The 144,179-nt window shown below is 33.3% G+C and overlaps 5 protein-coding genes across 9 annotated transcripts; 3 read left to right on the top strand and 2 right to left on the bottom strand.

The window, feature by feature from the left end:
• The first annotated feature begins 338 nt into the window (after positions 1-338).
• LOC125055261 (putative inorganic phosphate cotransporter) lies at positions 339-39,662 on the top strand. Of its 2 annotated transcripts, none has more exons than XM_047657647.1 (8): positions 339-519; positions 24,367-24,551; positions 26,832-27,071; positions 27,345-27,554; positions 27,858-28,022; positions 29,669-29,885; positions 36,938-37,176; positions 38,015-39,662. In XM_047657647.1, the coding sequence occupies exons 1-8, from the start codon at positions 399-401 to the stop codon at positions 38,195-38,197; spliced, it is 1,560 nt and encodes a 519-aa protein (XP_047513603.1). In that variant the 5' UTR covers positions 339-398; the 3' UTR covers positions 38,198-39,662. The 2 variants fall into 2 exon arrangements, with proteins under 2 accessions (XP_047513603.1, XP_047513604.1); XM_047657648.1 differs by lacking the exon at positions 339-519 and adding an exon at positions 13,441-13,609.
• Positions 39,663-39,790: 128 nt separating this feature from the next.
• LOC125055131 (RAD50-interacting protein 1) lies at positions 39,791-59,105 on the bottom strand. 2 transcript variants are annotated; one of them, XM_047657391.1, is made up of 14 exons: positions 58,862-59,105; positions 58,369-58,610; positions 57,842-57,997; positions 56,633-56,808; positions 55,384-55,598; positions 54,792-55,029; positions 53,781-53,958; positions 53,045-53,234; positions 51,950-52,085; positions 50,559-50,671; positions 48,057-48,238; positions 43,544-43,718; positions 42,170-42,297; positions 39,791-41,072 (listed from the first exon to the last, which is right to left on the bottom strand). In XM_047657391.1, exons 1-14 carry the CDS (start codon positions 59,003-59,005, stop codon positions 40,862-40,864), a joined length of 2,484 nt encoding a protein of 827 aa, XP_047513347.1. In that variant the 5' UTR covers positions 59,006-59,105; the 3' UTR covers positions 39,791-40,861. The 2 variants fall into 2 exon arrangements, with proteins under 2 accessions (XP_047513347.1, XP_047513348.1); XM_047657392.1 differs by lacking the exon at positions 58,369-58,610 and having other exon boundaries at positions 58,862-59,024.
• Positions 59,106-59,565: 460 nt separating this feature from the next.
• Positions 59,566-63,701, top strand: LOC125055132 (lysophospholipid acyltransferase 7-like). Its single transcript, XM_047657393.1, has 7 exons — positions 59,566-59,890; positions 60,022-60,356; positions 60,613-60,764; positions 61,072-61,283; positions 61,574-61,747; positions 62,226-62,364; positions 62,717-63,701. The coding sequence occupies exons 1-7, from the start codon at positions 59,661-59,663 to the stop codon at positions 62,912-62,914; spliced, it is 1,440 nt and encodes a 479-aa protein (XP_047513349.1). The 5' UTR covers positions 59,566-59,660; the 3' UTR covers positions 62,915-63,701.
• A 244-nt stretch (positions 63,702-63,945) lies between these two features.
• Positions 63,946-81,710, bottom strand: LOC125055082 (keratin, type I cytoskeletal 9). Of its 3 annotated transcripts, XM_047657308.1 has the most exons (6): positions 81,600-81,710; positions 73,894-73,961; positions 66,900-67,034; positions 65,571-66,119; positions 65,345-65,450; positions 63,946-64,075 (listed from the first exon to the last, which is right to left on the bottom strand). In XM_047657308.1, the coding sequence occupies exons 2-6, from the start codon at positions 73,952-73,954 to the stop codon at positions 64,021-64,023; spliced, it is 906 nt and encodes a 301-aa protein (XP_047513264.1). In that variant the 5' UTR covers positions 73,955-73,961; positions 81,600-81,710; the 3' UTR covers positions 63,946-64,020. The 3 variants fall into 3 exon arrangements, with proteins under 3 accessions (XP_047513264.1, XP_047513262.1, XP_047513263.1); XM_047657306.1 differs by having other exon boundaries at positions 65,345-66,119; XM_047657307.1 differs by lacking the exon at positions 81,600-81,710 and adding an exon at positions 81,466-81,572 and having other exon boundaries at positions 65,345-66,119.
• Positions 81,711-83,754: 2,044 nt separating this feature from the next.
• On the top strand, positions 83,755-85,436 carry LOC125055558 (activity-regulated cytoskeleton associated protein 1-like). Its single transcript, XM_047658018.1, has 2 exons — positions 83,755-85,189; positions 85,395-85,436. The coding sequence occupies exons 1-2, from the start codon at positions 83,816-83,818 to the stop codon at positions 85,434-85,436; spliced, it is 1,416 nt and encodes a 471-aa protein (XP_047513974.1). The 5' UTR covers positions 83,755-83,815.
• The last annotated feature ends 58,743 nt before the right edge of the window (positions 85,437-144,179 follow it).

Genomic DNA, 144,179 nt, shown 5'->3' on the forward strand with positions numbered 1-144,179 from the left:
CAGTCAAAATATTTTCACATTCTTCCAAAGTTTCATATCGAACCCAATTTACAAGGTTTCACTTCCTTTTCAACAAATTTTTTATCCGTTATACAATATAAATGTAATTTAAAATTCATTAATTCATGGCAGCGATTTTTTCAACCATTCATATTTTCGTTATCTCGAAGTTCATTATCTCGTTGTAAGGAGTGAAACTATTAAATATTAAAATTGCAAATTTGTTTACACCGGCTAAGGTACTTTTCCACTAGTCCACTATCTAATAATGCCCTATAGTTATCACTAAGTACGTATGCGCATCATTAAATTATTACAATTAATGGTCCTTGATACTGTTTAGTTCGGAATGCGTCTTTGTCGGGATAAAACGCAAAGCGAAGAGGCTACTGTGTAAAATGATGAATTATATTATTGATAAGGTGATTTTAGCTAGTACATCATACGATAGTAGTACATATAGCAAGCGATCTAGGGTTGCATCGGAATGGACTCCGTTGTTGGGTAAACCTGATACATGTGAGTATTGTTTACATTTTTAATTAGCTTATATTTTTGGCATTTATTTATATTTTTCTACACAAGTATGTCGAGTTGTAAAGAAAAACATAAATAAATGTCACGATAAAAAAATAATAATTTAAATTAGATACCTTCATAACCTAATAATATAATTTTAAATAGAAAAAATGCACGAAAAAAATAGACAAACATTGAAAACTTCAAGCTCGACGCAAAATCATATGAATATTGAATGAGTTAAATAACTCAACTAGTATTTAATGCTACTTATATAACTTATTAATTACTACAAAAACAATTTCACTAGTACATTACGAATTGTTATAACATCTTTTTTAATTGTCACCGTCATAATTTTACAAATTTGTATGGAAATCTGTGTCACATACTTCAACAATTTAGCAAACAATTTATATTGTTTTTAAACAAAATATGTTATTAAACACTCCTGTCTTTCATTGCTTAGTTAATTTTGTAATAAAACTATATTGCAGCCTTAATCTATTTGCTACATTGGATTTTTAAAATCGTGTGAATTCTATACCTCTAAAACTAAGTTAGTTTAAAAGTAGTAAAAATAGAAATAATGCAAGAATGAAGATTAAAATATATAAACAAATATTACGTATTTGATAACAGGCCATGATAAGAAATGAGATTTAGTATGAAATATGGGTCATTACAATTTCCAATATTTTCTATAAAGTCCCTTAATATAATAGATATTGGACCGACACATTTCTATGTCCGTTTTATAGATTCACAATTTTATTCACTGTTTTCCTTGACGGTACGAGAATGTAAATTGCAAAGGAGAATCTATAGATTTAGATACACGACGTTAGGGTCGAAAATAGCACGCTTAACGATTAACAACCAAAATTTCCATTATTGATTGGTATAGATACCATACATGTCCCTAATCCAATACACATGCGTATGAATGTTATCGGAAACATGACACTATCCAAAAAATTGTCAAGTCCTTAAATATATTCGATGATTTTTCAATGTATAATTTAGATTAAGGAGAACTTAGATGACGTAAATATTTATATAACTACAACAGGTCATGGCGTGTGTATATAGACTATATAAAAAATAGAACACATACAAATATGTTTTCAATAAGAATCGGTACTTCCTTAGCGGTCAAAGACACAGACTTATTATATAAGATATATCTTATATATCACTTCGCAGCGTAATAAGCAATTTGTATTTTTTATAATTGTAATCATTTACCCCGCCCCCTCCCCTCCCAAAACGCCGGACGCCTGATTTAGTCTCATAGGTTATTATTACAATATTAAACATGGAATAGTCCAGTAGGGATTTTTTTTTTAAATATCTATATCAAATATTGTAAAGAACGCTTGAGCGGTTTAAGCATAAAGATGCCATGATTACTATTGCATTTTTTATCTTTCAATATTTACTGTTGTCTAAATGGCCTTACAATAGTTCGTGTTATTCTTTTCTAAACTCTGTTTACCGTGGCGAGGGACAGTTTATATTTAGATCAGGAAATATTTTTTTACAGATACCGTCATACCATAATTTGTATGTACATTTATCGGTAATATAAAATAATTATTTAGAGCAGTATTGTCCTAGTGGCTTCAGCGACTATCATCCCTGAGGTCGTAGGTTCGAACCCCAGCCGTGCACCACTGGACTTCCTGTCTTTGTGCGCATTTAACACTCGCTCGAACGGTGAACGAAAATACCGTGAGGAAACCGGCATACCTTAGGCCGACGTAAACGTCGACAGCGTGCGTCGGGTGCTTGCCTATTAGAAAAAACAAATGCTTGCGAAACAGATACAGAAATCTGTGGTCCAGACCAAAAAGTTTGTAGTGCAGTTGTTTGTTAGCCAAGTCAATATTAAAATATTATAAATTTATTTACTACAGAACTGAACAAACGTTTGTAGTCCTCTATTCTCCATTCATATTCGCTGTGATTGTTGTGATTGTATTGCCTTCGAATCTCGTGCACCAATATTTTTGATTATTTTGTGTGTACCATTGACCGCATCGTAATCCGATGTCTTATTATGTAGAAGTCAGGCGCAGATATTCAAGCACGATGCATATTATTAATTATTTCCTATCATGTCTAGCTCTAAATAACTAAAGTATTAGACTATATATTGCAACTTTCTAATATGAGTTACGGAATCTTGAAGGGTTTGCAAATGAATGCTTTCTGGTACACTAATGGCGGTAGGCGCGGCAGACAGCCTGGCTACACTTTATGGCGGTTCTAACTCGTTATTATGGAAACTCGACCACTCCTTACCGGTATGATTAACCTGCTCTACGGCAATTTATTCACGACCAATACTTCCCTAAAAGTGCATATCCGAAGTTACTTTCCACGCAAGCACCTTTTTGACATATTACCTTGATTTACGGCTTAATATGCCATACATATAAACTTTATATCTGTCAAGAATGTCGGAGTTAAATGATGTAACGGCGTCAATCGTTATATCGCATTAGATCTGAGATCATATATTAATAACGTTATGTTAGCACATTGGTTCAAGTGATGAAAACTACAGACATTCGAAAAGCTTATTTTTAAATAATTTAACTATAATATTATATCTGTAAGAGAAATATTCGTAATTTTCTTTTTAGTGAATTTTTAGTAGATTGTTTCTTAAGCAAATCTAAAATCTTCTTGAGTTTATAGATAAAATATAACACATTCCGCATATTCATATTGAAACTCAAAAATTGTAAGTTTTATTAAATCCTTTTTAAATTTTATAATTGTTTAGTTAGTAAAGTTAGTAGTAGTAAAAGTTATTAAAGTTAATAAAGTTCTAAATTAATTTAAAGTTGAAATTAAATAGATCAATACATAGTCTTGGATTTTGTTGTATTTAATGCATCTGCTACATTAATCAACTGGCGGGTGTCTTATATATTTTGTAAACTGCTACAAAGAATTTAAATTAAACTTATTATGTTAAATAAAATTCTATATGAATGTTAGTATGTTAAATAAAATTCTAATTAAATGTTATTGTTATTATTGGACAATTCACACCAATTGACCTAGTCCCATGTTAAGCTGGTGAAGCTTGTGTTATGGGTACTAGGCAACGGATATACATACATATTATAGATAGATAGACATATAAATACATATTTAAACACCCAAGACCTAAGCACAACACCAAATGCTCATCACATCGATGTTTGTCTCAGCCGGGTTCGAACCCGGGACCCATGGATTCGCAGCTGACTGCGAATACCCCTGAGGGTACTAACCACTAGACCAATGAGCAGTCAATTTATCATTACACGAAAAGCATTGTTAAACTAAGAAGGTAGATTACCTAATTCGGGGCACTCTTTGGAAATATGTACATATAACTGGTGTTAACATACTTCACAAACAGCATACGAAAATGTTTGTAAGAAAATTATCATCTTATTTTCATGACCTTTAAACTCAAGGTTAACCAGTACAATTCTGTATGGTAACACAATGGAACAATCCTGACAAATGTGATGTGAATAGAGGACTTCAAAAAACATCGATGAAACATTTTTACCAATACTTAAAACGCATTTAGAATGTCTATAGGTAGCGGTATCACCTAATATTAAGTGAGCCTCCTGCCCGTTTGCAACCTGTTATATAAAAAAAAACATGTGTGCAATTCACACGTGGTAGAAGTTAAAAAAAAATGTTGGTTCAAAGATAATGGGACGATTAATACCAATTATTAATTTTGATAAAAACTACAATCATTAAAAAATATTTTTTAATTAGAAATATGTACAGTAAATTAGACTTTTTGCACTATCATTTTTTTTATTTCAATTTGAATTTATTTTTAATATCAATATTTCATTTTGATAAAAACTAAAGTTTGAAAGTCGATGAAACGAAAAAGCGACAGATCCATACATTCATAAGATTTAACGTGGGAGAAAATGAGATAGGAAGCATTATACAGTGTATAAACTTTCAAAAGCATATTGCATCTGGTCTTGTTCCAGAGCTTAAATCTGTTTTGTTACCTATTTGAGATATCGCGGAAATAAAAGTAATACCATCATTATTGCACATTTGCACAGTGTTAAGGAATCAATTGAATTAATTATTAATTCTGGCTGCAGCATTCCACACGACAGCATTATCTATAATATTATCTAAAGAACAACAGTTTATTGGAGATAAATATACCTCTATTGTATGTTACTCAGGGATAATGTATCACTGTAATGGTGAAATAGATAGTTTTATATAATATATAGTGGATAGTTTTAAATCGGTCCAGTACTTTTAAAGTTACAAATACCAAATACGAATCATTCCTCGAATAGATATAGTAAAAATACTAATAATCTTAATTAATAAGATATGTTAATATGGGTAATAAATTACCGTTATTTTATATATGTATTTATAATTTAAATAAGATGTCATTGTCCGGTCATAGAATTGATCGTTTCATGTTTGTATATATGAAATGTTCTATTTGTTTTAAATGGTTTGGTAAAACTGGAAATCTCTTTGTTCGTTGTTGGATTTTAAGTATTGTGGCGTAAATGACACGTACTTCCTCGAGTGCGTATAATCGTATAATCCTTCTGTATTTATCTGTCATCAACGCATCAAGAAACTACTAAAGAGCTCCCCAGTACCAGCTCCTTCCACTTGACAGTATTCAACGAAAAGCGATTCGAATCGTCGAACGACCAGTCTTTCCGAGCACCTTCTTTCCTTGGCACTGCGTAGAAATGTGGGGTATCTCTGCATCTTCTACCACATTTACCATGGTGTCACCTCGACGTTCATCGTTCCACAACTTCACGTTTTTTAAAGCAGTTTTCCGCGCACCACCACTATGTGGAACCAGCTAGGTATTTCGGAACTTATTCGACTTTTATATAAAAAAAGCATCTAATCATTAATAATGCAACTAATTTATCGTGTAGCTGTTAAAACGTGTTGATTAATGTAGTCTGACCATTTGGATTGGACCTGACCATAACACCAGCGAAAACTAGCTATTTTATTAAAACGGTTCTATTTCATAGTAGCCAACCATTTTATGAAATAATCAATTCTACAATTGGGCCTCAACAATTAAAATTCATTATTTAAAAGACGAGTTTCTTGTATAAATAAGATATTTCTGTCCTGTGTTGAAAATATCACTTTGCTTTTATTCAATTATTGTTAATGAAAGGTCCATGACCCTGTTATATCGATATCCTTCACATTTTAAGAGCAGGTTTTTGGAGTAAGCTTAAAATACATTATATATATATCCATCGTTTATTCTTAGACATTATTATTTAATTATATTATATAAACGAACATATATGTTCAATATTTCGGTGAAAAGGCAAAAAGTTTGCAGTGATTTCTTACTAATACACAAAAATATCACTTAAAAGGGAGCCATCGTCCGTGGGGTCCTAGCGCTATAAGGCTTTTTAAGGAAATAGTAAAAAGGTCAGTTGACATCACAGGAGACCGAAGAGCTGGCAGCTACCTTGGAAAAATAATTAGTCTAGCTATTCAAAGGGGGAACGCTGCCAGTATCTTCGGAGCCTTGCCTAAAGGGACTCGTTTTAATAATCTATTTTAGTTATTATATTTTAAGTTAGTTCTTGTTTTTATTGTTCTTATTTTAGATAATGTCAAATTCAATTTAGGTATTTGAATTTAGACACTATTTTCTGTTTTAATTTAATGAGGAGAAATTATATTCCATGTATATATGAAATTATAATGTAAAAAAGTACTCAAAAGTTTTCCTTTTTTTGCTTTTACCCCTCTCAATCATCACTTTGTAATAAATTTTCAAACATTTTGGAATAAATGAACCAATCGAACTTCGAAAGCATACTCAATTCTTTATAACTCAGTATTTCATCCACACTCAATTAAGTCGTGAGATTAAAATTCACAGGATACTAACTGGTTTATCCTTGGCCGCTTAGGTAATTGCTTTAAATGCAGGTTAGTGGTGAATATATAAACTACCTCGTTTCCAAATTAGGCGAAACATATTTTAGAGAAATACTTAGTAATTATATAGAACTAGTAAACATTCTATTTACTTAAAAATCTTTAATTTTGTTAATAAGTTTTGTTAGTAGTAGTTTTGTTAATATCTGCGCTATGATTTATTATGTGTATTTAATAAATATAACCTTAGGCCCGGATTGCTTTTGTTTCTTTAATAGTGTTTTTTTGCAAGAAGATCAGCTGATACACGTCGACGTCTTAGACGAGTGCGAGTTTCCTCGCGATATTTTCCGTCACTCTACGACGGACGACCATTTGTTCGTTAGTATTCGAATCGTGGAGTATTTTGTAAATTCGCTGCTAAACGTACACTTAAATAGTTCCCTCTGATGACCCCAGAGCTAGTCCTTTTATCGCTCAACGAATAAGTAATGCACCGAGGAAATGTTGCCACAGGAACAAAACTTTTTGAGTTTGCTTTAGTTTTCTATTTATATATTATAATTATTATTACTATTATGTAGGTTCGGAATATTGTAAACGTATTTGAATAACATATTTATCCATGAGGTCAAAGACCTATTAAAATAATATAGGTATGTAAAATTCACGATTTGATAATTCTTCCAACATATTATGTAAAAACAAATTTACACAGGTTTCCGCGAATTGTTGTCAAGCGTTATATTATGCGTATTAAAAATTAAAATACGGCATTAAAGTGATTAAAATATTGTATAAAAAGCTTGCTTTATGCACAAAGAGAATTTCTAGTTTATGCCAAAACTAGCTTACCTATAATCGCGGGTATTATATGGCTTGCATGGAATTAGGTTTTTTTGGATGTATTTTTTTTAATCATTAATATTAATTCACCAATATTGATTTAATAATTGCTGCATTACTGGTACATACTAAATTCCCATTCAATTCTATAAGAAAAGAAGTATAGAACTATTTATTATTAATACTTGTTTACGCACAAGTATTAATAATAAATATTTAGTTTCTTCCCTATACAATAAAACGTTTTTTCAAGGACTGCACAAATTTGGAACAGAGAAATCTTGTAAGTTTAGATTTATTTACCCAGATTTTAACGAATTTCTAATGTTTGGAGCCTGGTTTGAGACATTGACTATGAATTTTTGCATGTACTATAAAGTTATTGTTACACTGAAAATCGAATCAAGGATTTTCGATTGTCATGTGTGAATTGCCGTTAGGCCTACCCTGCATGTATGGGCCTACCTACCCTCTAAAACTTCACGGCGCCATATTTTCGCTTTTGGACGGGGTCGGGTAATAGCGAGGCATACTTGCTCTTAGCGTTTGTCCTCATGTGCCAAAACCACGAAGACAGATATATAGCAGCAAACAAGGCTTGCTATAGTCAAAAGTCAATTAGAATTTTAGATGTGTTTCCGATTTACTTGAATACCAAATGTGGCGGAAGTAGCGCAATTCTGAAATATTTGTTTCCGTTGTACGTGGTTACAATTTCCTCGTAAAAAATTTGTATTGCCATTGAAATTTGTACAAAAGGATTGCATTGCAACCTTGAACTCGCGATTGTATTTATTGAGGAAAATATGTGATCGATAATTTATAAAGACAAATTAACCAGTTGGTTTTATAAATCTCGGACCAAATGTGACAATGTCCTTTGCTTAATATTAGTTAAGAATACTTTCCTTATTGAAACTCATTTCTTAGCGTTATAGGTATAAATTAGAGTTAAAGTTTACTCGTGTCGTAAAAACTGTCGCGTTTTTAGTAAAAAAAAAAAAAAGTGTGGCACTCGGGGACTGTCGTGGTAAAGCTATTGCATAGCATTTTTTATCAACTTATAATTGCAACAATTATAATTATTTATTTATGTATTTTTCTTTGAAGTAAGTAACTTTTTTCTTTGCACCGGCCGCGCTTACGCTACGTCACCGATCTCGTCAGAGAGATATGAATACGCAATATGCGTTCTGTCCCACTCTAACGCGTATTAGCCGCACCTATCGTGCGGCATCGTGTGTTAGGTTTTTTTCGTTACTGAATTTCTTGATTCGGTCGCCGCGCTCAAAACCCGCGATAAAATCTTTGCAATAGCTTAAAAATAACATCTCGTACTTGACGAAACTATCTAATCGTGCTTACATTTCCATTTTTATAACATTAATGTTAATAATTTTTGCATATGTTAATTTAAATCTCTTGTAAGTCAATTTCTTAATTGTTAACTTGATAATAAAAAAATTGTTGATATATACAACTACAAAAATCCATTTGCCTATGTCTACATCTAGTCATGTTTTGAGAATTATTCCGAGAAAAATTATATTCGATCGCGCTTATATCAATAAATATGTGGTTCCACGAATTAACAGCGTTATTTACTTTTTGAATTACACCCTTTGCTTTTGGTAATTCATATAATTTTAATCTAATTGAATCATTAAACTGTTTATATTTTTATAGTAGCAGTGTTGGCCTAGTAACTTATGCGTGCGACTGTTAACGTCGTTCTAATCCCGGCTATGCACAGAGGGAATGTTCTATCTATTTGCACGATTAACACTTGCTATGTGAAGAAAACAGAACCCAAAATCTTCAACATAGATCAGCCCCAGTAGGCTGGCTTTTAAATAATCTGTGCTATAATTAATTGCTCACTCAAATAAAGGTAGAAGATACCCATTTCACTTTATGTGAAGTTTCTTCTCAGCCAGACTGCTGCAGCGGTGTTTTTAGAAACAATTAATACATTTGGTCATCGTTCAACAGAAATTGAATTAATTTGACTGTGTAACATTGTCAGGGCCAGTACGATAACCTTGCCATGATCGCGATTTCTCAAAGGAAACTAATTCTTATGACACCGGTAAGTGGAATTACTGCGACTTATTGTTGTTTATTAAGTAAACGTTGATCAATATTGTTATAATTTCTAATTTAAATTGTAGAGAAACGTTGTGGGTCAACAATTTTAAATTGATTTTATTCGTGATTATTTTAAATATAAGTATACATTCAGAATTTGTTATAACGACATTGAAGTGACTACTCATATTTGGTCGTAAAAACCGATAGACGTTCTTATTAAGTACCTAATACATTGAATTCAGCCGGGACCATTGATTTTGGTCAATATAACCGGTATGTTGTTCTAAGCGATGTCGTCGTAAACGGTTTTGACTGTATATATTCAGAGTTTAAAAAAACTACTCCCTTAATTTAAACAAGATTAAGATGACTTGATACTCTATTAAGGCATTACGAACTAAAAATACCGCTATTATAGTTTAATCTCTCCGAATACAGGTTTTAATTTTTTTTTTAAATACATAAAATAGCGCCTTTATTAGACTTGGTATATGCATTTGATCACAATCGGCGCTAATATTAAAGCCGGACTATGGGCATCATGCTTCTTACCATGGTTGCATTTTTTATTAAATAATATTGTAACAGTAACAAATACTATCTGTAGTCAAAGTTATATAATGAGGCCTTTATGAGAATGTGTTTTGGTAGGAGATCTTGAGTATAAATCCAAAGGAAGCCCAATATTTAAAACAAATTAAAATAAAATATATACAGCATATATGTATTCAAAACATAATATATTTTTGATTTACGTTATATTTATACATATTAACTTCAAGTTCATATGAATAATTCTTACATAATAAAACGATACGATTATTTGGGTATGAAATAACATTGCCTGTTAAATAAATTTATTAATCCAACCTCCACTAATTATTTACTAAATACATATTATTATTTTGTTGACCGTTCTCTGAGGTCTGTGTACTCTGTAACATTTTTGTAAGATAATTTTGTACGCAATTTCGATTTAGTTCTCGTTCTTCGTTATAACTTGACGTTAAAGTCCGTATAGGTACAGAAAACCAGTGTATGTTTAAGAAAGTTTTATGTGATACCATTCACACCTCAACCATAACCTACAGAGGTAGATACAGTATTCCATCGAGCCACTAGACCACAGGACACGACCAATACATAGACTACAATTATATAAAAAAATCTCGTATACATGAGTGCCTTTTTTCTTGAGGGTCTCAAGACAGTGCTGACGATACAATGGCTAAACGCTGTGCAGGTTTTAATCAACCTTTCAAAATAAGATTTGGCAATTTAAAATCAAATGTTTCATTTATACCCGATTGTATTGTACTAAATATTCTACACGGGCGATGTCAAAAGACTGAAGGAATAATACGCTCATTTTTTCATTGTCTTGTATCTATGGTTAATTAATATAAAATTAAAAGATCCTTTGTATTACAACAAAAGTTTTTTGTTTTTTTACAGAATTTAACAACGTCATTAATATCAGATAGATTTATGAGAAATAGAATTATGGATTCCTTTTGACTCGCTCGTAAGTTTATCGTTCTATGGAACTTCCGGGTTTCTATATAATCGTGTCTTAAACCAACTGTAAATATTTCATACTGACTATAATTTCACATCTAAAATAAAAAAAAAAGAGTACAAGGTTTTTAGGTATGGGCCTCACATTTCTGTATCTGTTTCATTATCATTTATCAATAATAGGCAAGTAGGTGATCAGCCTTCTGTGCCTTACACATGCCGTCGACTTTTTGTTCTAAGACATGTCGGTTTCCTCACGATGTTTTCCTTCACTGTTCGAGCGAATGTTAAATGCGCACATTAAAAGAAAGTGCATTGGTGCACAACCGGGGATCGAACCTACGAACTCAGGGATGACGCTGAGGCCACTAGGCAGTGCCAACACTGCTCTTTGGATCTGTAAAAAATTCTATCGTTATCAGTGCGTGTCCTATAATTTCCAATACCGTTTCAATTATGAATTTTTGTACCAAATTTCTTTTGAGTTTTTTCATATGCCATATCAAATCACATTTTATACATATCTGATAGAAATTACGTTGCTTATGAACCACAGAGTGACGAAGATGGTATTATGCAGGTATACTCTGCAAAAAATTCCAATAATTTACTCATTAATTTATTGGAAACGGCATCTAATGCATCACTAACCCTTTGATCGCAAACTTGGAATTAGCTGATACGAAAACTGAATATTGCATTTGGAATCGAATTGGACATTACTTGGTGAATCTGCTGAGGCGTTTAGAAAGAAGAAGCAAATATGATTCTTGATTAGCATTTTTAAAAATAAATAATGGAGAAGTAATGCTAACGAATCGTTGACTTCCTAAACACCTTTTTTTGAGAGATAAAGACTTCCCATTAACATGTAATTAGCAATAGTTAAATTCTATTGCAAGCAATAATAAAAATTCATTGACATATTAATTACAATTTAAAATGGCATACATTTATTTTAACGTAATTACAACGCATTTTATATCTACATTGTCCAATCAATTAGGAATATTTTTTTAGTGAGCATAATATCTTCCCAGATTATCACGTGATACTTTCAAATATGGAGGTTTTTTTATTTATTTTATTAAATATATATCTGCCCTCGCGAACTTTGTTTCGCCTTAATATGACGTTTTACTTAGCCTACCTTTTGAGAAGCTACATACCGACATATTGCTATGCTACTCCATTGAGACTGTTCACTTTTTCGGCATATTAAATATAACGAAATTTTTGTCCCCATGAAAAAATTCAAGGAAAAAATTTTAAAAATTAAATGAGCCCTCGATAAATGAGCTATCAAACGAAAAGATAATTTTCCTGAGATTAGCACATTCAAAGCAACTTTTCAGCTCTATAAATTCAATAAAGAAAAGTTTTGGATTACGGATTTTTTTAATACCCTGCTTTTTTAGGTATACTTTGATACTTTTTATGACTGTATCTTCTTTATTAATGCATACTATTACTTTATAGACAGTTACATATAATAACATACCATTAGGGATGGTAACAAAACATTTATTATGTAAGTCATAGTATATTTATGATTAACCATAATATATATATTTATATGAAGACGATCTTAAAATGAGTTCTAAAATATTAATAATTATATCAAGCAATACTTCACTTTTACTCGATTGACCTTTAAATTTTAGGCGAAACTAAGATTTTGTAATGTTATTGACCTCTGAATAAAAATGCGCGCGCATTCTTTTTGGAGGGCAAATAGAGGAAGGAAACTATGCGTTCACTATAAACATTAAAAACGGATATTAAAACAGTCTAAAATTACTGAAAATTTGAAAATTATACATTTCCAGATGTTGTTTTGTAACGATGTAATCTATAATTATTATTTATGGAAAAACAAGTGAAAAAGATATAAAAAACTTTAAGGTACAAATTATTTGTAATATTTGACTAACTAAGCATAAAAAAGAACATTCTTGTTCAAAATGTCCAAAATGTATTGGATTAGTAAACGGCACTAAAAAATTTAATATTCATATAAGTCCCTAAAGATGCAGAGGTTTATGCATTGTGGTTTTATGCAACTTTAGTAATTTAAAAAAAAAGCTTCAGTATAGGTTTTTTCAACTTTTTCTTGATTTTTTCTCTTAAGTTGCTTACCTGTACGTATTTTTTTTCTATAAATATCTAGCTAAATAGGCTAATAGGAATTCAATAACTATTATATGTGCCCTACCTTTCAATTTGGCAATTGTTAGTTGAAAATAGAATTCATACGTCCGGGTACAATCACAATAAACTTGACCATTTTGCAATTGTACAAACCGGCTCGGATATGTGTCAGTGACATAACTATAATTATTTAATTACAAGACTTAAGCGGGTTAATCATTACGTGTCTAAAGAGATTTTGAGTAATTAATTTTGTGTCATTCATTCGGAAATTAGTATGAATAGAATATCATTAAGCATTTGAGCTGGTTGTTCGTGTGCTTAGTGTTGGTCGCTCGGTATATAGAGGCGCGAGTGGTACGCGCGCGGTTAATTGCAGGCTGCGCGGGAGTTGCGAATGACGAACGCGTAGTGAAAGATCGATCTAATCGATCTCATTTAATTCGATACTGTTGTGATTACGGTTATAGTGCTGTTCGAAAATTGTGAAAAATAATCATGTTGACCGGCTGGCAGTTGTTATTGTCAAAATGTAAGTTTTTTAAAAATAGGAAAAAAAGGTTTATTTTAAGTTAAATTTAAATTTTAATTGACCTCCAAATAACTTAAATATTTTAGGCCAACTTTAGAGTACCAAAGTAAGAGGTAATACGTGTATTTTTCTTTAATATTTCTCCTCTTTCTTGCCTTTTTCTGGTATAAGAAACCTAGCTTATTTAAAAGTATGCGTCTAAGATATATTTGTATTTATTTTTTGCGTTTAAAATATTTATTTTAAAAAATCACTCGTGTAAATGTGTTATGGAAAATTTTTTGACTTGTCATTTACATAATTATTGCTTCAAACCCCGCATAAGTGTTTAAAGTATTTAGGGTAGTGATAACTTTGAACAAGAGGATAAAATGTTTTTAGACATATTTATTAATATGATAATATGGACTTTATTCAATATATTATTTGCGTAGAAAAAGCCGCTCGGCTATTATTGTTTGCTTTCTGACATCTTTAATATTATGCGAGCCTGGTACTGAAAGTAATTAAATAATTTAGTAATAAAAATCAATTTAGCACAACTAAAAGGTTAGTTAATTAAATTACAAACACGAGGTATCACATAAATACACGGAAAGAAAATAAATTCGATTCAATGCTTGATTACGATAAATGAATTAATTGTATTAATAATAATAATAATAATAATAAAAACTTTATTAATTACAGAAAGGTTTGTTACAGAAATCAGAAATCGCTAGTCCCCACACTAGGGAGGCCCTGTGTTGTGGGTAACTAGAAGACAATTATTTCGTGGTACATACATGTTAAAAATAGTATTAAGATAATATTTTCCATAAGTAGGTATGTGTGTCGTAGCCTTCATATGTGGTTTATTCTATGGAATTCAAATTATGTAACAAGCATAAATAAGATTTATTCAATATAATATATTTCTGCATTTGTTTTTTTGTTTTAATTGTCTTTAACCGGCCGGTACTTTGTTCTATTTGCTATTCGAATATTCAAGGTCTTGTCTTTTGGCATTATTACGTGACATTATAATTAAGGAATTATTCACTCGGAGTAATTAATAATTAAGTAATAACTTTACACAACTAAATTTATTACAATGACATATTGCGCTGGTTTCAATTAACAACATAGTGTAATTCAATTGAGGTGGTTCAGTATAGCAAATAAAAATTATGTTTAAGGCAAAATTTAAAAAAAAACACTTTACCGGATAAAAATACCATATATCATATCTTAGGAATTGTATCTACGTACGTATCTAATACGTATGTACGTACGTATTTTATGAGTATCATATTCGCCTGATTCAAACACATTTTAAAATGTTTCTTCTAAATTATATAATTACTTATGAAAATTGGAAAAGTCCCGACAGTGAAGAGTGCTGATAACGCCGTAGTTACAAAACCTAAATCTAAATTAATTCGCAAATTACTACTTAGGAATAGATAAATAAACAATTGCTTTAACCATACCCTAAGTATGATAGTACCATTTACGCGAGCTCTACACATTTAAATAAAAGTTCTTTAAGATAAGTGTAGTAAGTCGGCATCTTCTACCGCAAATGCGGTAAATACCATGAGTATTCAGACGAGTTGTTCGGATTAAAACCTGCGGCTGAGTTTCATCATCGGGCGTCGAGGCAGAATACGAAATTCCACCCGTATCACCTCCGTCGTCCGTCGTTCCACAACTGAGCGTTTTTTAAGGCAGTTTTTCCCGCGCACCTCTCGTACGTGGAACCAGCTGCCCACTGAAGTTTTTCCGAATTAATTCGACTCAGGGAACTAATTCTTAAAAGGCCGGCAATGCACTCGCGAGCCCATTGGAATTGAGAGCGTCCATAGGCGCGGTATCACTTAACATCAGATGAGCCTCTTGCCCGTTTTCCTCCTGTTCTATAATACAAAAATAAAATTTTGATTAATAGAAATAAAATTCGAATGCTTTTCAGCAATCCTATATAAAACATATTTTTTTAGTTACGTCAAGTATATGCCAGTAGGATAACGTCACTGTTTGACAGTTCGAACGAATTGTCCATACGATTTGTATACTTACAGGAATTCTATTTGATAGATACGTGTTTGTTTCTGATTAATTGCCAATACGACCACGGTCTGCTGCTCAAGTTCACCTCTATCGTTACTATTCTATTACGTTTGTTACAAAAATCAATTACGAATATTTCGTGTTAAAATAATATCTCTCTAACACACAAGAAAAATACACATAAGTGTTTATTTGAAACAGAAATATGCGTGTAAAATAAATCGCTTTGGAATTCTCATTACACGGAGCATTTACGATTGTCGCACTTGAACAAGTTATTTAACCTTATCGACACTTAACTGCATTTAATTACAGTTACAGAGATAAGTTTGTAACAATATTTCACTCTAACCAAAATTACGTCGTCTAATTAAGCTTTATTTTGTATCTCACTCACACCTTTTTCCTAGGCATAGACCACAAACATACCTGTCTCGTTTCATCTACTTCCATAACATTCTCATGCATTCTCATCGTTTATTGGTACTTTCGACCTGTACTGACCTGTGTGTTTCTTCTTTCGTACGTCCCGAATTTGGTCCTAGGATGTAACACAAGGCCTTCAAGACCCGACCTCACCATCTGTTGCCTAGTAAATCCTACTCGTGAGACGCTCCTCATACATTCACAGTGCCAAAACCGCCTGAGCACTCCCTTTTGTATCCTTGCCACTACGTCCTCTTTTATTCCACATTGCTCAACAGATATCTCACTATTGCTTATCCTATCACGAAATGTTACACTACACATAGTCCTTAATATTAATAAAATCTATTTATTTTAAAATAACAAAATCCTCAAGTCATTGTTTAAAAAATATTGATAATTTTGCTATGGTTGTCATAGTAAACCATTTATATTTTAATGTAGCAAGCTTCCTATACTTATTTTTAATAATTTCTCTTTTGTTTGTTTGTTGAAACGAATTAAGTCTGGATATCCATAGTTGCTCCCCTCTCAAAGCCAAGTTTTTTTTTCGTTTAATTTATTTTTGTCTCTGCGTGTATGTTTGTTTGTATGTCGGCCTATAAGTGCTTGTCACATTAAATATTGTATTTAATTTTTCTTGTACCAATACATCAGCGTGCCGAGCATTGGCAAGCTGTTATAAATAAGTAAAATGGTGTACTACTACGTTGCCGTACTTGTAAAAATATACCTAAAAGATATATCGCAGAAAACGAATAATGCTGGCACTTTTCACATTTCATTTTCGTGATTCAGTATAACGGTACGGCGGGTCGTGTCGCTTGTCTGTGGTACATCTTTCGTTTTAATTACCTTTAGAATATCTATAAGTATTCTAAGTATAATAATTAATGTGAATGTCATATGATCATGGAAGTCCCAGCTTCCCAAGCTATGGGTACGGCTTATCACGTATTTACCTAAACGTCGATCAATGAAATATACATAAAAAACTTTTTGCTCTATTCACGATTGAGCTTCAAACGACAAGATACTTTAGAAAGACTCTCTTATATTAGACACGTATCAGCAACAAATTTAAATTGTTTTTTTGTTTCCTTCTCCGGTACAATGTAATTTAAGGATATTGAAACTTTGTAAGCGGTCAAAGACATTTTATTCAATCGTAAAATTGTCATGAATCTCACAAGGCCACCATTGCATTTTGAACAATATTATTTTGTAATACATGACAAAATTATTATTTTTCTCTGACATACTTACCTACTTATTAATTCGGCAACATATCTACATTAAAAAATATCTTAAGATACATATTTTTGACCTAAGCGGAGACTATGTAACTGAACCATTGCATAATATGAATTATATTATGGTAATAATGTAAGCACATTGTTAAAAATTCAATTTCTCTTAGATTCTTATGGACTTAAAAAACGTGAATAGCACTGTTTGTTACTATGGATACCATTTAAGCATGAAAAAAAACATCGTAACATTAGTAGAAAACTCTAAATGGCCAAAGAAACAAAAATATTACTTAACCAAACTCCATAAACTACAAAATCTTTTATTGTATAGTGAAAAGTCCGTTTTCTAAAGTTTGAAAGGTTTTCAAAGGCGAAAAGTTTCTAAATCACCTGCGCTAATTGCTATTCTTAAGCCTCCGAATTTGCACAGAATTACGAGTATTGAATTGTCTTGACTGTATTGTATCGGAGCCGGTGCGCAATTTAGACTTAAATGTACCTAATTAGTTACTAATACGGTATAAATTAACCTTAGTTCTTTTAATGGAAGAAACGTATAGAATCGACCGTGACATTGCATCTTAATGGAACATTAATTTAATAACTCATTAGAGGTATAAATAATTACCCTAAAAATATATAATGCACCGCTTTCAACCCATTTTTTAGGTATTTTAAGTTATAAGGCGATGAATTAGTTCTCGAGGCAACAATCATTATTTAGAATTCGTTACCTGATCATGCTGCTTATTAAGAGAGAAATAGTCATACGTGTTTGCCCTAAAGTAATTTTTTTTCACAGCGTTTTCCAAGTTTAATTACTACGAACGATTTTGATGAAATTTTTTGTGTATTCAACTGGAATCGAGGATGGTTTATTAATAATATATAATTATATGACTTTTTTTGTATTGTAGACATGTTTACAGGACGTCTGTCCGATAGTGTTGTTTGATGATTTGCTATTTTAAAAGAGTACCGAGAGTTTTTTACGCCGGCTTTTACTCTCGCCCCCCCCCCCCCCCCCCTCTGTCTTCTTTGCCGATGAGTAAGGATGTCTACCGATTCAAATTTAAAGACGTGGAATAAGTGATACCTGTATCTCACATTCCATAATAAACATATTTTATTTTAGTAAATAAAATAAAACTGATGTTTGTAACCTCCAGTTCTTTAAAACGAACGAGACAAGTAAAAAAACAGGAAATTTTTAATAGCAATTACCCTAACCAATAAATGAGGATTAATCTTTAGTAAAAGTAGTAGTTTTGTGTAGGAAGGGGAACCTAAGTTATGCTTATCTCGTAAAGGAAGTTTGTACTTTGCTTTCTTTTATTACTCCCGCTGGAGGACACCCGGCGATAAGGCATTAAATGACTCCCCTCAACACGTTTTGAAATATGGAACATAGCATGTAATTTTCTGTACCCATCTGGTGAAAGGTAGACCACCATTCTCGTTAAACAAGTGCAACGTATTAGAGTAACAGTCAATCTAGTTGTGGAACAATGAATACTAAAGTGAAAGGGAGTCTAAGACTAGGTAATTGCTAGATAAATGACGTATTTACTTTAAGGAATGCAGGAAATTTTCAATTCCTAACGTTTAACGTCAAAATACATTGCGTCAATTGCCATCTCACACGATATTTTTTTAAATTCTTTACATATTTTTCTAGGCCAGCAGTAGGTGGTTTTTGTTTGGAATTTCCATTTGTGCATGCGACATGAGATTCGATCTATCATCTATGGGAATCATGCAAGGAATGTCAGAGCGTAAATTCCATAAAATTTATTAGTTTATGTAATAAATCGTAAATTTTTAGCAGCTTTATTTTTGCTAAATAACCTGAATGCATTATACATAACTATAGCTAACAAAAAAAACAATTTTAATTTAATTATTGAAACTGGTGGAGACTTAATAAAACATTTTTTATAAACGAATTCGCAATATCGATTACATGTCATTAAATAATAAGATTCTTCAATCTTTTTGTACCTTAAGTTTACATGCCACACACGTCGCGGTAATAGCTTTAAAAGAAAAGCCGTTCGTCGACTCTTCCTGGAAACGTCAAAGTTATTATGGCATAAAATTGCAATGAAATTAACAACGCCAGCCTGTCTGCCAGGGGAACGAGAGCCATTAGCCGACGAGGATCGTACGACGTCGGAATGCAGCACGATTCAATAGAAATCTGTTCCATAAAAACTTCTAACGAGTTTCTCAATCCCAATACCATGTTAGTACGGCTCAGTCTTTCTCGTTATCGTAAATGGAAAGACATTTCGGTGTTTAATTCGTCAACGGGAATTTTAACGGGGCTATAACTCAATTATTATTCTGGACTTGAACTAAAGCGGAAATATACAGCCCGTTTATGAAGTAGGCTATTGTTCTCAATAATTGTAATGTAGCAATAAACATCGAGAACGTATATGTCACGATTTAAAATTAATAGTAACGTAAGCTAGTAGCAGTAGTCTGAAATAGATAAAATTAAAACCCTCAAAAAGTCAAACTAATAATGAACCTTTGTGACAAAGCAAATAATTATTCAGTTATAATACCACAAGAGCTTCAAAATTATCCGGTATTTCGACTATATTTGTTTGCAGGGAACCTTGAGGGAAATGCCCGATAATTTTGAAGCTCGTGTGGTATTCGGGGGATTATTTTTCCGACCCAAATGTCGGCCAATAGAATTGCACCATGAGACGAAATGTACAGTTAACAAATAAGAATTTCATAATGAATAAAACAACTACTTAATACTTTTCTTGAAGCAACGACCAGAGAAAATTTTCACAAAAAATTATCAGTATAATACCATGTAGGTTGTACCACGTGACGTCGAATGGTGCAATTCTATTGGCCGGTATTTGGGTCGGAAAAATAATCTGTAGAATTCTTTATAGACTAACCATACAGCGTCGGTTTATCGATGTTTTTTTTCTTCTATAGATCAGCCTTCTGCCTAACATACGTCATCGACTTTGCATCTAATACAAGCAATATCCTATATATTAAATACAGTACATAAACAAAAATCCATTGCTACATAATTGCTCAACGATTGAGAGTCATCAGTTAGCTTCTGGTAATTGGAATTTAATATTGAAGAAATTTTCACAAAATATAAAGAGAAGATGACCTTTTCTTACCAAGAACAACAACTAAGTTGCATGTAAAAGTTATTAGAGTTTTTGTTTAGAATGGGTGAATTAACTTATGCTTATCTCGTAAAGAAAGTTTTTAGCGTGCCTTAGCACGGATTTGTAATTACTGTGTCAACAGAAACACTAACTAAATGATAATTACGTTTATGTTAAACAGATGTTAATTTTGCTTAAACCATAAAACTTTTGCGATAAACGCGTATTGCTTAGCTCTTGTAAGCGTATTTGTAAAACATTAGTTTTGTGTGTAACCACAACAATTTAGGACACATTTCGTTGCATTCAGAACTAATAGAATGATAATATAATTAGGAGGGCAACGGGTGACCTTATCAAGCGAACTCTCCCAGGAAACCATTTAAATTTTATTACAATATTTTCCGTGCAATGTATAGAATAAAAATATTAAAAGGAAACATAACAGAGACATCATAAATAATCCTGGATATGAAAAGAAACACAATTAAGAAAACAGTGTTATAAATGAAGAGAAAATACTAATTTAGAATAATATTGCTATGATAGTATAATAGCAAATATTAATATGAATAAGGTAATAAAGTAGAGATTTAAAGATAGAGGAAGTTAGGCGGGTTGAGGCAAGAAGTCTGAATTCGATTGCCTTCGATAGAAGATTCGCCGTGAAAGGAACAGAGGGGATATCAAGGTTGTTAGCGTAGTATTTAAGAAAGCGACCCTCAAACCAAGGTCGTTGCTTAGAACCTTACTTCCCTAGCTTCGTACTTACACTTCGTTCGCTTAAGTGCGGTGAAAAGATCGCAAACTAGCGAGTTAATTTGTCATTGCTGTAAAGTGTAGGCAGTGAAACGCGGTAACTGTGCTAAGCAACTGTGTAACTCTTCTAAGCAATGATTTAATGCATAAATTATAATTAAAATGTAACCTTAATAGCTTCATACCAACAACATATAAATGTATGAATATAATTATCCAGGCATTCATATTACCAGTAGTTTAGACAGTAATTACTCTATGATTGCTTAGATTCATTCTTGCATAATATCATCCAAGAACACGCTTTGATCAGTTCACATAAGCTACGGCTCGTTGACCACATGTATGACACATTTAAACATTTACATGACATTTTTTCAGGCGCCGTGTCCAAGCACTCGTTCTTAACATTAACATGCAACTCAAAGCTTTTTAATTCGATTGTTTTACACATAATAAAAAGTATTTTTACGGGATCACAGATAACATATGATAGTTGTACTCAGTTTAATCTTGAGTGATACGATTCGTTGATATTATTATAAATCTGTGTTATGATTCGAAATTTGAATCATAACGTTTTTCGCCGACAATAGCGCTTTAGGAAGGTATCACCGCAATATTTTTAAAATTTTCTCTCTAATTCATAAACGATAAATATGTACCACAAAAGAGTTTTTAGTGTGGTTCGAATACCAACCATGTATAATTGTTTTCTTAAAACAAAAATATTATTGTATTAAATATTGCATACGCTCATGAGTCATGACACTTTGCAAATAAATGAATAGGATATTATTTTTATTATAAAACTAGCTGACCCGGCTAACTTCGTTCCGCCTTAATAATAATATCGTTGTTACTTTAGTTAAACTTATTTTAGGATTTCATTAAGGTGATAACTTTTTTTGTAAATAGAGAAATGTTTTATTGCTTGCCATTGCAAAAGAAGAATGGCAGTTTTACACATTAGGCCTCTTCTCTCTATCGCCAATATTCCGATACTGCATGTTAAAGCACTTTCTGCTTTACAACATTTTTTGATTGAGGTAACACATGTTTTCGATCAAGATCAAAGCCTGGTTATGCATCTCCTCATTTACGTTTTCATTTACGTTTTTTGAGTTCGGGTTTTCTTGAAGTGACACGAATTCGACGTAAAATGATGCGTAGTTTTGTCAACAAATGTCACCACATGCCGTGTGCATTCGTAAAATTAATTAATTAATTTATTGTTATTCGATAACTTATCCGATATTTTATTACTTATTCTGCTATTCGGAGTGGAGAAAAATCCATCAGAAAAGACATAACTAACATCGGTCCAGCCGATCTCGAGTTATAAGTGTTGTAACAAACACGACTTTCTTTTATATATATAGATTGCAAGCTTTTAATTTGAACTGTATAAAGTGATAGGTCCGGTTAGTTATTGTAGTTGATTAGTCTGTATTTTGCGTCTAATGTAATTGTAAACGTCCTATGAATGCTAATCATTTTCTGTCATTATGCACATTGCTTCTAGAAGTTGTTAAGAATAATTCATTATTTCACTTAAGCAAGAGAATGATCACAACCACCTGTCAATGGAAAATTTAGATTTACAAAACTCTAGTATCACAGTATTTTTGTAACTCCCTTGCAACGGCTTTTTTAACTGCCAAATTCTGTGTGTATTCGGTAGGTCTTAGGTCATTCGCAATATTTAGAACTGGTCCCAAGTCAATCATTATTTTAATAATAATAAAAAAATATTTATGATTACACATTAAAAATACACATAATAAACACTTGTGGGGATTATAAAGCATATACGAAACGTAAGTTTCGCGTGATTTAGATAAGTAAACCATCAATCATTACACATATAAAACATATACAACTGCGGACGATTAAATCTTATTTGTCCGTGCCTGGGCTGTCAAACTAAAAGACAAAGTGAGCCGTATAATTGTGAAAATTGTCACGCGACAATATCAGAATTTAAAACAAATTATAGGAAATACAACAAATTCGTTACTTGAATATAATTCTTAAGGAAAATAACGCTTAAACCATTTCAGAATTTAAAAAAAAACACCTTTAAGGTCTGGGCCTCAATTTCCATTTTGTGATCATTTGTTTTTTCTATCAAGTTGATATTCAACGGCTGAAGCCACTAGGCCAACGCCGTTCTTTTGTTTCTTAATGAGCAATGTTTGAATTAAAACTATTTAATATTCCTAACTCTTATGATTACCACGGTAACAAATGAAAATCGTTCATAGATCTTATGGATATACAAAGAATGGTCCAATTTAGGTATGAAAATTAATACCAGATTAGTTAGGTACATATTGAATTAGTAATAATATATTCTGTATTTCAGATTATATCCATGTTTTTGTTAGAAAGAGTAATAATTCGGTCTAAGTTTCTATGTTAGTATTGGTTAATAAAGAAAAAAATCACTTAAATGACAGCATACTAACGTTATAAGATATGTGTGTTGTTTATAATCACATTCAGGATACCATTGGTCCGTTCGGGTCTCGGCAAACATACCTGACACTGCAGAACCTCGGCAAGCCCTAACAGCAACCTAAACGTGTTGTAATACTGAATACAGAGCGTATTGAACCCCTTCTGGGTAAAATGGGTCCATTACTGACGCAACTCTAAGGTCAATATTTCGTAACATATCGCTGTGGATTTTTTCTCTATTCTCTCTTCCTATGGGCAATAAAGAAGCTTTCTTGCGATGAAGGAAGATAACGTAGGGAAACCGGCATGGCTTAGATTGAACGATGGTTTTCAAGGCTTACAATTAAAAATACCGAGAAAAGAGATACAGAAATCCGAAACCAATGTTATTTTTAAGCTTTAATAATTGTATCTTATCTTCCACGGTTCGGTTCACAAGACTCTCTTTTGCGAACTAGCGAACTGGAAATACCACCTCCAATTGTTTAAAAAAATAGCGTACTCCTGCCTCAAAGGCCGGCAACGCACCCGCTAAAATGGGTGTCCATGGTTTCCCAAAAAGGACAGTCATCGCTCTTTTTAGACGTGCCGTAGGGATATTTGCTCACATATTCTATAAAAAAATAACCTTCATATTTTGTTTCAGTTTTTATTATCCCACAACGATGGGTAATGGCCATCATGGGATTTCTGGCGGTGGCGAACGCATACACAATGCGTGTGTGTCTTAACATAGCCATCACACAGATGGTCAGGCGGCATGCACCATCATCAGCGTATGAAGAGGGATCCTGTCCTGCTGAAGTTGAGGAAGCACTATCAGATACCTCTGTAAGTAGAAACTGAAATCAAATTAATTTGAATAAATGTAGTTACATTTTTAAATATTGTAATACAGGGTACGGTTTCTAAGCTACCTAAAAACAATTAATCTTTAAATTTATTAGCCATGGATTGGAACTCAATTGCATTCAGAAATAGGTTTCAAGCATAGTGTTATTCGTGTCTATGGCTCAGTGAACAGGCATAGGTTTATTCAGTAGGCCTAACACGAAGAATGTACCGGAAATTATACAATACACACATTGAACTATACTAAAAGGGAAGTAAGTAAAGTATAACTGTAGATATTAAACTTTAAAAAGCAGTCTGCATTTAGTTTTTAAATGAGACAACCGGATATAGCAACCATAATTTGAAACTCAAAGAATAAAAATTACCTTTTAATTTTTAAAACCCCTAATCATAGGTATTAAATAAGTTAAATAAGAAATTTAAATTATAAACACGGAATGTAATTTACACTTATTTTAATTAAACGAAAAATAGTAGTCTTTTAATATATTTTAATTAATTTTTTTTTTAAATTTGCATTAAATTTTTAGGGTAATTCCCCTCTAAATAGTAATCTTATAATAATATAATGCTTCCTGTTTATATATACATATAGTAATTAATTAGTAAAATATCAAAATTTCACATACTTAGACCAGGCCATGAGAGTTCAAGTTCATCTAAATTAAAAAACTATCTCTAGAATCTTACACTTCAATACAAAAATCGCACTTAAAAATCACAAAATAATAAAGAAAATAAAGAATACAATTAAAAGATAAAATAAGAAATACATTTTTTTTTAATTTAGAAAAGATACCGGCTAATGAGTATAAAAATTGCGATAGTCATACTTTTATATCGTTACGAGATAAATGCGACCTTGGATGTGCAGGTGAACTATATCGCTCGTTTTCTTCATAAATAAACCGCGGTTAGCAACTAATAAGATATATATCATAGTTATATCCTTCTTTGCGATGTTGCAAATTAAATACACTTAATTATCATTGTTAAGTTGAAAGTTTCGGCCTTGACCAACAAAGCTTGAGCTGTGCCTAATACCCGATGAATAAAGAACGGAACTAAGTGCAATCCCAAATCGCATCGCAACACTGGTACAAAAATAATAAAATGTGCAAGATTTGTACGAGATTTTTCTAGTCAAGTGTACTATAATTAAATCCTTTTGTATTTGTACAAGATGTTTGTAGATTTCAAATCTATTTCAAAATATATAAAAGATCTTTATACTTTGAAACGTAACATATATATTACATTTGTAATATTATAATAGAACGTCGTGAGCTTCAGTTTGTAAATATTAATAAAAATATCGTAGTCGGTTCAGAAGTATTAGAGGTGAAATTTTTACATCGTAATTAACATTTTGTGTGTACCAAATTCAACAGTTTTGCTTTATAACCTACTCATTACTCAATTAGGTAGCCATTCAAATATTTTATATTAGTATATTGTAAGACATTTTGGGCTAAGCATATTGAATAATCTGTCATGTTACTAGCTCTGGTAAGGAGCCATAAAACACGTCTGCGAAGGTTAAATGTGCATAATAAACTAATAACAAAGCACGAAATGATATTTATGAGTTTTAATCGGAAATCGATTAAATAAAAAATATAATCAAAATAAAATTAAAGTTGTATTTTTTATCTGAAATTATTTTTATGTCTACTACTATAGCATTGAACTATAGAGCCTTGGAAAAAAAATAAGGTTTCTTTCCCTGCAAATCCAACACAATTATGAATGCATCGGAACTACCGTTTTCTTAAATGCTCGTCCCAAGATATTGACCCTAGGATTTTTATATTAACTTTTAACAATAACAAGATGTTCACTCAGCCACATTGACGTGAAATATAGTATAATCTTCTTATTTAACGTAGCAGATCTAAAAAATAAGTGGCACCAGTCAGCCTTCTGCCTTGCGATTCTGTAACTCACTTTTCGAACTCACACAGCCGTCTTCGTAAGGAGGAAGGTTGTAGTTTATTGTTTATCAGAATGCCAAATCGTAAAATGACGGCTTCACGACTGATTTGAGCGGACCGCCGCTGCAAAAACCGCTGTGAGAGTTCGAAAAGTGAGTTACAGAATCGCAAGGCCGTACCTGACACTGTTTCCACTCAATATTTTTCCTACATGCGAGTGTTAAAAGCAAACTTAGGAAAAAAATCTATTGCTACACAGCAATGACTCGAATGCAAGACTACCAGTAATGAAATATCATCCAACATTGACTATCTTTTTCAGGAAATCAGTGGTTACAATTGGGATGAAGAGACTCAGGGCATTATTTTGAGCGCATTCTATTACGGATACATTGTAACGCACTTACCTGGTGGAATGTTAGCTGAGAGATTTGGCGGGAAATACTCCCTTGGTTTTGGAGTACTTAGTACAGCTGTTTTCACTCTACTCACACCGTGGACTGTGAACATAGGCGGCGCCACGGGCCTTATTATTTTACGAGTCTTGGAAGGACTTGGGGAGGTAGGGCTTTTATCATATTTGTTGTTTAAACCAACGAAATATACTGTAACTGTTGTTAAAGAATTCTAAGTGATACGAAAGAATGAGACTGGGCGACTAAAAGAATCAGTTTCCTTCATTCTGAATCTCTGCGTTAGTTCGTTTTTGTCGTTCCTTTTAAATCTCGGCTATACTCAAAGTATAGGAATTTTGCGACCTCAACGTCTCGCTCGCCTACTCTTGAGCTGAAACGCTCATATTTTGTAAAACGAACAACTGAATTTTTTTTTGTAGGGTACAACGTTTCCTGCTTTGAATGCGATGCTTGCCCGATGGGCTCCAGTATCTGAGAGAGGAAGAATGGGTTCCCTTGTGTTTGGAGGAGCTCAAATAGGAAACATTGCTGGAACATATTTATCTGGATTAGTCATTAAGGAGACTGGTGACTGGGAGTCTGTATTCTATCTCTTCGGCAGTATTGGAATTTTGTGGTTCATTTTATGGGTACGTAGTATTTATATGTAGCTTATTATACTAAGAATAAAGTTACTAATAGCTTAAATTATACCGCTCACTTTGCATATATTAAACATTGTATATGTACGATAAAACATTACCAAAAACAGTACAAACATTAGAGCAAGTTCCTTATTTTTTTTTCGTTTAAAAACATTATATAAACAAATTCTATATAGCTATAGACTCTAGAGCTATAGTCTCGCATATCTATTAGAATATAAAGAAAAGTATTGTCTTGTTCACAATAGCGTGAGAACCTTTGTCATAGTAAATAATTGCATATTTCAGGCTCTACTTTGTTACAACGACCCTGAATCACATCCGTACATATCTGACAAAGAGAAGAAATACCTGGAAGAAGCGCTTGGTAGACATCGTAACAGCCAGCCATCAGCTATTCCGTGGAAAGCTATCTTTATGTCCGTTCCGCTTTGGGCTCTTGTGTGTGCACAGGTAAAAGAAATGAATTATATATGTTAACGTAAAATTGTAAAAACCGTTAGATTGTAATCTATCGGTTATCGGTTATCGGTATTCGGTAGATTGTACTACACTAACTTAGTTATCATTCAAACTTCTTTGGTCAATTACAGATTAATTTTACTTCCCAACAATTTCATATAACTACCGAATAATAATACATACGTTAATTTGTAAGCAGTTCGTTGAGGTTCACAATCTTTCGACAGTTTACAATCTCGCGAGATAGATTACAATCTAACGGTTTTTACAATTTTACGGTGACATATACATCAGTGTATTTGTGGTATTCATGATATGATTTTAAATTTGTAAAAAGTTGTAAAGGAGTTAAAATACTCCCAATTTAAAAGTTACAATTGATTTTTTTTGCAAAATAATTTTTGGTCCCAGTCAAGATGAACCCAACAACTAACTATTAGCTAACCATGATGATGCAATTGGTTTTTGATTTGTCACGAAGCTATTATAACAACGATTGATATATCTATACATAAGTTATCCAAGATTATTCAATAGATAAAAAATTAATGACATAATAATTATTCGAATTGATTTTATAGCATGTTATAATAATATATATACAAATATCATTATTTTATAGACAAAAGCACATTCCATTTATATACATAAATGATTATTCATTTGTTTCTCTAATAGCGAGAATAATAAAACACGCCCGTATTTGAAATACTGTTAACTTTAAATACACGTTCCTAGCAAACAATGAATAAACATATAGGTAAATTTAATAAATACAAATCAATTTTTACTTCCTCATTGAACCGTGAATGTTGTCAATAATGAATTGTATTGTCGGTCGTTATTCATTTCCTTGAATGACGAAATCTAAATATTTTGCTCCAATAATAGCAATTATATAAAAGCTATACTGTATTTGCTTAGAACTCCAATTTTATAGTTATATAGTAAACAACCATAGGAACAAGTTATCGGATGTTATCACTGTTGATTTTCTAAGGTCTTTTAATACGCTAACTACCAAATAAACAATAATTTGGTACCAACAATTTCAAGTGACCTAGTGTTTACAAAACCTTGTAGATTAAGCCTCCAATATTTTGTTTTGTGTGATGTCCCGCAACTCTACATGAATATGACAAACAATTCTTTCGTGCATCGTATTTTGTATCTGTTTCATAATCATTTATTTTTCTTAATTGGTGTAGGTATCCTGTACATGATTCAGTTATCGATATTGGCCAATAGATAGGTTCATCCCACACTGCATCACTACTTTATATATTTATAACTAGCAGACCCGACAGACATTGTCCTTCATGATATTTCAAGCGATTAGTATATTAAACAAAGTATGAAAGTACAGCCTGTAGCTCCATCTGCCGGGCTGATTTGTGAATCTAAACCATCCAGGGCTCCACCCAAACGCATACAAAAAAAATCATTCAAATCGGTCCAGCCGTTTAAGAGGAGTTCAGTGACACACACGTACAGTAGAATATCATATCTTTTAAGTTAGATCAAACTGCACACGGTGTGCAAATTTGATTGAAATCGGTTAAGTAGTTTAGGCGTCCATAGTGGACAAACAACGTGACGCGTAATTTATATATATTAAGATAATTAATAACTTTCAGATCGGCCACGATTACGGCTATTTCACAATGGTCACGGACTTACCAAAATATATGACCGGCGTCCTGAAATTCGACATCCACAGAACGGGAACGTTGGCTGCCTTACCATATATTGTGATGTGGATAAGCTCAATCATATTCGGCTGGCTGTGTGATAAGATTGTGAAGAGGCAATGGATGACTGTCACTAATGCTAGGAAGACTTTTACGACTATTGGTAAGTTTATAGATAAGTGTTTTGTTTTACGACTTTGAGGCACACGCTCCATGTTTTTGAAATAGTTTATGACTAGTGATTTATGTACTATTTTAATGTTTCCACGTATTATATTTCAAGGGCAAGCATTAAATTACTTTCACGGTATAACCGCTGGACTTAATGAAATAAAAAACAATTAAATTATTTCATTAAGGTAACTTTTATATATAATCAACTTTTATAAAACTTATAAACCAAATGTATAATAATTAACATAGAATTTCTATGAACAGCCCTAAATAAAATACTTATTGGTGTGACTGTGCGTACGTATGTGTTTATAAGTGTGTGTGTGAGAGAGTATGTGTGACTATTTATTAAATTACACAGGGCGCGAATTTATTCTTATTTGTATTAACCGAGAAAAGAGTAAATACGAGCAGTATATAATAGCTAATACTGTTATTCAACTGATCATTAATCAAATGCTTTTAATCAAACTTCACTCCATTTATGTTAACGTATAATGGAAATTTTCTTTAATCTTTACCCGGATCACATCTAATTAAATAATATATATTTATTTATATATCTTCCACGCTTTGACGTAGATATAAGCAAATAACTTAGCAAATATAGATTTTTTTTAGCATGACACACTTCTTTAATATTGAATCACGATGTAAACATGTAGATGATGACGTGCCTTTCATTCCAAAACCAATATGTTTGGCGAAATATTTTTATTATGATGGCTCCATAGACTTTAGGTTATACAAACTGAGTGTTACAAAAATCTAAATATTCCTATAACTTTTTTAAAGTGGTATTTTGAAACGGGTAGTTTTAAAACTCTGCATAAATTCCTTATAATTTGACTTCTAATACAATTATGTATAAGTAATGATTTATGTAAATTTTAAATGGTGGTTGAAGCAATATTGGCTCGCGATCATTGTTGAGACTGAACGGTTGCAAATAAGGATGTTTTTCTAACTTTATTTACACTGTTAATATGCTTTACATATTTTGATAAATTCCATTTTCTTATTTCTTACGTATGACCAGTCACAATGTTTATCGATTGTAAAACATTTAAGCAATACTTAAGAGAATACTAATGATAAAAGGGAAAGCGATGTCCACACGTGATATCTTTGACGCCACAGGAATTGATGCAGTTTAATTACAAATTAATTGTAACGAACCTAATTATTTTTCAATTAATAATTAATCTTTTATTCAAAACTAAAATAAATGATATGGAAAATTTTCCGACATTTAAATCTCGTGAATTCAATTTCAATTCAATTTCAAAAATTCTTTATTTTGTTTCACAAAAATTTATAGTGCTACATATCCAGTGTACATTATTTCCTGGAATGTAACAAACTTACAACTAGACACGTTTTTACAGCTATTTTGCTTTTTTTAAAACTTATAAAATTTATAAAACTAAAGTTATAATGTTACGAAAGGTTTTAACAATAACAAACAATTTATAACAATGAGGTAAACTACCTGGTAATTATGCAATCTTTAGATGAGATTTGCATTTTGACATGCCTAAATTGAATAACTAAATATAGTTCTAACAATAAATGGGGTAGCACCGAGAACAAAAGAGTGGACGGCAAGCAATCACAATAGGAACAGTCACCCGCTAAGGCTAGCGCGAGCATCAGTCACGCAACGCACGCGTAATCCAGGTCTATATATATTAATAATAAGGCCGGAGTTCGCGCGCGACGCGATGGCCAACACTCGCGCACCTGCGCGGGCCACCGATAACCAGTTATTCATCGCACTCAAGAAACAAGTGATGGGGTAATTTGTATCTGTTGTATTTATCGATGTAAGGTAAATTTTTCATCCGCGTTTTACAAAGGTTATTAATATATTTATTTTTACTTTTTCGGTTGTTATGTAAATAGAATTTTTTTGATAATTTGAATATAAACTGATAAATAGTCGGAAACTTAATTTCATTGTGAAATTTTTGGAGGTTTGTTCGAAACGGAGTGTTAAATGCATATTTCAATGCTTTGTTTTGGACAACCTGTAAGCTATTTAAATTAGTAGGGCACGTACTGCTCCATACTGGGCAGGCATAAGTTATGCAGGGTCGTACTAAGGTTCGATATACACTTAGCTTTGTTTTGCTACTGAGGCACGATCTTCTATTTAAGATGGGGCTCAGTGCATTCAAACCCTTCATGCTCTTGAGCCTGATGTATTGTGTGTTAAGGGTCCAGTTAAGTTTGTTGTCTAATATGACACCCAGATACTTAACAGAGCGACTCCATGGAATCGCATATCCTTCAATATTGAGGGTACGAGTAGGCAGCGATCTAGTCCCGGAGAACATAATTGCCTCTGTTTTAGAGGCGTTAATTTTTAATTTCCACTTCCTGAAAAAGGTGGTCAATAAGTCGAGTGAAAGTTGCAGGCGACTTATGATCAAATCCAGGTCTTTGGAGGAAGTAAAGGATGCCGTATCATCGGCAAAACAGGCGAGATTAGTGCGTGTTTGAATGGGTATATCGTTAAGGTATAGTAAAAATAGCTGGGGGCCAAGAATTGAACCTTGGGGGACTCCAGCTGGGACTAGTTTAGGTGAAGAGAGTGTACTATTTATGTGCACCTTGAAAGATCTATGGGTTAAGTACGATTTCATTATTTTGATTATTGCTATAGGTACGCCAATTTTTAGCAGTTTGTGGATAAGGGCTTGGTGCCAGACTGTGTCAAAGGCTTTCTCAATATCTAGGAGGAACATGCCTGTAGATTCACGCAAATTGAGTCCATGAGACACAGTCTCAGCTACTCTAGCGAGCTGTTGGGTAGATGAATGAGCTTCACGGAAGCCAAACTGCTCATCAATTATTATGTGTTCGGTAGCTCGGCGAAGTCGGTTGCATAAAATCTTTTCGAAAAGTTTGCCTAGGCAGGGTAAGAGGCTAATTGGGCGATAACCTACAGGATCAGATGGGTCTTTGCCCGGCTTGTGTATAGCTATGACTTTTGCTATTTTCCAAGCCTCAGGGAAATATGTAGTCAGTAAGCAGGCATTAAATAATTTTGTTAGCAACACAATACATTTTTGGGGTAGTCGTTTGATTAGGTGATTCGAGATTTCATCCGGACCAGCTGCTTTACGAGTTTTGAGTGAAGATATAAAATTGGCTACTTCAGCTGGTTTGACCAGTTGAATTTGATAACCGTCTTGCTGAAGGCTGTCTAGGGAGTACCAGGAGGCATCGACAGCGGACTGCTCGTCGCTGATCCAGTTTTGGGTGAGTAACATGTTGTGAGAAAAGGTATTAGCTAAAACTTCACACTGTTCCTTAGCATTTAAAGTTGTGGAACCATCTTTAGTTTTGAGAGGGGCTAAAGATGGGAGAGAAGTTGATTTCAGCCCTTTGGCAATGCGCCATAAATCGGCACACGGATTGTCAACTTTTCTAAGTTTACGATCCCACAGGTTGTCACGGTGGTTTATTAATGCAGCATTAATATCTTGTTGAAGGTATTTCACTTCAAGATTTATAAGTTTACGGGTTACAGCATTCGTTTCTTTAGCTGAATAGCGTCGTAAGCGATTTTTATTTCTTATTTTTCTTTTAATACTTCTTGGCAGTGAGGTCTCCCAAGGTTTAAGGGTTGTAACCGGGATATTGATGTTTTTAGCAGAAATTATAGAGCTTTGAAGGTTTGAGATGGCGGAGTCAATATCATCGGGAGATTTAAAGTTCGCTTTGTGTAAAGATATATTTTTATTTAAATATGAGCGGTAACCATTCCAGTCAGCCTTTGCGTAATTTAGCTTAAGAATGGGCTTGCGACGCGCTTTAATAGCGAGACGTACAAATACTGGGAGGTGGTTGGAGGAAAGTGCATAGATGGTCTCAATTGAGTCAACGGTATAGATGTTTTTAGTGAGTAACAAATCGGGGTTGGTCGCTAGCCTGTTTTCATTGTAATGGACTAGGGTCGGCTCACTAGGGGCATGAACAATCATTTCATCGTCGAGCATGAGCTCGTAGATTGTATTACCATGGGTGTTAGTTGGACCAGGTGACCAATAGGGGTGCCTAGCATTGAGATCACCCATAATTAATATTTTATTATTTGACGAAAAAAGGGCGTTTAAGTCACTAGGGAGCAAGGGCATATTGGGTGACTGGTAAACGGAATAAATGGTAATTTTGCCGTGGTTAAAATAAAGGGATATTCCTATGGCCTCTAAGTTAAGGGTTGGCGGAGTTAAAACAAGATCGTGTTCTAAATCGGCCCTAACCAAGATAGCAACACCCTGACCAGAGCCATCGGCACGGCCATCGAGTCGATAGCAGGAAAAGCCTGGAATTTGAAGGGTAAGCCGCTTTGTTAATCTAGTTTCGTTGAGTGCGATGATGACAACGTTGAGATCTCTTACCGCCAGTTCAGCTAGTTCCTGCTGCTTTTTGTGAATACCATCGGCATTCCAATAAAATACACGTAGTTCATTGAGGTTAAACATAATGACCAAGGTGAGACAGAATTAAGATAACTTTGTCCATGAAAGTATCACATTTTATGAAGTCCTTCTTGAGGGTTTTGATAGTTGAAAGAATTTGAAGCATTTCACTCGTCGTCGTGTCTTGGCGGGTGTTTGTGCGGTCCTCACTCGGTGGGGCAGTCCTTAGAGGCACACGCGTTGGCACTGGTTGAGAATCATGGCACTTTGGAGCCACTGCTGCCTGAACGGGAAACATTTGGAGGGGCACGCTTTGCTTGGTAGCCGCGTGGGTTGATTTCACGATGGCGTTGCGAAACGAATCTCTCTTTGTCTTGATACGTTCAAGGTACTTAACCCGCTCCTTGCACAGCGAGTAATTTGCTGCGTGATCTTGACCACAATTGCAGCAACGAACAGTTTCAATGAAGCCCTTTTTGGGGCACTGTGAAGTTGGATGTTCCAGAGAGCATTTGACACATCTAGCGGGTCTATTACAGTTTCGGGAAGCATGACCGAAACCCTGGCATCGGTAGCACTGGGTGCAGTTATTGCTACTAGTTTTGTAGCGCTCGATCACAACAACGCAGTTAGCCAGGTACTTTATTTGCTTGAACTTTGCCATATCAGTCCCTGTGGGAAGTTGTATTATTACCGGGGGGCATTGAACTGGCTTGCTCAGCTTAACTTGGGTGGCAGTGGCGCCAGCAAAGCCAAGGGACTCCAGTTCCGCTGGTAGGCAATCGATCACGTTCGTTGGAAGACCTTTGACAACCACTTTAGGCATTTTTTCATCCTTCCTGGTGAACGTATGAAATGACACATTTTCATTGAGGAGTCCAGTTTTGACGAGTTGATGGCTCTCAGATGAGTAACATTGTATTTTCACTCGATTACTACCTTTGTATTCAAGATGGTAGCTTTTGTTGTACTTCTCAATTACGTCCTTTAGTTTCTGGTGTGTCCAGTCTTCAGGTAGTTCGAAATCTCGTGAATGGCTCGTCTCGGTTTAGAGAAATCCAGGTAACCATAGACTACTTATTATTGCTACTACTACTACTTATTAAAGTCAAAGTCAAAGATATTGTGTCAGGACCGAAAAAATATTCTATGGAAGATTTTTAATTTTTTAAGTAAAAAGCATCAACATCCACAATTCTTACGTAGTTCATAAGTAGTTTGAATCATGCCTGTCTTATTATAAACGTTAAGACAGCTTAAAAAAAAAGTGGCGATACAACCTTTTTAGGTCTGGACCTCAGATTTCTGTATCTGTTTCATGATCATTTGTCAATCTAATAGGCAAGTAGGTGATCAGTTTCCTGTGCCTGACACACGACGTCGACTGTTTGGGTCTAAGGCAAAACTACTTCACCGTTCGAGCGAATGTAAATGCGCACTTAGAAAGTCCATTGGTGCACAGACGGAGATCGAACCTACGACCTCAGGGATGAGAGTCGCACGCTGAAACCACTAGGCCAACACAGCTATTGAGACAAGCTGTCTTGACTGATGCATAATAGTAATGAGATATTAATATTTTCCTGACAGTAAATTGTCTGGCCTAAAGAGGTTAATATCTCTTCGGTCCAGCTAAGTTTCTTAAGATGTTGCTCAACTTAATTATGCCTGAGAAAATAGTTCCTTAATTATATTAGCTTAGGAAACGTCTAAGATTAGGTTTAGCAAATTAGGATGTGACAACGATATTTATATGAGAAATAAATATAATTAGTCATAAGCATAACATAAGAAAAGAGCGTACTAATTCTTGAAAGCCCGGCAATGCAATTGCGAACCCACTGGCAATGTGAGTGTCTATATGGTCGGCGGTATCACTTAACATTGGGTTTGCTCTCTGTTATATAAAAAAATCCATATTACCGATAGAATATGGATAGGTAAACTCCCTTACATTATTACATAAAAGGGTTATCACATCGTGCTTAAGCGTTCGTTTCTGATCAAGTCATTCGTTCAAAACTCTGCACCAATGAGTTTTTCTTTCTACTTCCGAAATTAAACGTTTCTCGCACGGCGAAGGAAAACATCGTGGGGTAATTGTCTTAGACTATAAAATCGTAGTAAAAGAATCTCATCTGCGGCCAGGTTTAAGTTTTTAATTTCTCATTAAGATTACAAAAAAAAATCTATGGCGATACAACCTCTTTAGGTCTTGGCCTCAGATTTCTAAATCTGTTTCATGATCATATTTAAGTCTAATAGGTAAGTAGGTGATGAGCCTCAGTGCCTGACACACGCCGTCGACTTTTTGGGTCTAAGACATGTCGGTTTCCTCACGATGTTTTCCTTCACCGTTCGAGCAAATGTTAAATGCGGTCATAGAAAGAAAGCCCATTGGTGCACAGCCGGGATCGAACCTACGACCTCAGGTATGAGAGTCGCACGCTGAAGCCACTAGGCAAACACTGCTCAAGAATATTACAACATTCACTTATACCAGTATATACGAATTAGTAATACCATAATACATTAGCTAGCTATATGTGTAGTAAAAAAAGTTCATCTAAATTAGGATGTTTTTATAATTGTTTTTAATTTTTATTTCCAGCGTCTGTCGGCCCCGGTATCTGCATGATCCTAGCGTCATACTCCGGCTGTAATACTGAGACAGTTGTCATATTATTCACGGCTTCGATGGGTCTTATGGGAGCCTTTTATCCAGGAATGAAAGTGAACGCTCTCGACCTCAGCAGTAACTACGCTGGTACCATAATGGCTATTGTGAATGGCATAGGAGCTATTACAGGAATAATAGCGCCTTTCTTAGTTGGACTGTTGACACCTGATGTTAGTATGACAATAATTAAATAAATTGCAACCTATACCAATTGAGTATACGTTATTGCTTATATGAATAAGTAAAAAATGAACAGAAATTAGTCAATGTTTCACATTTGGCAAATAATCTTGTCGTTGAAAGCCACATAAGCGCACCAATGAAGAATGGGGAAACATTTACAAGTAACATATTTTTTTTTGATGTTACCAGCCATGCCTACGAAACATTTATTGTTATAACTGAAATCGAACCTCGCTTACGTACAAGCCATGAATGCGGAAGCCGGTAATCAATCTCAGTAAACATATGTTATAAAATATAAAAATAATCTATTGATCAACAAATATAGAGGTACTCAGGGCCCTCAACTATTGCTAATTTTAGGTATATTGTTTTCGTTAATGATTTGCTCATAAAAAAAATTCTGTACATGATGTTACTACTTGAGAATATATTTTTATACCCAACGATTATTTTTAACAATCCTTTTTTGAAGTTATACTTCTTTAGGCGCGTTATGAAAAATTGATGAGTGAAATTTATCGATCCGCGCGCACCGTGACACAAAATTAACAGAATGAAGTTGCCCACGGAAGATGCTACGGCATTGGACATAATTTAAAAACAACATTCGAATAATAATAGAATAATAATATTTATTTATTTAATTTTTCAAATGTAAACTTTATTGACTATAATGACTCCTTTTCCAGTCTTTGATTATTAAATTGTAATTAATTATTTGCATGCAATCAAAAACTATTTTTAATAATTCCAAAGAAGTATAACTTCTTTAACACGCACCCTTTTTTTTCACATTAAAAACATTCACTTATGTTGTTACAGAGCACTCTCGTACAATGGCGTCTAGTATTTTGGATCACCCTAGCGGTATTTATCGTTACGAATTTAGTATTCGTGGCATGGGCATCCGGCGATGAACAATGGTGGAACAGCAGACCTCAAGAAGCGAGAAAGCAGACAGAGGCTTCAGGATCCGTTAATACTGAAGTTAAAACTCAGGCGTAGTTTTTTAATTGGTTATAGTGTTCAAAGAGTTCAGAAAACAAATTATCGTTAAAATATTATTCACAACCATTATAATAATTTTATTTAAACATTATTGAAGCCACAGCTTTGAATTTATATGAAACTTAAATAAAAATCATGCTACTTAACAATACCAAAAATATCTACTAATAAATCTTGTTCTCTGAACTCTTTGGAATAGAAGTAAAAAGTACAAAAAGTATTGTAAACATTGATTCTTTCTGAATACCAAAACGGTAATACCATACGTACAAGTCATAAATACTAATCGTCAATTACTACAGAAACAATTACTATAGAAAATAACGACGACTGTTCATTAGTAAAGATATTGAAACCGTTAGCGAGTGATCGTTCCGTTTTACGTACAACCCACACGTTTTGGAGTTCAATAAGAATCAACCGCCAGTGATGTGATAGTAAATTATGATTATAAATTAATAGGAAATATTGAAATTGCATAGCGATTGATACATGTGAAATTTGTCTATGGATATAGGGGACAAAAACAAAAGACGAACGAAAAATTTCGTGTGATTGTGATTGATCAAACGGGAACATGGAACGTGTCAAGTCTATGATTGGATTAGTGAAGTTGACCAATGAAACGAAACGCGCTATCCTGTCTTTCGTTTTAAACTCTCACTCCCAGGGTATTATTCATACATAAATCATCCTTTTTAGATTATTTTAAGTCAGAATCAAGGTTGTCAAATTCTAAGAGAAGTGCAAAAAGGCTGATTCTGTTTAATGAATGAAGTAGTTGTTATAGCTTTTTGTTTTGTGTTAATGTCGACAATTGTACTGAAACATGTTATCATTAAATGTTATATAGTTTGAGGCGTATTGCTTGTTATTTTTTGAATAATTCTGATACATGGAAGACATTTTTGTCTCGCCTATGTCTATTATATGGTATCCCTCTCGCTACATAAGTAAAACTTTGTACATATTTAATTGATTATTAAGGTAAAAGGCAGGGTTCACTGTTTTTGTTTAATATTGCATATGTGAAACTTTATTATAATAACAGAGTTTTCATCTTTGAAAAACTTTATTACGTGGCATTGTACATTTGATTGAATGCGTTTGTAAATAGGAATGAAAGTTTAGTACTTAAAACTTATACTAGATGGCGCGAATATTAACGGAATGCCTTTGTTAAAATTTTGTTATAGCATCAATTAAATATTAATAGTATTTTTTTAAATTAAATCCAATTATCAACCGAGAGTATGATGCAACCACATAAACCACGATGTCAATGTTAAATATAACTGAAAACAAAATTTGATCATATCAGTAAAACAAGAAAAGGCTGTGAACAAAATTTATTAGCTTAACACACAGTTTAAAAAATTTGTGCCATTTGAACGATCTGTTGTATTATGTAAAATATTTATAAGGAATGTATTATAATGTTTTTAATAAATAATTAAACTTATTACGTCTTTTATTATAAAATTAAAAAATAAAATAACAAACATACAAATAAAAACGCCTTAAATAAAAACAACACTTAAAATTAAAAAAAAATAATAGAAAATATAGTTTTCATAATGGGTATGTTTCCATTTTTTTTAATTAAATTTTATGACTAATACACACAGTTGACTATAATAATTAACACTTCATTTAAATATTACTTTAAGTTACACAATCGTAAATAAAATTACTTAAAAATAAGTGGCATACTAGAAACAGAAACGTGTTGGATTTCACTGAATCATCGCCAAAGCGAAGTTACAATCTCGTTTTGAGCGATGTCAAATATGTCAAACTTTATACAGAAAAAAAAAAAGTTTTGGCGCATGTAGAATATCCGCGCATTTACATTTAGCACAATACCTAAAAATGCCTAATTTTAATCTACGATATTTTTAAATATGAAATTCCTAGCCACTAGATGGGACCACGATAATATTAAAGACTAATTTTCTTTTGATAATGTAATCAAAATCTAGACAATCCTAATTTTTGTCGTCATGAAATTTATAATTGGGTTTCCTTGTAAAAAAACCTTCGCAGGGTTTTCTTCCTAAAAATGTTTTTTTTTTAATTCATTATTTTGTGAAAGTACGTTAAAACAAATACAAATATGCATTAGATACATTAAAAAATATAGTTTTGAATTCTGATAAGGGAGCGTTCAAGTATTACGTCACGCAATTTTTGAAAATTCTCGACCCCTACCCCATGTCACGCGCATCGTTTTTCTCTACCCAATAGTAAAACATGCGTGACCCAGTGACTCTTTATACCTAAAAGTTACCATTATGTTGTGTAAAGTACTGGAAAGTCGAAAATAATATTAACAATAACGCGTAATTCAAACCCCGCCAAAAATCGTAACGTTTTACAAGAGGAAATAATTTGTTACATTCTTCTAACTTCTCTTTCTTCTTTCTATTAATTAAAAATGTATGAATTTTTTTACGGAAATCGATTTTATGACAAGAAAAGAGAACCTTAAGATGTATGATTCAACAACACTACGATAGAAATCTTGATGTTTTATATAAAAAAGTATTAATTTTAATAAATAAATCGCATAGTAAATTAAAATTGTGTTATTCAACTACCACACATTCGCTTACCGTCTACTATGAAAGATATTTAAGTGACTCCGGGCTGGACTTTGTTTTAGAACAGTTCCATCACCGAAGTAGGTGACGACGCGTCAGCGAGATCAGTCCTTTGGTTGAGGACCTGAAGTGCCTCAGCCGTGGTGATGTTGACGAGGCCGATGGTGTTGAGTAGTTTCCTCGTGTTTGGATCATTTCTAGCTAAGCCCGTTCGGTAAGAACGCGCGTCGTCATACTCGAAGTTGAGAAGTACAACGGCTTCAGCCAATCTGCAGATGATAAATTATTTGTCAAAATAGGACGGACTTAATGCGTCTTTTTACACGCTTTATATTAGCTTCACCTGTATGTATGTATGTATGTAACCTTCGGACTCGATTTTGACCCACTTTAAACGGACAGATTTTATTCAAATTTTGCGCACCTGTCAAAGATCGATGACAATGCATCCGAAAAAAAAAATTAACTAAAAAATAAAAAATAGTTTAAAAAAACTGTGTGCCATATTTTTCGTCTATAGAGCAACCCACGCTTTTTCACAATAATACCAGTATTTTTTGTTCATTACCATTTTCAGCCTAAATTAGGAATTATTTTTCACTTTTTAGTTTGATGTGCTTTAAAAGCGTGTTTTATAGCTTTTTTAAACTATATTTATTTTTCACTTTTTCATGAATAATTTAGTCTTGGTCAAACAGAAAAACACATCGCCTAATTTAGACTATTACAATATTCTAAATTATTGTAGATAGATAGATATCTAATTATTCTATTCTACTGGTAGCTTCGTTTTTACGCTTTAAGTCTTTGAGCCGATCCAATTGTTTTTCACCGGACACTGAACCCAGAACAATAAGATAACGAGAATAGTAAAGTATTTCAGTAAAATAAAGGTTTCATAAATATATCGTAAGTTATTATTAATGGGCAATAAAACTTTAAAACTCGTTTAATCTCAACATTTTAGCCTAAAAAATACTAAAACTGTTTACATGGTTTTATTTAAATTATTGTAACGAAGTTCCTTATCGCGCGTTGTGAAAGGGGGCTAGACGGAAAAAAATCTTACGAAAAGTTGTCACGACACTTTTTTGCTATTTGCTGTTGTAATACGTATATATGTTGTAATACCGGTTCTCGTCCGATCACCGAAGTTAAGTAACGTCGGGCGAGGTCAATACTTGGATGGGTGACCGCCTGGGAACACCTCGTGACGTTGGCTTTTTTTTTTCGTCGTAAGATTGGTGTCGAGAAAATCTATCATACTGTTATGATACCAATTAACATATTAATTAATCGAAAGGAATTTCGTTCCATCCGGGTGTCCCTTGACACCTCTAAAGTTTTTATTGTTTAGTCATCTTACTTTGGCACAGGAAGAACTTCGAGAAATATGTTCTCGGACCTCGCAAAAGCCGGCATGATATTTCTCATGACGTCATGCGTGAATTGGACAGTTCCACCAGTATTGAACCAGTTGCTCAGAACCACCTCCTAAAAATAAATTCTTTTAAATTAAATTAATTAACATACATATTTATAATGTAGTTCTACAAATACGGCCTGAGATTGCTACATTGTAGTTTTTAGACATTGAAACTTTGCGGAAAGAGAGTAGTTTGTCCTTTTTTGTTTTGTTGGCAACACTGTTCATGAAAAATTCGAAACTATACTCTGATTTTTAATTCCGCAGAATTCTGACAGCTATCATTTTATGACATGTCAGAGATGGCAAATCTTTTTGGCCGGGCATATTTTTCAATTTCAATACGAGTCTGAACATCTGAGTCGATACATACATTTTATTTATTTATACTTTATTACATTAATGAAAAACATACACATAACAAAAATAAAAAACCAGGTTACAAAAGTTATAAGGCAACGGGCGGCCTTATCGCTAACAAGCGATTTCTTTCAGACAACCCTAAAGTGGAACAATGAAAAAGAAACACCTACAGAGGGTATAGTATAAGTAATGCAAAAATTATTAACAAAAAAAACTCAAAATAACACGTTATATCTAAAATAAAATATTAAAATTTATTGTTATTTTATTAAGAGCGGTGCTCTACATTAAAAGTGGTTTAACGGCGAGTGATAATTACGTCCCTTTTCATCACAAACAGTAAAAAACGCACAAGTAAAGATAACATTTTATTTTTTAAAAGGTTTACTAAGCCTGGAATTAGTAATCAGTGATGCCAGCTAATGAATAAAATTAAGTAATTAAAGTTAATTCGTTATATTGTTCGTGATATTGAAATATTTGTTATGTTTGTATTAGGTCACTTGAGTAAGTAAATATTTAGATTTACCTTTTGTAGGTAAAACATAAAAAATAAGTAGCATTCTTTTAATGCCCTCAAATAAGTCAAATTTGTCCCTTTTTCGGCGCAGAACTTTTTTTAGTAGCAACACTTATGAAATGTCAGAATTTTATGGAATGAAAAATCAGAATATATAACTTTTTTGTCGAAAAATGAATAAAACATTCGCTCGCTCGCCGCACCGGTTCTTCCTCGGCATAGACTGTTAAAGTATCGATGAAAATGTTTAAATTTTCAGAAAAATCTTCGATGAAAATATTTTGGATATGTAGAAAGAGAGAAGCGTAGATGAGAGAATTAGAAAAATTTGGAGACCTTCACTTCTTCCGGTATGGTTTTTAACAATAAAATAACATAAACTTAATGTAAGTGGAATAAAGTACTGCACTATTTTTCTTTATTTTACTCACCCGAAACACGCAGTTATCAACCTGCGAAGCCAACTCATTTTTGAACAGTTGACCAATATGAGGCGGGAGCATCTCAGTCAACGTGACCAATCTAGTGCAGAGGGTCGATAAAGGCCTGCCCAAAGAACTGGATACAGAAAGAGCTCTCTTCTCTACTGTTAGCATGGCGTGCCATCTGGAATATACGTGAAATGCTAAGTTCAGGTTCAAAATGTAGGTTATTTATTGATATATTTCGTAACCCTACAGGTAACATAAATTACAATAAAAAACAATTATACCAAAGATGGAATACATCGTCATAGTCGTAGAATAGTGACGGATCTGACAAATAGTACTTTTAGTAACTTTACAGGGCAGCCATTGCAAAATAATATAACCATGTTAGTTTTTGTAATAACTATTTTAATTCATATTCTGTTATTATGAAAATTGGCATACAAGCAAACAAAATGGTTTGTTTCGAAACAAAATAAAAATAATAACATTAAATTACACAGTTTTCTAGAAAGATCACATACTTCTATGAGCGTCTATCAAATCCGTCACTTTACCGGCTGATTAATTTGAAATATAAAACACATGGATTTTTTTTAAATGTAGGCTTAATATAGGTGCAGCTAGGTGAGGGTTACCGGGTTCGATTCCCGGTTCGAGGGCATGTTTTAATTTAATTTAAATTTGTTTTGGGTCTTTGGGAGGTTTGTGCGGTACCGGGCGAGTGCCTAAACCGCACATGGAGGACACGGTTGAATTTCTAAAGACTAGCACGAATTATAAAAAATCCTATACTTCACGCTGGCTAATGCACAAATCGTGCCAGAACCATGAAAAAAAAATGTGGGTGTATGTACGTGAGCGTGTGTATTATGCAGGTGATTTAGCGCTATGGATATAATATTCCTTAAGCATATTCCGCGATAACTTAAACAAGTAAATATTGGTCGTTGAACGTCCGGGCGATACAAACCTGAGTTTTTTCATAATTGGTGTTGATGTGAGGAACGTAAAACAATAATAATAGTTTATTTGAAACAAAATAGAGTTGATACAATATTGTATAGACGCTAGTCGCCACACTAGGAAATGTTGTAAATACAATGTAGCTCTTCCGTGATAGATAACAATGTTTAAAACTATGGTAAAATTGATTAAAACTGGGATATTAAATGTTATAATAAGACCTTAAGTATGGCTTGAGTATGAAGATTTGTTAAATAATGCGCTACATCTGTTAGGTAAATATAGATTTCTATACTGATTTTTAATTCCGTAGAATTCTGACAGCTATCATTTTTTGACATGTCAGAGATTGCAAACCTTTTTGGCCGGGCACATTTTTCAATTTCAATACGAGTCTGAACATCTGAGTCTATACATACATTTTATTGTTAGTTAATGTACCTATTTTATTAAGTGCGGTCCTCCACATTAAAAGTAGTTTAATGGCGAGTGGTAATTACGTTCCTTTTCATCACAAAAAGTAAAAAACGTCCAAGTAAAGATAACATTTTACTTTTTTAAAAGGTTTACTAAACCTGGAATTAGTAGTGATGCCAGCTAAAGAATAAAATAAAGTAATTAAAGTTAATTCGTTTGTTCGTGATATTGAAATATTTGTTATGTTTGTATTAGGTCACTTGAGTAATAGACCACAAGCCCATGAACAAAAAATACCTGTGAAATGACCCAACCTGAATTACGCTTAGAAGGCTGTTACTATATCTGAAAATAGCTCTGAGCACTATGCCGTCATTTCTGAGCGGTACATGTGAGTACGTGAGTGAATGGACTTTCTCAGGTACAATGGGGGAATTTCGACTAATTATTAATGTACGGCTTTGTTATAAGTGTATAGATGATTAAAAATAAATGTCGAAAAACCTAGTGCCGTACAAAAGTGATGGTGCCGGAAGTCGGTGCAAATTTTTAATTCGACGACAGTTGCAGAAGCAATATAGGTCATTTATTACTGTACGGCATTTGTTTCATTCCTTTTGGACACATATACAGATACTTTACCCGTAAACGCCGTACATATTTCCAGCGGAGCGGTCGAAAGCCAAGGGTCGGAACCCTACCCCTACACCCATATACCCTAAAGTCATTGTAAAATGTACGGCAACATGTTCAAAATATTATTTAACACGGACAATAATGTTTTATAATTATGCCGTCCAAATATTATAGTTAATATTTGTGTAATTAAATATTTATCGAAATTTCAGGATTTACCAAGTTCTTACTGCTGTAAGATCAGAGAATAATGTACGGCAACTCGTTTTTTTACATAATGTTACTAAATATTACCGTTGTACATTATAGCCGTTCATTATAAATGGTAACAAATAAAAATATTATGATAAAAAATATATGAAATTTCCGAAATTTAGATGACTTTTCAAATGCTCCTAGAGTAATATGGGGAGTAATATTTTCAAAAATTATTGTTATTTTATATGTAACAAATATAAATAAACAAAAAAAACCAGATGCCGTACATTTTACTCCAGATTATTCTTTACAGCTGATAAAAACTTCGACGACGTTTGAGGTGTCCCTTAAGGTCATTAATAACTGTACATATCTGAGTATACTTCCATAAGGCTGTAAAGTATATTTACAGCCTTATCGTACCAGCAGAGAGAGGTAAAGGAAAAATATTTTTAACAAAAATATATATAATACAGGGCGTCCCAAAGTTATGAGACATGAAGGGAAAGTACCTTAAATATCGCAGATAGGGTATTTTATTAAAAGAAGACGATGTTATTTATAAAAGTTAGTAATTCTGCATTCAAAGATTTTTTAAAAACTACTTGCCTCGTCTGGAAATCGAACTGGCTTAAATTAAAAAAAAAACACCCCTACTTTTATGATGCCAATCGAAAGAATGGCCAAAACCTAATAACTTTTCTAAAGTAACAGACTCGTAGGGGATTTTTTTAGGCCGAATACGATAGATAATGTTTTTAATTTGATTAAAAAGATATATTCACGCTGTTCCTTTCTTTTAAAATACTATGTTACTTAAGAAGAGTTATTAGTTTTTGGCCATTCTTTCGATTGGCATCATAAAAGTAGGGGTGTTTTTTTTTACATTTAAGTCAGTTCGATTCCCAGACGAGGCAAGTAATTTTTAAAAAATCTTTGAATGTAGAATTAATAACTATTAAAAATAACATAAAGTCTTCTTTTAGTAAAATACCCTATCTACGATATTTAAGGTACTTTCCCTTCATTTCCCATAACTTTGGGACGCCCTGTATTGGTAGGCGGTGGTAGCGGACTATCGAAAGTGTACGGCATTTATCTTTTATTGAAGATTGTCTAAAGTATTAATAACCTGTGTTATTGCCGTACAGATAAAAGTCACCGGAAAATGACTCTTTTCTGAGAAAAGTAATTTACCCCATACACCTATGTGTTCCACAAAAAATGTACGGCATGCTGGAAAATGTTATCTATTTGTGAAGTACTCTCAAGATCATTTAATTTTATGTTGTTTCATATCATCATCACCTATATGCTAATCAGACATATGTTGCGACCCTTGGCTTTCGACCGCTCCGCTGGGAATATGTACGGCGTTTACGGGTAAAGTATCTGTATATGTGTCCAAAAGGAATCATACAAATGCCGTACAGTAATAAATGACCTATATTGCTTCTGCAACTGTCGTCGAATTAAAAATTTGCACCGACTTCCGGCACCATCACTTTTGTACGGCATTAGGTTTTTCGACATTTATTTTTAATCATCTATACACTTATAACAAAGCCGTACATTAATAATTAATCGAAATTCCCCCATTGTACCTGAGAAAGTCCATTCACTCACGTACTCACATGTACCGCTCAGAAATGACGGCATAGTGCTCAGAGCTATTTTCAGATATAGTAACAGCCTTCTAAGCGTAATTCAGGTTGGGTCATTTCACAGGTATTTTTTATTCATGGGCTTGTGGTCTATAAGTAAATATTTAGATTTACCTTTTTGTAGGTAAAACAAAAAATACGTAGCATTTTTTTTATTGCCCTCAAATATTTAGATTCGTACAATATATTATTATCTACAAAATTTGTCCCTTCTTCTGTGGAGAACTTTTGTAGTAGCAACACAAATGAAATGTCAGAATTCTACGGAATTAAAAATCAGAGCATAGATAAGAAATTTTGTAACTTAAAATAAAGCAATTTTATTATTATTCGATTAGTAAATTTATTTTAACTCGGACATTTTTCGTTTGATCCGAAGAATTAATACTTATTAAATAAGTAAAAGGTATTCATTATTTATTAATTCCTTTGTAAGTTCTAATAGGCTAAATACACATTTATACTGATGACGGAAATGTTGTTTTTAAAATATCAAAATCACGTCAAATAAAACAACTGAAGGTTTTAATTTTTTCTATTAAATTTTTTTGTTGATAAAATAGCATTATACTAAATTAATAGCATTGTACGTGTATTATTAAAGGCTACAATATTTTTAAGCTATAAATACGTACTTCAATGATTTATAATCGTTTAAATGTTCCCTGAACTCGACAATCACGAATTGGACTAGCGCCGTAAGACCTGCTTGTCGAAGATGATGTAACAGAGCTGGTGCATCACCGAACACACCGCCATCTTCAACATCACCTTTTGGTAGCGGTTCTGCCACTGCCGGGTTTGCTATGGTCCTAATCTGGAAGGTCATAAAATCTAAATATATATTTACTAGCCGTTTCCCGCCCGCTTTGCTGGGCGAGTTAAAATAGGAAGTAAATAAAATTTTATGTTTCATTATTATTATTTTTTCATATTTTTATTATTCTTAACTTCCCGCTAAGAAAATTGAAAAATTTTCGAAAATCGAGTTTTTAACAGAATGTTGACGTTTTGAGGTTCTAGGTAGCCTCCCCGAATGTTTCCGCGGTGAAGTCCGTATGTATAAATTTTCATAAAAGTAAAACAGCAAAAAAAAAATGAAAGAACGTTGGAATTTAAAAAATAAATAGCCATAAACCATCTAGAAATTTCGCATCGAATGGCAGTAGTTTCATGTCGATACGATCAGTGGTTTAGGCGTAAAGGAGCCTCAAACCAAGACCATTTCTCTTTTAGATATTGATAGTATATATATAGTCTCATTCGGTAATATTCTAATTATGAAATGAACGCACATACGCACGAAGCCATTAAGCCAACACTGCTCTATAGAAAGTGTAGAATGAAACAAAAATTATGGTTATTATATATTATACTAGCGGACCCGACAGACGTTGTCCTGCATGATATTTCAAGCAATTAGTAAAGCAAAGTATGAAAGTACCGACTGCAGCGCCATCTGGCGGGCTGATTTGTGTATCTAAACCATTCCCAGATCCCCTTGAACACACACAAAAAATTTCATCAAAATCGGTCCAGTCGTTTGAGAGAAGTTCAGTGACATACACACTCACAGAAGAAATATATATATATATATATAAAGATTTTGTTTGTATATGTCAAAAATCTCTAGTCCGATGACGTGCCACGATTTTCTTTGCCCAATCACATTAATCAAAACACGCAATTTATCTAATGTGTCCTTTGAGCTTAGGATGTAAAATGGAAGGCGAAACACTGTTTGGTTGTGATGCATCATGTCGCGTATCAACGCGTTTTGGATAAATACTTTTGACCAATCAGACTGGAAATGGATGGATGAATGGACGAGCTTTCAGAAGAACTAGCCAATAAACTTAGCTGGGTATATTGTTTTATGATGCTTACATATATTGTATGTAACACAGGGGCTCTCTTGTGTGGGGAATTTTGTCACTACCATATTCCTATCGAAGTTTTAATTTATTATTTCTGTGCAAAAGGCAGCAGTGAATATCAAAATTCAAATTCGGACGGTTGAAATTTATACTACCGTCGAGATTTAGAAGCGTACAATATTATTAGTAAACACAAAAGATTAGAACGTGTAGGTACTTTAGACTTTTAAAATCTACTGAGGTTAGGTTAGTTACAAGTCCGTTCCGCACGAAGTCTCGAAATAAAAGTGAGTCAACGCCGGTGTTGCCACGCTTTATATAGGTTTCTGCTACAAGATGGCGTTAGTCCGCTAACAATATATTATTATCTACCAACATCTAATAAAAATCCAACTAAAATGTATTTATTTTTATTCTTGCATTATTAATTACAATGGCAAAATTTTTGTTATAGAACGGTTCTGATTGATAGGTATCTTAAAAGATATTATATTAATAGTACAGGTAACAAAACCTATTATATCAGTTGATCCTATTTCCGAAGTTTGTTTCACATTTAAGCCTAGCACTGTATTTTCTAGACACTAGTATACATTGTTTTATTAAGATATTTCAATAAATTATTAAGTTTATGACTTCAAATTATTACCCTTATAATGGTCAATCTTTATTTACTGGCAATACTAATATCCATGACAGCCACGCTCTTAAGCTACGGTTTCCTAGAAAAGCGGTGCCGGGCCGTCATTTTACGGTTGTTAATGACGGCCGTCTTTACGGTGGCCAAGCTGTGGTTTCGTAGAAAGTAGTGCGACCGTATTTTTGAAGTGTTATTCCAATTTCGTTTCACAAATTTTGCTCCATCTGAGCTTGTACTCTTTGGTTTTGATATTGTACAAAGCTTCATGATTTTTAACAAAATCAATTAATTGTTCATCATTTTGGCTCGTCCAACTCATTGTATTAATTAAATATGCGCACTGCTACACGCGATAAACGTTGAACTACTGTTTATCACCGCTATGATGGCCGTCATGCAAATGACAGCACCGTTATTTGACGTTACGGTGACACTCAACGTTCTCCAGAAAACCTACTCCGATGTTATTTATAGACAACGTATGGGCCAAGAAAAGTATGTGGCACTGTATTGATTTTTAAGGCAATTAGGTAAACTCCAGCCCGAAATAATATTTGTTAGAATCGAACTCAGGACCTGGAAATGGGGACGTCACACATAGTGCGGTGAAAAATACTTACGTTATATTGACTTGGATCGATGACCGAACGTCGCTTAACAACTTCTTTCAAAGCTAGATCTTTAGCTCGAGTCTCCACGTCTTCCAGACATATAGAACCCTCCTTTTCATTTTCTAAAATTATATTATTACTTTCAATGGAATATTTATTGTATAACATTTGAATATTAAACCAGCTTGTCGCAAAGCGTCAAATTTTACTTGTTTGAAGTTTTCTAACACTAATGAGACATGGAGTATAGGCATGTCTTTTTTTTTTGTGTCTTAATTAAAGTCAAACCCACGACCGTTACTTAGCCACAAAAGTAGACACATACGTAACAACGTACGGGACATTCAACAATGAGACTATTTTTAAGCTATTGCATAGTTTTTATTGCGCTTTGAGCGCGGCGACCGAATCAAGAAATTGCGTAACGGAAATAAAAACCTAACACGATGACGTAATAAAGGTGCGGCCAACACGCATCAGAGCGGGATAGAACGCATACTGCGTCTCACATCAGTTCGGCGTGATGGGTGAAGTAGCGCAGGTGCGTTAGAGTGGGACAGAACGCATACTGCGTTTCACATCGGTTCGGCGTGATGGGTGAAGAAGCGCAGGTGCGTTAGAGTGGGACAGAACGCATACTGCGTCTCACATCGGTTCGGCGTGATGTGTGAAGTAGCGCAGGTGCGTTAGAGTGGGACAGAACGCATACTGCGTTTCACATCGGTTCGGCGTGATGGGTGAAGTAGCGCAGGTGCGTTAGAGTGGGACAGAACGCATACTGCGTCTCACATCGGTTCGGCGTGATGGGTGAAGTAGCGCAGGTGCGTTAGAGTGGGACAGAACGCATACTGCGTCTCACATCGGTTCGGCGTGATGGGTGAAGTAGCGCAGGTGCGTTAGAGTGGGACAGAACGCATACTGCGTCTCACATCGGTTCGGCGTGATGGGTGAAGTAGCGCAGGTGCGTTAGAGTGGGACAGAACGCATACTGCGTTTCACATCGGTTCGGCGTGATGGGTGAAGTAGCGCAGGTGCGTTAGAGTGGGACAGAACGCATACTGCGTCTCACATCGGTTCGGCGTGATGTGTGAAGTAGCGCAGGTGCGTTAGAGTGGGACAGAACGCATACTGCGTATTCACATCTCTCTGACGAGATCGGTGACGTAACGTAAGCGCGACCGGCGGCAGTTATATTATTATTATATAGGCATGTTAACTGTTAGTCTGACTCTGGAAGTGGTAGAATTAATATCAAAGAAAAAAATACTGCGTAAATAAATTATTATAATTGCATAAGTCCCCGAGTGCCACACTTTTTAAGAAAACTGATAAAAATATTTATATACGTATAAAGTACATTTTAAATTAAATAAATAAATCTTTTACGTGAGAGTTCTTACCATCTCTTAAAGACTCTTCATCGGTCTCATCGTCGTCTTCGGAACTGGTTGAGGACTCACTCTCTTGTCCACTGCTGTGCTGCTGTTGAGTGAATTGATGGAACTGACGTCTATAGTAGTATAGTTGTAGGTAGTGCTAGGAATGAGGAAAAATATTAGTCCGATGGGTTAAATTTAATATATTGCCGAGTACATAGTTGAGTACATAGTCGTATAATACACATAAAGGAAGGATCAGACCTAAACGGTCGGAATAATTTGTTTGCGCAATTCAGGGCATGACGTCATCGCAGATTTTTGTTTTGATTGACATACAATTAAAAAGTTGCCATACTACATTTTTATTTTTTAATAACAGTGAAAATAGCGCAAAATCTCGTATATTGAGCGAGTTACTAGACTGAAGACAAATACTATAAAAAATATCCGGTTAACCAAGCACCATGTAGTAACAGAGTACGGCGCATTTATAGTTTTGTAAAATTGGTCCTTCGAATTTTCTGAATCCACCAAATTAGAAGATTTGCCTACCGATTAACCGTCCAAACCTCAACCATCAGGATTCCGAAATGGGGCGAACCCAGGCAACGAAAGCATTTTTGTTGTTGTCTCTCTCCCTAAAACATGGCGAGGGGGCCGATGGCTGGCCATGCGTCATACTCGTGAACGGGTACTACTTGTAGTGACTGGTCGTATTTGAATTCGTGTATGCGGTGTTAGTTATTTCGACTATGTGTTTGCGTTTAGTTCCCACGAGAATGTAAGTGCGTGCTCCTATTTCACCACGCCTCCCGATGAGGACAAGTCTTTGTTTTTAATTTATGTTATTATTATTAATTATTATTTAAGATGTCATGTGGAACAAAGTGTAATGGTTGCAGATCCATACAAACGTTGTGTAAAAAAAATGGCGATTAAAAAGAGTGGTGGAGAGTTCATTGCCAGTTCTTCTCTTCCGTTTTACGCCCTTCATTTGAGAACTGGCACTAAATGTAAAGTAAGAAGCATTTCATATACATTTCTTTTTTTGACGATGATAAGTGTACAATGTGTTATCTATATGATTAAGTGATTTTTGAATTTTAAATCACTTACCAGAGAGTGAGCCCATTGCAGCAATACGCTTCTAGTGTGGTGTGCGGTGTTGACAATGGCTATGAGGGGATGAGGGCCAGCAACTAAAAAGCTGTCTGGTTTCAGACTATCCACTGCAGCACTCATTATTTGGGTGAGGCGCACCCGCCATTCCTCGATCAATTCTAGTTGTAGCTCAAGGAATTGTATCCTGGAAGACATGAACTATTTGAGATTTGTTTTTATAATCGGAGTTTGTTGTAGCCTGAAGATAATAACTCCCTGGGTCACAAATTGCTGTGTTTGTATTTAAACTCCTAAACGGCTGGTCCGATTTTGATGAAATTTTGTTTGTGTTCAAGTAGATTCGATGGTTGAGATTTACAATCAGATGATTTTATATTATTTATTCTAGACATTATCGTATTGGCATAGTCGTGTACGTAAATGTTTTTTTTTAAATATTTTAATTTAAGACATGTGTATTGTGATGTATAAAAACGATTCAAAATATTATTTTACTAGTAAATAAATAAATTAATTTTACAATTCTTTAGTTATCATAATCGAATAGAGAAATAAAACTTTTTAAAAGTTATAAATTCCTTTTCGCTTGAAATTAAGTATAAAAAAATATTGTTTTGACTGTCTCACCGATCATGTTAATCTACAGCAAATAAGCACAACATAAAATGTTTAAATTAAGTAATAAGATAATACAAACTAAATAAAAACACATTACAGTAGAAAGTCTTACCGATGCCCAGGCTGTGGTAGTGTCGCGTATCTTTCTTCTATGGTCTTTAGTAATGCCACAAACCAATCAGATCCACGCGGTACCCACACGTAAGATCCCACTGCTGCCCCTACGCCGGCTGCTACTGGCTCAAACCATTGCTCATTGTCTAGCATTTCATCCATCTTTGAAAGGGCATCTGAAAATTTTTGATGTTCAATTGTCTTTAGTTCATCGTCATTAAGGGCTTAAGTGTTTCTTCTAATAGAAATGTTGGATAAACTGCTTCAGCGTGCGACTCTCATCCCTGAGGTCGTAGGTTCGATCCCCGGCTGTGCACCAAAGGACTTTCTATGTGCGCATTTAACATTCGCTCGAACGGTGAAGGAAAACTTCGTGAGGAAACCGACCCAAAAAGTCGACGGCGTGAGTCAGGCACTTAATGCTGATCACCTACATGCCTATTAGATTGAAAAAATGATCATGAAACAGATTCAAAAATCTGAGGCCCAGACCTAAAGAGGTTGTAGCGCCACTGATTTATTTATATGGAATACTAAAAATTTCGGGAGCTGTTGTAAAAACTCGAATTGCCCTAAAAATCACCCTAATAGAACAAGTGAAACATTTTTGTATTATTGATTATAAGAAATCTTTGGAAGCAACAAAGATAAGCTTTAGAGGGGCCTCATAGCGGTCTTATTGAGTGGCAGCTAGGTGAGGGGTACCGGGTTCGATTCCCGGTTCGAGGGCAAGTTTTAATTTAATTTAAATTTGTTCTCGGCCTTTGGGAGGGTTGTGCGGTACCGGGCGAGTGCTTAAACCGTACATGGAGGACATGGTCAAAATTCAAAATTCAAATTCAAAAATCATTTATTCACGTCGAATTTCTAAGGCAAGAACGAATAATAAAAATATTATACTTGACGCTGGATAATGCACAAACCGTGCCAGAGCCATAAAAAAAATTTAATAAGATAAGCTTTAGAGATAGATTTCCTGTTAATCAATTAATTTCAAATTAAAACTCACATTTCTTCTCAACAGCCAACCACCGTACAAAAGTCTCCGCTTTGGTCAACACAGATAGCACACTATTTGACTCATGCCCCGTTATCTCTGTTAATTCTTTATGAAAACCTAGAGTTTCATCTACCGCGTGTGCAAATGCTGAATCGACATCAACTATATTATTTTGACTGTGATACAATGCTAGTACTGTGTGTAATCTCTCAGCCGCTAACGCTACTAAACCTTCATTGAATTCGTCCTGTAAAATTGTAATTTAAGTTTCGACTAAGTATTTTTAAATGGTTTCTTAGGTTGATTTATTTATTAGTTTATGGAAGTTTACATAAACTATTAACACTTTAAATGAAATTTACACTAATAGTATAAAGAGGAATAATTTATTTTTTGCTTTGATTAGGCTCCAAACAAATGGATCTATTAGAAAATTCCACGTCGTTCGATTTCCGGTCATAAGGAAATTGTTCAAATATTGTAGGATTACTGAATCAATTAGTTAAATAACATAATTCAAAATTATGATATTTATGTTTTCACACTGCAATAATATTTGTCATATAGGTAAAAGATTATATTTATTACGAAATACACATACCAAAGCATTCACATTTTTCAATTCTAGTTTATCGGCAATTGGTAGCACATTATTCTTGATAAATATCTGATGGTCTTTAATCCAGGTTAATGTTTGTGTAAGGAACCACTCCGGTCTATCAATTCTTGCTGTTTGCCGAGAACCAGTGAAGTGAAACGCAAACCGCTTCTTTAGAGGCCGGAGCAAGACCTTTATCGGTAGAGAGGGATCTTGTACTGCAATTTGAATAAAAATATTGTGCATCACTTTGAAAACTGTCTTAAACTTTTGAATTGAAGAGTAGCTTTCTCCTTTGGTTAAGTTTTGGATTATAAAATCACATGGACCCGTTTAGAATGAAACCAATAAGAACTACAAGGTAGAAAATTCAATAGTCTGATTGAACAAAATCAAAATATATAACCATTGATATATAAAAAACCCAAGATGCACAATCAACGTCTAAAAAACGTCCTCAAAAAATGAGCGCAACATTCTAAATTGTGCACTCATTTCAAATAGTCTCGCGTCTAATAAGTGGAGTCGATGTTATTTATTTGTGTTTTTTTTTATAAATAAATTTATGTACTTTTGAACTTTTTTGTGTGTAGTTTTTGACAAATATATTTACTAACAAATTATTTTTTAATTTAAAGAAAAAACTTTTTAACCGGATTAAAGTTATGTATTATTATAAATTTCCAACTATTTAACATCCAACACCTTTTGTCTTTAGTCACCGTGACCAGGCACGCTGTAAAGCACCCGAAAAGTTGGATAAATTTAAAATTATGTTAAATAGTTGTAAATAAAAAAGTCATGTTCGACTCCACTCAATACCTTGTCCTACCGACCACGGTCGGTCGTAAAATTTTATTGCTTTAAGTACGTATACACTGCGTTGTAATAACAACTTTAAGCAATTCGCGTAAGGTTGATTTTGCAATAATATATGCTTGTAACATATACTGTTATAGAAAATGACAGAAATAGTGTTTCGGGACACTTTCGAGCGTTACTTTTATTCGAGACTGTGCATCTTGGGTTTTTTATATATCAATGTATATAACTGAAAATTGTTCTATGATATATTGAATTTCAGAATCAGGTAGACATCATCAAATATGCTAATTAAAATCAAATATTTTTATAATTAATCATGACTTAGTCTCTTGTTTGACTTATCTATTCAAGTGAATAAAAAATAAAAAAATCTAAAATAAAGGAACTCAATTATTTCAACTATAAATATTTTACATGTAAATCCTACCTGTGGAAAAATCTCCGGTAATAGCAGCATTAGCCAACAAATTCTCAGGCTCTTGAATAAGAAACAGATTTCTTGTTAAATTACTAAATTTGCTTAGAACTTCTTTTGGAACTTGTGAGATGTCAGTTCCACTTGTTAGTGGCCATTTTAATAATTTGAGTACATCATCATAGTGTCTGAATATATAAATATAAAGTGTAAGTACAAATGATGGGATAATGCATCAAATTTTTGATTGCCAGGATAGCATGCTATAAACTTATAGTATAATTTTGGACATAATTCACACTACCCAATTTATTGAATTTAATAGTTATGTAAATAGCAACATATTATGTTTGGTAATTATATTTTTGACGTGATAACGTCTTTAAAATCGTTTTGACATGTTCAGAAACTTGTGTCACACCAAAACCTCACGAGCGCGATCGCAGGTATAACGAGAGAGAGACGGACCGATCTCCCGTCTCATCTCGAGCGCTGCCAGTCATTCCGTGAATGTATGAAGAAAAATGTATATCATAGTCGAATAAGTAAACTTGTCATTTTACACCCGAAATTTATCATCAAAAGTGTGAATAAAACGATAGATGTAATTTAAAATTTGAAAAAATTGTTATCTTCATTAATTCCTTACTTCCCAAAAACTTATATCACCAATAAGACGTTATCACGTAAACATCTCGATCGTAAACCTACTTTACAAAAAACTAATATTTTTGACGTGATAACGTCTTTAAAATCGTTTTAGTCGGGTGACATGTTCAGAAACCTGTGTCACACCAAAACCTCACGAGCGCGATCGCAGGTATAACGAGAGAGAGACGGACCAATCTCCCGTCTCATCTCGAGCGCTGCCAGTCATTCCGTGAATGTATGAAGAAAAATGTATATCAGAGTCGAATAAGTAAACTTGTCATTTTACACCCGAAATTTATCATCAAAAGTGTGAATAAAACGATAGATGTAATTTAAAATTTGAAAAAATTGTTATCTTCATTAATTCCTTACTTCCCAAAATCTTATATCACCAATAAGACGTTATCACGTAAACATCTCGATCGTAAACCTACTTTACAAACAACCAATATTTTTTTTTACAAATTTTGATATGTTAATTAGTTAACTCTTTTTTAATAAATGGCATAATTAAAATGGCAATATACATTTTGTAAACAATAATTTAAAAAAAAAATAAGATTTACAAACTTTGTTAAATTGTCCTTAAGGATATTGTGCCAATAATGTGTATATTCTTTTGCATAATTAGCTTGGTGCGAGTTTTTGTATTGTTGACACATTTTTTTCATCTCACTGTACATCAAGACCAGCTGCTCATCATCTTTACAATTCTTCATCTGCTCGCTGTAATGTTATATTCATATTATCTAGCTATGCAAGTAACAGAACTTGGTGATAGTTATTTACTACGCTTGGGCTATGTGAAGTGTATACCTAATCAGGATTTTATTTATTGTTAGCATTAAGGCACATAGAATTTTCCTAGCAGTGAAATAATATATATATCAAATAAGGAAAGGTGATAGACCAAATGGACTCTAATACAAAATTATGGGACTCTTAATAAGTAATTTTATTTTTTTTAAACCCTTCCTCCCTACCTTGAAAGCATAATAAATCATATGTGTAGCTAAACTATTAAAAGTTATGTGGATCAATAGAGAGCCTTGAATAAGGAAAGGCTTATAATTCTTAATTATTATATACACATATACCTTAAATCTTGAAGTTTTGTGTAAGACTTAAAATACTCCAAAACCTTTTCCAGTTTACTAATCGCCATAAATCTTTTATCTAATTCACTAAGTAGTGGTTGTGTTCTACTTAAAAAGTCCTCAGCTCTCTTCTTAAAGTCATCACTTTTGATTTTAAGGTTTTCAATTTGCTTTGAGTTAAGCTTTGCCTTATTAATAGCTGATGTAAGCTTTGTTGGCACCTCATCATTAGCAGCACTTAACTGAAGAGAACCAAAATATACATTAAAATTATGTTTGATATCTCAAATCAAAAGCACTTGCACTTCAACCATTAGGTTGCAGTAAAGGGCTGAACAAAATAGCCTGGTTACTTTTGGGGGCCATGACTTCTTGGAACAATGTAAAGAGGAAAAGTTTATCGTATTGTACACTAAACAATAATATTAAGTAGATATCGTATAACCATACACCAAAGATATATTAAATGAGAAAATGATTGTGGTATACTAACGGAACTTTCAAGACTATCTCTTTTATTGGCCAGCTCATTTTGTAAATCAAAGGCTGCCTGCAAATTTTTTATATCACCCCCAAGTTTTAAATTTAAGTCCTGTAAGATTTCTTTCTTAGTCTCATCTTTAAGATTAGATTTCATTATGTTTTGATAATGAATAATTTTCTTTCACAACTGTGTTAACATTTGTATTCACAATTTATGTGTATGTGTTTTTTTTTTGTGTAATCACAGACTAGGAAGACTGAAGACGATACAACTAATGCCACATCTTATTACTATTTTAAACCGACTTAAAAAACCGATGGTAGAAGTTAACATATTCATAATATATAGACGTAAACTACATCAAGTCGTCAAAATTAGGGATGGGTTTATTTTTCAGTTCCGAATTTTAAAAAATGTAATTTTAAATAGCAATATTTCATGTTTGATTCCAATAAGAAGGGCTGAGTTGTAATATTATAATCAATAATGATCAGTTCAAAAAGTGGATGTAAATTGTAAATTAAGCGGCTCTTTGGTCAAAATATTTGTCATTTTAGTATAATGATGAACTAAAATGTTTACAAATTATAACGAAAACCATTCCCAAACAAATTTTATTTATGTGGTTTTACTATTATGTGTTATCTGTTATGTCAAAGTTCTTTAGAGTTTCGACACATAACAGCTGTATGTGATATGTCTGTCATATTTATAATCATATTATAATGTATCAGCAAAAAAACATTACATATTAGAAATAGGACAAAATAAATAGCTAATGCTGTTAATATTATTCTAATTCAATAAAATGTGGTCACTCATAGAAAAGAATAAAAATGACATCATATATGTCTCTCTCCTTTTATTTAGTGTTTTCATTGGACCATATTACAGAAAATTAAAAACAGTTGAGACTAAAAAATGGGGTGGAACTATTTTAGGTTTAATTTTAATTGTTATTGTGTCTGGGTATAGTGCTGTACATCCTATTTTATCAGCTTTCATAGGTATATTAGCCATAAAGGTGGCAACTATAAAGTAAGTCTAACCTGAAATAATATTTCATTCCATCTGCCCTAAATTTTAAAACTGCCCTAAATTTTAAAATTATTTATCTATTTATAAAACTTTATGAACATACTATTAGTGTTATTATAATCATGTTCTAGGTATTGCCATATTGTAACCTTTTTCCTGATGTTTGGTTACTTATTCTTCTTTCGCTTAGCTGATAAATTTGGGTTCTCTTTATCCTCTGGTCAAACAAATCTAATTGAGATGATCATGGTTTTGCGAGTTGTTGGTGTTGCCTTTGAAATGAATGGATCCTGGTTAGCTATGGCAAAATCTAAGAAACAAAATTATGAATTAGTTAAATCTGTAAACATAGAGGATGCTGACAAAAAGGAAGTAAAGGAAAAGGATGATGAGTTTCTTGAGTTAATCAATCCAGATTTTATTGACTTAATTCACTATTCCTTCAGTTACATTGGATTGCTAACAGGTACTTACTAGGGAGTAAAAAAATGTTAGCTAATTAAGTATGGCAGGTCTTATACCTTGTAAATATACAAGGTGTATACACCTTTATTAATATATATTGCAAAAACAATTTTTTTGCTATATCATTTCACTATGCTTTTCAAAAGATCAGAATTCTTAATTTCTATCAAGCCCAGGATTGAGTAAATTAAATCTAAATAACAATAAACCAAGTACTTGAAAAAAGGTAATTTTTTTTAAACACAATTTATTTACAGGGCCATACTACAGATATCGGACCTTTAATGATTATTTCTACTTGCCATTCAGCAAACATGCTGATTGTTTTGGATCAACAATAAATACCCTCAAAGCTGTACCTTTGTATATCTCATTATATTTGGCTTTTTCTAATATATGCCCATTGGAGGTAAGTGTATTTTATAATATATTAAATGCTAGCAAGTCTAATTCATACCAATAAATATAATCTAAACTCTGTGATGCGTAGTAGTGGGTAGACAGCTCTGATGCAGCAAGAACGATATTACAAATTAATATCGTTCTGTCGTCTATAACCTCAATAATAATTACGATACAAATTAATATGCAACATTCAGGGTTTAGTATATTTCGTTGTCTTATTTTATTGCACTGCATGTGAGGTAGTAGTAATTAACTATAGACAAATAAAATATGACTAACAAAAAAATTTTGTCTTCAAATTTGACTTACAGTATGTGTTAACTGAGGAGCATAATAACAGGAGCTTTCTTTATCGAATGATGTATCCATGGGTGTTATTTGCTGCATTTAGACAAAGAATTTATGCAGGCATGACATTGGCTGAGAGTGTGTGCACTTCTGCAGGCCTTGGGGCATACCCAGTGCAGGGCAAGAATAGGACAGGACATGGTCCAACTGTTGCGTACTTAAAGCTGAATGAAATGTATGTTGATTTTTTAATGTCTCTTTTGTTTTAGGCTGATGTTTGCTCTTTGTATAGGTGAATATGTAGGCTCTTTGTATAGGTGAATATTTGTAATTGAGTAGCCTTGAAATGTTCTCAGTCTAACTTAATTTCATTCGTTAAAATATAGTGTTAACCTCCACGCATATGGGTTAGTTAGTTAGTCTAAGTGCTGCCTCTATTAGATATCACTAAGTTTCAAATGGGTAGCCAAATTAATGAATATATTAATAATAAATAATAGTCAACAATAAATTAAATTATTGCAGGTCAGAAGATGAAGCAAAAGCAACAGAGTATGACTTCATAACTGTAGAGTCTATGGAGGTATGGCAATGTGAGTCAGTAGTGACTCTAAGGGACTCAATGAAAGTGTGGAACAAAGCTGTGCAGTATTGGGTGGCCATGGTTGTTTATAAGCGGTTTCCAATTAAACCTCTCAAGTGAGTGTCATGTAGATTTTAATACTGATGTATACTATCTTCATATAGATTGTCTAGTGCCGGTTTAATTCAATGAAATTGCTCTAGAAATTTGGTAAGAGTTCAATCATTTAAATATTGGAAAATAAAAATTTTGTCAAAGGTTATTGTTAGGGTTTATCATTGAAATAACTGCTTTTAAAAATATTAAAATTACACAAATGTTGAAACAAGATCATATGTGCCAGTGTACCACTCTAATGGGGCCCCTGAAAATCTCCAAAAATTGCGTGACATAATACTTGAACGCTTCCTTTAGCGGTATTCAAATCCCTGTACAATAATGGATATCTCTTTCTGTCTTCATTTTCCAACATTTTTAAACACCAGACCTTTATAGTGAATAGAGGCCAAGTACCCAACCGTGAGATAATAACAAAGCTATTGATGAGAAATTATATATGTAACTGTTTATGTATTTTCTTAAATATACTTTCAGGGTTCACGCAGCACTTTTTGTATCAGTGATATGGCACGGTTTTCACGCTGGTTATTTCTTCTGCATTTACTTCTGTCCGTTCTATTTGATGGCTGAAGACATTTATTACAAGTTGTACTATAAGGAAGCGACTGGAATGGTAAGATTCCATAATAATAAATATGTTTACTCTTTATTTTCTAAATAAGGTTCTAAGTTTCAGCTTTAGTTAAGTTAAGCTATAAAATATACCTACTTCAAGAAAAGAGCGTACCAATTCATAAAAGGCCGGTATCGCACTTGCGAGCCTTATAAAAAAAAAACAAATTGAATATAGTTATTAAATTGTTCTATTTACTCTCGAAAAATTAATGATAATTAAAACAAATTTATTATTTGGCTATCTATCATTGTTATACTTTTTTTTATCATAGTTAGATTATTCACTTAGGAATTCACACATTTACTAAACTGATTTCTATATAGGCAGTGAATAAATTTGTTATTTTCAGAAAAAAAATATAATCGGTTTCATAATGTGGTTCTTTCGATCACATTCAGAGTCATATCAGGCCGCTGCCTTCCTGCTACTCACCTTTGACAGAATATGGATTTATTATTCATCAGTCTACTTCTATTGGTATGGAGTGTGGCTTGTCTTCCTAATATTGGGAATAATTTTGAACCAAATACATAATAAAAAAGACTGAGAAATACAGAATGTGTAAGAAAACTGAATGTTTTTTGGTAATTTTAGTTTTTGTATATTTTTGATGGGATCATTTTCTTCATGAAAATCATGTTGTGTAGATTTCCATATATTTTTTGTATACTGGGAATTCGAAATATTTTGTATATATCTACTGTGGTAAATAATATTTTTAATTGATGTTTAGTCGAGTTAGTTTGGTTTTTATGAAATTGTGATCTGAAATAATGGGTTTTTAAAGTATAAGTAAGATTTTTTTTAGAAATATTTCGTATTTTAGAATCTCAATTAATGCAATTTGATCAATTACTAACGTAATAAAAAAATTCAATCGTTACCTATGCATTTATTATTGGACCAAGAGCAGTAAAAAATAATTAAGTATACATGTAATTCAACAGGTATCTCACTAATTTCGCTTTGTAGGATAAAAAGGCTTGCACTTTATATAGGTAGACTTTTTTGTAGCGAAATTAGAAATAAATATGTATATCCTATTGAGTACAATTAATAAATTTAAATATTTTTTTATAATACAGCGCCATCTGTTCGAAACTTAGTTATTCGACGTTTACACATGGGGTAATTACTAATTAATGTTTTATGGTCTCATTTATAATTGTACTATTAGTGTCAGTTTGTTAAGGATGACTTGTAATGATTGTTATTTTTTAACAATTCCTAGCTATTTATATTTGTAATCTTGGAAGAAATTTTGTATCAGATAGATTCGAACGAATCTTAAATAATTTTTTTGTATATGTTTGTTAATAAAATTAAAGATCTGACCAATCGTTTTATTTGGCCTTAGGCTAAGTAATAGATATATACCGGGTGTTCACGTATATAACATGTGAATTTTATCGTACATAGTTACGTAAATTAAATATTGGATATTTAATCAACAAAAATGTTTAATACTAGTATCTACCTGGTTGTATTATTGAAGCAAAAAGGGTCAATTTTATTTTCCATTAGAAATGTTTTATTGAAACATCTTTTAAATAATCATTTGTGGAAAAAAAAGACAAATTCTTAACAAAAAGATATATATTTAATACGTAAGAACATATTATTACATAGAGTATATTTTCAAATTTAAAAATATTAATATATCACACTGTTGATGTATTGGTGTAACAGGTATGTCATCATAATCGCACTGAAAGAAAAAGTATAACGACTTATAAGAAAAAAAAAACTGGATTTTCTAGTTTCTTAGTTTTTTTTAAATAGGATTTAACAATATTTAACATTTATTGTATTATAAGTGAGTATTCTTAGTAATTTCTAATACATCGCTTTAAGCTAGAAGCGCGGAATAGATAAAAATATTTAAAAAAAACCATGTCGGAGCCGGCACTTCTAGTTAAATGTAATCTGTTAAACATCTACAATTAATAAACAAGCATTCTTAAACTAAATATGGCAACTATTTTGTATTTACATTTAGCTTAAATAATAAAATGCTGAGTGAAATGCTACAATTAACATAAAGAAATACCAAAAGATGTACCAAATGCTGATTCATGCACGTTATAATCTTAAAAATTAGAAGTTGTTTATGGTTTAGAACACTGGGTAAAGTAGTAGTATTCCAAAATTGTTAAACCTTGGACCCAATATGTTAATTATTTTATTAGCTAATAAAAGCGCAGTATACGGAAAAACGGCAAAAAAATATTATGTGCAATTGCAAGTGTTATAAATAAGCTGAGTAAGTGAGAATAGACGAAGAAAATAAAGACTGAGCATACTCTCATCAAATTAGATTTACAGGTGAGATTTACGCTGGCAAGGGCGTGAAACTCCATAGACAAAAATACTTGGCGAATTTCAAGACGAAACTTCGACTCTAATGCATAATTTGGAATTAGAATCTCTCCCTTTATAAAAAAAACAATTAAATTGACTGTTATAACTTAAACAATGTTCTAGGGGGCCTCATAGCCTAGCGGTCTTATTAAGTGGCAGCTAGATGAGGGGTACCGGGTTCGATTCCCGGTTCGAGAGCAAACTTTAATTTAATTTAAATTTGTTCTCGGCCTTTGGGAGGGTTGTGCGGTACCGGGCGAGTGCCTAAACCGTACATGGAGGACACGGTCGAATTTCTAAAGACAAGCACGAATTATAAAAAATCCTATACTTGACGCTGGCTAATGCACAAATCGTGCCAGAACCATTAAAAAAAAATCTATCTCTTTCTATTACAACGTGAACATAATTTGAAAGAAACGGATGAGTTTTACAGTAACAGTGTTATAAGTGTTAATTTTTAATTTTGAAACTTCTGATTAGTTCCAAACTTGGGTCATTATTTTCATATGCAATACTTTGTTAAGGAAGATAGAGAGTGAGATGAGAGTGGTAAATGCTCAGTTAATTGTTTGAGTCTATCGACAACGACCGAAGCTAATAGGTCAATATTTACCCAATGTTCCACCCATAGGACACTGGTTTGTTCGTCGTAGCTCCGTTATGGCGAGCGTTTTGCCCATATTGCTTATTTTGGTTCGGCGTCTGATAAACTGGGTTTCCTGATGAATAAGGTTGAGGGTTAGATCTCGAGTTTGAGCTGTACGAGGAGTAATTTGGATTCTCCATCAACGGTCGAGTGTTGAAAAGGCTGTTTAACCCTCCACTCTTGGACAAATTACCCAGGATATTCCCAAAGATGTTTGATAAGCCTTGACCACCTGCTCCTCCTTGACCGCCTGCTCCTCCTTGGCCGTTTGCGAATTTATTTATTGTGTTGTATATGCTATCTAGAGCGCTCTTTCCACCAGAACCAAAGCCGGAGCTTGGATTTGACCCTCCATATGGACTGCCTCCTCTGTTTCCACCATTGGGAGAGTTGTTACCGCCGTATGGAGAGCTTCCGCCATAGGGAGAGTTCCCCCCATACGGAGAGCTGCCACCATAGGGAGAGCTAGGGTTGCTCCCACCATAGGCAGAGCTAGGGTTGCTCCCACCATAGGGAGAGCTAGGGTTGCTCCCACCATAGGGTGAAGGGTTGTTCCCGCCATATGGTGAACTTCCACCATATGGTGAGTTTCCGCCGTAAGGTGAATTTCCTCCCAAATGGGAGCCACCGTTGTTCAAAGGTGGTGCAGGAGCTGGATAGTTTGGTGCTGAATCAAAATCTCTCGTAGGTGACTGTGGAGTCGGTCTGGGCATAACTGGTTTTGATGGTTCTGAATGAGAACCTGTAAAAGTATTGATTTCATTATTAATTCAATTGTGACGCTAATTAAAGTGTGAAAATGAGCAGTGTTGGCCTAGTGGCTTTAGCGTGCAACTCTCATGCCTGAGGTCGTAAGTTCGATTCCCGGCTGTGCACCAATGGACTTTCTTTATATGTGCATTTAACATTTGCTCGAACGGTGAAGGAAAACATCGTGAGGAAACCGATATGTCTTAGACCCAAAAAGTCGACGGCATGTGTCAGGCACTGGAGGCTGATCACCTACTTGCCTATTAGACTTAAAAAAATTTTTTTTTTTTTTATAAAACAGGGGGCAAACGGGCAGGAGGCTCACCTGATGTTAAGTGATACCGCCGCCCATGGACACTCTCAATGCCAGAGGGCTCGCGAGTGCGTTGCCGGCCTTTCAGGAATCGGTACGCTCTTTTCTTAAAGGACCCTAAGTCGAATTGGTTCGGAAATACCTCAATGGGCAGCTGGTTCCACAAAGTGGTGGTGCGCGGCAAAAACATGAAATGAAACAGATTCAGAAATCTGAGGCCAAGACCTAAAGAGGCGCCACTGATTTATTTATTTATTTCGCTAATTAAAGAGTAACAAAAATATACTAAACTGTAAGAGTAATCATATTTAACCGAGTAAAGAGCACGTTTTGGAACTAAATACAACAAGAAATAACTGATAAAATATATGAAACGTGTCTTAAGTATAACAAGTCAAGGTCATGAGAGGGCCAGAGCTAATAGAATAATAACTCTATCAATAATTTTTGAAGACGTACCTTCCACTTGGGACTTCTTCTTGCATGTAGGATATGTCCCGCAGTTGGAGCTATGCCCATATGAACAGGGATCTTCTGCTAACACGCAAACCTCGCTGTTCAGACATCCGATGTCCTTGCATGTACGACCATATTCTGTAAACATCATTTTATTAAACATCATCATCAGTTCTGCAATATAAAAGCTGTAAAGTAAGGGTATCAATCTTGTTTAACTTTTGTTTTCGGCCAAATTATTTTAGTTCCCCGCGCATGGATGCACCAATTTTACTAACATCTGTTTCATACTTATAACTTTTTTGAATGTGTTTCTTAGGTAAAAATAAAGGTTTGCCAACTTTTCTTTCAATTTCTGTGCTTAACTTATTCTATTTAAACTACTTACACACATACAGTTGCCTTGCAACAAAATGTAATAATATTGTTTGGTATTTTCTTGCACAGTTTTTTGTAAATATCTAAAAGGGTTTTACCCTTAGGCCTACAACGCACTAGCGGCTGGCCGCAATGCGGTGTGCCGCTGCGGCAGGCCGCGGTATATACGGTCCGCCGTAGCGGCATGCCGTATTCCGGCTAACCGTCCCTATTGCGGTCCTATTGCGGTCTGCCGCAATCGTCACTCGTCAGTGCTTCTTGAAATATTACAAATTCAAATTTAATGACGTGGAATAAGTGATACATGTATCTTATGTTCCATAATAAACATATTTTATTTTTTTATTTTTACTCTTTTAAAATAGGTTTACAATATATTGTTTACATTTGTTAAATAATTATATGTGATGACGTAGGTAGGACGGCTAACCGCGCCGAGAGCGTGTAGGGGACGCGGCGCGCCGCATCATTCAACCGGTGCGGCTCGCCGCAGCTCAGATCAACCGGAGCGGTTGACGGTTGACCGCAAGTCAGTGCGTTGTTATCGTGCGGTTTCATATAATAATCGATGTGCGGCCCGCCGCAGCGGCACACCGCATTGCAGCCAGCCGCTAGTGCGTTGTAGGTCTTAGACTAATGGCGAACTTATTTATGGTGAGTTTGTATGAAATAACAAACAAACACGATAATATAATCATGTATAGATTTGGCCTGATTTAACGGCTCCAAATTTGTTTCTATCGTTCTTTACGACTTGTATTTAGTACCCCAAGTAATATTAATGAGGCGTATGGCTTTGGACCACTTAAAAATTAAACTAACAATATTACATGCATGATAAATGATATTGCCTCAGTTCCCAGTGAATTAGGTTAGGTTAGGTTAAAGCCAAAAATTTGTACCTTCTTGCATTCATTTCACAAAACAAAATGTTTTAGTTCATTTTTATTTTTTCATTCCTTATAATTGCATGTACACAATCACCGAGTGATAAAAATCTTTGGAGCAGTATTAAGATGGAGTCGTGATTCGACATATTTACCCAATTTAATAAAAAAATCCAAATAGTTATGAATTGAGTTTTTAACGTTTAAAAATCAGACCTCTTCATCATGGAAGTTCAGGTACTTTTTTTTAGTTCTAACCTAAAATCCAAGTCAACGTGTTCAAATTATAAATAGCAAAATATGTTGCTAAGCTCATAGTCGAAGAAGGCCGGATCAATTAGAGTATTTGTTTAATTATTTATTCCTTGAACAACTGAGAAAGAGAAACAATTGAAAATGATTTTTTTTTAGGATACTATTCCTGGAAAGCGAACAGTTTCTATGGAGTAGCATAACAACATATATGCAAAGTACCTATGTAGCTACTAAAAAGGTAAGCTAAGTAAAAAAATCATATAAAGACGAAACGAAGTTCGCGGGGACAGCTAGTAAAAAATATATATGCTCACATGAATATTTTGTGCCCTTTTTATAACCCGGGCGTGACAGAAAGAATTCGGTTGTAAAGGGATAGCTCATTTACATACATAGGATTATAATATACTTGGATTGGGTTCACTGTGTTCGGGCATCACACGTAATATACGAGTGGTAAAGTTTTCCTATGAAATTGTTTTTCACGTGCCCTTTCTTTGAATAGTCTCGACTTTCAAATAAGTTTGACGAACAAATTTGGCCTATTTTGAATTTTATGTATTTTCGCTACGTTATACTTTTATCAATAACAAACTGTAACATGGATTAGATATGTCTTTAAAATGGCTAAAATATATAATAAAATTTTGGTTACTGTGCAGTATTGTGGAAACTGTGTGTTAGTTATAAAAAACAAATGATCACGAAAGAGATACAGAAGTTATAGGCCCAGATCTTAAAAGGCTGTAGCACAAAGGCTACTTTAAAATAGATAATACAATAGATATAAACGTTTTTAGAAAACGTAATGATTTTACGTTACGTTTTATTAATTTACTTAAAGCATTAAATATATAATTCAACTGTTTGTGGCATTACAGTTCGTACTCTTTCATACTTAAAATCACTAATCCAATTAATTTTTCATCTAAATAACACCCAGACTTTGCAGATTTTGATCAGAACTTTATTTTATCATAAGTACAAGAATATTTCGGGGACAAAGCAATTAGACCAAACACATGTCGTTGTAAAGAATGCCTCAATATGAATGACAAGCTTTGATTTTAGTTTATTTGATTCAAATAAATTGCTAAATAGTCACACATACTCTCGCATACACGCACAACCCAATATGTATATTACATTTTACTAGAAGTAGAAAGTCTTCTTTTATTGAACATTTAGATTTATATTTTTTGTCTTTGTCTTTGCTCTGAAGCCGTATTTCAGCAAACTAAAAACGTTTCATTCAGCCCATTATCGTAACATTGTGCAGTAAGACAGTCTTGCTAATCGATAACTTTGGTATTAACTTGCCCATATCAGACTTTCATTTCGATAAGTAGGAGTCGTATTTTTAAGTAGTCCATTATAATAACTCTCCGTCAAAGTAATATTCCCGCTGTAAGTAATAAAATTCTCATAAAGACGTAAAAAAAGCAAACACTCTACTACGAAAATGTTTTAAGCAGAGTGCAAGAATGAGGAATCGTAGGTATGGGATATAATTTGCGACTCGGCAAGTGCCTCTTCGGAGGCAATAAAAAGATATAAAAGTTTGAGGAGTATAACTTATTGTTTTGTTGTATTTTTGAAGAGTTTTTCACGATTGAGTCAGCCTAGCTATATAAATTGTCCGTTCTATGTGAGCAATCAATATTTGTTTTATATGAATTAAAACAGATTGGGGACATTATATATGTATATGTTAACGTAAAATTGTAAAAACCGTTAGATTGTAATCTATCTCGCGAGATTATAAACTGTCGAAAGATTGTGAACCTCAGCTTACTGCTTACAATTTAACGTATTATTATTCGGTAGATCGTACTACACTAACTTAGTTATCATTCAAACTTCTTTGGTCAATTACAGATTAATTTTACTTTCCAACAATTTCATATAACTACCGAATAATAATACGTTAAATTGTAAGCAGTTCGTTGAGGTTCACAATCTTTCGACAGTTTATAATCTCGCGAGATAGATTACAATCTAACGGTGTTTACAATTTTACGGTGACATATATACAGTGTAAACTCTTTATAACGTCATTCGTTATAACGAAAACTCTCTATAACCTAAAAAATAGTTACATTTGTTTGGTTTAACACAAAACCCATACATTAATTCAATCTTTATAACGCAACAGCAATTCTCTATAACGAATAAATATTTTCATATTTAGACAACAACATACTTAAGTGTAATTGTTTTATAATCAGCTTACAAAACTAAACTTTTGAGGTGCCATTATTCTTAGATTACATTGCCTGTAGGAAATTTTGGTCTCAGTTAATAAACGCACCACCGTCACCTATCGTGTATTATCAGTCGTAAACAAACTTTGAAACTGTCAAGATGGCCAGTAAAAGAACAGTACTTACCTTGATAGTAATATAATTAGAAATTATTGTAATTGGTTAAATTTGTTTAATTTTCTATACTCTCCGTATAACGAAAAAAAATGCTCGGTCCCTTGACATTCGTTATGAAGAGATTTACACTGTATATGTTTAAGCTTCCAACATCGACGAGCGAGAGGCTCTGCTGTGCATTCAATAAAACGATTAACGTATATGTCTGTCCTATATCATGTCACGTGAGGGCAAAATATTATTGTGTAAATGTTTACGTGGTTCAAATCTCTTTGTTTAATTTCTAGCGAAACAGTTATCGCATGTAAAAACAACGAACACTACTACAGCTACAAAATTGTATTGTAATGTCCATACCTATATATAATAAATATTCGTCTCTTGTGAAGGCAATGACAGCAATAAAAATGGATCAAATATCAATTTGGTAGATAAAATACTTCGACTATACGTTACTTTTAGCTGTAGCCCCTCAAATTCGTTTGAAATAGAGTTAAATATGTCACAAGTCAAATATCTTCTTTTATATAGGATAGGGGGGCAAACGAGCCTACGGGACGCAGGGAGGGGTGCTTTGCCGGCTTTTGAAGGAGAATACTTTTTTTAACAATTGGAGGTCGTATCTCCCAGGGAAGGGACCAAGAGGTCGATTTCACAGTTCGCTAGTTCGCAAAAGAAAATGTCTTGCGGACCGTGGAAGACGTCCAGCCATCAAGAAGATCTGGATGAAATTTTGAGTTAATACGTCTTAATTTAATAAAATTAATACGTCAAGAAGTACTATTACTGACACTCCAGGAATATGGTGAAGGCATTAAGTTTCAAATTCGATGCAGTAGATTCTGATATAACTTTCTGCAAAAAAGGTTTACTTCTTATAAAATAGTAGCGGACGAAGCTGGGACGGGCCGCTAATACATGAAGGTCACATGAAAGGTCATTCAAGCCGATCTCGAACGAGCAGACGCAATTTGTATAAACGTGATAACAGGAAATTATAAATTCTTGCCACTTACAGTGATGTAGATTGTACAATAGTTGTATTTCCCTTTCATTACATATACACAGTATATAGATTTTATTTCCGCTTTTGCTGTCTGTATTCGACTACCAACAAAACATAATGTTGTTGGAGTATTATAATATAAAATTAAATATCAATTTAAATTCAGAAATTATGATAGAAAGAGTCTTTCTTATAAATTGCGTTCTAAAATACACTTCTGGACACATCTATTGGCCCACCTTGCATTTTCAGTTTCTTTTGGTCCTACCTAAAAATTTATATTAGGTCGAGTAAAAAGTTTATATGCAGTTTTGAACCTGGCACATTCATAATTGCATTCAATATTTTTTTTTTTAATTTCGATCACAGAATTTAAAGAAACAAAAGACAATTTGGAGCCTGCTCATTGATATCAAACAATCGAATACTAAGAAAACTTGATTTTATTGGTTTAGTTGGATTTAATTCTTGAAAGTGTGATTTTTCTCTTTGATTTTGCAACAAACATTATTTATTCTTAACATTAAGATGAGGTTCTATCAATAATCTATGGATACTTCGCCTGAAGTCGCCGCCCAAGCTGTGGCACTTATCCGGGCCGTACACAGCCAAAGAAATGTGAGTGATCAACTTAATTTAAGTCGATCTGCGATCCGAAACGTTTATCGGAGATACCTAGAGACTGGCGGCTTTGTTCGTCGCCAAGGAAGGCCACGATTTCGAGTCACAACTGAAAGGCAGGATCGATTCATCGTGACGACCAGCTTGAGAAATCGTCACCTTATCTCCATTGAGATACAAAACCAACTTCGCAACTTCCATGGAGTAAATGTGAGCGCTCGAACTGTTCGGAGAAGATTAAAAGAACGCGATATGGTACCACACAAGCCAGCTAATGGCCCAAAACTAACGCGAGCCCACCGAATAGCGCGCCTTCATTTCGCGCGCTCACACTTAAATTGGACTCAGCAGCATTGGAACGGTGTACTCTTTTCTGATGAGTCTAAAATTGCGTTACATGGCAATGATGGAAGGAAGAAGGTCTACCGACATAAGGGAGAGCGTTAAGCAACCCTCTCTTCAAAGCAGCAATGCTGCTTTGAAGAGAGGGTTGCTTATGGCGGTGGCTCATGGACTGTCTGGGGCGGTATATCCGCGAGCGGCAAAACTCAACTTGATGTTGTTACGGGACCACGGCTGCCAACATTAAATGCTGAAAGGTACATTCTTCAGTGCTTAGAACCTCACGTGATGCCATACGCGGACTGTGTGGGCCCAAATTTCCTTTTTATGCATGATAATGCAAGAGCCCATACGGCCGGCATTGTCAGAGAATATCTTCGGGATGTGAACATCGCAGTTATGGACTGGCCAGCCAGAAGCCCAGATATGAACCCCATTGAGCACATGTGGGACGAGCTAAAAAGACGTGTTAGGGCTCGTCAGCCAGTTGCCCAGACGATGCAGGAATTGAAAACTGCCATAGAAGAGGAATGGGAGATGATCCCTCAAAATTTCATAGAGCGGTTGATAAACTCTATGCCTAATCGTATGAGAGCTGTCGTAGATGCCCATGGAGGCAACACGCGTTATTAAATTAAACCTTTATTTGATAAAACACGTTTTTTATTCAAAAATCAACTGACTTCATCAAGGCGCATAACCGACTTGTTAGGCGTATCTCCATGTGGTGTGGTATTCTAAATTCAAATTTAAAACAATACGATCGAAAAAGATGGTAAAATGTATCAGGTTCAAAACTGCATAAAAACTTTTTACTCGACCTAATATAAATTTTTAGGTAGGACCAAAAGAAACTGAAAATGCAAGGTGGGCCAATAGATGTGTCCAGAAGTGTAGTTCATTTCATTTCTAACCGATCAAATTAGTAAAGGTTTAGACACCTTGGAACAATTTAGAATTTCAGATAGTTTGTAAAATTCTTAATAGTTAAACTAAGGGTAGGACAAAAATTTTGATCAAATTCAAAAATTTTTTCAATTTCAAAGGTAAGCTACCTTCATATATATAATTCTTAATACCTAACGTTAAACGTTACTGCAAAGTAGCTTTGCAGTAATGCAACTTACTTGAGAAGCCATCAACGTGGTACAGTACCGCCAGCGTCATTAAAACCGTCCTCCAGTCCATAGTTAATCTGGAAAGAAATTGCTCGTTAAAACTACACACATTTACTGTAGCACATTTCGTTTTACAAATTACGGTCACTGTTCCTTTAAAGTTAAAGCTTAGTAAAAGATAGTTTTAATTAAAATGTTTTTTTTATTATTATATTAGATGTTTCTCAATACCATACGCATACAGGCGTATTAAAACATATATGTATTTAAGAAATACTATAGGGACTGTTCAAGTACGTAAGCAGATTTATCCCCCCCCCCCCCCCCCCCTCTTGTCAGCAAAAGTAAGCAAAGGTCTTAAAAATAATAGTACATAAACGTATTAATCTTTTTTTAAAACATGCATTTCGTTTTCAGGCATAGACAGTGAGTGGTATAAAAGTATAAATAATTATTGTTGACGTAATCACCAAATAAGAAAATCAAAGCCCCTATAGTGCTTACGTAATACGAATATTTGACTGGGCCAACCACATTTACAGGACTGTTCGGCACACAGTCTAAGCAATGTTAATAAAATACATTTTTCTGGGTTCAACCAGAATTCAATGATAAATGTGAGACGTGTATATTTGTGTAGAATGTATACTCTATGTAGGCTGTTAATCAAGCGCAATGTAGAGTAGTTGCATAATTTAAAAAAATCTCTTTAGATCTGGGCCTCAGATTTCTGAATTTGTTTCATGATCATTTTTCAATCTAATAGCTGATCAGCCTCCTGCGCCTGACACACACCGTCGACTTGTTGGGTCTAAGACATGTCTCAAATATTGAAATGAACAAATGAACACTCTTTAACGAATATAAACTTCACAACTCTATGGACTCTCGCTGACCACGATTATTGGATCGAGCTATGTATCGTTACAAAGCAGTGTTGGCCTAGTGGCTTTAGCGTGCGACTCTCACCCGTGAGGTCGTAGGTTCGATCCTCGGCTGTGCCCCAATGGACAATCTTTAACATTTGCTCGAACGGTGAAGGAAAACATCGTGAGGAAACCGGGCTTGCCCTAGACTTAAAAAGTCGACGGCGTGCGTCAGGCACAAGAGGCTGATCACCTACTTGCCTATTAGATTTACAAATGATCATGAAACAGATACAGAAATCTGAGGCCCAGACCTAAAAAAAAAGTTTGTAGCGCCACTGATTTTTTTATCTATCGTTAGAAATTCTTGCTTATACATATCTGTTAAAGAAAACATAATTATGTTCTATTCTTGTACACAAATACAATATTAATATACAAAAAATATATGTTATATTGTTAATAACCCGCCAAAGTATTGAACCATTTGCCACGGTTACTAAATGAGCACTAACTAAAACAATGCGGCGTCTTAATAAAGCTAAAGTGCGCACCGTATAGCGTGGTATAACTCGACACATGTACAGCACGTCACCAGCTTCAACTTTATGACATCCAGCAACATTCCCCAAAGCAATTTCACCCGAATAAGCTAGTTACCGAGCGTAGGTGAGCGTTTTGGGGATTATAGCAAAAGTTAGTATTGAATTTATTGAAAACTGTGGACTTTGTTGAGTTGCAACTTTCTACTGAAGTGTTCTTTTAACGGTTTGTCGTAAGAGATTCTAAATAACGGCAATGACTTATATGTTTATTCTAGACCATCTGTGGTGCTATTTTAGTATCCAAGTACAATTGAATATAATTTGTTTCTAAAGAGTTTCGCTAGAATGAATAGATATAATATGACGCATGTAGAACCACACTTTAAAAGGTCATTAATATTTTATTTGTTTTTAAATTTTTTTTAAAGTTCCACCACATCATACATAGTACTAAATCTACTATACACATATATATCAAACTATTTTATCTAAAATTTATGACAATTAAGGTGAACATAAATTATACAAAAAAAAATTAAAATTACCAGCAATTTTTGTTAAGCACAAAAAAATACCAGCAAAACAGCAGATTAATATTCACTGGATAAGAGAAATAGATGAAACTTGGTGATGGGCAGCCGCCTAATGCTCAAGCTTAAAATTTATCGTCGTGCAATTGAACCCTATACTAATTTTTATGCGCAATTTCTAGGCAGATAAGTATTAAACAAACCGTAAGTACATTTTCACACCTAAAAATCGACACAGAAGAATGATCTATTCGCATATGTTTAATGCAGATACCGAAATCCGAGGCTAGATTTATAAAAGTTAGTTTTGTTTTAAAACTTTACAGTGGACAACGTATCACGAAATTATTTAGTAAAAAAGATAATTACAAAACTACCTTAGTCAATATACGGGTGGCAAAGGGAGGTTCTGTTTAGGAACGGTCAAAGGTGAGAGGCCAGTCATGTCTCAACCCAACTTAATTCCCTAGGTAATTTACACTGCGTTATAATTTATGAATATTAAGTTCACTATTATACGTAGTAATAACTTTATCTAATACAACAGAATACCTTGTGACATATTAAAAGTAAACGAATGAAAATTTAAAACTTTTATTAAAAATACACTTTGTAGACAAGCATAATACACATTAGAGGATTATATTCAAGATAAAAATGTTTCAAACATGCTGGTCCTGCTCCATAGGACAATCAAACTAGACTAAAACAAATGGTTGCTAATTTAGTCATATAGGTTAATATGTATTTTACTTTTTAAATAAATAAATAAATCCTTTATTTGCCAAGATAGTGGTACAAAATAAAAAAATCGAACAACAAGAAAAGTCCGCACAATCAGCCATATATAAATAGGCATGCAAATGTCACAAAAAGAAGTCAAGTCATTTATGAGTAATTGTTAAACTATTATAACGCTATAAAAGCACCTTGACTTTAAAAACCTAATCACCTTCCCCTTTTTTTAAAGAAATCAACTTTGACGTAACTCACACTGAATGTATGTTATTTAATTATTTTTTTATAAAGAATAGTGTAAAATGTAGTTGAAATATTTGTAAAGATGTGAGCACGATAAAACCTTTTGAAGGGGCAACTAGAGTCATTTTTTTAAATAATTTTAACTTGTAATTTTACTTTAAAAAGTGAAGTTTTAATAGGCCTAATTGCAATAAATGATTTGAATTAATATCTAATAATTACAAGCTTAATTACATGTTTTGCCGCTAATGTATCAATTGAACATGCGATACAGTAATTTAATAGTAACATCTTAGTTTACATTTAAAAGTTGAAACAAATTTTTCGTATTATATTAGTGCCTAGTGCGAAGTCGGTGCAGACCACTAGTAAAGATAAGAAAGTAATAAGAACGGAAGCAGCGAAACCATACTAAAGTATATTTAAAAAGTTTGTTAAAGAGAATGTAAGGAAAATTTTATTAAACCATTTTCCGGAAAAGTCTTGGCAAGTTAACCCACGAGATGCTGCGTTGTCATTTATATCATGACATGGAGCAAGACAAATTATGGTTATTTTTCTGGTTGAAAAGTTACAAATAGAAGCCATTTTAAAAGAGTGCTAGTGCTACCTTTATAATTTTCTAAACTAGATAGGCAACGGACAACTATAATAAAAAAGACTTATAAAGATGATAGCTGAAATATTATTTAATCGAATTAAAATTCTATAGTAAATAGAATTTTAAAATAACTAGAAAAATTTGAAGAAAATTCTCGATTGCACATCCTATCAGTAATTTTTCCATGTAATACTCGTGCATAAGACTTTTCAAACAAAACGAGGGTATCAATAATAGCGGGAAGGCTAGATTGTTCTTACAAGGGGTCATTGCAATGGACTGTATGGTAAAAAATGGTTTGTTGCGGTAATTAATGGTTCATTAATTAAAATTTATAATTAATTTTTAATTTTAGGATTGAATATACTTTAAAGCTAACCTACTAATATAATATTTAGGACAGTATTGTAACTAACACAATATAACCATTTGGATTTATGATTGTCTGCTCATTATCAGACATACTGTCCTCGATTTCCTTACGCATTTTAAGAACATTTTCTCGTCGTTTGATTTGGTAAAATAACAAGTAGGTATATATCGGACGAATTCATATTATATAATAGATTACTAGTAATTATTTAAAAAGCTTTGTATGATCGGTTATCCGAGCTTTGTTAAAACAAAGGCTTGTGCTTTTAATTGTTTGACGTATTGGGTTGGAGCTATGAAGGTGAATTTTGTTTTATACACGTTATTTCGCATACCCGAATGCGAACTGAATTAAAAACAGCTATTATTTTGTAAATATGAGCTGATGCGTTCGATTTGTTTGGAATATTCATGATTAACATATCAAAACTAATGGAAGATATAGGTAGATTTTTGATTTCGAGTTATACACATCTGCTAATCTGGAACTCAAAATTTTCTTGTTATTCAGTTTTATAAGAAGTTAATTGGTGATACTAAGTTTAGAAGAAATAATATGTTTAGAGTTATAAAATATTATCAATGTAACTATGAATTCGGTTCTTACGAAATTCTAATCTTTATCGACCCTGACTCAAATGAACGATAAACGTTGACTTAAACTTGTTTACAAAAACTATTATTGAAAAAATAATTTAATATTTAAGTTTAATTAATAAATAGTTCTAGTCTCATACACTTGACTGTTTCCTTATATTGTATAGTTTTCGATTGACTATGATTATGTTACGCTTGGCTGCATTATTATATAATATAGACTATATTAGTTTAATATGTTATTCATTCTTTAAGAATTTTATCAGGGCGAGCCCTATACACCAACGCCAAATGATGGTAGAGCTTTAGCTAAAAGCGCCTCTCTTTTTAAAGGAAAGGTTTATTAAATATTTTCATATATAATTTCCGGTTATGGATGATACCGACCATAAAGAGTCAACATAAAAAGTCACACTCGGCATTTGCTATTTCCGGCAGACCACTTGCGATTCGAATTTCGAAATCGTTTTTATCTTTTTGCAATTCGGATATCCACTTCGCAGCTCCATATATCACTCGTGTCCGTAGCGCTAACGGCCTGCCTGTCAACTCCGTTTCACATACCATACCTCTTGACGAACCTTTGTGTATTTTTCGAGCGTTTACACACCGTTTTATTTTACATTTAAATCATGCAATTTCATGGCAAAGCTCCATAAAAGGCAGCGATAAGGTTACAAAATACGTATTCGCATTCCATATGATTCCGTATATTCGAATTCCAGACGTGATGCATCTCAGGAAGCTCATAGATCTACGAATTCTCGTAAGAGCGCCACGTAAAGCAACGGTGTCGGGTTACGACTTACGGGGATTTAAATATCGAACGAAATCTTCAGAGTTCACACTTCGTGCACAGAGAACGATGTCGGGATAAAATTGGATTTCTTCTATCTCAAATAACTACGTCTATTGCTCAATTGGCTTTCTATTGCATACATGGTTTCACAATATTAGGAATTTTCTAATGAAAAATTCATTCTTACAATATGCTATTAAAGATGTTTGCCATTTCTGATAATATTACAGATAAGCTTGGGTATTTTACAAATGAGATCATTGGACTGCGTAATACTTGCTTTGCTGGTTTATGTCAGACTCTTTATCTACATAGGAATATCGTAAACAGAAGCCCATTAAATACTTTTATATATCAACATAAACAAGTATAAAATAGCAACTAATTCCTTTCATCTAACAATATCAAAGTCAAATCATTTATTACAATTACTATAATACACAATATGTATAAAAAACAATTATTTCAATCAGGCCTATTAATAAGGCACTTTTGTAAGTCAAAAGTTAAAGATATTAAAAAAATGACTAGTTGCCAGTTCAAAAAGGTAGTTTGATATGGAGAATAATGGGCAAGAATATCCATACTTAATCTTTTAAAATAGTTTTTACAATATTTTTTATAAATTAATTTGATTATTATATGTATGAAGACCATGAAACTAGACTAAAAAAAGTACTATACTAAAATAAACTAGGCACATGGTATTATAAAAACAATGCAGCAGATAATTAAATTATTATGTAGATACATGGTGCCCAGATATTCACAAATATTGCAACTATAGATTTTACATTATACTTTATAAAAAAAGAAATAATTACCATACAGTCTACAGTCTAAGTGAGTGAGTTATGTCAAAGTTGATTTAAAAAAAAAACCTATATGACTAGATAAGCAACCAGCTGATTTTGTTTAGTTTGATTGTCCTATGGCGCAGAAGCGGCATGATTCCAAGCATTTTTATCTTGAATATAATCCTCTAATTTGTAATATGCTTGTCTACAAAGTGCATTTTTAATAAAAGTTTTTAATTTTCTTTTGTTTAGTTTTAATATGTCACAAGGTATTTTGTTGTAACATTTAACACAGTATTTTTCCCCATAAACAATGTTTGGACTTCGGCTAATTTGAAAAACGGTTGAGCAATTTGATCTTTATTTAATCTAGTACTAATGTCTACTGTCACTATTTTACTAAAAAGATCCACAGATTAGAGGGCTTTTTTGGACAATAATCTGAATTATAATATAAAATAGTTCAACTAAATTGATCTGCACTCTCTCAATAAATTGCACGAAATAACTAACATAAGAACATAACTTTAAAGATAGACCTTTATGCATTCAATTTCAAGAACCCAGTAAAATATAAAACTCTATAAAGAACTGGTTACACAACAAATTGTGATGTAATGAGCATCCTTGAAATGAAGTGAGAAAAAACTAGATTATATATAGTAACATAATAACTCTGCTATTACTCATTGTTCTTACATAGGCTTTATGCTGTATATGTATTTTATTGATTTATCATTTAAAGATACTTTATAAAGTTAGACATTTTATAATTATTAGAGACAGACAGACATATTTTTTACTACTATTTAATAATTTGATGAGTCACTGGTCAAATGTTCCGGTGGATAGGACATTGAATAAATTAAAATTTGTATAGAGATTTAGAGATTTTGAAAATGAGTATAGAGGACTCAAAGAAAGTAGGATTACTTTAATGATTTAAACATTCCTAAAAAAGTGTAACAGATATGTATCTGACCTCTGAACTGTGTAGGACTTAGAATAATAAGATAAAGCTACACTTCTAGTTATATAACAAAAGATTATTTTAGAGGATATTATGGGACTTAAAAATACATTGTAGTGACTTATGATTCCCTAAATTAAAAACAAAAAGGTTCTAAAAATTTAAGACCATCTGAAGGTTTCAAATACAAAAAATTAAGTATATAATATTTCACTTCCATTAATACATAGCTAAATATAGAGATCATCTTTTCTAATACACATTATTGATGAAGGAAAATTATGTTGTGTCATCTAAAAGGAATTTCTTCATGTTTTTATGGCAAAGCTTTAATAATGAATTGTTTTAACAAATAAACAGGAAGGTTTAAGGATAAACAATCAACAACTTAGTTTCCTTAAACTCTAAGGAGTTCTAAGACATTTTACAAGGTCAATATTCATGGATACAATAACGTGGTTGCAATCAATGGTTTTGGTTTCTGTAGTAAAAGCTGTTTACACTATATAATATAAACACTAACAAAATCGTGGTTCTGGATAAAAAAAAATCTAATGTTCTTTCAAAATGAAGCTTACATATAATTACAAGTGAAAGGGTCGTAATATTTATAAAACTTAAAACGGAATTAAATTAAAACGATAATAAATTACTCACACTCAACAATAAACACTAAACACGGAACATACGCATAACGCAATACGCAACAACTGTGAAGTGTGAACTGTGAACGCAGTTGTCATTTGTCAAGTTCAACTCATATTTGCCAGTGTCAGTTTTGACAATACTTTTTAATTGGATTGCTGCCAGAGCTGTGCGTACGTACTACGTAGTATATTATATTTTTTTTAAACTAAAATGAGCGGTTGCAACTGGGTATGTACATCGATTTTGTTGTAAGTTGGGGCTTGCTTTAGCAAGCAGCAACTACACCATATAATGGTATTGCGCGGCGATTCACGATTGATTAGATGTTAATTCCTTTTCAAAAGCAGCGTTAGTAAAGTAAAAAATTGTTGTATGTACTTTACTCTTTTTGGGGTTTTTGTTACAAAAGTGTTATAATATAATCTTGAAAACGGATTGCGTATATTTTTTGTACCTGTTAGTTAATATTATTGACACAATATGACACTTATATATGCTAAATAAAATGTTAACAAACAATCAAATCGTACTTATATATTGTACTTTCTTCGTCCTATAACGCCATTAAAGAGAACCAACTCTAACTTGAATAATTAATACATAACCTAATATAAATAGGTCATTAAACATATTTGCTAGAAGTGGCAACTAGGTACGTTTTTATCCTTATCACTCGTTTAATGAAATCAATTAAAGGCATAAAATTTAAACATATATGATTTAAATATGTTAAATGTTTTTAAAATTAACACTTATGAGTTAGACACTAAACTCATTTACTAAACAATACAAAAAGTTGAATTATAGGACCAATAAAACATAAATTTCTTTAAAACAGTTAAGAAAATATCATAAGTTTTGTTGCGTTAGTCTTCCCTCCTCTCCTGTTATCATAGTTGGTGCGAACGTGCCTTGAATATTGCTTAAGTTTCAGACTCCGACTGCGGAACCTTGTGAGATTGCGAAATTAATATAATGTATGTAATATGTATGTTGTTGTAACTGGAGTTTGTGAGTAATATTGCACGGAAGTTGAGACCCAATGATATATTCTCTGTCTGTTTATACTATGATAGTAGTTTAAAAAAATGTTTTAGTACACATATAATTTATCTGAGATATTATAGACTGTTTTCTTGAGGTCTTTTTAATTTACAATTATTTTTAGGATATTTAGATAAAAATAATGTGTGTATATATATTTTTTCTGTGATGCGTAAAATAACACTTTTATAATGATTGTACTATAATAATAAAAAAACAATAAACTTTATATATTTGACTTTTGACAAATTTACATCTTACCATGTTTACATAATACAGGTTATCTTTATGTATGAAAGCCTGGACATCTTTCCAATTTTCAACGCTAATGTTAGAATTTAGTACATAATTCTTAAAATAAATATTGTAACGCGACAGACTCGCGTTGGCGTAAACAATGTCACACTACGGCCAAGACGCATACACGCAACGCACACATAGAAGCGCGCGGCTTCTATATAATGCGATGTCCGATCAAGCTCGTGGCATTCGCTAGCTAGACGTCTGCAAGTACGATAGCCCACCGGGTCGTCTGCTTGTGGATCTTCAGTAGCTTTTCTTGACCGATGCCCCGCGTCGTTAAGTTAAGCCTTAGCTAGGTGAACATAAGGGTTGCGATGCCCCGCGTCCTCCCTACGGTTCAATGTTAGGTTAGTCGTATTGTACCTACCTACTGTAATGTTTTCAATATTGTAACAAGAACAATAAATTACTTTCTTAAGGACAATTGAGTTTAATTCTCAACACGCCCTTACAACTGGCGCCCAACGTAAAAGAAGAAGACGGGTATACTAAAAATTCAAAAGACCCGCATTTTTTATCAACGCGCCTTACAACTGGCGCCCAACGTAAAAGAAGAAGACGGGTATACTAAAAATTCAAAAGACCCGCATTTTTTTATCAACGCGCCTTACAACTGGCGCTTAATGTAAATGAAGAAGACGGGTATATTAAAATTAAACAGACCCGCAATATTTTTAACGCGCCTTACATCTGGCCTACAACTGGTTTACAACTGGTTTATCAACGCCCTTTCAACTGGCGCCCAACGTAAAAGAAGAAGACGGGTATACTAAAAATTCAAAAGACCCGCATTTTTTATCAACGCGCCTTACAACTGGCAACAGTAAAAATAAATATACGGGTGTACTAAAATTTTAAACTACCCGCATTTTTTCAAAATGAGCGAACAAGCTACAAATATAGTTATGAGTGACAATCAACTCATTCACTTGATTGAAGCGATATCAAGAACATCATTGTCTTCAAGAGAAGAAAGTTTTGAACGACTAATACAATCTTTTTCGTCGATATCTACTTCAGATACCAATATGCAACGTACAAGTTTTGCTAAATGTTTGTCAAGGTTTAGTGGTGAACGAGATTTCAATGTGGTGGAAGAATTTATTAACACTATAAGTATCTTCAAGAAAATTGAAAATATTTCGGATGATGATGCCATAGAAGGTTTGGGGTTATTATTAACTGGTCAAGCATCAACTTGGTGGCAAGGAGTAAAAATGGAGGTAAAAACTTGGATTTCAGCAATAAATCTGTTAAGAGAATCTTTCGCCCCGAAAAAGCAACCTCACGAAATTTATTTAGAATTATTTTCTACACGCCAAGGTCTCAAGGAATCAATTGACACATTTCTTTGTACAAAACGTGCACTTTTGTCACAATTACCAACACAACGACACAAGGAAGAGGATCAAATTGATTTAATTTATGGTTTGCTAAACATTTATTTGAAAAAACATATTCCAAGGTCAGAAATTAAAACTTTTCGGGATCTACTTACAAAAGGACGTCATTTTCAAAGTTTAAAAAATAATGAAGAGGGAGAAAAATTAATAACCAAAAGGTGCAATTATTGTAACAAGAGGGGTCACACAGAAGATGAGTGCAGGAAAAAACAATATAATGAGAAAGCAAAGAATATGGAGAAGCCAGGTGTTAAGTGTTATGGTTGTGGCACCCCGGGAGTGTACAGGAGCAATTGTTTGAACTGTAAAAGTAAGGAAACGCCACCAAAGCCGGTACAATTTTATTCTATTATTAATAAAACTATAGAAGATGGCGTAAAAATACCTATAATTGAAGTAACGATTAAAAATTCAAATGGGTACGCTTATTTAGACTCCGCGGCTCGTACAAGTATCGCTGGTTCTACATTATACGAATTATTATTAAAAGAAGGCTACACTTTCACGGACAAGGAAGCTATAGTTAATTTAGCTGATGGCTCCACAAAACACACGAAGCTCAAAGTTATAACCATTGAAATAAATATAGGTAATCGTTGTGTTCCCATTACATTCTCTGCAATGCCAGATGAAAAGAATACTAGAACATTGTTGGGAATAGATTTTCTAGAATCTGCAGGAATAGTACTTAACTTACCTCAGAGGTCATGGTATTTCATTGATGCTCCAGAAACGATTTTTCCATTCTTACAAATTAAAAACGTACCCGCACTCATTATAAAGAATTCCCAAAATGTAAAAAAATTGGATTTTACAAATATCAATTTAACTTCGTGTCCCCAATTCATTGTATTTTTAAAATCATACATGTATTCATATCGTTTGAAAACTACAAAAAGTGGTGTAATATCACGACATAAAATAGTGTAATTATTATTTCGCCCAAAAATATTCTAAAATCATTAGTAATTCTCAAAATCAGAACTTTATTCGAGTGACGTTTCAAGTTAAATAATGGTGAAAGGAACACCTTAAAGTTCTGTAAATTGTGCAGTGCTCAACACATGAACTAAAAACAAAAACTAAAGTGAAATAGTGAAGTGAACTTATTTGTGCAAGAAAGTAACGGTACACGTGTCAAGACTTGATACAACTCTTGACTCATTCAGTGTTTGTGACGCGTGTAACAAGTACAATATTTTCGATTAAGTATAGAAAAGACATTTGGTCAAATCGGTTTAAGTGCCGGCGACTCACTCATAGGGTTCGAGTTCAATCCTCAGTAGTGGACAATTTATTTGTTGTTTTTTTTTTTCTTTTTCTTTTTTCTCAATTTATAATAACTAAATCAATATTTGATATTTCATTTTAAATAAGAATATCGTATATGGGGATACATACCTACATGAAATAACAACATTTGTCAATAGAGGGCAGTGTCCGCAAGGTAGTTTAAGTAAACGCGTAAGAAAAAAAGGGGATACCAGAGCACAAAATTAATAAAAAAAAAAAAAAATAAAAAAAAAATAATAATTAAAAAAAAAAATAAAAAATTAATAATAATAATATAAAAAAAAATGTGCTTTATCTGGGAGTCATACCACAAAAATAGGGGTGCTTACATTATATGATAAACTATTTTACACAACAGTGATCGTATAATAAAATGAGTGGCCCAAGGAAAAAGTTAACCCAGCAGGACATTCACCGCAGCTTGTTCGTCACCAGGCCCAGAAGCAATTCCTTAGGAAGTAACCCTCCAGAAAGCTCACAAACCGTGACAGAACTACCGAGAGACACGACCATGCAAAATGCACCAAGCCAGCAAGGCACTCCATGCCCCCCGTCTTGGCAAAGAGTACCAAGCACGAGAAATCCAAAACGAAAAAAAGTCAGTGACTCTCCAGAGAATATAACCACCAGCAATATGTTCAGTCAACTAACAATTGACCTAATGGAAGAACCCACTACAACAAAAAAACCAGTGGAAAAAAAACCCAGCAAGCCTCCACCCATAATATTATATGGCATAGAAGATGTCAATAAATTAACGGAACTCGTGGAAACAGTTACAGATAAAAGCTCATTTACATTTCGGATAATGAACAGAAACCAACTAAGAATCAACACCCTAGATACAGAGGCCTACAAAAAAATCATCACTAAATTCCGTGTTAGTGGCTTAATTGGTCACACATTTAACAAAAAGGAAGAACGACCCTGTCGTATTGTCATTCGGAATCTTCACCACACAACACCTATAAGCGAGATAAAGGATGAAATTGAAAAAACTGGAAATACTGTGGTCGGGGAAATTATTAATTCCAGATATGGCCCAGAAAAAAAACCTACCTCAACATTCTTTGTTAATCTCCTACCTAGCCACAACAATAAGGCAGCTAAAGAAATTAAATACATCTACCACCAATCTGTAACCATAGAGGATCCCAAAAAGAAAAAATCAATAGTACAGTGCCAACGGTGTCAGCAATATGGACACACAAAGAACTACTGCATGAGACCTTTCCGCTGCGTGAAGTGTGCGCAAGCACATAAAACCTCAGACTGTCCAAAGCGGGATAGAAATACACCCGCCCAATGTGCACTATGTAATGGCTCACACCCGGCGAACTATAAGGGTTGTGAAGTATACAGAGAAATTCTTGCTAGAAAAACTAACAAATATGGCCACCAAAGAACTGACAGACACATACCGCAAAAGAAAACACGATTCAAGCCGTAAACGCTCCAAGAAACACTGCCCAACAATCTTCCTTCATTGGTAAGGAAAACGAACCACTCTCTTACGTGGGAGCTGCTAGAAAAGTTCCAGACAAAGAAAATGCTTCACCTGATGCTAACCAAAACCCTACATTATTAGAAACTCTCCTCACCAAACAAAATGAGAAATTTGACTTAATATTACAACAAATGAGTACTCTAATGAGTCTCATGACTACGCTCATAACCAAACTACAAGGCTAACCGGCCTTGGGTTAAGACTGGCGACCTGGAACATAAATGGTCTCTCACCCAATAAAAATGAACTCGAGATACTAATAACTGAGCACAAGCTAGACATAGTCCTAATATCGGAAGCACACTGCACAGACAAAACCATTGTCAAAATTAAAGGGTTCCAGATATACACCACGAACCACCCAGATGGAACAGGACATGCAGGATCAGCTATAGTTATTAGAAACAAAATAAAGCACCATCTACTGCCTGAATATAGAACCGAGCAAATACAAGCCACTACGGTCGCAATACAAGACAGAGGTGGATACTTTAATGTCTCAGCTGTTTACTGTCCACCAAAACATCGAATAGACGCCGACCTGTTCTCTCATTTCTTCTCGACTCTAGGCAATCGCTTTATAACAGGAGGCGACTGGAACTCCAAACATGTGCATTGGGGGTCAAGATTAATAACAACTAGGGGAAGACAATTGATGTTGAGCATCGATACAAATTACCTAAACATAATTGCTCCATCAGAACCTACCAACTGGCCAGCTGATCACAATCGAATCCCGGACATCCTCGATTTCTTCCTAACAAAAGGACTCTCTAAACAATACATGAAGATCGAATCATGTGCTGATGGTTCATCTGATCACACTCCAGTCTTATTAACTGTCAGCTCCACTATAATTGAAGTTGAGAGACCGATAAGATTGTATAACCAGCAAACTGATTGGCCTTCCTTCAGGGAACACATAGATGAAAACCTTAATCTAAATGTCAGACTTAAAGAAGCAGAGGAAATTGAAACAGCACTAGTGCAGTTTACTAATCTCATACAAGCTGCTGCGTGGAGAAGCACGCCTACTACTGAACACAAAAACCAGCACACAAACATACCATTGGAAATAAAGATGATGATTCAGGAGAAACGCAGATTGCGCAGAGTTTGGCAACTGAGTCGTCATCCACAAGACAAGACAGCCCTTAATAAAGCCATTGTAGAATTGAAGGAAGCTATAAAGAATGTTAATGACTTAACAATGCAAGCAAAGTTGGAGTCTCTAACCGCTACTAAGGCCAGCAACTATTCGCTCTGGAAAATCACCCGTTCTTGTAGCCAACCTAACAAATCAAAAGCCCCAATTAAAAAGGAAAACGGCTGGGCCAGAACGAGCCAGGACAAAGCGGACTTGTTTGCGAACTATCTAACAAGCTCCTTTAAACCTAATGTAACACTGGACAACTCATCAGATGAATATGTTGACCAAGTTCTAAATCAAGACCTTCAAATGGATCATCCCCCTAGACCTGTGTCGCCTGCAGAAGTCATAAAAACTATCAAATGCCTGGACAGTAAAAAGGCACCAGGTTACGACCTGATAACTAAAGAAGTATTGATGGAACTACCGAGAAAGGCTATGATCTTCATCACTATACTCTTCAATGCTATGTTACGAATAGGCTACTTCCCAGTTGCGTGGAAAATCTCAGAAATCATCATGATTTATAAGGCTGGCAAACTGATGACCGAAAAAACATCCTACCGACCAATCAGTCTGTTGCCTACTCTTTCCAAGGTATTGGAAAAGACAATACTTCGTAGAATTGTGCCAAGCCTTGTGGAGCGTAAAGTAATACCAGATCATCAATTCGGCTTCAGACAATACCATGGCACAGTGGAACAAGCTCACAGAGTATGTGACGCCATAAGAAAGTCCTTAGAACAAAGGGAATACTGCTCATCAGCATTTCTGGATATCCAACAAGCATTTGACAAGGTCTGGCACAAAGGCCTGCTATGTAAGATCAAGCAGAATATTTCCCACTCTTACTTTCCAATATTCAAATCTTACCTAGAGGATCGCATATTTTATGTAAAAGAAGGTGACGCCACTTCGGAATTTCAAAACATTGATGCCGGGGTACCACAAGGATCTGTTCTCGGCCCCATGCTCTACACGTTGTACACTGCTGACCTGCCGCTATTGCCAGGAATAACCACAGCAACATTTGCAGACGACACCGCTATATTAGCAAGCAATAAAGACCCAGGACTTGCATCAGAGGACTTGCAGAAAGGCCTTGACAAAGTTAACGAATGGCTGCAAAAATGGAAAATAAAAGCTAGTGCCGCGAAGTTAGTACACGTGACCTTCACCCTTAGAAGAGGAGACTGCCCACCTGTAAAGTTGGACCAATGTATTCTGCCCCACAGCGACCATGTAAGATATCTTGGCTTACACATTGATCGTGGATTAACGTGGAGGCACCACATCAAATGTAAAAAGCAGGAGCTACAGCTAAAGTACAACAGCCTTTACTGGATGCTAGGTAGAAACTCAAAACTTTCTCTAGATAACAAACTTCTTATATATAAAGTCATCCTTAAGCCCATTTGGACATATGGCCTCCAACTATGGGGCAGCGCAAGTGATACCAACATAAACATACTCCAGCGACAACAGAACAAGATCCTAAGAGCAGTTGCAAAAGTACCCTGGTACATTACAAACAACGAAGTTCACGAGCACCTCAACATAAGAACAATCAAAGAAGAAATCCGGAGACTGGCAGCTAAGTACAAAGAGCGGCTAAGCTGTCACCCGAATACACTTGCTCGCCAACTCACCATTAGACAGTATGTGAGTCGACTAAAACGTCACCATATTCTAGAGCTAGAAGACCGGCAGTAGCTCTAGACAGAAGATGAGTAGATGCTTCCAATGGGAAGTCACTCCACATGACAGCACCACAGAAAAAATTTGCTCATAGCCTTGGGGCTGATTGCAAATAACCGCAGAAAAAAAAAAAAAAAAAAACTTCAGAAACAAACGACAGTCCAACAGAGTTTTTAAAATGGTTTAATGAAATTAAAATGTTATCTCCTATTCCGGATACTCCTCCTTACATTAAAGATGAATCCGAAACAAGCCCCGTACATAAACGAGAATGGAAGTTAAGGCGACTGAATACACCACCTCCAATTATTCGTCCTAGGGAGCCTAGAGCAGAAAACGAAGACACATTAAAGCATAAGGATCCTCGTGTACAATACATACCAATAAATCCTATTAAACTTTATTCTTTTGATTTTTCAATCATTGATCAACCAGATATTTTATTAAGAAATAATGAGGCTGAATTATTAAGTGATAGAGAACGATCGCAATTAAATAATCTATTGTTTGAGTATCAAACAATTTTTAATAAAAATGGTTTCCCAACTACAAACATAGAGCATACAATTGATACCGGTAATCATCAACCAGTATCTGTAAAACCATATCGATTATCACCTCTTCGTCAGAAACAATTAAGGACGAAAATTGATGAAATGTTAGAAAATGATATCATTGAGGAGTGTGACTCACCTTGGGCAGCACCAGTTATCCTCATTCCTAAAGGTGAAAACGATGTAAGAGTTTGTATTGATTACAGACGTTTGAACGAAATAACTAAACCTGACCGATATCCTTTGCCAAGGATGGATGATTTATTACATCAAGCTAAAGCAATGCCATATATGTCTACAATTGATTTACAGTCAGGTTACTGGCAAATAATTGTAAATATTAATGACCAAGACAAAACAGCATTTGTGTCTCCCTTCGGAACATATAAATTTAAGAGAATGCCATTTGGATTACGCAATGCTCCAGCAACTTTTCAGAGGCTCATGGATCGTTTCGTTCGTGGGCTGAAATCACAATATATTTTAGCGTACTTAGATGATCTACATTTGAGATCTAAAACATTTGAAGAACATATAGAAAGTCTCAGAGAAATTTTCAATAAATTAAAAGAATACAATTTAAGAGCTAACAGAAATAAATGCAATTTCGGGTGTTCAAAAATAAAATATTTGGGTCATCTTATTGTTCCAGAAGGAATACAAGCAGATCCAGAGAAAATATCAGCTATCGTAAATTTAAAACCTCCCAGTAATTTGAAACAGTTGATATCATTTTTACAAACTGCTTCGTGGTATCGAAGATTTATTAAAAATTTTGCAATCATAGCTAGACCTCTAACCCTTCTAACAAAGAAAAATGCGACTTGGGTCTGGGATAATGATCAACAAAATGCATTCAATTTACTCAAAGAAGCATTAACTACTGCACCAATATTGCGTCAAGCTGTAAATGACGAACCATTTACCTTGAAAACCGATGCAAGTGACTATGCTATTGGAGCAGCTTTATTGCAGGGGGAGGACAATAATGAGCATGTTGTAGAATATGCTAGTAGATTATTAACTCCATCGGAAAAGAACTACACTGTGACTGAAAAAGAAGCCCTTGCAATAGTCTGGGCGGTTTCTAAATTTAGAGGGTATATTGAAGGAACGAAATTTTTAACTATCACAGACCATCAACCATTAAAATGGCTTATGAACTTAAAAACACCTACAGGTCGTTTAGCAAGATGGGCGATGCAATTGCAACCATATGAACTGGAAATACAATATTCTACAGGGCGTACAAATTATTTAGCAGATATGCTATCTCGCCCTCAGTGCGATGAGCACATTGATGATAGTAAGATTTCTTTAAATTTAGCAGAAATAGAATTGCCAAAACGGAGTGAATTATCCATAAGAGAGGGACAATTAAACGATGAAGACTTAGCAAAAATAATTTATGCTTTAGAAGGTGATATTGAGAGTGAAGACTACATAGAATGGTTTAAAAAAGGTTATTTACTTCACAAAGGAGTTCTTTATCGTTACATAGCTGATCAAGATGATGACGATGCGAAACTTTTGATTCCGAAGCAAGAAAGATATAACATATTAAAAGCTTACCATGATGCACCAATATCAGGACATTTGGGAGCCGATAAAACCATTGCTCGCATAACTAGTCATTTTTGGTGGAATGGTCTTAGAAAAGATGTTTTGAAATATATTAAAACCTGTGTTGAATGTCAACGTTACAAACCTTCAAATATGAAACCATCTGGTTTATTTCAATCTACTGCAAATTACCAGAGATTTGAAGTATTGTCGATTGATCTTTTTGGACCTTTACCAAAATCAGAAAATGGAGAAAAATGGGTATTTATCATTGAAGATACTGCAACTAAATGGATAGAACTTTTTGCTGTAAAGGATGCAACATCGGAAGCATGTGCTAATATACTCATAAACGAAATCATTTTAAGATATGGTATTCCCAGGAAATTAATTAGTGATAATGGCACTCAATTTATATCAGCGGTTATGCAAAAACTTACTTTTTGTTTGGGTATAGATCATATACTTACTCCAGTGTATCATCCGCAACCAAATATAGTAGAGAGAAGAAACAGAGACATGAAAACACAAATGGCGATATTTGTCAATAATCAACATCAAAATTGGCCAACTACGTTACCTACAATTAAGTTTGCTCTAAATACTGCTGTGTGTCAAAGCACGGGATACTCACCAGCTTATCTAATGTTTGGTCGAGAGCTTCGCACTCCTTACGATTTGACACATGATCTCAGCACTATTGTTCAATCAGAAAATTTTGTAGCTGAAATAACGCCTACTTTGAAGAAGCTAATAAGGGATTTAAAAATTGCAAGTGACAATGTAGAAAAACTACAAGAATACAATCGAGACAAGGTTAACATTAAACGTAGACCCGATCCTGGTTATAAAAGTGGTGATTTGGTGTTAATTGAAACTCATCCATTAAGTAATCAAAATAAAAAATTTACATCAAAGTTAGCACCAAGAAGAGATGGACCTTACACAATTATAAGGAAGATAGGGTCATCACTTTATGAAGTTGCAAATATAAGTAATCCGACTCAATCCATAGGTAAATTTCATACATCAGCAATAAGGAAGTTTGAACAAAGAGAAGAAGAAGATGTTCCAGAAGCAATCCTGCCTATTAGAAGAAGAGGAAGACCAAGGAAAACTCCTGCCAATGTTAATGCTGGTACTCTCATCGGGACGACTCACCGAGTACCAGAGGGGGAGGATGTAACGCGACAGACTCGCGTTGGCGTAAACAATGTCACACTACGGCCAAGACGCATACACGCAACGCACACATAGAAGCGCGCGGCTTCTATATAATGCGATGTCCGATCAAGCTCGTGGCATTCGCTAGCTAGACGTCTGCAAGTACGATAGCCCACCGGGTCGTCTGCTTGTGGATCTTCAGTAGCTTTTCTTGACCGATGCCCCGCGTCGTTAAGTTAAGCCTTAGCTAGGTGAACATAAGGGTTGCGATGCCCCGCGTCCTCCCTACGGTTCAATGTTAGGTTAGTCGTATTGTACCTACCTACTGTAATGTTTTCAATATTGTAACAAGAACAATAAATTACTTTCTTAAGGACAATTGAGTTTAATTCTCAACACGCCCTTACAATATATAATAATATAAGTATTTTTGTTAAAAGCAGTTGAGAACTTAATATATAGTTATATAATTTGTATAACATGATCGTGGTCATAGCATCCTCTTGTTACAATTTGAATGTTGGTTGTATATCGCTTCAGATTTACCAAATGCTATAAAATCCCAACTGTAAAGCAACAAGAGAGCAAAGTTCTCGGTGTGAAGCTTAATTCTCATGAGAAATTAACTGTTCCATTAGTTTTAATTCACTAGACTGCAGCGCTTCATTATTTCAGCTGTTTTCGTATAAAAATACTCTAAAACACGACACTGCGTCCAACTGGAACTTAAAATTGAGATATGCAGTGTAAACCGCAATTTCACGGAAGATGTAGCTTTGGGGACACGAAATCGACATGGCAACACTTTTATATATTACCTATAGTATAGTGGATGAGCAGTCTTGACTTGGTGGATTCAGCGAGCGACTCTCATCCCGGATGTGCAACGATGGACTAGTGCGCATTTAACATTCGCTCGAACGGTTAAGGAAAACAGCGTGAGGAAACCAGGTTGCCTTAGACCCAAAAAGTCGACAGCGTGTGTCAGGCACAGGATCACATGAGACAAATGATCATGAAACAGATACAAAGAAATTAGAGTCCTAGACCTAAAAAGGTTACAGCGCAACTGATTTAATTTTTATTTATATAATATAACAGTAGGTATTTACATTTATCGAGTTAATTGTAACTTTTTTATTACGTTCTTGTAATTGCAAAGTGGCACGAGAGCGATACAGAACATTCAATAGCTTTTCGTGGTTGTCTGGTGTAAGTAATTGTTTAACTTTTTTCATCTTTCTATAAAAATAAATAAACTTCAGATACAGGCACTAATGAGTTGAACATGCGTGCTTGAAACTAGAGTGACATCATATATTATGTCTTCTGTTTTTCCGCATATATTGTATAATTTTGTTTATTATTAAAACATATTTGATTAAGTATTAATGAAACGTTTTACGTTGTGTTTTCTTGATTTTATGTTTTAAATTTCTTCTTTAATTTTGGAATTTATAATAGTTTCCAATACTATTGATTTGTATGTAAATAATATTTGTATTATTATATTGTTCTCGTATTAAACGCATGCTGTAGTAGTACTTTAGAAAAATCGGAAGTAAAAAGGAAACTAATTAAAGATGAAACCCCGAGCAAATATGTAGCAAAACTTAAAATATATTTACGGATCAGCCCTGCGATTCTGTAACTCACTTTTCGAACTCACACAGCGGTTTTCGCATCGGCGGTCGCTCTCAAAACAGTCGTGAAGCAGTCATTTTATGATTTGACATTCTGATAAACAATAAACTACAAGCTCCCACCTTTTCACGATTGCTTCACGACTGATTTCAGAGCGACCGCCGATGCGACAACCGCTGTGTGAGTTCGAAAAGTGAGTTACAGAATCGCTGGGCAGTATATAAATAATATTACAAATAAAAATCTGTTCACACAATAACGCCTGAAACGTCTCCTGTAAATAGTTGAGCCGCGGTTATATACAGTTACAAAGTAGAATTCCCAAATCTGAACCTATAACTTATAAAGCGATAAATCAAAACATTGTTTGAAGTATTCCATCGCTTGTTTATTTGTTGAATATTCTACGAAACTTGCTACAAGTTCTTTCATTTCATTAGGCGTAGTTCTGAGCAGGTCTCATTACTCGAGAAGGGAAAGGTAACTGCCTCAGCTGGCCGGCACTTTATGAGGAGCAGGCAATATTGTGCGTGCGACTTAATGAAACGGAAACAGACGCGAAAGTACACGCAACAAAAACTCTATTCGAACACTTTAATTGTAAATAGAACACGTCCTTACCTAATTACGTTTGAGTTAGGTATGGCCTAGACTTGTCAATGTTATCTTATCATATAATAAAGCGCTAGAAACAAAAATAAAGCGTAATATTAACGTTTAGTACAATGTGTGCTTTCGTGGTTTTGATATCAGCAAAAAATTTCAAATTTTGTAAATGAAATCCTAATCTTTAATTAGTTTTTTATTCGATTTCGTCATACAACCATTGTAATACCGTGGAAACGAATTAAACATTTACGTAACACGAACTAATAGTTTTAAAGATTTAACTATCGGTTTGTATCAATGGAATAATAGGAACATCGTGAAAAGCGTTCCGTGGCAAAGTAAACAGAAATCTCTCTGAAGCAAAATCGTTTTATAAAATAAAGTAAGTCCAATAATTCAACACTTCGTCGCTCCTTAGAGAGGGAGGTAGAAAATGGAGAAAAACGTCTCTAATTCAGTTTGCTCCCGATGAACGGTACTCCGAAGCCACTAGGTCTTTACGAGGGGCAGGAAATAATATCTATCGGTGAACGACTTGCAGCCCTTTGAATGCCAAGTTTACTTAAGAAATGATTCGATAGAGTGTTTCATTTATTCAAGCGATTCCAGTGATACTGTTTTCAATTTGTATGAGTTCATATTAATTCTGATATCTGTATTATTACGTGTTTTGTAAGGTAAGTGAATAAGTGATTATAGACCGTGTAATTCTACATAATATATCAAAAAAATTTGCAGTTTATTACTTTTTTCTATTTGTATAAGTTCATATTAATTCTGATATCTGTATTATTACGTGTTTTGTAAGGTTAGTGAATAAGTGATTATAGACCGTGTAATTATACATAATATAAAAAAAATTGCAGTTTATTACTTTTTTCTATTTGTATAAGTTCATATTAATTCTGATATCTGTATTATTACGTGTTTTGTAAGGTAAGTGAATAAGTGATTATAGACCGTGTAATTCTACATCATATATAAAAAATAGCAGTTTATTTATGTGTATTTAATTTATTTTAGTGATAACATGATTTTTTAGATGTATAGTACTTAATATTTTTTTTTATTAACATACATGGGTTTATAGAATTATACTTAAATTATACAAAAAGGGAATGTAAGTCCTGTGAATGTTCATAGGATAAAGTTAGATGAGATTAAAATTAAATCTTGATTAACCGGCTTGTAGATTGCATTTCCTGGTTCTTTAATGGCCATAATTACATGAAGTTCAAATTACACGTTGATTTTGAATTACCATATTTTTTATTTTTAGTCGTTATTAACAGTGTTTAAGGTTCTATTCATAACAATGTTTTGTAATATTTATTAATATATGACAGTAAGATGACATAAAAGAAAATTCAATAAATTTAGGGGTTATGAAAATAATTTTTATGAAACTTTTACTCCTCAGTTTAACGCCTGAAATTTCCTATTAAAACGTAACAGCTTTATAAAGGAAAATGAGTAGGTATTTCATGATCGTGTATTTTGTCCGAAGGCTTTACTTTGTTGGAGTTATTTATATTCCTCGTTCCAGAGCAATAAATTACAGTCTTAAAGGCAGACTGCAGTGAAATAATATAGTCACAGAGTATAGTACTTTTGCGAAGTGACGTACGTCTAAATCGACGCTTTCGTATAGGTTGAATACAAGACGGATAGCACAACATTATCTCCAGCTTTCTCGGGCTAGTTAGCTTCTTGTTCGGAGTGGAAACTTGTCTACGTCTCGCTCAGAAAGGCGTGGGAGGGTTTCATTGCTTTCATGCAACCACCAAGCAAATTATACCCACCTACTTCAGAGTTCAGATTGATTGTACTCACCCTGAGATATTGCGCTGACGAATATTAAACAAAGCAGTGCTTTCATTTTAGTTTGAAAGCTTGATAGTAGAAACTATGCTAAAGAATTATTATTTATTTAAACTAAACTTTACATCGTCTTTTATGTCGCTTAATTGGCACGAATATGTTTTAATTGGGATGGTTTTTGTTACAAGAAGTCTAGAAGTCTTAAGTGGTCTGACTTGTGTTTCTACGTCTTGTTCCTGACATACGACGTTATTTTTAAGTCTAAGATATGCCAGCCTGGTATCTCGTAATATTTTTCTTAAAATCTAATTGGTCTAAAATCGGGGTTTTAACGCGAATTGACGAGTTTTGATACATTGCAATATTGCTTTAGGTTTCCCCATGTAATAATAAAATAGCTTTATTTAATTCCATAAAAATACAAACACATACGACACAAGACTTTAACAATAAAAAAAATGTTGTATTTCCCCCACGGGGGGTTATGCAAGGCATTCCACAATTTTCTATTTTTTGCTATCTCCAACTATCTTTCCCGCCGTCGTAGCAATTTCATCTGTCAATCTGACACAAGGCCGGCCGGCCATAGGTACACATTTAAATAAAAAATCTTGAATTATCTAAACTCAAAGTTTATTATTACAATCAACGTTTCGAATGAAAAGCAATCATGGTCAGCGACACACTAAATTGTTCATTACTATTTGCAACAAAACCCTATTTTATTTCATGCACTACTTATTAAAATATGAGTATAGTTTATAGCGAATATGATAGTTTACATAAAACAGTGGAGGCAAACTATAATGGGAACCGAGTGACTTCCATAACTCAGCACAAAACAAATAAACCTAACTCTAGTTTCGTATGAGTTAACTCAGATAAGGAATCGTTATTATACTGTATCCGCTTTCTAACATAATATATTTTAAATTTAATAGAGGCTAGACGCGCGTACTAACATTTAAAACTAATTGTAAATTTGCATGTCATCTTTAATTTATTTTGGATTCTGATATGGAAATAATATTTTTTATAAATTTGAGGAATACTTAAATGTTCCTAATCCTTGGGATTGATCCAGTTTAAACAATTTGTATGACAATACTTGGCGATTAAAAAGAGTGGCGGAAAGTTTCTTGTCAGTTCTTCTTACCCGCTCTACGCCCTTGACTTGCGAACTGGTAGTAAATGTAAATTTACAATTAATTTAACTTCTTTCTGACAATTCATAAGTGTACTTACCTGCATGAATAAAGATATTTTGAGTTTGAGTTAATAAAGTTACATTATAATTCGACTTTACTTAATGTCAGAAGAAGAAGAGGGCATGCAGAGTGAGCATCCATGTTTGGAACGACTAAAGACTAAAAGTTATGTTACAGAATTTATACAAAGCAAGGAATAAAGATTTTGTGAAAAAAGTACTAGTAGTAGTTTTCGTTTTAGTTAACGCCACATATTTTTAAGTAAAACTTGTTGTGTTTAGACTAAAAATTGTTAAAGTTTTGGTTATGGAATTAAAACAAACAATCTAAGTAGTGTTTTTATTGCCAAAGCTATATTAAAGTTGATTAATTTGTAATTTCAATGAAGTAAACGAAAAAATTCTAAATTTTCGCATTATCAAAAGTATTTACATATCAATATTTAAATACTAGCTTCTTGCATCGGTTGCGTGTTTTTCGGAATGATTTATGCCATCTCTTCAACTACATAGTACCTATAGCTATATTTCGTTAAATTTACATTAAGTTATATATATAATCATTGTTTAATTCAGGACGGAACTATTGGTCGAAACTGTACAAAAACCCTTTTGCTAGTTTTTGAGTGTATTACGATTATGATTTTGTGTTATTCATAAAACCACACCGAAAAATATTTAAAACAAATAGCATACCTGCCTTTTTATAAATTCATAAAACCATTGTGAAATATTATTGTTTCCGTTCCTATTTTTCTACGTATATAAAACATATTGTAGAAAGAATGAAAAAATCTATGAAAAGTTAAAAAACAAAACTGTAGGTCGCATTAGAATTCATCATCATACTTGCATGTAACATGCGGTGTCTGGCTAAAAGCCACTAATCCATTTTCCTTTTACGTCATATAGGTTATATACTAGGTTTTGTACGCTCTATGGAAAGTAATTTTTCATAGTGGCCACACTTTGCGACTACAATAATTAAAAGAGCTTAGATATCGTAGATTATGAGTGTTGTAATGTGCTCATATTGCGTGTATTGTAATGTATTTTAAAAGCTAAACCGTGTTGTATTGTATCGGGCGTATTACCAATGATTTAGTACACTTTAATAAATAAAAACAAATCAGTGGCGCTAAAACCTTTTTAGTTATGGGTCTCAGATTACTGTATCTGTTTCATGATTTGTCAATCTAAATAGCAAGTAGGTGATCAGCCTCCGGTGCCTGACACAAGTCGTCGACTTTTTTTTGGGTCCATGGCAAGCCCGTTACCTCACGAAATTTTCCTTATTAAATATTAAATATTATTATTGAATATTAACTGCGCACATAGAAAGAAAGTCCATTGGTGCACTTCCGGGAATCGAACCTACGACCTAAGGGATGGGATGCGCATGCTGAAACCACTAGGCCAACAGTGCTCTACACTTTATAAATCTGACTCCATCTTGCACAGGGTCAAGGGACGGAGATCGAGTTACGGCATCAAATTTTTATATATCCTAAATAATAGTTCGGAAGTAGTTTAAATTATTAAACATATATTTAAACGGAGACTGCAACAACAAATTGGCAGATAACAATTGGATATTATAGCCTATTGCGATGTTACCATAACCCTAAAGTAATGAACTATATAATTGCAATATTATGCTGAATTTATACAAAATGTATGTGTTCAATTATAAAATTTATCTTTTATTCGCCTTATATTTGCTTTGTCCCTTAAAATTCTAATCGATTCCAATTCTAATCAAGATTGTGTCAAAAAAAATGATACGATATTAAAAATATTTTGCAATTTTCGCTTAATATGTGAGATATTACCTTTATAAATTCATTTGGCGTGAAACATTCATTTTGGTACCCTCTTGAGGGCACAACTTTCCGCGAAGATATAATGTACCGGATATTAATGTTTATGTGTGAAACAAATTCTGAGTAGAATTTTATTTACACAGCTTTGCTGATTAATTATTTGTACACAAACATAATGCTTATATAACATGACTTGACTTTGTACTTGTGGAACGTCGCAACCTGAATTGTGTATTACGCAATATCCTGAATTCAATTTTGGAGAAATCAATATTTGCACTTGACACTCTGAAGAGTGTTCCGACTCACTCTTCTTGAAAGGAATTCTTTAAAGGAGTGGCAAACCTATGGAAGGTTTCCAACTCAAAGAATGGAATACCTTATAATGGGATTAAAACCCAGGGAGATCGGGTTTGAGTAAACCAGGTCTATGAACTGAGCGCGGAAGTAGAGTCTAAATATTCCAGGATTAATAATAATCTATGTATCTAAAACTGTTTGTTTTGATCAACGCAAAGCCAAAACCGTAATAGCTCCGTGACAGTTGATGGATTATGTGATGAACATTTGCTAAGGATGGATTTCCAGAATTTCTGTTAAAGGAGTATATTTGGGAATTAACACTTGTATGAAAGTTACGTAATTTAGTTACGGCAGTGTATTATATATAATAAAGTAACGACTATTCTTAGCGTAAGTGGAGTATGACAAAAATATTATATAAATAGTTTTATCTTTAATTAATTAGTAGTCTAAAAATAACGAAAAAATAACGAAGCTTAAAAAAGAAATTAATCCACTTTAGCTGTAATTTTACCATTAAAAAATGTCAATGTGAATGTCACAATATAAATTTTTTAAGCACACCATCACATACATGACTGAGTAGGAATTTGAATCTTAGGCTTCCAAGTGTGTGTGTGCCAATTTGTAAGTGTATGTATGTTTATCCACAAGATTCCGAGGTTATTTTTTTAATAACTCAGCAATACTCCAACTTGGAGAACAGTTCAATTTCCATCAACTATGCAGTAGTACTGGAGATAAAGGTACGCATATAATATAGATAGGAGGTCAAGTATATAATATAGATATCCAGGTAAATAATGTTGACAAGTATTTGAAGATGAATAATTTATCTAAATTACTATATCTTTAAATATTGAAATTATACTGACAAATAAAAACTTTTTCGATACTAAAAGAATAACCTATAAGCGTTTCTGTTTATTGATATACATTTATATATTTCCTTTAATATGTACAGTAAGTTTATACTGAACAAAATATTGTTCCGATTTCCCATTTCATAATGTGATTTATAACTTAGACTTGTTATTAATATTAAAAAAATGTGATCAAATTACCTTTGCCATGTAAATAATAAATCAAACAGTTGAGTAACCTCAAAGGGAAATAAAATGAACGGGTCTCACTAAAAACCGAAGCTCGAAATCACGAAAGGCGCAACATGTGAAAAACAGAAATTAATTCGAAACGAACGTGTACAGTTACAAAAATGATTTCGTATACGCAACACGTCCACCACCCCTGGACAAACCCACGCCTAATTGCAGTAATTATGAAACTCTTCGCTCGTTCAAAGTAATTTTTCTGTAGACTACAAATTAGGCGTCACCAATTAGCGCGGAGTGGTTTTATTTGCCAAATTTAAACCCATGTTTATACTAAAATATTGATATCTGTAACGTGCTCAATGTTCTTGTTCTAGCTAGATAAATGAACAGTAACAAGTTGTCTCAGTACTCAGTAATCTCCAATAATGTTAATGATTATTCAATGCTATTGGGAGTACCAGCGCAGACTTTATGTCGCGCAGACGTAATTTTATGATATACTGAGTAAGTTATTATAGTTTTTATTTTCGGAACGTAAATAATGTCCTAAAGGACAGAAGAAGAGTATGATGTGTAGTTTTGTAAAATTGATTTTGACAAAATTACACATCACATCTAATAAAGAGTTTTAATAAACAGGTAATTGCTATTGTCAGCTTAGAATATTAAGCAGCTGACGGTACAAACTTATGCCGGCGGCGTAGACACCCTTTTGTTACATTTAATATTATGCAGTACTCTGTAATATTCTGAAATATATATCATCTTTAACATATTCTTTTAACTACATTAACAACATACTTTTGCTGTTACGTTTAAATTTAAGCTAACAGCTTTAATTGTAGAAGCAATATTACAAGATTTTATCTATTAGCAAGCTAGTACGATACTACCGAATTTACACTAAAAATAATAAATACTCTCTTGAGAATGATTAGAACTTGACCAATGTTTCTCGGTTCATTAAGTTGATATTCGGCTCAAGTTATTCAGTTGCTACGAAGCCGGAATAGTAAGGAATTGCATCCAGGGAGATAGACGTGACTGAAGATTTATAACGACCCCCAAAGCCTGCTTAAGTAGATTTCGGAAACTTCATGAAATTAACGAAGGGGGTATTAAGTTTTTAATGCTTCAAAGGAATTCTTTAGACAGTATTTTTATATTGATTTAGTTTGTTAAGCAATGCAACAATTACGTAATTATTATTCGATAACACTGTTTCTCTAAATTTAATTACGTGTTTTACAAAGTACATATTTAAATATAGCGTAATTAAGCGCGAAATTAAAGTTATAAATTTGCGTTTAAATTAGTTTTATTTAAACATCATTGAAATTTAACAGATTTGGGTATATTCATTTAGATCTATTTGAATACAGCTGTGGCATGCAGGTAACAGCTTATTAGCCAGTTAATTGAAGTAATAATTATATACGATTGGGCTTGAATGCTAAACGGATTAATAAACTCTGATTTGAGTTAAATAGGTTTAAGGATATATGAGATAAAGGTAGCTTAAACATTCTTATAGACTAACGGGTAACAACGATTTTCACTTGCGTTTTTAAATAATAGATAGGCTAAAAAAGACTTTATTTTATAAGGAAATGCTATAATAACGTTTATTACAAGTAGGTACCTTCAAACTAACACAAAAACTTTAATACTAAAAGTTATGATTGTTATGCCAAGCAGAAATGATTTTAATAATATTCAACAGGGTCTGGAAGGGTTCTTAAATCAATAAACTATCTTTCTAGTACATCCATAAGCAAGCAAGTCATTGTACTCAAAAGGCATTTGGGTCAAATTTGAACATCTACATTCCACACTATGAATATTCATAAACCCCTCTCAATAATCGTGTTTTCGATCACTACCTCGCCCTTGTTCTCAATCGTTTTTCCAACAATTCAGATGGATTTTGGCTTTGCACCATTAAAATTAGCCAAGTAATTGATCTTTCGGCTGCGTTTATACTGCTGTTAAATGCTAATTTATATTGCGATGTGCAGAGGGTTTTTGTCTGTAAAATGTATGGCCCAAGGCTGAATTTTCCATGCACATATTGTTGACTATTATGTATGTGATAGGTTGTATTATTTTACTATTTGTAATTCCCTCGGGGTAGCGAGTCACATTTCATTATGTATTCCTGTTTGATGTTTTAGTATAGGTATTTGTTTTGTGATGGTTGCGCATATTGCAATTTCATATTATGATTTTCAAGTTTTATTATGATTGTAAGTACTATCTATATAAATGAATATTCTAAATACATGTTTTTTTACAGTGTGTACGTAATTACGATTTAACTAGGCATTTTACAAATTCATTGACATAATGAGTTAGTTAGTTCAGTTCAATACATAACTGTGTAGACTATAGACGCCCTATATTTTTATAAAATACGGCTATACACTTTTGACGTAAGCGTAAGTAACCATCAAAAAAAAATCCATTCTAAATAGTACTGATGACTATGAAATACTTTTACCCATTTAATTTATACAAAAAATTACAGAATAAAATTATTTAAAGCAATTGTAAAATCAAGTATTTGAATGTAAATATGGTACCTAATTAATTTCTTAATTCAATAATGATTTTATAGAATTTAGATTAGTTATGGTAATTTAATATAATAGATAAAAAAATATTAAAAAAGCTATAGCAAAAGTATCAACGTAATTATGTCTCCATAATGCCCATATTCTTTGTAGTTCAACTAGGCGTTTAATAATAATAGTAATAATATTAAAAGTGCATGAAAGGCAAAGTAATAAGTTTTTTTGTATGTAAGCAACGAGCGTAGGTTGTATTAAAAATAGGTGACCTAATAATATATGAAAAAACTAAGAATCTTTGACGACGAGAATAAAAGAATTTGCACTAATTATCCCTAATACAGACCAAGTTGCTGACATTACTAAAGTCCGCAGAAAAAATGCAAATAAACACAATGGTCTATAGTAAAAGGAATAAAAGCAATGTTATCGATTATATGAGACGTTTTATCGTGAATATAGACTGAGATATTGGATTGAAATTTTTATTCGAGCTTCAAAACAGCGAGCCGCATCCATTAGGTTAAAACGTTTTACCCGGATGTAATTCTCGCGAACTTCATTCTAATTGAGAATGGACTGAATATTCGTTACGTGTTGGCTGAGTGGTCACGTGTTTTCCTATTATCTGGCTTGTTATCTGTTGATTAATCAATTTATTGTTGTATTGTGTGTACGTGAGAACGTGAAACAGTCTTGCGTCAGTATATAAGTAACGTTGTACGAGTTGTTGTATTCTCAGTAATCTCATTTGTTATAAGACTGAGATTTTCCTTTTTTGTTAATTTTTAGAAAGGTTACAGTTTAGTGGGCAAAGTGGGCGGGGACTCTTATGGACGGGTGACTCTCTACACAAGGAACGAATAAAATGATGGCTGTAGGTTCTGTCCGTCATATATCTAATTAATATGTCAAATCAATTGTGAATAGTGTACAGTTAGTTACATAATCGTGAATAAATAAGCTACAAGATCCAACCATATTTCCAGCGAGACAAACACATGCTTGCAATTATAATTCATTATAAGTAAATTTGTGACAAATTTTTACGATAATTTTACGTATATTTTTCCTTGAGAAAGGCGTGGCTGTTTTTAATGTGATTTTAAGTACAACTGAATAAATTTTAAATTAATATGCAACATTTTCAAGTCAGTTTAAAGGGCCGTGACTTGCTACCTAAAGAAGCCCAGGCATACCGTGGCCCTCAACGTATACTATTGTATAGTCTAATGCCTCGAAACAAATCACGCAATAGATAAAAATATTGCAAGAGCTTTTGCAAAGTCGAATTTTCTAGACCCACTGTTGTCTGGCCTCATTTCTAAATCATGCAAAATATATGAATTATGATTTTTAATCACGCGGCACGCGTATCACATGTGGCACGTTTGGGGTGCCTTGCTATCGTTTTAAATCTAGTCCGTGCACATGTACATTATCGTCTTCCAAATTCAAACTTTTTCCTTGATTTTGATATTGAAGGGTAGGAATATTTAAAGAGAATGAGTGCGCTCAGTACAATATAGTAAGACGACTTAATAAGAATCGAAAGATAATTATAGACTTATCTTGCGAATAAATAGTAAGTACAAAAGCAAATTACAGCCACTATTCTTCGTAATAAGTTGTCAGACTTAAAGTTATTCTGTTTAAATAATTCTTGTTCTTCGTAAGTTAATAATTGTATAGTTAAATTATAAAGTTTTATATACTTTGTCTTCTCTGGACAGATATATAGGTCAGAAGTATTTCATGCAAAAAGTGTAGTGATAACTTTTTCCACAACTTATTTATTATGTAACAAAATTGTTAATGTATGTAACGATATATGAATAAACTCTATTTGTGTATGTGAAAAATCGTCTCTGTGACTCATTTCTTGCCTTATATTACGATTACTTTCATAGATGCATTGTTGATGAGAGATCGCTGGATTTGAAACCCGTGAAATAAAATATTGTCGTTCGGAAATACTTCAAGTAATGGATATAAATAGTTAAAGAGAATCTCTCTTCCATTTTGCATGAATTTTATGTTAAAAAAAAGTAGTGTAAATAGCGATTACGATTAGAAAAAAATGCAATCATATCACACCCTTTTACCCAACAAGTGATTCAGTGTAAAAATTTAAAAATGGAACGATAAACATTCCAATATCTACGCATAAATTTTCCATTTCCATAATTTCTATTATTGGCTCGCATTTCCCGCGGGCTCTCTGCATATCTCGAACACTTTACAGTCTTTTGCATTCGATTTCCCACGTTCCAATAAACTATTCTAGCGTCAAGTAGTCGCTACACGAGTTCAATAAAAGTCCAAGTGTCCGGGTAGGGGACATAAACGACTCACCATCTGCGACTTGCTGGATATAGCTGCATAAAAGTCGCGTAAACCGACCGAACGACGAGGTCCCTTACCTCCTTTTATCTTTCGAGTAATTGAAACCTTATCGAGTCAGCGCTTTGTCTAATACGAACGGACGTATTGGTCGAAATTGGTTAGTGAAGGACATTGAATTGATAGCTTTTTATTAAAAATAGGTTCGTTAATAGTTTTAACTATTGTACATAGATTAACTATTGTTTATTTTTGTCTTGGATATTTATAGTTTATTTACAAAAAAATATATATTTAGCTTAATAAAAGATTTATCGTAAAATAATATTAACTTCTTCTTCGACTGTTTTATAACTATGAGTAAAAGATGTTTTATTATGATATAATACCACGATTTACTTAGCTATAGATAAACCAATGGAGTTTCATGCTAAAACGGTTATAGACATATCTATGTTGATGGATTTTAGTACAAAGTAACACGTGGAAAGACTGGTGGTTATGTGGTGTATGGTCAGTCCACACTGGTATTATAAAATAATGTTTGTAAATTTGTTAATTTATTTTTGGAAGTCATATCTCGAAGTAGCCATTTTAATTTTTCACTGTACTATAATGGTAAATATAATATAATGCATAATTGTATCAGAGTATTACCACGTTAGGATACACCATTTAGGCCAATATAATGGAATGAAGCAGATTTTTACGTCTCTTATTTTCAGGAATCAACCATCCTTCTGTGTTATGCCATAATTTTCCTTCACTCCTTCAAAGCAGGGTTGATTTTGCACACATATTCATTGGTGCACAGTATGAACGCACTTGTGTTTATAAATTCTGTGTTTACCCTGCTCTACTTGATTGCTCTTAATATCTTTACCTGTCTCCAATACTACCTTTACCTAAACTAGCTTTTGCTGTTATGTAGAGTTAACGTAGCACTCTGTAGAACTTTCGTAGCGGTGCTACGCTATGAATAATAATGACGAAACCTAATTATAAGCCCAATATTCCATTAAATTAATGTAAAAGCATCGCTAATGAAGTAATGATGTTAAGAACCATATTTTAAAAAAATATTTAAATCGTCACGTTTATCTTTGTATAATAAAATTAAATTCCATGACTTTCGGGAGTAGATAGAACGTTCCCTCGGTAATTTTATTTTCACCTGACGCGGACGGCTGCTTGTGTCAAAGAAAAATATTATGCTGACGGTAAAATAAACAGTGTTCAACTCTCAAAATATTTTTAAACAAGCACTGGATATGTTGTGTCCACGCCGACCAAATTAACATATAGGAAGGCAATGTTTTTACTTTTTTCTGTTTATGTGGCCTATCACAACGGGCATTATTTGTATTAAAAAGGGTCACCTGAACATACATCATTTATAAGGTTATTAAGTAGTCTTTGTGACTTAGTTATAAACATGACTTACATTCGGGAGGCTGGGATCCCACTGAAACCATTATTGTTTCGTATTGAATTAAAAGCGACCACTCCATGTCTACTAGTTGTATTCCTTTACCGTGCAAATAAGTATTATTTGCGTACATAAAGAGTACTAAAGCGGGGTTCAAACACACAGCCTATGAGTTGGGGACTATTGGATAAGTGTAAATAATGGTAATAAATTTCTGTCATTGCCATGTCTTAGTGGCCGGTAGTGGTAGTAAAAAAGGAAAATTTAAACTAGCGACGATTAGACAGAAAAAATCAACACAGGAACATTACTCCAGACTAATTATTCTCGCAGAACCTTAAATTTTTCCAACGATTTTTCCCGTTGAAATAAAAATGTGACATAACGATGAAACGAACACATTCGAATGCGTATAAAATAACAACGTGATTTTTTATCTGTATTTTGTTTCCCTCATTCATTGTTCCTTTTTCAAGATAATATCGTCGCTATAATGAAATGCAAACGTATTTCGCGGGCACATTCATCTTACGCGCTTCCGGTTTTCTTGTGACAATGTGTTAACATTTTCTCTATCTTATCATCCCTAGCTCAAACCGATGTGAAATGAAAAACAAACATCTTGCAGTTCGAATATCTCAAGAACTTTTCGTAGTTTTATACTTTTATATTATATGTATGATGCTTATTTTTCTGGTGGTCTATATTTCAATATAGGAGCAGTGTTGACCTAGTGGCTTGAGAGTGTGATTATCACCCTCGGGTTTGAAAGGTTCCAATCTGGGCGGTGCACGCATTTAAAACTCGTTCGTGCTTTGAAGGAAAATGTCGTATGAAAGACACGCTTTAGACTATAACATCAACAGCACGTAGGTGATAACGTAGGTATAAATGATAAGAAAGCATTGGTGATATAATCTCATATATTTGTTCTTTGATTATTAAAAAAAATGTATATATTAAATATTTAATCGAAGAAATTGTAATTTTCAATTAACTTCATCTTTTTATTATACAATATAATGATAATTTAGTGATAATAATTCAATTCAATTTATAATAGTATTCACTTTTTCATCAATGTCTTTTTATGGCGGGCGTTATAGTGTAATTTTTCTTAATAAAACAGATTAATTCATTAAAACAGATTTTTTTATATATTAATTATTAACAGTAATATTTATTACTAAACAGTAAGTCTACATAATATCGTTGTTTAGTAAAATAAGTCACGAAAACTTAAGAAAAAATCAGAATTATACCAATTTAATATTTAATTACAAAATAGCAAAATAGATGGGAATGTTTTTCACAGAAAATTCAACGACGAAACAACTAGACTGTTTTTTACGCCCTAATTCTTCCAAGATCTTTAAAATATTTTTAATCAAAACGAGCATTTAATACGATAAACATTTAAGTTCAAAAACTCATTAACAATAAGACGTTCCAAATTATGCTATATTTGAAACGTTCAACCCTTGTTTAGTTTTTAATTGAACAGATGGCGCGGAATTGATTCGCCGCAAAAGAATTTTAATTAAAGTAGAAAAATTTTATGGCTTCGTCACGATAGACGGTGCTTTTGTCTTCATTTTGTACCGTGTTAGTAATGCAAGTTTATTAGATAGGGATTATGGTCTCGCCTCGCTAACAACAGGTTACTTTACAAACTTATCTCGGATATTGTAATCTCGAGATTCTAGCGGATATTCTATAATTAAAAATGGAAAACTGAACAATCTACAAAGATTACTTCTGGTATAAGGTTTACTTTTTCTTAGCTTATTAAACTTCATATCAAACTGACCAAATTTGATGATATTCTTTTTATATTCGATAGGTCGTGAGTGTAAGTGATAAGGTGGCCCCAAAATTTAATTTTTATTTTTTATATTCCAAATATTTATTAATAGCGATATTAGTACTGTAATAATCTTTATATGGCAAAACGTTTGCGGTCAGCTGAAGTCTTAATGTTTATGAAGGTAAAGGCTTTTTACCTTAAGACACAGATAGAACATATTGCAGATATATTTCTGGATTTTTTGACCTATCGTTAAATCTAAAACATGCCGGTTTCCTCCTGTTGTTTTCCTTGACCGTTGGGGCATAGAAGGTTTGACCATACAACAGTTTTATCATATAACTGATTTTTACGGTTAACAATTTTTAAACGACAAATATAATGTTCGCACTTAAAACTCAGTAATAGTCCGAAAACCCGTCAAATGTCGGGTTTCGTTTTATGACGTCACGGAAATTTCGCGAAAGTACGCAATCAAAAGTTAAAATCTACGCGGCCGCTCGAACAAAGGGCACGGGAGTCAAATGAGGGCTATTTCACCTAAGCCGAGAGGCGTAAGGGCAACAAATTGAATAATTATACCGGGCTATTGTCGTCGCCTTGTCGATAATCACACTCACTTTACCCTAAAAACATTGCTCTTTTGTAAGTGACGTCAAAGAGTACGATTACTACTGGTGTTATTCTAATTTGTCCAATAATCACAAGAGGTAAAGTTGGCCATAGACTATGCGATCTAGGTAGACAGAAAATAAATGCTAGACTGATTCTTAAGCAAAATTGTAAACGAGCGTAAGACAAAGTGATAGCGAATAGGACAAAGCGTAGTCTATTGTTTTTGGTCTGCCATCTTTAACTGGTGGCAGACAATTCGTGGTAGGTTGTCTGCTATTTATTTTATCTCTGACTATTTTAAAAGGTGATTAATTGTATTGACATTATTAGTCATTTTATTCAATTTAATTTAAGTATTCAATGAGGTCAACCATAACCGATAAATTTAACTTCCATATATATTTCACTTAGGCTAGACTGTAATGTTCCATGATGTCTTAGTAAAGACACATGTACCTATATAAAAAAAATATATATATATATATATTTCACATCTCAATACGACAATTGCTTATTGTTACAATATTGCTTTAGCAATATCGCGAAACATAGGGTATATCGCTAACAATATATTTATATAATTGATTTAGTGTTTAGATAGTTCCAAATAAAATCCGAATGTGATAATGAAAAACAAAATACGAAACAAGGATGCATTGTAATAAAAAAATTGCCAACAGAATTCCTTGTCCAAAAAGCGTTGCCACGCGAAATAATGCCGCGACGTTATGTCATTACGTCCATTTGACGTTGACGTCTTGCGTCTTTTGTTTTATATGGTTGCCTGAACATAATAATCGAAAAGTAATGTAATATAAAATTGTAAAGTAAAACTCTTACTTAAAGATTACCGTAAATATAATTAAAGATATATTTACTAATAATTAAGAATTAATAAATAAGATAATAATTTATTCAATTATTTCTTTCTTTGTCTCTGGTAAGTATATAGATACACGTGATACACCAAAAGCCCAAATGCTTATGTTTTTGTTTATATGTAGATCCAAAAGATAAATTAATCGCTATATATAATATACGCTCAGGTGGCGTATACTATATATATGTTAATATATAGTGCAGCCTAAGCGTAACGTGAGAACAGTCATGTCGATAAAACATTTTAACAACGTATTTTATGATGAACCTTAAAAGTAACTGAATACAACAAAAATGTACAATGAAAGATTGGATGGAAGGGTAAAATATTTCCAATGACAAACGTTTACGTAAACTACATCATACATAATTCAACGAAATATCTTGAAGGAAAGCTTATGTTATGAATAATGTTATTTATGGTCTGTATATCCGTTTATCTCTCTTGATTAAATTTATGTCATAAAAAGTACTATTAATATTATATCACAATTATACACACGATTTATAGAAAATCATTTTGAAGAAGAACACATTCTTGTTGACCACAAACAAATTGTATTATTTTCTAGTTTTAATTTGAATATCATTTCATATTACGTAATGAAAACTTCATTTCGAGACGAAATATTAACTATAAAATTTTCTCCAATCTCTACAAACGGTTATGATTTACGATTTTGTTCACATTTAAACTTATCCTAAGACTATTTCACTGTAACATGAAACGTTAGATGCTCCGATGTCGATTGTGATTTCAATATTGAATTTTCAAACCATATGACACCTGCGTATCTTATGTTGAAAGACGTCGACATATTGAGTTTTAGATGCCTCGGTTCTTTGTAAGGAGTACCAATACCCAGTAACTATTGCTATTGTTATAAGTTACTAGCTGCGAACTTCGTTTTTCCTTAATGTGATTTTACTTAGCCTACCTTTTTAGTACATATCAATATGAAACATTTTGCTATGCTATCCCGTATGTATATGTTCGTTTTTCCGGAATGAAAACTTTTTAAGTTTTTTCTGTGATTTTTCTCTATATAAGCCTCAGAGTTCAAGTTATAAGTTCTTAACTAACAAATAAAAAATGGTGGTTGATCGTAGAGAGGTGAAAATTAGGGCTTGTATGTATTTTTGTATACTGTATCATAAAAACATAAAAATATATATTCAAATAAAAATTTCGTGGTGGGCCACCCTTATCACTTAGGGGTTTGAAAGGTAGGTAATAGCCGATTCTGAGACTTACTGAATTTGCATTAAAAAAAACCGAGGAGTATGGTAACAAACATTGTGACACGAGAATTTTATATATTAGAAAAGTTACGTGGCAAGCTTTCAGAACCTCATTGCTCTATAAACTTCGTAATTTGGATGTGCAATCTCCAACATCAGTGATGCATTAGCGGGTAGGCTGAAATTAAGGTACGTTGTAACCAGTAATTATTGCTATAGCCATTCGCTGGCTCATGATTATCTAGCTCAGGTAACACGAATGCAGAAATTTCATATCGGACATCGTTTGAAATTCGAATTCTTAATATACAATAAGGCTTTAATTCAAATGTCATTTGCATGCACTTGCTGATCACAGATCTCATTCGAAAGCCAGCTCTGGGAAATGGCCATCGTAAAAGATAACCTAGGCTATATCCGAAAACGAGACGGGATCGTGTTTCACTAGAATCTGATAGAATTTATGTTTCCTCTGAAAAGGCTCTCGTTTACTCAAAGCCATTTTTCGTAGAAGCCTAATTTGGAGCTTGATAGCGGGAAATTGTGTATTTTCTGTACGGCTATTGTTGACTTTTAAAAAGTTTTTCTGAATTGAAGTTTATTTGTGATTTAAAAAAATATAGTTTACTTGTCATGTAACACATAAAGCTAACATATTTATTCGCCTTATGGGTAGATAAGTACGTATATATTACATTTATAAAGTATTTGTTACCTCTTAATCATTGAATTGAGTAACAAGCAGGTATTTATTAGATATCTTTGGTTTAAACACCATTCGTAAACCAAATATCAACGCCATGTGTACAAAACAAATATGCGATCCGAGGCTAAGACTCATATAGCGTAATAGTCCTATAATGCTTCTTGATATTGTTTTATATAATGTCTAAACATACTATACTACTCTAAAACATATTTTAAACGTGTAACGTTTATGACACGCTAGGAAGAAAAGGAAGGAACCCTTATACTCAAATTGAAGCATTGTTATAAGTAAAGTTAAGTAAAAAAATCATATGGGTAACATAATGTACACTTATGACTCGTCAGTAAAGAAATACATATTAATGCTTCTAATTTTACATTTACTGCCAGTTCTCAAATCAAGGGCGTAGAACGGAAGAGAAGAACTGGCAATAAACTCTCTGCCACTGTTTTTAATCGCCATTTGTTTGTAACGTTTGTAAGGAGTTGCAACCATTTCACCATGTTCCACATGACATATTAAGTAATTAATAATAATAACATACATTAAAAAAAACAAAGACTTTTCCTCTATTAGCAGGAGGCAAAATAGAAGCACGCACTTAAATTCTGAACAACACGTAAACATATAGTCGAAATAATTAACATCACCGCATACACTCACTCAAGTACGAATCACCACAATTATTTTTGTATAGTTTTGTACATAAAATCAGCCGAAAAAGGCAAAATAAGTTATTATACAAAGTTCATCGAGTTATCAAACAATCGTATTCAACGATCATTTAGTACTATTCAAAATCTCTGCAAGGACGACGTTAATGCGACTAACGATTCAACTTGTTCCCCGTTGTAAATGCAATTTACATACAAATATCTGCATCGAAGCTCACTTTAAGAGCTACTTTAACTTGCAATTATATCGAACTACAGATAAGTAATCCATCATAGTGTATTTTAACACTGACTGGAGATTGTTGAAGACTATTAATTTTAAACCTTACGGCGTGTGATAAACTATGTGTCGGATGAATTAGCTTTAATTTGAATAACTTAAGATAAGAATTGTTAGGAGTGGTTTGAATTATAATGAGTCTTATGTTCTGTATAAAGGGATTAACCTGCCATGTTAAATATTTTGGTCTCACTGTTTTCGTTTTTGTAATAGTAAAGTTTATTTTAAGTGTTTTCTGGGTTCCTGATGCCCTCATAAGGCTCATGCACAAATGTCTTTACTGTATGAGCAAGTATTATAATCGCAGACAGAGAAAATCTGTTTGTACACAGGTTTGATATCAAAAGTTTAATTTTATTTTTATTAAAGGTTACGTAAGCTAATTTTAATGAAATTTCATTATTATCACTATATAGGTACATGACATAATAAGAAACTTAAGAAGGTAATATAACTAGTATCAAAATTTATTTATTTATAAATAACTTATTTCCGCCAGCATCAGCGGCCGCGCGTATTTTTGCTAAATTTTTTGCGACCTCTTCAACAAAAATGATTATATTTCTGTCAATTTGCATGAAACCATACTAAATTATTTACTTGAAATCTATTTATGAAAACATTTCAAATTTCCTTTCAGCAGTTTTTGAGTTTAGCGCATTTGATACAACCTGAATGTTATGTATGTACATATCTTTATATTGTTTGACTATAATAATTTAATATATACGTAATACGTAATATTGCTGCTACTTTTTATAGTAATAGTAATATCTCAAACTCGGAACGCGTTAAGCCGTTGGAAAAAGCTAGAGACTGAATGCTAGCTGCAAAAATAATATTCCCCTTTGAAAGGGGTTTAGTGAAGATTCTGAAGTGTTCTCAGAACTCATTCAAACAAAAGCGCAAACTCAAACAAACCGCATTTATCTGCGTATGATGATATTTATAATTTTGTTAAAAGAATGTTATTCTATTACCTAAACAAATATTGGAGACATAAAAATTAGCCTTTTTTGGATTCTTTAGCAATAAGTAGGGAAGTGGCGATAGAAAGTGTAAGGCACAGTGTAAAATTCCTTTAAATAATAATAATAATAGTGATAATTATTCGTTACGATCATTGAGTCTTTATACGAACTATGTGTGTAGCATGGTGCGGGTGACAGTTGCTTAGTTTTTCTTTTAATTTGATTTTATTTGAAGACTAGAACATTCTGGCTGGGTTAAATTTAAGTTACAATAGTTATTAATGATTTAATATACTACGAATGTGGTACAGCTGAAATACTAAGTCATAATTAGTAAATCGCGGCAACCTTCAAGAGCGAAAATATAGTCTTCATGCATCCTCGGACAAAAAAAGTTTTAGAGTTATTGCCACAGCCATGTTAAATTGTGAATAAAGTATTCTGTGTGATGTTTCGTTAACGAATATTTATTGACTTTGATAGATAATTTTATTTTGTACGCGCTTTGGTTGTTTTTTTTTATGGTTCTGGCACGATTTGTGCATTAGCCAGCGTCAAGTATAGGATTTTTTATAATTCGTGCTTGTTTTTAGAAATTCGACCGTGTCCTCCATCTACGGTTTAGGCACTCGGTACCGCACAACCCTCCCAAAGGCTAAAAATTTAAATTAAATTAAAACTTGCCCTCGAACCGGGAATCGAACCCGGTACCCCTCACCTAGCTGCCACTTAATAAGACCGCTAGGCTATGAGGCCCTCGCTATGCTTGTTATAAACGAAAAATTATCAATGTAAGCGCATGCAAGCGACCTCCCAAACAAAGCCCAACGAAATATCGCTGTAATCGGAACACATTTATCAATGATACTGCTATCGTTTAATGTGATTATTTGTAGTTAACTGGACATTATATCCAATAGATGTAATTTTATGTAATGTAATGCAATTTTAAGTGACACATTTATGTATTATCTGATGAATTGCAGGAAAAAAGATTTCACAGCTTCTAAAGGTGTGAAAAGTAAATGAAGGAAGCTCTGGTTTTTATTATTTTTCTATTGAGTTTCTATTACAAGCTTAACGAAGAATACTTTGAATAATATTTAGTACGGTAAAAGCGACTTCAGGAAACCGGATATTTAACCAAGGTCACAAAAGAAATGAGTGCAAATATTACCATCCTTTGAACACAATTCTATTTAATTTTATATTACATTTATTACACATCTACATTAACAATAGCTGACGCTTGGTCACGTGACCGCCAATTCACTGCGATACCTTTTTCACTTATATCATATCTTTGTCAACGTGTAACCACGTTGTAGTAAAGTTTTTTTATAAAAAAAATAATTTCCGTGTACAACTTGACATTGAATGAAAAGGCTTTTTATGTTTTCTCGTTTATAGTGTCATAGTTATACGTTGGTCTTTTAGTCTCCACCCAAACCAAGCCGCATCGTCAAACAGAATAATCCTATTGATACTCCAATATAAATGACATTAAAGATAGCCAACAGAACTGGCTAGGGTCGTCACGTTATGGATTTATTGGGTTCCTTGTAGTTAGTAGTAGTATCTACAGTGCTTTTATTTATGGAGTACATATTATGATTTTAAGTTTTGTTTAGAGGTAAATTTTGAAGTTATATTTCTTTTGGAAAAAATTATGATTTTGTAATGTTTGTTTTGTTTAAAAATCTCTATATGATCTTTATATGTATGTCATGTTTGCCTATAAGTGCTTGTCACATTAGAAATTGTATTTTGTGTTTGTTTTTACCAATGTCTCAGTGTGCCAAGCGTTGGCAAGCTTTTTCTCAATAAAAAAAAATAAAAAAAGATTTTTATCTTGTTACGCCAAAGAAGTATACCTTCTAACGCGTGTACATAAGCACACACAGTTTTTTTTTAATATTTACACCACTACACACTTTTCAGATTCTCATCTCTACGAAATACCATACCCCTTGAGGGTTGGTATGCACCGAACACAGTCAGTGGTGTTTTTTTTTAAATATCAATGAAATAGACGCGAATTATGTCTGCCTCATGAGCCAATGGGATTACGTCCCAATGTTACCGTACTATCTAGCAGTGTTGTAGACAGAGCTTAAATTCTAAAAGTTATAGAAATGGAATTCAAAAAGACATTCACTTATTAATAAAAATTGAGAAAATTTGTTATTACTACATATTTTAATGATAATAATAATAACAGTATTGTATTGTTATATCTAATAGAGGACACCGTAAGCCATTTCTGCCAAAACCCTCCATCTTGTAGTCGATACTAACTCCGGGAAAATAAGGAGATACAGATAATACAACTTTTTCTACAGCTGTGATACTTTTTGACATTCAACACCTTGGCTTCAGTCACCGTCAAATTCGTTCAGTCGTCGGTTAAATTTAAAATTATGTAAAATAATTGTAAATTTAATATAATACATAGGCCTAACTTCAATCCCGTTTTCTTTAAAGATAATAATAATGTTTTAAAGAAACGCAATCGCTTTTTCACTAAATTCTACATTGATCTTGTTACAATCTAAACGCGTCTATACTAGGAAGGTGAACTATCTTTGAACAGCGTATTAGCTATGTAGAGACGACATGCGGGTAGTACAGGCGTACCCGCTTTATCTGAAAAGCAAAATTTGAGAAATTTCCTTCACTTTTATTAATACGTGAATTTATAACTTTGCTTGCGTGACAACCCCGAGTGAATCCTGCTGATCCATGAATAAGCGATTGCAACTGATTGCACGTAACCCAACGTAACCGAGGCCTTTGTCACGACACGGTGACGACTCGATTGGAGGACGATTGAAAACAGACTGAATAGCATACGCTAACAGCAAAATGCAATGTTTACTTGCACTATTTAGATTTCTACCACGAACATAATTAAAGTCGAATTTTAGTCGCAGTTATAAGACAAGTCTACTTACTCAACAAAAGTCCAACGAAATTTAGTTTTTATCCACCCAAAAAACAAAAACAAAAAATATCTACTTATTTACAATTATTCTTATTTTTAATTTTTAATTTAAGTTAATTTATTATACACCGTTACACACGATTTTCATTACACACACTTCTAACTTTAATATTATTATTATTATTTTCTACTTGGTATTATTATTATTTATTTTATTTTATTAGAGGCGCAAACTAGCTGCTGTGGTCTCTGGCAGAATGACCAGAGCTGTGGAACTTTTTGCTCCTCAGCATAATGCTGAGCCAGGGCCAATTACAACCACAGTACACACATTGCACACTGGAAGCGAACCGAATGGCAAAAGGGAATTTTGAATTATAATTTTGAATTTTTATTGTTTTTGATGTCTTATTTTATTTTTTTCTTTAAGTATTGTTATTTTGTGTGTTTATGTGTGTGTGTTTTCGTTTGTAATAAATGTTATGTCTATGTCTAACATGTATCAGAAACTTCTTTATTTCTTTTGGAACTGAGAACTTGAATAGTCGTCTAACATGCGGTGAAATTTCACTGTCGGAGACTCAGAGTTATTGCGTCTCACCAAATCCCTTGTCGGTCGTATGTATGCCTCTTTGGTAGGATGCATAGAACGACCCCTCATAGAGGCTGGTCCGCACTAAAATTATGTTAATGTATATATATCATTTGCGAATTAAAAATGTACGCTATTTCTTATGTAAAAGTGTAACGGTGATGGTTTTATATTACATAATGTTTAATGAACAAATGTTTAAGTATAATGGTTTCAAATGTAATCATTTGAAACCAGAAGCTAATAATTAATAAACGTATTTTAAATGATAATATAAAAAACTGTAATTTTTTTTATTTTATTTTTAGTATTCCTATCACTCCGTTGACTCTGCGACCTAAAATGTTTCTTGGCCTTCGAAACTTGAAATATCAAGTGCTCCTATCCTATTTCCGACCAATTGTTGGCTTTCAGCTGCACCAGGTCCTAACACTCTGTCGATCCAGCGGTACCTGAGCAGGTAACTAATCTCCAAACTCTAGGCCAGCGTAGGTATACTTCCTCCACTGCCCGATCTTGGCCCATGCGCTCAAGATCCCCAACTTAGTCGATGGGCATTGTATTGCCTATGTTGGGTTTAGCTACGAATTCTTCTATTTCGGCATTCTTTCGGACTCTCCGTGACTCGAAATTCTTAGTTAGTTGTAATAATAATAGACACAATACCTACTCGTCCAAAACGGAATACATATTTAAACACTAATAGAAAACACATCATCATGGATTTGACTAAATATAACATCTTACAGAAAACATACGGTTGGCTAAAATTCGAATTTGAGATATAACTTCTATAAGAAAATGCATGTTTCACACTAGCTTTGAATGGATGATATAATTTTGTAATATATCTAAAATAAAGCATTAGTATCAAACCAAAACAAAGAGATGTAAAATTAAAATTAGTATATTTTAGATTGGCGATTAAAAAGAGTGGCGGAGAGTTTATTGCCAGTTCTTCTCTTCCGTTCTACGCCCTTGATTTGAGAACTGGCAATAAATGTAAAATTAGAAGCATTAATATGTATTTATTTACTGACAAGTCATAAGTGTACAATGTGCTATCTATATGATTAAATGATTTTTGAATTTTGAATTTTGATACAGCGAGGAAATTCTAATAGTATTAAGGAGCGAGTGTTATTTAGTTATTATTATTGAAGTACAGTTTAAAAATTCTAATTATTAGTGTCACAAAGATGTCATAATAATTTTGACATTTATGAAAAATTGCCGATTAAAAGATGGAGATGGAAAAACATAAGCATAGTTTGTATCTAAGTAGCTATTGCTATTGAAGCATACTATTAAATAAAGATCACAAATATCCTTAATTTCAATTTACGATTCGATTATTTAAGTCAATCTCCGTAGTAAGGGCAAAGGTTGGAAGCCTCGTTACAGCAGCGCAGACAATTTTCTCCGTGCAGCCTTCCCCCACAAATGTGATTACTTTGCCTACAGCTAAAGGAAACTTGTGTAATTGTGTTTTCAAGAACTTTTTGTAAATCTTAATTTACAATATCGCTTGGACTTATAAAGTAATTTTTTCATCGTAGAATAAAAATGCTGATACTATAAGTTTTAGAGAATTGATGATTTCGTCTCAAATCTAAAAAGTTTTAGGTCGGCTGAAATTTTGTAGGCTTAATTATGTTACGATGAATGATACCAAAGTTTTATTTTTTTATTTAATAATTGGCAGTAAAATATTTTCCTAGTTTGTACAAGTTTGAAATAGGACAATTGTAAATTCGTGTTTGTTATAAATATAAATAATTTGTCAACGTCAGTAAGTAATAGGTTAAAAAAAATTCAAAATTTTCTTTTACGAAATATTTCACTATTAAACTTGGGACAATTAGTGTTTTGTAAGTACTACTTTACGTATATATATATATAATAATACTAGTATACCTGTGCCATTAGTCTAAAATCACTACATACTTAACTTGAGTATTTACGCTTCTTATTGGAAGCCAAAACAACACCTTTGTAGCATTATGATGACTCGCAGAGGCCTTGCCTTACAAGAAGAGTCTAAACTTAAGCTAGCGCTAAGGGAATTAAATGCTTCCAGGGAGTTGTGTGCTCAGTTAACATTAGAGAGAGAGGACAATGAAAGAGAGCTGTTGGAAGTGCTAGAGGCCAATAAAAAGCTTAAAGCCGAACTATCATTGATATTTCAGCAAAATAACACACTTCAGGATGAGTGTGACTTGCTGAAAAGTCAATTGGACAAGCTTGATGGCTATGGCTTAGAATATGAAAGTGCCTTGAAACGCATAGCTAATCTTGAAAGGGAATTGTATGAGGCTAATCAACATATTATAAAGCTTGAAGAAGACTCACACCAAAAGTCAGAGACTATAACACAAGACCTTTTTAAAGACTTAGTTTACAATAGTTCACTTTCTAAATCTAATCCCTCTACAGCATATAAAAATATTAATGGATGTAGTATAAAAAGAATAAAAAAATACATTAAAATCAATAAATTTGTAACTAAAACTCAAAAATTACTGAAAAAGTACAACATTGTATTAGATAGTAAAAAAATAATGAAGGAAAACATAAAACTTAAAACTAATATTGACATGCACTTAATTGAACTTGAAAATAGTAGGATTAAATATGACTTTGACACCCAACAACTGCAAAAGGAGATCTTGGATCTTCAAAATATAGCAGATTCCATGGTATCAAAATTCCAGGAGTCACAAATGATGGTTTCGAAATACTCGACTGCTATGGAAGATCTTATCAAGATCTCCACACATGCAGCACAATGCTTTGAGCTTGAAAACTCAAGCAAGTCTGTACAGGTGCCAACACCAGTATGTAGGGTTAATAACATTTCAAAGCTAAATTTAATGTACTGTGACCAAATAGGCCATCAAATGAGCCAATTTTTAAATAAGGAACAAAATATTATAAACAGCTGTTACCCAAATGCTACTTTTAAATATATTATAAAGAACATTGTAAGAGAGACTTCCAGTAAAGCGGATAATCTCATTATATTTATAGGCAATAGAGGGAATCTAAACAAAAAGGAGCTTATTAGCTGCTATGAAAAATTGTGCCTACTTAATACTAAAAATCTAATTATGTTTACATTCCCTTATAGTAAACACTTTAGTCAGCATGAAAATAATGCGAGACATATTTTAAATCAGACAATGCACACATTAACATTGTACAATAAAAACTTTACACTAATTGATACCAATAGGTACATTAGTTGTAATAATTATTTTTTGACAAAGGATAGATATAATCTACCTACATATTTTAAAAGACAGATAGCTGATTCGCTATCATATTTATTGTATATAACAGCCAAGAATTTGGCTAGACAACCTGCTTCTATTGAGCAGGTTTTAGTTAGTAAGACCTTGGAAGATATTCCAAGAAATAGTATATCTAATTTAAATTAGACACTAAGACAACAGAGAGTCTCTCTGGCCTAGAATTAAAAAGTAAGCTAAGTAGATTTAAGAACAATACTATCAATCTGGTTCACCAAAATATACAAGGCATGAAAAGTAAATTACTAGAAATTGAGATGTTTTTGAGCAGTGAAAAGGTTGACATACTGTGTATTACAGAACACTGGTTAAAGACATGTGAACTTATGTTCAATTTTTGTAATCATCAGATTGGTAGTTCGTTCTGCAGAGGAAATGCAATACACGGTGGCTCATTAATATTGCTTAGTAAAAAAATAAAATTTAAAGAAAGGAAGGACATAGTGAGCCTCTCTGTGGAACGCCTTATAGAAGTATCTTGTGTGGAGCTGGAGCAATTTATCATTGTTAGTTTGTATAGCCCTCCTTCAGCTCAATATGATAGTTTAGAAAAAATATTGGAGCAGGTTCTGTACAAATTGCAAAAATCCAAGAAAAAATTGATCTTTAGTGGAGACTTTAATGTAAATTTGCTTGACAACTGTAGTTCAAGTAAACGTTTGCTAAATCTGTTTAAATCATATAATTTAATTAATACTTTTATTGTACCAACTAGGGTAACAGCCACCACGGCAACATGTATTGACAATATCTATAGTAATATAGTTCCTCTCAACGCCTGTATTATCAACAAACTTACATCTGACCACTCTGGTCAATTGTTTGAATTTGAAATACTAAAATGTAAAGATCAAAAAAAGAAAATATGTACAATTCCTATAACAGAGGATCGGTTAGATAGATTTAGGAAAAATTTGATATTTAAAATGCCATTTTTGCGTAGTAACCAATGCCCTAATAATTTATATAGCACATTCTTTGATTCATTTATTGGTGAATTCAAAAATGTGTTCACTCCAAAGACTTTTTTGGTCTCGGAGAAACCTACCTTTTGTGACTGGGCAACTCCGGAGCTACACAAAAAAAGGCTAAAATTGTATGAGTTGTATGATGAAAAACAGTATAATGACAGTGAAGAATTTAAAACTTATGTTAGGATATTCTCAAAAAGTTTTAGGCAAGAGTGTAGAATCGCTAAGGCGAAACACTTAAGTCTTAGAATAAACAACAGCTCTGATAAGATAAAGGCTACTTGGAAAATTATAAACGAGGAGACTGGAAGAACCTCCAGAAAGGATACTGAATTCAAAGTGAACATAAACGGCAAAGTAATTAGTTCCGACCTCGAAGTAGCCTCTGCATTTGAAGAGTTTTTTACTAACATTCCTTTAAATACAACCAGCGTTTTAAATTCTTCACCATCAGCCGCCCTTTTATTATTGAAAAAGAATGTTCCTGTATGCAATCATAAGTTTGTATTTAGCCGCATTAGCTGCAATGACATTATAAAAACATTTAAACAGCTAAAAATAAAAAAAACTAAAGATCTTTGGGGTGTATCTGTTTTCATTTTACAATCAGTAATCAATACTATCAGTTCAGAGTTGGCTATAATATTTAATGAATGTATAGATTGTGGAGTCTTTCCAGACCAGATGAAGATAAGTAAAATCACACCGTTATTCAAAACGGGCAGCACTTCGGACCCCACAAATTTTAGACCCATATCTGTGCTGCCGGCTTTGAGTAAAATCTTTGAAAAAATCATTCTTGAACAATTATTGACACATTTTAATAATAATAAAATTATGCATAGCCAGCAGTTTGGTTTTACAAGAGGTCGCTCCACAGCAGATGCTGGCATTCAATTAATTTCCGAGATTTTAAATGCTTGGGAAAATTCTCATGATGCCATTGGAGTTTTTTGCGACTTATCAAAGGCTTTTGACTGTGTCCATCACGAAATCCTAATCAAGAAACTTCAACACTATGGCATTGGCGAAAGGGCGCTAAATCTTGTGGAATCATACCTGAGCGATAGAATTCAAAAGGTAAATGTAAATGGAGCTATATCACAGGGATCCTCTGTTACTATGGGAGTACCGCAGGGCTCCATACTTGGTCCCTTCTTATTCCTTGTCTATATAAATGACCTGCCATTTCTTGTAAAGGAGCTTCACGAGATAGTACTGTTTGCTGATGACACTTCGCTTTTATTTAAAGTGAAACGACAAAATCCATCACTTGATAACGTAAACAGTGCCATCTCCAGTGTAGTTCACTGGTTTAATACAAATAATCTTAAGTTAAACGAAAAGAAGACAAAATGTGTTAAATTTGTAACTACAAATGTAAAAAGTAGTCATTCTCAAATAATAATTAAAGACGAGGAAATAGACTTTGTTGATAATGCGGTGTTCTTGGGAATTACTTTAGATAGTAAACTCCAGTGGGGCCGACACATAGAAGGTCTTTCGAATAGGCTAAGTTCCGCAGCGTTCGCAGTTAAAAAGATACGCGATCTTACGGATGAGAACACAGCAAAGCTTGTTTATTTCAGCTATTTTCATAGTATAATGTCATATGGTGTTATTTTGTGGGGTAATGCAGCTGACATTAAATCGATATTTGTAGTGCAAAAGCGGGCTATAAGAGCGATCTGTGGGTTGTCCCCACGGGAGTCGGTCCGAAGCAAATTTAAGGAATTACATATTTTGACTCTGGCAAGTCAATACATTTATGAGAATATTTTGTATGTGCGGAAAAATATAGATATCTTTAAAAAGAATAGTAGCTTCCATAATTATAGTACTCGTAATAAAGACAAAATTTGCGCACCAACCAGAAGGCTGCATAAAACGAGTAATTCTTTCCAAGGCAATTGTATACGTTTTTTCAACAAAATCCCTAGTGAAATACAAGCGTTGTCAATAAATAAATTTAAATCGTACATTAAAGTAAAACTGCTTACTAAGGCTTATTATAATATAAATGAATATTTAAACGATCCTAGTGCTTGGATATGAGTTGCTCCAGTATATATTATAGGTAACACGACTGAATCTCTCGGCTGCATTTCCAGACTCTGGGGCGATCGTCAACATCCACGACTGTTTTAATGTAAAGTGGGAACAAACCGTGATCCATGTGGTATCCAATTATTTCAGTATTATTATTATTTTCTTATGTAGCCAAGTCCACATTTCAAGGATCGTCATGCTCGCTTAAATGTCATTGCTTGTGGCGGCGTCCATGCGTCGGGTTGTCTCTCTCCCTAAAATATGGCGAGGGGGCCGATGGCTGGCCATGCGTCATACTCGTGAACGGGTGCTGCTTGTGGTGACTGGTCGTACTTGAATTCGTGTATGCGGTGATGTTAATTATTTCGACTATGTGTTTGCGTGTTGTTCCCACGAGAATGTAAGTGCGTGCTCCTATTTCACCATGCCTCCTGCTGATAGGGTACAAGTCTTTGTTTTTATTTATGTTCTTATTATTAATTACTTAAAATGTCATGTGGAACATGGTGTAATGGTTGCAGCTCCTTACAACCGTTGTGTAAAAAAAAAAAAAAAAAAAAAAAACATGGCGATTAAAAAGAGTGGCGGAGAGTTTATTGCCAGTTCTTCTCTTCCGTTCTACGCCCTTGATTTGAGAACTGGCAGTAAATGTAAAATTAGAAGCATTAATATTTATATCTTTAATGACGAATCACAAGTGTACATTGTGTTACCTACGTGAATAAATGATTTTTGAATTTGAATTTGAATTTAATTCTTAAGATTTAAAATGGCGCCTGGTAGATAGTGCCGGTGACCCCAGGCTGGGGCTTTCGCTCAACGAATAAGTATCGCAATACAATGAGAAAATGCTGCCAGCATTAAAGCTACACTGCCACAAGGAGCAACCTTTTTTTTTTCTTTGAATTTTCTATTAATCAATTTTTAATTATGACTATGTCGCTTAAGAATATCGTAAATACTGTATACATGTGTGTTTGTCAAAGTATCAATAAACAGTTGTTTATTCGATGTATACGTTTATAGATTTTAATATTTTTTTATATTCTATTAAAAAGGAAGAAGTGTGTATTAATGAGACAACCTTCTTTTCTTAGACATTTTTTTTATTATAATCTAAAGCGTGTGTAAATATTATTTGAAACAATTGAACGTCACAACGTTGAAATTTAAAAAGAATCTTGTAAATGTTTGTAGGCTCTTTAATGCAAGGTACCATTATGTTTTAGCTTACCTTACTTTATTTATTATAAGACGTCTTGTAAAATTTAAATGAAAGTTTAAAATGCATATGTCATTGTTAAAATTAATTGGTGCAGCGCTTCAACTTAAACGAAACATGCTATTATTGTATTTATATTCTTGCAAAGTAATTTAAATATTTGTAATAATTCCTTGTAAAAGCATTTTACGTTTTAATTAACTTGAAATATGCATTTATACTAATCATTCCAAATTTAAAATATGGATCTAAGATAGACTAATTTGTTAATCATAATATAGGGTTGTAGTTTCATTGTAAAACAAAGACGGCTCTATGTCATGTAGCCCCGTGTGTAATCACCCTAGAGCCATCTAGTAAGCGCGTGGTCAAAATAAAAGGCCCCCAAAGCGCTACGCCTGTGTGCAGTGCACGACCTGTACCATAGGTACAGCCGCCTCCATTAGTAAAAGCTTCTAAAATATGTAAGATATACTCTGGAATTATTATATTATCTAAAACATACAACAAACACAATCTACAGCTACGAAGGATCCGGAAATGTCCTAAGCCCGAGGCAGGAACGAAATCCAATAAAACCGCCTTTGAAGTTATTTTATGGAAGTTTACATTCAATATTTAATTATGTAATTTGTTTTTATTGTTGTTCTTAAGGGGATAAAAACATGGTATATAGAATATATGGAAAATACTTCATTAGATAATATGTCTAATAAATAAAGGTGTATATGGAATTTGTTTGGCTTCTTCGAGTTGTAGTTGCTTTAAATATGATCGTAAAATTTTATCGCGTTGAGTGGTAGGACGGATTTGCTTGTTTTAAGATTTAGCTTTTAACTGCAGAATTATATGTTACTAGCAGACAGGCCAAGCGTTGCTGTGGCTAAGGTTATTGTTATATTACATAGTAGTAAACTATTTAAGGGAAACGGTAGGAGAACACCAGTCATGGGGACCAAAATGCTTTATTGGTGGTTATGCCATTAAATTGTAGCTTATGTGAAACGTTGGTATTTTCAACACAGCGCCATCTGTTAGAATTGTGACTATCAAATAATTAACAAATAATTTGCAATAAAATAATATTGAGATGTAGTAGAGCTATCCTATCTTTTAAGTTAGATCAAACTGCACACGGTGTGCAAATTTGATTGATATCGGTTCGGTAGTTTAGGAGTCCATAGCGGACAAACAACGTGATACGTAATTTATATATATTAAGATATTTTACAACTTTCTCTGGAGTTCCCTATGACACTCAGTCAACAAGCGTAATTAAGTCATCTTTTTTCTAAGCATATCAACGTACTATGTAATCCAAAAAAATATTATTCAACTGGATTCTTCTAAAGCGTAATTTTCAATCTTTGGTGAACATTTATGGTTTACAATAAGCTGGAGTACAAAAAGCTTTCAATAGATTTGCTTTAGTTATTTCAAGTGAATTATGTACAATACAATTACCATAAAGTTAGTTGTTTTGACTTTTGCGCCTGGTGTATTCAAGCGTAAAGTTTGTATTGTTTTATATCTTCCTAAATCTGTTTTATATGTTACTAGCTGGTGCCAGCGACTGCGCAGGATTTAAATAATATGTGTCCAAATGATGTAGGGGGAAAGACATATTTATATATTTTAAATACCAGAAGCGATAAAAGTATCTATTTTCATTTAGTAATAAATTTATTACTACCAAATTTTCATTATAAATTGACAGTTTTTATTGTAGTTATGCTTAACTATTTTGCCAATAATGGCTTGCATATAAGACATAGATATATTCTGTGACGGGTTTTTTTTGTAGAACTATTTAAGACAAACATTTCCATCATACATTACATATTAGACCAGTGCCGATAATTTTTGTAACCTAAAAAAATAATAGTAGAATGAAACCTATTGGAAAAGGAGGAGAATATTATAAAAATTAAAGGAAAAATAATTTACGGGCGATCTGAGGTCGGGAAGGGGCAGGGGGGGGGGGAGTTTTAAGGGTAAAAAACGGTTTATCTCGATTTCCGGCAAAACTAAAAGTCCTATCGAAGAAAGTTAAATGGCAAAGTTGTAGGTAATAAAAAGATCTAAAACTTTTGTATTCACACATTTTTCACATAACCTCAAAATTTATGTGAAAAATTCAAAAAACCAAGGTTTTGGTTTTTAATTTTTATCTTTTACAAATGTATATTTTTTTTAACAAAATTTGGTGAAAACTTACCTTTCTATGTCCCAAATACGCTGTAATTTATTTGATTAAAAATATTTATTTTTTCACCTTATTTTGAATTAATATCAAAAAACACCCTAATTTTCAATCGAAAATTCACCCGTCAAAATATCAGCTTTTTTCAAAAAATTGGTGTGCTTTCAGTTCATTGAAATCTCTACTTTCCTATGGTAAAAAAATATATATATGTTACCATAGTAAACCTTCTCAGAAAATGCAAAAAATCGTATGCAGTAACGCGTCATCCCCTTCCCTACTTCTCTATGAATCTTCTTTAAATTATAATTAGATGCCTATTTATTACTATTTTAAGATAACTTATATATACCTGAGTGACCTAAAAAAAAATTTTAGCCTTTAGATGGGCTAAAATTTTCGTATTTCATAGAGAAGTAAGGAAGGGGATGACGGGTCTGGGCGTTGTTGCATACGATTTTTTGCATTTTCTGAGAAGGTTTACTATGGTAACATATATATATTTTTTTACCATAGGAAAGTAGAGATTTCAATGAACTGAAAGCACACCAATTTTTTGAAAAAAGCTGATATTTTGACGGGTGAATTTTCGATTGAAAATTAGGGTGTTTTTTGATATTAATTCAAAATAAGGTGAAAAAATAAATATTTTTAATCAAATAAATTACAGCGTATTTGGGACATAGAAAGGTAAGTTTTCACCAAATTTTGTTAAAAAAAATATACATTTGTAAAATATAAAAATTAAAAACCAAAAAGTTGGTTTTTTGAATTTTTCACATAAATTTTGAGGTTATGTGAAAAATGTGTGAATACAAAAGTTTTAGATCTTTTTATTACCTACAACTTTGCCATTTAACTTTCTTCGATAAGACTTTTAGTTTTGCCGGAAATCGAGATAAACCGTTTTTTACCCTTAAAACTCCCCCCCCCCCTGCCCCTTCCCGACCTCAGATCGCCCGTAAATTATTTTTCCTTTAATTTTTACAATATTATCCTCCCTTTCCAATAGGTTTCATCCTACTATTATTTTTTTCACTTTTTATTTATTTTATAGGCTATCTGCACTGGTCTATATGTGTAACTCTAGCAGTTTTGGCAGCGCACGCCAGAATGGCTCGCAGAATGTAGATTTTTAGGAAAAAATCTACTATATAGTAGGAACTTACTTGATATTTTGGATAATTCACACAATACATTTATTAATTGTAGCCTATATGTTACTCTGATGTATAACTTATATTATTGTAAAGTTCGAAATAAAATCCATTTAGTAGTTTTTACGTGAAAGAGCAACAAACATCCATCCATACTTACAAACTTTCGTGTTTATAATATTAGTAGGATATGGCTCCGGCCGACTCGAACATTATTCCTACGCTTCTAGGTCTATGTCAATTAATATAAAAGGTATAAATAAATAAAAGATTTAAAGAAAGATACAAAATAAATAGTCATATATACATTTAAGCCACAAATAGTATTAAACACTCCACCGGAATCTTTTATAAATAATTATCACAGTATTTACGAAAACATTACTGCTACAGAATAACGTCAAAAGACTATTATTTTGTATGAAACAATGTACTTTATACAAGAGAGTCGAAATAATAAGCCGCTTAGTTTCGGAGTCGAGTTACGGTTGTAATTTGATGGTCTGTTTCTTGTAATCCTTATGTTGCCACTTATTTACTTTCGCTTGAATTATTTTACAAGGAATAATGTAATACTTTAGATATATAGTTTTAATATTTGAACTAAAAAATACAAATACCTTGATAAATAAATCAAGTGTCAACTGTCAGCTGTCAGCTGTCATGGAAAGTGAACCATAATATTGAGTTAAATCTGTGTCGGATCAAATTTTTCAGAGCGTAGAAAAATATGCAATGGTATTATGCCTCGTTTTTTCATTAAAGTAAGAAGACAATAGAAAATGAAAATTAAGATAACAACTAATATTTTTTTTATTTCTTAGTTTATTCATAGTATATTTATTTCTTCAGTCGCGCTCTACGTTTCTGAAGGTCGTGTAAGTGGCGCCGCACAACTACTTCCACTCTCCTCTGTCTTCGGCAAGCCTGGGTGATAGGAAGTCTTGTAAGGAATGTAAGGGCCTTTACTTGATCATTCCAGCGGGTAGGTCATCGACCTCGAGGTCTGGTGCCCTTCAATGTGCCAGTTACGATTAGTTTTTCTAAACTTTTTGGATCTCTGCGTTTTATATGTCCAAAAATATTAAGGTGACATTGGCAATAAAGTGTAAGATTATTTTTACCTGTTCGTCACCATCTGATGTTCTTACACTGTCAGAAGGCTCGAAAGTGCGTTGCCGGCCTTTTAAGAATTTGTACAGACTACTCAGCTAAATTCACAGAATCAGTATATAATAATATAAGCACTTCGATTTATATTGAACGTATTGTACTTATCGTTTACAGGTTTAGATACAACCTTTTTTACGATTTCATAAAAAAAGGTTTGGGAAAACTCATCACGGACTTATTACTCTGCTACGATTTATTACATTTTGCAAGTAACGGCATCAGTCGACAGAAAATTCACAAAGTTACGTGATGCCGCTAGATAATTTAAAACAGTGGCGCTGGAGCCTTTGAAAAGTTTGATAATTTATTTAATGTCTGTCTTGTGGCGCATTCATTCATTGTTGGCTACAATTAGACGCACATTTTTATGTATTAACTAAACTGTACAGCGTTTCAGTATATTGTAAGTTATTTAAATATTCAGAAGAATAATAATTCTATAAGAACAAATTAAAGAAATAAAAACAAATTCTAGTGGCGGTGTAATCTATTAGATCTGGGTCTCAGATTTGTATATCTGTTTCGTGATTTTTTTTTCTTAAAGGCAAGTAGGTGATCAGCCTTTTGTCTGCCGGTTTCCTCGCGATGTTTTCACGGTACAAGCGAGTAATAAATGCGCACATAGAAAGCCGGTTACATAGGGTCGAACCTATGATCTCTATGAGAGTCGCACACTGAAGTTGCCAACACTACTTAGACCATCTGACATGTAATTGAGAGGGTGTGCTAGGGTGTGGATTTGTGAATGTGCGAATGATGCAGATGATTTTTCAACATTTTAGCAAGACTGATTATTAAATTTTTTGTCAATTATCTTTAATGCTTTGAGTTTTTAGTTAATAAGCCTAAATAAGGGAATACAAATATATAATAACAATGGAAGATTTGAAAAATTCTTATTTATATGAATTATTATATACCTATATATATATACACTTGTAATGAAGATATAATAAGTAATATGGCTTGTAAAGTTTTGAGTGCGTAGTATATGTAGCGTGTGCGTAGTATATGTAATGTAATCTATGTTACTGTCAAAAACTTGCTGACAATAATTATTTATACTTACCTAATTGTATCTTAACACAATTTTGATATTAGGTAAACAATTAACAAAGTAATTTTCATAACTTAGTAACACATATTTTACATGTAAACAATTTTAAAATAATAACAAAAATATTTTGTTTCTTAAACAAATCTCCTAAGCTAACAAACCATTTTCTAATTAAAACATTTGAGTTCTTTTTATAATAATGTTTTTGTTGTTGAAATTTCTTCCTTTTTTTGGTTTTGTTATTCCTATCGCTTAATTTTGTTAGCAGTGTTCGCATATCATATGGACGGCGACTATTTATTTGTTATATCATGTGTTGGTCCTCCTTTTGGTCCAAAAAAATAAATTAAATAGACTAGCACCCCTTCACAATTCACATTAGGTACTTAATAATATTATACTAATTGATGACTTTGTTGACTTTTAAATCAAACACCGCCTCGTTTTTCATTTAATTAAGAAAAAAAATAGAAAATAAACAAATATTGAAATTTTTAGTTTTTGCTTCAAGATTGGGAAATTACTGTGGACCTTATGCTATTGCTATGCAATGTTCGAGATCTGGGTTTATGGTATGTTCAAAACATCTTGGACTGACCGCACATATGCTGGATAGAATACTGAAAAACAAAGAAATTCTTATGACAGTTAAGAAGAGGAAACTTGAAAATTTCGGACACGACTTACGTAAAACCATACGAGTACCTTCAACTAATTATACAAGGCAAAGAGCCATGTAGGTGAGCTGGCCGCAACCACACGTCTTGGTTAAAGAACCTTAGACAATGGTTTGGACAAAGCACCAACTCTTCAGAAGTACGGCATCCAAAATTAAAGTAGCCATGATGATCACCAAGCGAAAGGCCGGCAGCGCACTTGCGAGCCTTCTGGCAATGTGTGTCCATGGGCGGCGGTTAACATCAGTTGAACCTCCTGCCCATTTCCCTCCTATTACATTAAAAAAACCTTCAAAGGAGGTGGCCCTTATGAAGAAAAATTGTACAACTACCGAAATAAACTGATGAAACTAAACTGTGGAAACTCTTCACTTTCTCCATTCTATCGGAAAATTCGAACTCGATTGTTTCGTTCCTTAGAAGGTCAATACGATGTAAATATTTTTGCTGGTTTTACGTTATATCGAAACTTCAGAACGAAGGCTCTGGAATATAAAATTGGTAAATATGCTTAATTATAGCCTAAACCATAACCTATTGGTAGACTTGCTGCATTTTTTAATGCAATTAAAAATCTTTCTTTGTCTACTGATTGACAGCAATTATCGCTGGAAATCGACTTCAGGATAACAATGGAGGTCATGCATAGTCCTGGTTTAAACAAAGTCAGTCAATAATACGTAAAAAGATAAAAAAGCACAATTGTTTAAGTGTTTAAAAAGATTTATTTATTTCATGTAATGGTATATAAAAAATCATTAATTGTATAACTAGTAGACTCGGCCAAGCGTTGCTGTGGCTAAGATTTTTGTTATATTACATAGTCGTAAACTATTCAAGAAAACGGCGGGAGAACACCAATCTACCATGCTGTTTTGGTGGTTATGCCATAAAATTGTAGCTTATGTGAAACGTTGGTACTTTGAACACAGCGCCATCTGTTAGAATTGTGACTATCAAATAATAAACAAATATTTTGCAATAAAATAATATTGCGGGTATAAATTCAGATGTAAACTACACACGGTGTGCAAATTTGATTGATATCGGTTCGGTAGTTTAGGAGTCCATAGCGGACAAACAACGTGACACGTAATTTATATGTATATAGTAAGATAATGAAACGAAACTAAAACGTTAGTTTAATATGAAAAAACTTTAATACAAAAAGTTCTGCGTTTAACTTCTAGCAAATAAAAATCCCTATTACGCATACAATTTCCATATTAAACAAGGTAAGAAACATTGAAACATGTTTCTCATAAAAACATGTTTTTCTTATAAAATAGTATATTTATTTATAGCCAAAACTATGTCAGAAAATCGTAAAAGGCCTCGAAATTGTCACATAGTTGACATTGAAATAGGCCGCGGAAGTTCTTCTCAGAGCTGGCAATCCATTTTTTGTCTGACATTTGCAAAATCCTAACCCGATTTCGGAAATTGCCTTCTATTTCGTATCTATGTACTGTGGGCCTTTTATAAATTTTTATAAAGACATTTTTAATATATGCGATAAAATATGTACATTAAATAAAAGGTCAGGATACCAAGAGACATTTAGGAGTTTTTCTGTGTTCCTTGTAACTCATACACTAAGTAAAGGGTATCAAGTACGAGTTCATGTTTTAAAGTATAGCTACGATTCCGATATGAAATTGCAACAACTTTAAACTTTGACTTTAATAAAAGTATATCTATCTATAATAACATCTCTATACATCTAATATATAAAATTCTCGTGTTACAGTTTTCGTTCCCATACTCCTCAAAAACGGCTTGACCGATTTTGATGAAATTTTTTGTGCTTATCCGGTATCTATGAGAGAATCGGCCAACATCTATTTTTCATCCCCCTAAATTTTATTTTTTATTTTTTAGACAAAATTTTTAATTTCTATTTTTTTATGATACAGCATTAAAAAATACATACAACCCCTAATTTTCACCCCTCTACGATCAACCCCTATTTTTTATTATACATGGCAAAATGACGTTTGCCGGATCAGCTAGTTATGTAATAAATAAACACGATGTCATTTGTTTTATTACAATGGTAACACCATGCAATATCATATCGATATATGATAGATATCGATAGATGATATGGCTTCTGTAAGCTCAATAGTTGTCATATGAGTTGAACTATACTGTTCTAATAGATCTCAACACAAAATGTGGCCAAAACCGATTTAAGGCGAATCGACATTAGCTATCTTTCCATCATTCACACCATTAGGTTGTCGGGGGATGTTTTCTACGTGCTTACGATATTTCCAAATTTATGGCCCCATAAAGCTCTAGCCGTTTTCTTTTCATTGACTCCACGAAAGGAATAAAAAATATTAACGCTCAAATATCGGTCTAATAAAATAAAACAGCGATAAAACGAAAGCTTCTACGTAATACAAGATGATTTTAGATGCAAAGTTGTAACATAATTTCTTATTACGGTTTTCTCTAAGTTTCTTGCTGCATCTATCATAAGCTATTTAAGTTTTCCGCTAGTTTAGGCTTCGAAAATTAAAACAGCATTCCCTTTAAAGTGTGATAAATAACAAGCAAACATATCTTATGTGTACTTGTCGGTTAGTAAAAGTTATTTGAATAAGAATGCTTTGTTAAACCTTTTTTATATAATAATGTAATTACTATTATGTGTCTCGGATGCTTATCATACACATTTTACGGCCTCAATGTTGAGGTTCTAAATACAATAAGAAACGTGGTAGGATTGCGGGCTACTCGATTATGAAGAAGGTCCATGGATCTGGTTAGCGCTGCGCCTTCTTAGGTTCTCATGTCATTTTCACACGTGTATATCATTTTTCAGTCAGTTGGCCTAGTGGCTTCAGCGTGCGACTCTCATCCCTGAGGTCGTAGGTTCGATCCCGGCTGTGCACCAATGGACGTAATGGATGGACAAAATGGATAGTAAGACTATGTGCGCATTTAACATTCGCTCGAACGGTGCAGGAAAACATCATGAAGAAACCGGCATGCCTTAGACACAAAAAGTCGACGGCATGTGTCAGGCACAGGAGGCTGATCACCTACTTGCCTATTAGATTGATGAAAGATCATGAAACAGATACAGAAATCTGAGGCCAAGACCGAGAAAGGTTGTAGCGCCACTGATTTATATTTTATTTATAAGAATTTGACATGTGTGGCTTGACAGCATAAATAAAATAAAAATAAGAAGCATTTCTTTGTCTGTTTTGTTATTTATTTCTCAATTTGTAGACATGTATGACCTAGATGATTAGCCCATCTATATCCAGCACACACGTCGATAATTCTCTTCCTCAAGATGTTTTTCCTTACGAGAATGTTTGGAATAAGGTTGAAAAAACAATTGAATAGCCAGAATTTGAATCATCAGATAGTGAAATGCTTATATCCTACTAAACACGGGCTTAGGGTAAGATTCAGAGTCCAGATTGTAGCATGACGCCCGTGCAAATCTAATACGTTATAAACTATACAAAATCTGACAGTTTAGTTCTATTTAAGTTCACACATAGAGATTACGGATTTCAATATATTATTTGAAACATGTAATCTGGATTAAAACAATGCGTTTAGTGTTAGTTTGAAAATGTTTTGGACTAAGTAGATATTTTACAAATTCAAATCCAATTTCGAATAATTCAATGCAATAATAATTATCTCCATTGCACGCCAGTATTGCAGCAATAATTTATTAATATTTGCTCTTCTGTTTGCGTTTATTCTGTTGCCAATTTATGGCTCTCCTACTAATTATAGTCCTTATTACTGTTTATTTAACAATGACCTAACGTTTACATATATTTTTTATTAATCAAATTTCATGTAATTCAAACTTGCTGGTAATACGAGTTTGTCAAAAGTGTTCTTGTAAGTTAGGAATTACGTATCTTATTAAAAGTACAATTAACAAGTTAACTCACTTACTGGAACATGGGTTCGATTCAGGCAAAACCATAATCGTTTCTGAAACGGTAAAATAAATATCGTGTAAAAACGGGCTACAACCAAAAATTTATGACGTGACTCAGAAGGCTATTTAAAAATATACCGCTAATTCGAACACTAAAATCTGACACATGAAGTGCTGATCAAGTACTGCCCTGCGATTCTGTAACTCACTTTTCGAACTCACACAGCGGTTTTCGCATAGGCGGTCGCTCTGAAATCAGTCGTGAAGCAGTCATTTTATGATTTGGCATTCTAATGAACAATAAACTACAAGCTCCCACCTTTTTAGCATGCCAAATCATAAATTGACTGCTTCACGACTGATTTGAGAGCGACCGCCGATGCTAAAACCGCTGTGTGAGTTCGAAAAGTGAGTTACAGAATCGCAGGGCTGTAACAGTTTTAATCAAGTTATTTTTAATTAAAAATAAATAAATCAATGGCGCTACAACCTTTTTAGGTCTGGGCCTTAGATTTCTGTATCTGTTTCATGGTCTAAGGTAATCTAATAGGCAAGTATGTGAGCAGCTTTCTGTGCCTGACGCACGCCGTTGACTTTTTGGGTCTAAGGGAAGCCGGTTTCCTCACGATTTTTTCCTTCACCGTTCGAGCGAATGTTAAATGCGCACTGAGAAAGAAATTCCATTGGTGCACAGCCGGTGTTCGAACCTACGACCTCAGGGATGCACTGCTCCAATAATAATAAAATAATTTTATTCATATTAAAAATTGTTGACGCCACAGCCCTTGAATTTGTTTCAAACTATTTTATCCATTTCCTTGATTATTTTTGTTTTTTAAGTAGATGATGAGTCTGTACCTGATAAACTCCGTAGGTTTTTTTCAGGTCTTAGGCATGGTTTCGTCACGATGTTCCGCTTTGTATTGGATAGAAACTTATATTGATTGTTGAGTACCTGACATTAGAACATGTAACATATAATACATAAAATAATAATCATGATTTTATAATGAGTTAGACTAGTTCCTTGAGCGAGCGACTCTCCCTGGGGTTGTCTGTTTTAGTGCTTTTGATGTGCGCATTAAAGACTCTTATAGTGAAGGCAAATATCAACCAAAAAATCTCCCAAAAGTCTGATTTACTTGTCTATAAAAAAATTGTAGGGGTTTATGTATACGTACAATTGGTAGCGCCGGTCGTTCTACCCGTGCGCAATAAATATTAGCTACTGATTATGTTTAATTTCCACACCGACCGATGAGAACCGCAGAGCACTCCGCGCCTCGCAGCGTCGAGTTATAGAGCGCACGCGGGAAATTAGAAGCGAACGCTGGGACCGTCTTACCAGCAAATTGTCACCTTCGCACACGGCCTATTGGTCTCTCGCGCGTTCCCTAAAAACCGACACGGTGGCCTCCATGCCCTCGCTAAAACGTCAAAAAAATAATAATTTCATACATACTCCTTAGCTAAAAAACTTATTAGGTGTGCACGTGTGCACACACCTAAAAAATAAATGATCAAAGAAACAAATGCCATCTAAAACCCGTATAGGCTTGTAGCACCACTGAATTATTATATAGATGTGTACAGCTTAGGTCTAATTGTTTGTGGATTTATTGAGAACATCGATTAACCGAGGATACGAGCCGCGTCGTCCGCACACTTGCTGCATCACTTCATAATATTAACGATATCCATCAATCACTTCCTTGTTTTGCTGTAGGTACTGTTTCTTAGAGATTTGATATTTTCCCGATATAAAGATTTTTTCATTCAATTATTACATAACCAAAGTTACTTTCAGTTTAACACTGACACAATTTAACACAATATCCATTATGAAAAGGTTTTTTTACGACCTTATTATAGTTATAGAATAAAAATTTGTAGGTTCGAATCTATCAATTTATTAAGTTACTGGCATGGTAGAAATTTTATAAATAAATAGTAAAAGGCGTCATAAGAATCTTTGAAAAAAAAGCTCGAGTCTTCCTCACAATCTCTTTTATAAAGATGTTTTAAACAGTTAAGAGTGGCGGAGAGTTTATTGCCAGTTCTTCTCTTATGTTCTACGCCCTTTATTTGAGCACTGGCAATAAATGTAAAATGAGAAGCATTTAATGTATATTTCTTTTTTGACGTTCATAAGTGTACTCTCTGTTCTGCTTACTGAAGTTCTTTTCTTTTATTGTTAATTATATTATTTTTTCTGTTAATGGAAATGGATGTTATTTGATGTGGCCGAAAAGGAATTTCCAAAGTATAACTTCTCCATTTGTGGATCGATATGAACGATTGAGTGTCCAATGTCAAACGTGGTTGTTTGTGAATTATATGGTTATGTATGCATGATATTCTACCACTGTTAATAGTTTATAGATATAGATATTCTTGAAGATAGATAATATCTATGTGATCTCTATTTAGGGTTCTAATCATTTGTCTTAAAAAAAGATGCAGGTAAGTAGGTATATTAGGTATAATAACAGTACAAGTTTCATTGAAATCGTTTCAATACTCCTTGATACATTGGTTACCATCCAGAAGGGACATTACATTATTATGATTCATTAGGCTTACATATGGCCAGCCATATGTAAGCCTAAGATACCAGTATCTAGTCATAATGCCGCAATTACATTCAGCCGTAGTGAATTGATTCGTGAAAAATTAAATAAAATTTATATATTTAATTTCTAATTTACTCTTATCTTCTTTAACTTTTATCTAATTTACTGGCATGTTAGAAATTAAATAAATATTTTTTTAAAATAAACTTAACAAGATTTATTTTCGATAGATTCTTAGAAAAATACTTTCTTCTGAGAACCAAAAAATTCTTAGAAAAATTCTAATGCCGCATTTACATTCAGCCGTAGTGAGCAGTGAAGTGGGCAGGACGAGTGTGTAAACGCGATATTTGTATGAAAGTATCGCGTTTACACAACATGCCAGTAGTTTATTTATTTAAAAAAAATTTAAATAAATAAATTTAATTAAATTTTTTTTCATATGTTTTGTAACAAATAATCTATGAAAATATATATATTATATTAATATACTCATTCAGTTAAGTGATAAAATAATCCGTAAGTCATTCTATCACGGCTTAATCTCGATATTTCATTATACCATAGTCACACTTCGTTCAAAGGCTTTTCATGGAGTCCCGATACTCAATGAATAATAGTACACAAAGCCAGCTATTGAAAATAAGTTTGCTCGTATCCCTACGTGATCGACCAAAATTTAACGACCATTCTGGCATCGAAAGTCACAATACAATGACTTGGGATTTTTGGCTTTGGCATTTCTGTCTTGTAAATAAACTTAATTTTAACGTTATTTTTTATAGAAACGGGGGCAAACGGGCAGGAGGCTCACCTGATGTGAAGTGATACCGCCCATGGACACTCAATGCCAGAGGGCTCGCGAGTACGTTGCCAGCCTTTTGAAGCTTCACATATTTTCATTAGTTTTGTATTTTAACCTCAATATATAAATTAGACTGTATATAAAAAGATATATAAGTAATTAACAGAATTTTGTGATTACTGTCGAACTTTTCTTACAGATACAATAAAGAAATAATACACACGAAGAGAAAGATAAAAAAAATACTTACCACAAACGCAAAGGTAGGCAACGCATTAGCGAGCCTTCACGAGCCTCCTGCCCGTTTGCCCCCCTATGTTGCCCAATATATATGTATGTTCTATAAAAAAATATATATATAACAGGTAGCTTTACCGGTAGTAAGTAACCTGTTTTTAAAAAGTCCCTTTAATATACGTATAGTTATAATGTATATACATTATGAAAACGATATATTAATCTTATCTATAAAAGCAAATCTTTTAAGCGCCCAATTACCTTCCACGTTAATTCGAAACACGAAAGAGAAGACGATGAAATATAGGCGGCGCTTGTCCAAACAATATTGTCCATGAATTATCGTCGGAATCGTTTTACATGACATATTTTCCAGAATCATAGCAAATAATTTGTAACAGGAAATATATATTTTTGATTTAACATAATGATATGTCGCTAGAAAGGAATATCAAAGCAGCACTGCAATATAGTGTTTCGTAGAAACAGCATGGGTGAGAAGACGCAATTAAATTATCAATTTAAATATAGAATTGTAGAACAAGGTGCATTTTCACGGAGAAAACGATCAAAGCTCGCGAAACGACGGAAAATGTATAATTTAAAGTCTACATATGTTTTTGTTTAACCTGAAGTCGAACCTGGGAATTTAATGTTGTCATTGCCTTTGAAATCACGGAGGACGTAAAAAATCATTGCAACCTTTTAAAGCCTCAGATTTCTGTACCTCATTCGTGATAAGCTATTGCATAGATATTATAGCGGGCATTGAGCGCGACCGAATCAAGAAATTCCGTAACGAAAAAAACCTAACACACGATGACGTAATATAGGTGCGGCAAAAACGCGTTAGAGTGGGACAGAACGCATATCTCTGACGAGATCAGTGACGTAGCGTGAGCGCGGCCGGTGCGTGTTAGAGTGAGACAGACTATATAGGCGTTTTAGTCTGAGTCTGGTAGAGTGGTAGATTGAAATAATATTTCAAAGAAAAACAAATACAAAATGCATAAATAAAAAATAAAAAAATTAACTGCATAAGTTGATAAAAAAATGCTATGCAATAGCTTTACCGCGGCAGTCCCCGAGTGCCACACGTTTTTTTTTATAATAGGCAATCTGTCTTCTGGCCCTGACACATGCCGTCGACTTTGTAGGACTAAGGCATGCCGTTTTCCTCACAACGCTTTCCTTTTACGAGCGTGTATTAAGCGCGCACATAGACAGAAACCACCGGGATACCTAAAAGTTGCACACTGAAGCCACTACACCAATATGTTTAATAGACCTACCTTAGATCGTATTCGAATCGTATAATAGTTTTTCTTGCCATCAACATTAATATATACATATGTATGGAATGTTCGAGCTTGATGAAACTGTTTCAGAATTGGTGGATTTTTTTTTCTTTGACTACAGTTACATATATAAACACTATATAACACCTATTAAAGCAACCAATTGAAAGGAAGCTAATTAAATATTTCATAAATAAATGTAAAATTGTATCTACACCAATTTATAGAAATACTAGCTGACCGACAAACGTTGTTTTGACATTTCTAAGAAGCATTGTTTTGTTCAATAAAAATAACTATCGCTATAATAAAAAATAGGGGCTGATCATATAGAGGTGAAAATTAAGGGTTGTGTGTATTTTTGTATGCTGTATATTAAAAAATAAAAATTTTATCTAAAAAGTCGCCCCTTATCACCTAGGGGTTTGAAATTGATTTGTTTCACAGACTTACTGAATATGCATAAAAAATTTCATAAGAATCGTTTGAGCCGTTTCGGAGGAGTATGGCAACATACATTGTGACACGAGAATTTTCTATATATAGAGATACGTACCTTTATATTTCATTAAAGCTTAAAACTTTTGAATCGCTTACCGTTCGTTGTCCTGTTTCCTTTTCAAAGATTTAGCTGACAAAAGAGACTCGACCGACATCGAGTTCGACATTATTGAAATCCGTCCTTTTTAATTTTCGTAGATGTGGCGTTTATAGGCTTTCGTTTATTTTCAAATGTTTTTACGTTGATTGCAAATTCTTTAATAGGAACAAATGTTTAGGTATTTACTTAAGAATTAATTAATTTCATGTAAAAAGTAATTGTCCTGACATAATAGTGTAATGAATTGAATTGAAATTTATTCATACTTGTATCATTTAAATGTCTTGTATTATTAAAATCCAAAATGTTTTTACAGTCTTCGGGGTCTATAGTCTATATCTGTATGTATCTAAAACAGTAAAATGTATATAAAGTTCTTTGCATTTATTATTTGGCAAAGTAATCATTACTATAATTCAGTTACCAATGACAACAAAATCAAAAATCTAAGTTGCTTATTTTATACCATATAGTAAAATTATTAACAACTAAAATTATATACAAATACTCTTTAAGGTAAATACGAATTACTTGTGCCAGGGTAATTAATAACGATTAATAAAGTAATCATAAATAATTAAAATAAAAGTAATTATACAAATTTTTGTTTAGTTTTAAAATATGCAGATGAATTTTTCCGAAAGCACAAAAGACGAAACCATGCGAGTTTAGATTGATTCTGATTGGTCAACGGTATCTCTTTAATCACAGACAGGCGATATCGCTAGCAGACAAACAAAAATAGACTTTCTCAAAATGTATTTTTAAACTCATGCTTTCAAAGGAACATCAGAGAAAGTAGGTGATTCGTCTTCTGATTGACAGTCACGTTTGAAACTGCTTGCTAGTTTCCTCGTGATAGACATAGAAAAATCATAGACGGATTCGAATTAAAACATTCAGATCGAGTTGTGCATTGTTCAACACAACACTACTCCTGATAGACGTTAGACAAAATATAATTAAACACAGAAATCATTTGTACGAATCTCTCAACTAAACATTCAAATGCTTCACTAATAAATCTTGATTGGCGAAAGCTCAAACAGGGTTTAAGATGTTGGTTGTAGCTAATCTATTCTCTGAGTTGTAAATTATTAGTATTATCACATCACACAGTTATCTATAATAGTTCTGTATGACAGACATTGTTATGTTTTGTATTGTTGATTATGTTTAAAACGATAAACATTTACATACAAAGGGATTTGAGGAAAATATGCGAATTCTTTACTTTATTTACGCAACTCGGATTATAACGTTCATAAAAGATATTTTTTCTTATAAATTTTGTTTAGAATAATGCGTAATGTTTGATTGCCACGTTTGATTTTACATTCTTCACTTTGTTTTAAAATATATATATAATTATTTTGTGAGTTTTTGTGCGTGTTGTGAAGACAGTTGCGTCTTTTTTCGTCAAATTGATTTCAATCAAGGATATATCTGAGGGCTTAATATTTATTTGTTAAACGAAATTGTGTATCAAAGGCCACCGAACCTTTCTTTTTGGTACATATAATAAATAACATTTTAATAAAATGTACACAATTATTACCAAATTATACGTATATATATCATATATGTAAAATAACAATATTTTTAATACATTTCAGTCTCGGTGTATTTCTAAAGTGATTATTTGATTTGAAATTTCGGAAATCCAATAGTGTTTCAAACACATAGATAAGAAAAATACAAAATGTGACAGGCCTTTCACCAAATTGTTTTGGTGTTTAAGTTCTAAAAGTATTCACTTAAAAGCCAATTAGGTACCTACAGATAGGACCTGGGGACCGCATTTGTGAATGGTTATTATAAAATTAAAGTTTAAGCGATACCTTGCCAGTATAGTTGTTGTGCATTAGTTGTATAAATTGTAAGAATTGTGCGAATATTATATTTAAAACTGATCTTTTAACAGGCATATAAACATTATACTACTTCTACGTAGAAAATAAACTACCAACTAACATAGTTGATTGCTGTATCTATCACTTTTTGCGTTGTAGAGTGGACATCAATTCTACGAATGTCCCCGGCAGATACTTCACAATCTAATTAATTCGAGGCGATAAAATCACGAAAGTATCCTTCAAAGAAATCTCGATGGCTGGGTATAACTCTGAAATAT

The sequence above is a fragment of the Pieris napi genome, chromosome 13, assembly GCF_905475465.1.
Source record: "Pieris napi chromosome 13, ilPieNapi1.2, whole genome shotgun sequence".
Classification (NCBI taxonomy): Eukaryota; Metazoa; Arthropoda; class Insecta; order Lepidoptera; family Pieridae; genus Pieris; species Pieris napi.

Excerpts from the sequence above, each read along its gene's own strand:
- LOC125055558 (XM_047658018.1), top strand. The coding sequence starts at position 83,816 with ATGAGCGAACAAGCTACAAATATAGTTATGAGTGACAATCAACTCATT. Across the intron at positions 85,190-85,394 it reads CTTCGTGTCCCCAATTCATT|TGCTCAACACATGAACTAAA; the intron begins GTATTTTTAAAA and ends TAAATTGTGCAG.
- LOC125055132 (XM_047657393.1), top strand. The coding sequence starts at position 59,661 with ATGTGGTCACTCATAGAAAAGAATAAAAATGACATCATATATGTCTCT. Across the intron at positions 60,765-61,071 it reads CTAATATATGCCCATTGGAG|TATGTGTTAACTGAGGAGCA; the intron begins GTAAGTGTATTT and ends TTTGACTTACAG. Across the intron at positions 62,365-62,716 it reads ATAAGGAAGCGACTGGAATG|AAAAAAAATATAATCGGTTT; the intron begins GTAAGATTCCAT and ends TGTTATTTTCAG.
- LOC125055261 (XM_047657647.1), top strand. The coding sequence starts at position 399 with ATGATGAATTATATTATTGATAAGGTGATTTTAGCTAGTACATCATAC. Across the intron at positions 28,023-29,668 it reads GGGCTCTTGTGTGTGCACAG|ATCGGCCACGATTACGGCTA; the intron begins GTAAAAGAAATG and ends AATAACTTTCAG. Across the intron at positions 37,177-38,014 it reads TTGGACTGTTGACACCTGAT|AGCACTCTCGTACAATGGCG; the intron begins GTTAGTATGACA and ends ATGTTGTTACAG.
- LOC125055082 (XM_047657306.1), bottom strand. The coding sequence starts at position 73,954 with ATGGACTGGAGGACGGTTTTAATGACGCTGGCGGTACTGTACCACGTT. Across the intron at positions 67,035-73,893 it reads CCACGTTGATGGCTTCTCAA|AATATGGTCGTACATGCAAG; the intron begins GTAAGTTGCATT and ends TGATGTTTACAG. Across the intron at positions 66,120-66,899 it reads GAAGAAGTCCCAAGTGGAAG|GTTCTCATTCAGAACCATCA; the intron begins GTACGTCTTCAA and ends ATACTTTTACAG.
- LOC125055131 (XM_047657391.1), bottom strand. The coding sequence starts at position 59,005 with ATGAAATCTAATCTTAAAGATGAGACTAAGAAAGAAATCTTACAGGAC. Across the intron at positions 48,239-50,558 it reads TCGATCCAAGTCAATATAAC|ATTAGGACCATAGCAAACCC; the intron begins GTAAGTATTTTT and ends ATGACCTTCCAG. Across the intron at positions 42,298-43,543 it reads TTGATAACTGCGTGTTTCGG|GAGGTGGTTCTGAGCAACTG; the intron begins GTGAGTAAAATA and ends ATTTATTTTTAG.